The sequence below is a fragment of the Lepeophtheirus salmonis genome, chromosome 5, assembly GCF_016086655.4.
Source record: "Lepeophtheirus salmonis chromosome 5, UVic_Lsal_1.4, whole genome shotgun sequence".
NCBI lineage: Eukaryota > Metazoa > Arthropoda > Copepoda > Siphonostomatoida > Caligidae > Lepeophtheirus > Lepeophtheirus salmonis.
This window is the reverse complement of record NC_052135.2, coordinates 22,074,116-22,192,808: the sequence shown is the minus strand read 5'-3', so window position 1 is coordinate 22,192,808 and position 118,693 is coordinate 22,074,116. Positions and strand designations below refer to the sequence as shown.

At 31.6% G+C, this 118,693-nt stretch overlaps 11 protein-coding genes and 1 long non-coding RNA gene across 15 annotated transcripts; 6 read left to right on the top strand and 6 right to left on the bottom strand.

Annotated features, from left to right (window-relative positions):
• Positions 1–1,322: 1,322 nt before the first annotated feature.
• Positions 1,323–2,755, bottom strand: LOC121118921 (uncharacterized). Of its 2 annotated transcripts, none has more exons than XM_040713520.2 (3): positions 2,573–2,755; positions 2,295–2,479; positions 1,323–2,194 (listed from the first exon to the last, which is right to left on the bottom strand). In XM_040713520.2, the coding sequence occupies exons 1-3, from the start codon at positions 2,682–2,684 to the stop codon at positions 1,532–1,534; spliced, it is 960 nt and encodes a 319-aa protein (XP_040569454.1). In that variant the 5' UTR covers positions 2,685–2,755; the 3' UTR covers positions 1,323–1,531. The 2 variants fall into 2 exon arrangements, with proteins under 2 accessions (XP_040569454.1, XP_040569455.1); XM_040713521.2 differs by having other exon boundaries at positions 2,569–2,655.
• Positions 2,756–6,858: 4,103 nt separating this feature from the next.
• LOC121118607 (piggyBac transposable element-derived protein 4) lies at positions 6,859–11,869 on the top strand. The gene is made up of 2 exons (XM_071888388.1): positions 6,859–6,996; positions 9,245–11,869. The coding sequence occupies exon 2, from the start codon at positions 9,308–9,310 to the stop codon at positions 10,862–10,864; it is 1,557 nt and encodes a 518-aa protein (XP_071744489.1). The 5' UTR covers positions 6,859–6,996; positions 9,245–9,307; the 3' UTR covers positions 10,865–11,869.
• On the bottom strand, positions 8,001–8,932 carry LOC121118610 (26S proteasome non-ATPase regulatory subunit 9). Its single transcript, XM_040713186.2, has one exon. It carries the CDS (start codon positions 8,778–8,780, stop codon positions 8,130–8,132), a length of 651 nt encoding a protein of 216 aa, XP_040569120.1. The 5' UTR covers positions 8,781–8,932; the 3' UTR covers positions 8,001–8,129.
• Positions 11,859–13,853, bottom strand: LOC121118609 (uncharacterized). Its single transcript, XM_040713185.2, has 3 exons — positions 13,408–13,853; positions 13,130–13,345; positions 11,859–13,065 (listed from the first exon to the last, which is right to left on the bottom strand). The coding sequence occupies exons 1-3, from the start codon at positions 13,732–13,734 to the stop codon at positions 12,385–12,387; spliced, it is 1,224 nt and encodes a 407-aa protein (XP_040569119.1). The 5' UTR covers positions 13,735–13,853; the 3' UTR covers positions 11,859–12,384.
• Positions 13,854–14,718: 865 nt separating this feature from the next.
• Positions 14,719–23,995, bottom strand: LOC121118608 (optineurin). Of its 3 annotated transcripts, XR_011780053.1 has the most exons (8): positions 23,589–23,995; positions 19,910–19,996; positions 16,740–16,869; positions 16,415–16,675; positions 15,811–16,347; positions 15,401–15,736; positions 15,112–15,317; positions 14,719–14,890 (listed from the first exon to the last, which is right to left on the bottom strand). XR_011780053.1 is itself a non-coding variant. In XM_040713183.2 (7 exons), the coding sequence occupies exons 3-7, from the start codon at positions 16,818–16,820 to the stop codon at positions 15,222–15,224; spliced, it is 1,311 nt and encodes a 436-aa protein (XP_040569117.1). In that variant the 5' UTR covers positions 16,821–16,869; positions 19,910–19,996; positions 23,589–23,995; the 3' UTR covers positions 14,719–15,221. The 3 variants fall into 3 exon arrangements, 2 of the variants coding, with proteins under 2 accessions (XP_040569117.1, XP_040569118.1); XM_040713183.2 differs by having other exon boundaries at positions 14,719–15,317; XM_040713184.2 differs by having other exon boundaries at positions 14,719–15,317; positions 23,375–23,965.
• Positions 23,996–64,291: 40,296 nt separating this feature from the next.
• Positions 64,292–72,691, top strand: Hil (peptidase hillarin). Its single transcript, XM_040712937.2, has 8 exons — positions 64,292–64,329; positions 65,290–66,511; positions 66,950–67,260; positions 70,669–71,121; positions 71,188–71,403; positions 71,466–71,674; positions 71,760–71,890; positions 71,960–72,691. Exons 2-8 carry the CDS (start codon positions 65,954–65,956, stop codon positions 72,512–72,514), a joined length of 2,433 nt encoding a protein of 810 aa, XP_040568871.1. The 5' UTR covers positions 64,292–64,329; positions 65,290–65,953; the 3' UTR covers positions 72,515–72,691.
• Positions 72,616–86,339, bottom strand: LOC121118365 (uncharacterized). The gene is made up of 2 exons (XM_040712936.2): positions 74,373–86,339; positions 72,616–74,308 (listed from the first exon to the last, which is right to left on the bottom strand). Exons 1-2 carry the CDS (start codon positions 86,185–86,187, stop codon positions 72,795–72,797), a joined length of 13,329 nt encoding a protein of 4,442 aa, XP_040568870.1. The 5' UTR covers positions 86,188–86,339; the 3' UTR covers positions 72,616–72,794.
• A 787-nt stretch (positions 86,340–87,126) lies between these two features.
• LOC121118269 (transient receptor potential cation channel subfamily A member 1) lies at positions 87,127–88,890 on the top strand. Its single transcript, XM_040712831.2, has 4 exons — positions 87,127–87,378; positions 87,465–87,662; positions 87,767–88,156; positions 88,288–88,890. The coding sequence occupies exons 1-4, from the start codon at positions 87,207–87,209 to the stop codon at positions 88,713–88,715; spliced, it is 1,188 nt and encodes a 395-aa protein (XP_040568765.1). The 5' UTR covers positions 87,127–87,206; the 3' UTR covers positions 88,716–88,890.
• Positions 88,731–89,782, bottom strand: LOC139905376 (uncharacterized). Its single transcript, XR_011780052.1, has 2 exons — positions 89,645–89,782; positions 88,731–89,604 (listed from the first exon to the last, which is right to left on the bottom strand). It is a non-coding gene; the product is annotated as an uncharacterized lncRNA (long non-coding RNA).
• A 1,399-nt stretch (positions 89,783–91,181) lies between these two features.
• LOC121118469 (protein yippee-like 5) lies at positions 91,182–95,553 on the top strand. Its single transcript, XM_040713052.2, has 3 exons — positions 91,182–91,499; positions 91,669–91,892; positions 92,978–95,553. Exons 1-2 carry the CDS (start codon positions 91,339–91,341, stop codon positions 91,865–91,867), a joined length of 360 nt encoding a protein of 119 aa, XP_040568986.1. The 5' UTR covers positions 91,182–91,338; the 3' UTR covers positions 91,868–91,892; positions 92,978–95,553.
• On the top strand, positions 93,482–94,510 carry LOC121118910 (protein O-mannosyl-transferase F38B6.6). Its single transcript, XM_040713503.2, has one exon. It carries the CDS (start codon positions 93,482–93,484, stop codon positions 94,508–94,510), a length of 1,029 nt encoding a protein of 342 aa, XP_040569437.1.
• A 722-nt stretch (positions 95,554–96,275) lies between the features above and the next one.
• Positions 96,276–98,233, top strand: LOC121118909 (actin-5C). The gene is made up of 2 exons (XM_040713501.2): positions 96,276–96,589; positions 96,918–98,233. The coding sequence occupies exons 1-2, from the start codon at positions 96,464–96,466 to the stop codon at positions 97,920–97,922; spliced, it is 1,131 nt and encodes a 376-aa protein (XP_040569435.1). The 5' UTR covers positions 96,276–96,463; the 3' UTR covers positions 97,923–98,233.
• The last annotated feature ends 20,460 nt before the right edge of the window (positions 98,234–118,693 follow it).

The following is a 118,693-nucleotide window of genomic DNA, read 5'->3' as shown; positions in this document are numbered from 1 at the left end:
AACCATTGCGAGTAAATTTGATTGGTTATTTAGACCAATTGTTCTCAAACTGTCGTACTAGAGTTCTTTCTTTAATGATACGTGGATGAACGTTAATAAATTAAGCATACACTGCTATACACACAGTTTGTTCATTATAATGATACTTTGAGATCTTTATACTTAGCAGGTGAAACACATGTCGAAAATTTCTAAAGCCTTTCATTTTAGTCATAAAATTGACCCTTCAAAGCGCAATTTCATTTCAAATTAAAAACAAAAAGTTGTTCGCAGTTCTACCTAAGGATGCAGAGAGGTAAAAAAATTACAAAAAAAAAAAGACATGAAGCCCACAGTTTATCAAGGAAAACTTTTAAAAATATATAAATTCCGATTACTATTCACGGAGACTCACAAATTGGCAATACTAAAAAAGAAATTACCTGAACATCTTCTAATTAATAAAGCAACGTTTGTCTGGATGGATATTTGAATGTCTTAAAGTCATTTTTGAATGTATTTTAGAACTGTATGGATACTTGATCTAAGAAATAAAAATGTTACATCAAGCGTGTACGTCATATTAAAAAAAATGGGTATATGTATAGTTATATAAAATATGATCTACCGATGTGTAAAAACGAATTAAATCTCGTTGGATTCTTGCGTGTTACATTGAGCATGCGACACATAATAAAAAAGGAAATTATGTTACAAATTTTTACGTATAATCCTTTTTTGAACAAGTATCTACGCAGTTATAAGATGACACACAAGCTCGATATAATATACAAAATGCCTGTAAGATTTCATTCATTTTTACAGACCAGAAAGTCATATTTTATACAACTCTATACATATGGTGCCTTATCTTTTTTTAAATACAAAATATTTCTAGAAGATGAAAAAAAATCTGAGCAGTTTACATGGAAATAACCCCATAAAAAGAAATTACTTGTTACTCGAAAATATGGTGTAATAAATATATAACTGCATTAATATTTAGATCTAAACAAATAATAGTCCCCATTTTTTTATTTTAAATTAACGAATTAATTAACATTACCTAAAAATATGGGTACGTGTATAGCAGGGATCAGTAACCTATGGCACGCGTGCCACTTCTGGCAACCTGGAGGTATATTCCCTGGCATGCGTAAATTAGAACATATTCCCGTATTTTGTGTGTGTGTTTTTCACCATTATTGTTGATAGTGGCACACTCATTGATTAAAAATGTTGAAGTTGGCACTCCATGTATCAAAAGTTGCCTATCCCTGGTGTATAGTTATATACACCTATGTTTTACATCCCTAATTCTCAACAAAGTTATGATATCAAAATTTCAGTTTTTTCACATCATAAAGAGATTTATTTCATTTTTATAAGGTTATGAATAACTACATTATGTATTTATAAATTATAATTATATACTCTACTGAAGTAGAGAGTGAAAAGGGTAATTGTTTGGCAAATTAAAATAGATGTATATATTATTGGAATTTCTTTAGTCTCATCAAACTGATCATCGATGACAAGCAGATCTTACTGATCAATGACGATTTGTAAGTCTCTTTTCTTCTATGTGAGTCGGGCTAGGCGGATAAATGGCCATTTGAGGGGCATCAATTTCACTTTCATTATCTTCCTGAGTCTCATTGGTGGCAATCAATTCCTTCATTCTATCCAGTAACATTCCTAAAAGTTTTTGTCTCATCTTCCTTTTATGATCATCATTCCCAATTGAGTTGAGAGCTTCTAAAGTCTCTTGATCTTCTTCATCCTCAAAATAATCTTTATCATGGTAGACTTCATCCATTTGATCCCTTTCTTCCAGATATTCATTCAAAATAATGGCTAATTTACTCGGTATAATTCGAATGTCAGCGCAGGAACGGAAATGTTCTTGATCCCCACAGCCCATACCAGACGTACCATTTGAACAAACTCCCCAGTTGTTGCCACCCACATATGTCCACTGAAGAATACATTGGGTACAACTCAACCGAGAAGGGAGCCGAACATATAAAAGTATGAGCCCGTACAATCCTTCTTTGACTTTGTATCTTAAAGTAGCTGGACCTGTTTTAAGTGGATATTTATCCAAACAGGATTGAGAGGGATCTTCAAATATGTTGTTGTTTGGACAAATCTTAAAAATGAAATGACCCCTATGATTTGCACTCAAGTCGACAATGATAGGTATGAGTGAGCCCTAATATATTAAAAGAGTAGGTAGTCTAGGTAGTTAGTCACAGATGTTGCATGAATATATTATCTACATTGTATAATCTTCATGCATATCAAGTACTTACTTGGGTATACGTTTTGGTAATGATACCATTAGCATAAATTCCATCAGGAGCTTCATGAGGACGCGGAAAAACGTCCCACGGATCACCACAAATCCCACATTTTCCATTATTACGATTAAACTGTACGCCGAATCCACCACAATATCCCTGATTATCGTTTTCATCTACAGGACTATTATAACCAACTAAAAAAATAATTCATTGAAATATCACAATATGGCTGCATTATCGGTTCATTTATAAATGCAACACTATTAAAATGTGTATTAATTACCTACCTCTCCACATAGATGCCCTTGAAGGTGGTTCCATGAGTCGTCCATGTCCATATATAAGACTGAATTCCCTACAAAATATGCTAAAAAACAATGTTACTTTGTAGCCAAACATAACGATTTATATCTTTAAAATGAAATGGATTTATACTGTTCTTCTCAATTCCTACCCTTACGGATAGCATTAAAAATAAGTCAATTTCACCTAAAAGCGTACGCATTTTATCCTGTCGAGGGGGGAAAAACCACGATGGTGAAATTATGGTTATGAAATTATTCATTCGTTGAAAAGTGGCTCGTCAACACAAAAGTAAGCAAGAATGATATCTATCAAAATTGAGTCTGGATTACATTTGTATTCTTCGACGAATTATACAAAATATCTATGAACTAATAATTTTTATATATCCTTTGAAGCCACTGCAAATTGTACTTAAAGCAGTAAAAATTGTAAAAGAATAAGAAATTAATAGACTTTAATTGATAGACCATATCGGGCTAATATAAGTCTCTTAAATCAAATAAAGGTTATAAATTATAGCTAAAATCCTTGAGTATCATTCCGCAAATTTGAATACATAGTCAATAATTGACTTAAATATGTCTATGAAATATTTTGCTGTATGTACATATATTAAACCTATTCAAAAATATACTTTTTTGAATTTTGATATGTTTCCTTATTTTTTTCATCATCCAGCATGTGAGAAGCTCAAAAATCACTTTTTCAGAGATCTAAATATGTCCTATACTCTGCCTCATTGACTTGAATTTTTTTTCCAAAATGTCATTTTTGATGATTTTGAGTAGTTTTTGGACAAGAGTACAGATTAAACAAACGATTGAATGAGAAAAAAGAAATTAAACTAAAATATGCTAATTTTTAAATAATATTTTTTTATATATTTTATACTTTAATTATCAAGATTGCCCAATACAACGAAGGTAAAGAGAAAAAGCTAGGTGCGCGGATGGCAGTACTAAAAATGTAAACTCACATCCAACAATGTTATTTACTCTTATATCTATCCATTTTTTGGGGAAAATATATTAATATTTTTGAAAAATTATACACTTAACTCAATTTGTTATTTTAAATTAATATTATAATACAAATTTGAAAAACAGAATCTTTTTATATTATTTTCTTAGAATTTTATTACTAAAAATGTACAACTTAGACAAGTAATTATTAGATTCAGTTATTAATTAGATTATACACTCAGCTCAATTTCTTTTTTTGGGATAATTATTTTATTATTAATTTGAAAATCAGAATGAAATATCTTCAATATAATTTTATATATTTTCTTCAAGCTGAGGGATCAAATTAGTTTAGGTACTTGTTTTTTATTATTACTGAATTATATTTTATGGTATTGCATGTCAATTGTCACACCCTTCTGCCATCACCATCAGCGATTTTGATAATTTTTTGTCAGAATGTTTATCCCATCAAAGAAACAACATGTTTAAAATTTTATACTTGTGGAGGCGCAAAGGCCCGTTTGGGAGTCCCTTAAAGTTTGGCTCCCTTTGAACTTCAGTAAGACCTAACTCCATTTAAATCTGACTGATTTCCTTTTTTTTTATTAAAAAAAACTTTTAAGAGTACAAGCTTTAACTAATATTTATAAATAAAAAAATTACATATTTACAAAAAATACTGTGAAAACATTATTGGAAATTATAGATAATAGCGTCCCAAACCAACCTTCAAAATAGATAGCGCCAATTTTTTGTAAGAACTTCAACATACTAATTTTTTATATGTGTACAAAAAAAAATAGAGTGGGACCTTAATGGGATCACCTTCATTAAGGCCTATAACTGGAAAAAGTCATAATTGTCATAATAGTAAATTAAGTCTTTTTATTTTAAAAATATGTAATTCTGTTTTATTCTTCCTTTTTATCCCTTCTATCTTTTAAATATTCATTTTGCAGGCCTTTTTCTCAATTTGCAACCAAATGGAGTAATCCAGTGGATTACTATCTGGGTTTTGAGGGGCCAAATGATCTTAAACCAGAAGTTCATATTGCTACAAATCTGCCCTTGTACATTATTAGCAGTATAGGGCGGAGCCCGTCCTGTTGAAATACATACGTGGCCTTGTTGGACTTTTTCATGGTCTTGGAAATCTATGAGACCACATTTACTTTCTACACCATCAAGTAGTCAGCTGCGGGTAACCGGTATCCAACAGGAAACCAAATTGGAAGTATTTTTTCTCCAGTTGATTTCACTACCCCCAACATCATCACAAAGGTTGGATGTTTGGTCTTGGTGACTGTCCTGATGCTGTTTGTCAGCCTTGGCAAAGCATACCATCCGATCATTTTGCTTCTTGTAGACGGAGTCAACGGTAAATGTATTTTCATCAGAGAAAAAAATTACCCGGTTCTTGTACTTCAGATCATTCCAGAGTTGTCGACATCGCTGAAGACAGAGTTCTTTTTGACGTTGGGACAGGAGTGGCCTCTCAATTCTTCTAAGCGACCTTCCTCTAGCCTTTTGGATGGCCTAGCCCACAGTAGACCGATGTACCATCTTCTTCTTGATGTACTCCGACATCTTCATCGTTGGGTTGACCTTAAAGACCTCCATGATGTCTTCAAGCTTCACTTTAGGGGTTCTTCTACTTTTGGAGTTATCCTTAAGGTTTCCCCATCAGCCAAACGATTTATAAACCGACAGACTGTAGCCTTGCTGAGGGTTAAGGCCTGCATGATGTCCGAGTTGGTCCTCCCAGCGTGGATTAAATTGCCTATGATGGGTTTTCTTGCTTCCATCGCAACATATACATAATTTTTGTATAAAACATGTACATCAATCAAAGGTTTATAATCTAAGCCATTAAAAAATAATCGTAATATTACAATCAATCAACAACACCTATTAAAACTGTATTTTTGGAAGGAATCATTACTTTTTCTACACCCGATATAAGTTGTTTTACTGAAAACAATCAAGGTTGTGCCCGGTTCAGGTTCAGTGGATCTATCGATCCCGGCCTGGGTTCTTTTTTATAAAGCCTCAGTTTTGTAATAGGCACTTATAACAAGGGGTGTCACTGGAAACTTCGGGCCCAGGTAATGATATTAGATACAAACAGGCATGCAGTTACTTTATACGCAGAGTACGTAGTGCCCTAAGTTCCAACAGGGGCGGCGGAAATTAAGGTTACTTAAGACAATGGTTTTCAATATGGGTGCCGTGAGGGGAGGCTATTGGGGGTCACAGGATGATGGAGAATTGAGAATTGCTTTCAGTCTATACATACATAGTACACATGTTTCGTATATAAGGGGCCTCAGCTAAAAATTTATTAGTGTAGGGGAAACCCTGAATTAAGAAATATAATAGGGCCACGACAACCGAGACCAATAAGCAATATATTGCGGTCTCGGTTCAACTTTGTCGGTTCCGATTCTAGCAATTCAAGAACCGGAACCGCAAGACCGCTAAGGCCATAACCTTGAAAACAATAGTCAAAATGTAAGAAAATACGATTGTTTTAATGGTATTATCAAAATTTACAATCCCTATTTATGAGTACTCTGTTATTTCATTTTTTTTATCTTATTGATAAATTAGGTTTTATTTTGGAGATGTCAATGCTATTTTGTTATTGTTATTAGGCGAGTAGAAATTTCAAAATCCTTCCTATCATTAGTTGTAGAACTATAATTGGTCTTTATTACAATCTATTGCAAGCAACATGTAAGTGGGGATGCTTTAGAAAATTTGATTTCCAGAGTATTATTCAAATATTTACTAAAATACATATCTCTTTCTGGAGAGAAAAATAAAACTCACAGTTGTAAGTTTATTTTTTTCGCATGAGCGTTTCATGTTAAAAAAATAATAACCACTTATTTTTAATATATGCTAGATTTCTTTGTAATAATGATTGTTGTTTTTTTATTATAAAACAATACCTAATATTAAAATAATGGTGTATATTCCCTATCTACAGAAAATTGAAAAATATTCACAAATGATTAGATGCCGTTGTTCAAACTTACAATAATAACACAACTAATAGTAATAGTTATCTACCGTATTATATTCATAAACGTAGATAGATATTCACCTATTTTTTATTTTTCTTACCAACAATGTATGAAAATAAAATGTTATTCCCCCTCTATATAGTGCCTGGCCCAGTTTGCAAGTAAAAAATCCTACATTTTGAGTTAGATTCCTTGTAATCTTAGAGTAAAATACAAGTACGGGTCAGCGTTTTCCACACATTTAAAACGTCATTAAAATGGGCCAGCTTACTTCTGTCAAATTATAAAAGTCGTGAGCGACACACCTTTATCATCTATCACCTTCAAAAAATATATAAAATTATATTTAAGATATATCATTCAGATTTTTAAATTGATATTATAAAAATGAATGTCACATAAGAAATTGAGGTAAATGTATAATTTTTCAAAAATATTAATATGTTTTCCCCAAAAAAATGGGTAAATATAAGAGTAAATAATATTGATAGATCTGAGTATACATTTTTAGTACTGCCATCCGCGCACCTAGCTTTTTCTCTTTACCTTCGTTGTATTGGGCAATCTTGATAATTAAAGTATAAAATATATATTAAAGAATATTATATATACTCTAGTCCAAAAACTACCCAATTCATCAAAAATAGCATTTTGGAGAAACTTTAAGGTATATGATGCATGGTATAGGACATATATAGATCCCTAAAAAAATATTATCGATCTTCTCATAAAAAAATGGGATTGATAATTTTTATTGATTTTTGCTCAAAATTGCTTTTATGTTGAACCACCACAAATGTTATGTGTCAAAGGACCAACACAATATGGTTTCAGTAAATAAAATGATTAATTAAAATTATTTCCTCATATGTCATGTAAATGACATAATTTTATTTGTAACTTTATTTCCATAATAAATTATATTGGAAACAAATTGAAATATATATATTAATAATCAAATTTTTGCACAAGTGTTATGGAATTTGAATTCATTCCGTTCCAGAAGTCCCTGATATGACCAAGAAATGTAAGTCCTCATGTAGAGCTCAAGACAGGTTATTTTGACAGTTCAGATACGGGTTTCTAAAAATAAATACCAAAAAATAGGCAAGTGCACCGCAAGTGCTCCCTTTCGTAGGAAAAAATTAATTAACAGGTGTCCCTAGGAGAAAGTTTGAGAAACACTGGTCTGGATCAAAGTGTTATAAAATATCTATATATCTAAAGACGGCTTATCTAGTGAACTACGGAAATAAGCACCATTAGTTATGAATCAGTACTAGTATTGTAGGGTGTACAAATATAGTTTCTTGATATATATTGGGAAATAATTGATTACATTCTTTAGAAATTCTGAATTCCTCATTAAACTTTTAAGGCGATATAAATATTACCTAAATAACTTTTCAAGATAGTAAGGAGACAGAAAATAATGTATTCATAAAAATTAACATTACAAAACCTAGGAGACATAATACAAACTCCAAAAGATTATCTATTGAAATCAATTTACATTAAAAATAGTTGTTCATCACATTAAATGGTTAACGGTCCAGTTCATGATCATAGTTCTTGACCAGACAACCCAATATCCCTTTCCCTGTCCATTGCTTAGGAGTCAAATCTAATCTTTTAACAGAGGTTCCTCTTAAGACCTTAAGTTCAATGGAGGACCCGACTGAATTTTTGACGATTTCACCGATTTGACTAAGATCATTAAATTTATTTTTATTGAGAGTTCCAAGCTTAAGTATTAAATCTCCATCCTTGAGTCCTGCTGCATCTGCAGGGGAGCCTTTAGCAACTTGTGAAACATGAGCAAATGCTTCCTTCTGGTCTATGACTTCAGTGACATGATTCACTTCATCACTGAAGGGCCCCAACTGCTGAGTCTCACGAGCGATGCGATGAATTTCCTCGATTCCTTTGTGAATCCTATCCGATAAGGATTTGATGTCATTATTGAGACTTCGTATCTTACTACGAGCACTCCGAATTTGAACGAGATCTCCAATGTCATTACGGGGGAAATCCTCTTCGTCCACGAGGGAATCCTCCATTCCCACGCCTTGGCTACGAAGAACATCACTAAAAGCCTTGATTTCTGTCTCTAATACTTCTTTTTGTTCCATCCATTCCTTCACTTGGGCTCGAATAGACATTTCGTCTCCATGAAACTCAGAATCGGCTCCCATTTTCTTAGAATCACTCCGGAATGAATCGGCAAATTTAGCAAATAATTATTTATGACTTATTAATAAATAACTAATAACTACAGTTTTTAAAAACAAAAATATAAAAAAGTAGATAAGAATGACGTCATGGATTACAATTATGTGTTCCCTGTTGAATGCCTATACCTCTCTAGGGTATTAATCAAAAGCCAAACGTAATCCTCACGTTTCCCGCATTTCCTTCAACCAGACGTTCCCCAAGCGTTCCCCGCACTACTGAGCTTCCAAAACCAGGAACGATTCACCATCGTTACCCGCATAGTTAGGACATTTGAAATGTCGAAACGCTCATACGATGAGATCCTTGTCGAACAAGAAACAGGTAAATTCTTGGAGATATCCAGATAATATAATATGATGAAGAAACAGTAAATTTGTGTGATACTTGATGAAATAAATCCTAATACATATGTCATTTTCTCCAGAGATAGGGTGTATGGAGATGCAAATCTCAGACTCCGATTCAAATTCGGAGTCTGAGGATAAAAATGAAACAAACGACGGCTGTAGTTACATATCTCACCTTCATGGGTGGTGGGAAGTGGACTTGGAAAACATGCAGTCGGCTCCGCCCCCCCTTTAATTTCAATATCGATCCAAAATTGAACATTGAGATGGATGAAAAAGCAACGCCGTTGCAATATTTTGAAATTTTTTTTGATGAGCCATTGATTAGTGTTCTAGTGAGTGAAACAAACAATTTCGCAAATCAGCAAATTGTCAAAGAGGGGAGTTATACAAAAAACAAAGTTTGGGAAGAACTCACAGATAAAGAAGTCAAGATATTTATTGGTCTTTTGTTACTTCAAGATGTCGTTTCTCTTCCTAGACAAGAGTGGTATTGGTCCAAAAGAGAATCTATCCAAGTTCCCATTTTTTCAAAGATCATGACAAGGGATAGGTTTAGAAATATTATGAAATATTGGCATTTTGGAGATAATATTTGCCCCAGAATGTACGAAGTGATTGAGTATGTTCGTGCTAAGTGTTCTCAAGTCCTGACACCTAAAAGCTCTATCGGTATAGATGAAACAATGCACTTATTTAAGGATCGCCTTGGATGGAAGCAGTATGTACCCATGAAACGATCACATTATGGGATGAAATCCTATTCATTATTTGAGTCCGAAACGGGTTACATATGGAACTTTTTTTTCTATCTCGGTAAAAATACAGCATTTAGTGAAGAATTCAAGAATTTTTCAAGATCAACTAAGATTGTACTACAACTCATGACACATTTATTGGATAAAGGCTATTGTCTAACATTAGATTCTTCATTTTCATCCCCCTTATTAGCCGACTACTTTGTTACACGCTCTACAGATGTATTTGGAACAATTAATCCAAATAAAAAGGATTTACCAACGGATTTAGAAAAAAGAAAACTTTTGAAAGGGGAAGTGATGGCCTTTCAACGAGGAAAAGTGATGGTTCTGAAGTGGCAAGGGAATAAAAAAGCTATTTGTGCATTGAGTACGATACATGACGCATCCATGAAGACAACAAAGTTCAGAAGAGGAAAGGATTGTCTCAAGCCCACGCTTTTATTTGACTACAATAACGCAATGGGAAGCCTTGACCGCTCCTCCACCATTTCAGAAAATGAGTTAGGTGAAGAACCTTCTGCAAAACAACCAAAGAAATATTTTAAAGCCGTTTTTCGGCATCTTATGGACATTTGTGTATATAATTCATTCATTATTTATAAAAAGAATACGAAAAATACGAAAAGGTCCTTCTTAGAATTTAAAATGGATATCATCGAAGGTCTTCTTGAGGATAATAGGGAAGCCAAACGGCAGGTAACCCATAAAAGCTTGAACATAGCTAGACTTACCGAACGTCATTTCATTTCTCACGTTCCTCCAAACAAAGTGAAAAAAGAACCTTGCAGAAGATGCATAATTTGTTGTGCCAAAAAAAATTCAGAAGGGAATAAAATTCGAAAAGAAACGCGATTCTGGTGTGAAGATTGCAAGGTTGGGTTGTGTATAGATCCTTGCTTTAAAGAGTATCATACTAAAGCAAATATTGATCATTGATGAGACCTTATTTAAAAAAACGAATACTTAATAATTGTCATAGCAATAATTATTTATATAAAATATTAACTTTATACAATGTTTACGAAGCTTATTAAGTGAGCCATGGAATTCTAGATACACAGAGGTCTATTTTCCCGCCCCCCCCCTCCCCACTTCTTTCTGTTTAAGTACTATATACACTTACAGTTCCTAGTGCATAATTTTTATTTAGATACATTTTTCGTTGGTAATTCTATGGAAATATGCACATTCAACAATACCTGGTAAGTTATGATTTTTTTTGGTTAAGATTAAATTTGTAACAAAAAAAGCGTGAGAAAGAACAATCTTTGCTGAAATTTGTTTTTATTCACAAGTTATAGAAATGTCAACACAATATATTACTCATATTTATACACATAAAGAAATGCCGTCTGTATTCTAGATATCTAAGAGTTCTTTGAGTGAGCACAATTTTGCATTAGAGTGTTTTTGTTGTTTATTTTCCTTCTCTACCAAAATATATTTTATGCTAGAGGTAACAAAAATCATTTGTCTTTCTACCTTGAAGTAAGTGGCTTCCACTTGAGGCAATAAAAGAGGAAGTCAATATTACATTGAACGCATCTTAGATTTTTGAATGAGGTTTAGCAGAATATTTTTTTTATTGTCTGTTAAGGTTTATAAATAATTAAAATTACATAGTTTGACTCATAATATTTAAGACTATATAAAATAGCCATTCTTTACACAAAAAGGGTCGACCTTAGACATAAATTTATCTCTGTGTGATTTTTTCTTTGTGTTATTGTAATGTAAGAAGCAAATTACTCGAAAACGGTACACTCAAATTTCCTGTTACTTATATTAGAAATAAAATCTATATTAATAAAGTAAAATTTGTTTGTCTGTGAAGGACTCATTTTTGTAGTGTGCTCTTAATGTCATACATAGTATTGCGTGACTACCTGATCTAAAATATAAAGAGTATATAAATAAATGAACATGTACATACATCAAAAATATAGTCTTTATTATCAGTTATTACAAGGAAGTTTCATATTTTACTCATCTAGATTTTTCTTACATGCGTGATAATTTAGTTGAATTGAGTCACTGAATAAAAAATGTAAATCTTTGTTTTACATAAAAGATGAAGACATGTGTGTGTTCGGCGTAAATTAAGCATTCGACTTTTACGGGTGATTTACAAAAATAAAATCTACAATGTACAATTTTAAAATCACTATATCCTATTAAATGGATAAATAAGTATGGTTTTATATAAAAATGAGAAACAAAGCTACTCTTAACCCATGAAAGGGAACATTTTGTATCTATCATTTTGAAGAAAAAAGTTTAGAAGTAAGGTATCTGATCTACATTCTTATAGTACAAGGGTTCAACGACATGACTTGCGTTTAATACAAAAATTTAAATATATTTGGTATATAATTTTGTGAAATGAATTTGGTTTAGCATCAAAAGGAACAAATAGCCAATAGGATAGTTGAATAAGGATGATGATATAAATTTAACTATATACTATCTTCCTCATCGTTGGAGTAGTCACTATAGTCGTTACTTACAAGCAAATGTGATATAGGCTGAGTAAGTAATTTCGCTTTTTTTTCCAATTTTTTCCTTCGTTCGATGGATGAATTAATACTTCTAAATGAAATAGGCTCTTTATTTGAGTTGGTAAGAAGTTTTCTACCCTTCTTTAAGTCCTTTGATTTCCGAAAAATAAAAGCATCATCCTTAAATTTATTCATTTTTTTCGATTTATGAACCTCATCTACTTCTTCTGTATCGGGATCGCTTGATAGGTTCATAATAATAGGAGTACGAGGAGTATTGACAGAAATATCTTGATCAGAATCTGACTCAAAGAGTTCATTGAAATCCATGGTGTTTTTGCCAACATGGGAATCTATTGGTAAATCAAAAAAGTTGTCGACATGGTTTCCGTTTAATTGTTGAAGAATGTTTGCGTTTTTTCTCGTTTGTTTAACAGACTTGGGTTTTTGTTGAAATTCTTTCATGATGACATTTGTATCAGGAAGAGCGTTGGAACTGTTACCGTTACTTGTAATATTGTTGGATAGGTTTTTAAACGGATTGGATTTAACAAAGCGTCTGGACATTAATCTTTTAGATGAAAGTCTTTTCAAATGAATAACAGGCTGGAATTTGGCGTCGAGATATTTAATATGCTTCTGCAATAAGGAATATACTGCAATTGAAGATTGTTTTCTTTAAAAAAATTCTAATTAGTATTACCTGATTCCCCTCCACATGATCGGTGCAATCCTTGTCCATGGTGTAACGTTCTTGATTACATTTCTTCTGACTAGACGATTCAACAGCACAAGACATCTTCGAAGATGCCTCACTATGATTTCTTTTTCTTGAACTTTCTTCAGAATGCAGCTTAGGAAGACTGGAGTCCTTTTGCCATCGCTCGAATAGCTCCTTCCAATTTCGTGGAAATCCCTCCTAAATCACTCACAAAAAAGAAAAAGAATTAAAAAAGAAAGAGGAACGAAGACTGACGCTACTTTAAAGTTGAGTAGAATATATTCGGGGCATGTACGGATATCACTAAAATACGGAGGTCCCTTTAGGGTATATTCACACCCACTTTTGGTACGAATCCATCTTTTTCTTCCTTCCAAGATGCGAGAAGAGGACCACCTATCTCGAAAGGGTAATTTTGTCGTAGGATCTATCAAATCTCCCTCCAGAATAGGAATCCTTCCTTTCGATAGAGCTAGACTCCATTTCTTCAATATTCGAATGTCCTCTCGAATAGTTATAATCTCAGCCAAACGGAGAAAACGCTGAGGACCCTTTTCCATGCCTTCACCCAGTCCGACCTTTGACATCAGATATGATATTCCTTCCAAGTAATTAGTCTTCTTATCCTAGGTTTTTGATTTTTTTGTTTTGGAAGTTATTTTGTATTTATGACGTCATTTTAGAACGCATCTTTTCAGTTCTCTATAAACATCCTACAGCTAGCTAGCAAGAAATCAAGTAGAACTAAATGGAGAAAAGAAGACTACGTGATCAATATTTATACAAAGTAGTGGTCGTAGTTAATTTTTTTTTGTCCGCTAGGCAACACGTTTAATATAACTACGACCATAAGTATCTAACTACCCAGCTCTATAATAAATTCACCCTTTTGATAAGATCTGGGAGAAATGAAGACATCTGTGTTATAATAAAAAGCGACATCTGGCATGGGGGAAAATATATCGTTACGACCAGGAATATTTTCAAGCTAACCTTTCGTTCCTTTGTTTTAAAGCTTTTGATAGCTAGAGACGCACAAGTATTAATATAATAAAGCTATAATATTCACTAAAAGAACTAGTCTTTGAATAAATTAAAGGAGAGCTGTTTGATAAATAATAATATTAATAACCCCTCAGTCTATAACCTCCTTCTAGCATCTTTCTTTTTTGAAATTCCCTAATATTTTTACTGTTTGCATTTTAGAGTAAAATGTATATAATATTTAAATGTAAATGTAACTCAATATTAATATATGTATTATATTGATGATTCTCATTTACTTCTAGAGGGGATTAAATTCGTTTTCATGTCCCCTGAGAATCAATTTTTCATTCACATAACCCAAATTTCTTTGATATAGTAACTGATTGTACTAGATAGTAGGTACAAGTATTTGATTTCTACTAAAATATATTGTGATCATCACTGTTATGCTCCAGGATGCACACTATCTCTCTCGACAAAATGCTAAATAAATCATGTAATTAATATTTATGTTATACAATCAATTACCACTTATTCAATTCTTAAAGTTCAATGAAATTACATGACTATATTAGTGATGGAACTCAAGTACAAAAGTTATTACATTTATTGAATAAATAACTATGACATAAGAATAAAATATTATACTAGGTAGTATTTATAAATAATTATACAAAAAGAAAAAATAGTATTATATTATCCTATTTAGCCGCTGTAGAGGTTTTGAGATAAAAGAATAATATATAATTAATAACGCTAAAATATAAATGAAACGAATATTAAAATAAAATATTATGCAGAGTATATTCACAATTATTATATGTTTTAACCTTTCACTTGTATCAATACTTTTGAACTTATTTCAAGTAATTTCTACAAGGTTATACACAATATACTACATAAAAAAATTGCATGAAAAATTGTCACAAGTGAAAGTTAGAATGTAAATATACATACTCAACAGTATTGAAGCTCACCTATTGATATAATATATGTATTTGTATGCATATTAATATCTGTAAATTGACATTAATATGACTAGTCTACATATATATTAATTGACATATGTATAATAATGAATAATGCTTCATCTTGGAAACGAATTATCAGCTAAATGATTTATAGTATTTCGAAGGGCTGGAGCTGTTCCTGGTCGAGCGTCTGTTGCTAGAAAACGTTCAATCTATAAAGGAAAAACAAATAAAATAGATACGATAGATAATTAATTATTTCTATTAGGATAATAAAAAGTATAGAAATACAAACATGTCTTTGTTCGTCTAAGGCCTCTGCTGTATTGACTCGATTGCTATTCTTTAATTTCCTCAATTCTTCCTCTAAATCAGACTTTTCACCAGCAATTTTTTCTCTAGCCTCTCTTTCAGCATTAAAGTCCGCTTGATATACCTCAACTTGAGCTCTTAGAATGGGAACAGCTTCAATCTCAACCTCAGTTTCCTTGATCTTATTTTTTAAAGCCTGGATTTTATTTTGCTCTCCCTTAAGCTGTTCTTCTGATTGTAATAGTAGAGCTGTTAACTCGTTTATCCTCGTTTCGTGATTGGACTCCTTAATTTCCTCATACACATTTTGTTGTTGAGTCTGAATGTCAAATTATATTTATAATATTTTATATGATGTACTTTGATTAATATAATTAATTAATCAATACTAACTTTCATTTTCCTTTCATTTTGAAGATCTCGTAAAGAATCTAAAGCATTTTGATACTCCTTCAGTACAGAGCCAAAGAGTCCATTCATTTCATTTATTTGATGTTGATCAATAGATGTTCGTTTTTTTTCCTCTGATAAGAGCTTTTTCAATTTCCCGATTTCTTCTCTTAATTCGTTTGTGACAACAGAAGGTCCCTCTACCGACATAAGAAGCTTATCCTCACATTCTCTTAACGAACATCCCAAATTGTCACACTGAATGCGGTACCTCTCCATAGATTCGGCCAATTTATCATCTCTAACTTTCATCTCATCAGGAAGATGGATTCCAGTGGAGGAAGATTTCTGAGATTTACGACTTCCGCTACTGCTGCTACTGTTACAATTATTAGATGCTTTGGCTTTCTGTTCAAGACTTTCAACTTTGCGTTTTTCCAGTTCTAAATTTCTAGATAACTTTTCTGTGACTTTTCGTTCATCATTAAGAGAGTGTTTCATATTTCGAATTTCTTCTTGGAGCATTTGATCAGGGGATCCCTATAAAGTAAATTAATTTAATGATCAATCAATGTATTTTAGTGAGAACTGACAAGTAAGTTCGTACCTGAATATGCATGTTCATAGCCATTTGTTGAAGGCGACTTTGGAGATCTGTATTTGCAGCAGTAAGTTCCCATTTTTCATTAGACCAAGTTTCTGAATCTGCTCGTAATGTTGCTAAATCCCTTTCTAGATTGAGTTTTTGAGTATTTAATTTGGCAATATCCTCTTTTGAACGGGTCTCAGACGCCTCAAAACGTTGTTTCAGATCTTGAATTTCCTTGTTTTTGAGCTCTAATTCTTCCAAATGAAGATTTTTCGAGTTCTATAAAAAGAAAGAAAAAAAATATATACATAGATAAGCCTTGACAAGAAACTATATCACGGACCTTTTTATCTTTCTTGTTTTTGTCTTTTTTTAGAACCTTCTGGACTGGAAAAACTAGCGCCTGGGGTTTCACAAGAATCATCTTGGTCTTTTTTCTTGATCTTCTTCAAATCCTGATTCTCTTTCTTGAGCTGAAAATTAAACAAACTACCAAACATGTTGTGTTTTTTTAAGGTACAATAATTTCACTACATCGATTTCCCTAAGCACAGAAGAGTGTGTGTGTGTGTGTGTGTATGTCTATTTTTTAATACCAGAAAACACTTGCCGGATTTGAAAAACTCAAATTTGGATCAAGTCCAAGGATTTACTTCATGCAAAAGCTTAAAACGCTCTTTGTCAAAGTGAGGCTCATGTTTATCTTAATCATATTTGTATAGGCAATACATAACATAATTTAATAATAATAATACATTTCATCCCAGCAAAATCATTGAAGAAGTCTTCAGAAGAAAAAATATTATGCAAACAACAGAAACCCGTGTTTAAAAATAACATTAGGTATATTTGCAATTAATTTAAAAAAATTCAACAATTTAAAGCTTTCCCCTTTTTCTTTGACAGGATGAATATTCATGAAGGAAAAGAAGAAGAAGAAGATACAACATAACGTCTTTTCATTCTAATGATTTCTTATAACTTTGATCATCATATGAATAATGATGTATATATATGATCTAGAGATAAAAGAAATAATGAGAACACAAAAGATACGCAAGGTCGAATTTATACAAACATAAATCGTTTACGGAAGGGGTGATGACTTTCCACACTAATTAGGTGTAAAATTTAGTCATTTTAAAGTCATTTCCTTCCTTTCACAAATGTTAGAAGGTATCACTACTAGGATATTACACCAAAATTTATATATTTTGGCAAAAAATATAGGCGTATTGCAAAAAAAAAAAAATATATATATATATATATACCTTTTTTTAACATATTACATTATCACATTTATTTTAATAGGACATGAGTAAACTAAAAAAACATAAATCTCCGTAAGATGGCGCAAATGTACTAAGTTGTTGTAATATACAAATAACTATACAACCTACTAATAATAAACGCGAGGTGGTGAGGAGCATAATCATTGTTTACAAATATTAGTTTGTTTACAAAACGATCGAGAGTGGCATCGTCTTGCGGCTAAATTATACAATTCCCTTGAATGATAATATTATTTATTATTTTTAAAACGTCCTTACCTCGCTAACACACAAAAATACTATGTATGTGTCAGCTGTTGATGGTTCTACTTCTTTTCTCCTAATTAGTGCTCTATACGTTGATTGGTTAAATTAAATTAGACAATTTTCGGTTGAGAACAATTCCTAAAAATTATTGACGAAAAAGTAACGACTTGATAAATTCAAAATTCTATTGGGGAGTAAAATAAATAAATTAAAAAGGAGTACTTTTCAATTTATTGATGTTGCAACCCCCCCCCAAACTACACGTACTATCATACTTCCTTTCGAATTATATTTAATATTTTAGTGCTACAAGGATTTACTCTGTTATTTTGAGGCGATCAAGGTATTAATTATAATTTATTTTGCCAAATATAAGTAAAAAAACATTTTTTAGGGAAACATTTTAATAAATATGTAGTGTACATAGTACTATTCATACGTCTCATAACACTTTATTAAATATTAGTTTCAGTCATTTTAATTATTACCAATTGATGTAATCATTCATACTTATTTATTATTTATATATTTACGAATGATCCAACTGCGGGCACTTGAAATTTATAATGTGCTGTATAATCAAAGTTGGGAATAAGACCATTACTTTATCAATAATAGAGTAACTTATTTAATTACTTTCCCCACCATTATATCGCCGTAACAAAAAAAAAAAGCAGTTACTCTATTACTACCATAAACTTTATTTAAATAACTCCATCAGTCTCACTTCTTACAAGTTTAAAAAACAAAAATGTGATAGCATTATATGTACCATAAGAGGGACTAATATTAGCAATAACCATAACGCATTTCAATTTCTAAATATTAAAAAAAAAAAAAAAACCTGTACCAGCTCTACTTAAATTTAAAGTATAACATATGACTTCACTACATTTTAACTTAACTTAACACTTGATGGAGTTGGTGTAACCGGATCTGTAACTAGTGATACTTATCGGGAGCATTTTGGTTATGTTACAAAAAGAAACCAAACATCAACATGGTGACCCTGACAATATGAAGAGTGTTTTAGGGGAGAACAGCTTAGCTGTACTGGCGTTTAATTAGATAAGATAAAATCAGCTGTGACGAGGAGGGAGGGGGAAAAAGAATGAACAAAAATTATACCGTCGATCCTCAATTCTACTCAGAGTCCAACAAGGACTTACAATTATAACTCTGCAACAATTCCTCAGGGATACTCTCGGTATTTTATGAGCTCACACAAATGTCCATCCGAATTCATATACACCAATGATGTTTGTTGTGATATGAAGTTGTCTTGCTCGAGTTCGTAGTTGTTGTTGATGCTGGTGTTGTTGTTATTTCTAGTAGCGTTGTAGTTGTCGTTGCTGTTGGGGTCGTAGTTTTTGGTGGAGCGCCAAAAGATAAGCCAGAAGCGGATACTGCTGTAGATGCTGGAGTTATTGTCGTTAATGTAGCTCTAGGAGTTCCACCGAGACTAAAGTAAAAGGAGGAGAAAGTGGGGCTTGGACGTGGTATACAGAATCCCTAGTACTGTTGTGGCCGTCTTCAAGTCTAGCCATTGTGGGGTAGAGATAAGGAAAAGGTGAAATGTTCGCTAGTCGGGGTCACCAATGTAGTTTATTCTTCATTAAATAATCAAACAAAAACAACACTCTAATTAAGTGATGTACCGGCTTGATTCGTATTTGCTACTTATTTTATATGTAGTAGAAAGGGAAGTTGACTACTCAGAAATTAATTAATCATAACAAATTCTTTCTTCAATTTGCCAGCTCTAAAAAAAACAGGTGAGCTATAAAAATCAACCGATTTTCATCACTGCTTAAAAGACTAATCAATTAGAACAACAGAAAGTATATTTTGATACATGAAAGATTTAATGGAATTAATTATAAATACTAATCACAAGTAGGACTGTAAATTCTACACCTCATTTTTTGAATACACAACTGGAATACCGATAAAAATTTAAAATTAAAAACTTTACTTTTAAAATTTCAAGTTCTAAATTCTTGAATTTGTTTTTAGCCTTATCCAGTATAGAATCCATATCAGTCTTGAGTTGTACAATGTTCTGTAAGAAAAAAATCAAAATAGAACACAAATACGTATAAGGATCAAGTATTTATAGAATAATGATTAAATTGAATTCAATCACAGTTTATCCTATTTTAAAATACCATGACGTCAATAAAGTAAAAGTTAAAAAAAAAAATGAAAACGAAATGCCAAATGATTATAGAACTGACATGATGAAGTTAGAACTTAGAAGTAGTAAAGGCTAAAGGTGGGTTACCACATCTATCCTGCATGTACATGCAATTTATTTCTAAAAACTTTACATATTATCTTCTAACATTAACAATTCTCCCTTTCAAATAAATAATTTATTTTTATTTTTTTGAAACGTAATTTTTGAGCTTCCAAAAATTTAATTATTCCTAGTTTTTCACTTTTGCAAACAAAATACTTTTTAAACTAAAAAAAATATTTTTTTTAAAGAGCGACTTGTTGAAGTTTAAAAATTATAAGATGCAAAGTTCTTAGGCATATATTAGGTAATTTTTTGATGGAACAACGGGCAAAGTAAAGCTATGACTTATTTCTAAGGAAAGTTCTAAGGAGCCACCCCTATTGTGGGAGTCGTTTGTTGTTGAGTCTTGGAAGTGCGTTGGAAGGGCTGTAACTCCCACCTCCTATGAAGGATTTTTGAAAAATGATCGATTTACGAGAAGAAAGTTAAATTTTTTGAGAATAGCTATAGATTTTTAGGAAAAAAATTATTTTTATTGTGAATAACTATGGATTTTTTAAACTTTTTTCCAATAGTTTATTTTTTTGTGAATAATTATGGATTTTTCAAATTTTTTTTACAAAGAAATTAATTTCTTGTCAATAGATGTAGATTTTTGAAATTTTTTTCCAAAAAAATTAATTTTCTGTGAATAACTGTGCAACGTGTATATATTTTAATTTTTCCCAAAAAATTAAATTTTTTCTGAATAACAATGGATTTTTTGAATGTGTTTTTTCAAAAAAATTAATTCTTTGTGAATAGCTGGGAATTTTTAATTTTTTTTGTCATCAGTAGCCGTGACTTTTTGAGATTTTTTTTCAAAAACTATAATTTATTGTAAATAACTGTGCAATGTACATTTTTGAGAATAATTATATATTTTTTAAATTTTTCAATTGCTTTTTCAAAAAAAAAATAATTTTTGTCAGTAGCTGTACATTTTTGATTTTTTTGTCCAAAATTTTTATTTATAGTGAATAAATGTGGAATTAACTTTTTTAAATTTTTTTTTCCAAAATTTTTTATTTATAGTGAATAAATGCGGAATTAACTTTTTTTAAATTTTTTTTCCCAAAAAATTTAATTTTTTGAGTATAATTATAGATTTTTTTAATTTTATGTAAATAGCTGGGGATTTTTGGAATTTTTCGTAAAAAAAAATCCCCAAAACTAAGCCCTCTTCAATATATAGTCTGGCCGAGTCCCCTGATATAGACATTTGCATCATTGCTAGATGATTATTCAGCAAACAGAAAATTCTACACTCAAGAGCTATGCAACGGCACATTGGATGCACATATAGTGAACCTTTCTGAAATTGTGAAAATGTATTTCTGTTATTTGATTCAGTGTATTTGCAATAACTTCTCTGGGAAAAGTATTTGAAATGTTCTTCGTTTGAGGGTGGAGAAATGATTGTTGAATTTATCCATGTAAAAAAAAAAATTATCTCGAGCAAAAAAAATCTGTGAAGTATGCATACAATTTGAATGATAAAATTCTTAAACCTCACCCGTTTAAAAAAAACAAACGTCCAGCTAGCAAATGCCTTGTTCCATGAAAGTACCATTTATGGGTTTGAATTTTATCAACAGTATGGTTACCCTGAATTCCAAACAACAGCAAACTTTTTGAACCGCATTAGGCACTGGTAGAATTTATTCAACGTTAAATCTTCAACTACAGCTAAAAAAGAAGGTTCCAAATCGTGAATCAAAAACATCGTTTAATTTTGAACGGAAAAATGCTTTTTGCAAAAAAATTATCAATTGTTTGGAGAATTTTCGTATAAATACATCAAAATAGAATTGTTTTAGTGCAAAGACATTTTTATCATTAATCCAAACAACTTTTGCTATCATGGACTGGAATCAATATTTAATTTTTCAAAAACTTTTTAATATGTTTTAACTGGACAAATTCAGTGAGACCCTCTAGAACGAACGTTTGGTTTATATCGATATGGTAGTGGATGCAACTATTACACAAGTGTGAGGAAGTTCCTTGAAACAGAAAAATATTATTTCTTAATAAGTGGTGAATTTAAGTCTGTAGCTTGAGGTCCATATATCGAATATTTTTCATACTTGTAACTAATTTAAATTTAATTTATGAAAATATAGCTAAAATCAAGGTTAATAGAAATACAAGATTATACCATAACGCGTGTACGACTAATGTTGACTTCCACCAAGCTTTTAATATTGACGTCATAAACTATAAGTGGTTGCGTGTTTTGTCAAAAATTATAGCGAGCCCAATTAAATGATGGTCTAACTTTGTATTTCTATAAACTTTGGATAAAAAAGGTGATATTTGAACGTATTTTTACTAATAGGCAGCTTAATAGTAGTCCCCCACAAATCTACAGGTTATATTTTGTTTTAAGTAATGTAGTACTAATAAATATGAATGTTTACAATGTAGAAGCCGCTTCCTTTACTTATACAGGGGCGTTTGCAGGGGGAATGGCTTGGAATGGCAGTAGCCCCCCCCCAAAAAAAAAAACAAGGAATTTTGCCTTTGTACTTAAAAATTTTTTGTAAGAACTAAAAAATTCTAAAAAACAATCCTCTCCCCCAAAAAAAAAATAATAAACTGGATATTTTTTTTTTTTTTTGGAGGGGGAGCATGGTTTTTCAATTTTTTTCTTTCAAAAATCTTATTCACACAAAATTAAAATTTTTGGAGAAATTTTAAAAATTAAAGTTCAAATATTAAATTTTTTGGAAATAAAATTACAAAATCTATAGATATTCACAGAAGACTAACTTTTTTTGAGAATTTGAAAATTTAAATTTAAATATTAAATTTTTTTCCAAAAAAAAATTGAAAAATCAATTTTTGAGAAAAATTTACAAAAATTATTTTTTTTCAGAAAAATTTTACAAATTAATTTTTTTAGAGAAAAAAATTATATCAATAATTTAAATTTTTATTATTACATTTTTTGGAAAAAAAATTGAAAAATTAACTTTTGGGAAAAAATTAAATTGAATATGAATTAAATATGATAATTTTCGAGAAAAAAAATTCTAGACTGAAGAAAACTAAAAACTGAAGAGTTCCATAAATAAAAATATAGCCAAAAAATGTAAATTACAGCGAGTATCGAACATAAACCTATTTGAAGCACCCTCTATACTGTTAACATACCTATTTATTAATTATTACAAATACAGTTAGATTGTTTTGGTAAACCACTACGGCGTCCACTTCTTCAATCATCCTCTATGTTTTTTTATCCCTATGGTGTACACACATGATAGATGTAGTAAGGAGTTAAGTAACCCATCTTAAGAATGTTGTTTGTCTCAAAAGAAAACTATGTACATTAACATCAAATATGACTAATATGAGTAATTCATACATCGACATAACCCAAATAAGCTCCATTGTTTTGACGAATACATTCTGTGAGTTTAAGCTTTGTTTCTGTATCAGGGGAGGAAATTGGGTTGACAGCTACGACTGTGTGTCCTCCTCCTGGAGGAGAAGTACTGCCAAACTGAAGAGCAGGAAGCGGTATATCTATTATTTCAAGGGGCTCTGATACAACTTCCTTAGGACGCCCTCCAGGGCCTGAAAGAATCCGAACCATAGTTTAACTGAGATCCGTGTTTGTTTTGATTTCCTTGAAATTTCGTCACTTTGATGTATATAGAATAAAATAATAGCTAGGCGCAGAGTAAAATTGGCCCTGAGTCGGCGCAAAGAACACACACACATCAAGAGTTGCGTCACTACAGTTCTACATTAACATTGCTTTACTTTAATAAAAATAAAATATTTATCACTACAACTTACAACGGGATGGAAATCTACACATACTTGTCATGCAAGACTTGGCTCAGTTTCAACATGCAAACTCATGAACTGTAGTATTACTTGTAGTATTAATAATAATAAACAATTAAGAAAGAAATACATCATATCCTTATAATAATGTATTATCATTTCATTTCATGCAATTTTATCGAAGAGAGGAAGAGGGGGGATGAATACGTAGTGTCATTCTATAGATTTATCAAGGATTTAATAAAAAGATTCTTTTCAACAGGAATATACATTCACAATTTCTCTTTCAATACTACGGAAGGAAAAGAAGATGAACTCACTCAACCTTTTAACTCATTAAAAAGATAATAATGAACGTTTGTAATGCTTGGATATATATTATTTATCTCAATATTATATAATATCGGGTAACAGGAAAACTGCCCTGGGGAAAATTGCCCGTGGAAGATTGCTTTGGAGAAAATTGCCATGGAGGAAAACTGCCCAAGAGAAAATTGCTTGTTCAATTATGTTCAAACTTTATGATGAATAATAACACATTATAAATTCGCTTAATTTAATTTATGACAAATATCATTTTTTTATTATATCCAATCTTCTATGAAATGGATCGAGAGGATTTGTAAGGAATAGCTTAGGGACTGTTAAAAAATAGTTGAATACCCTCCACCTCAGACTGTATTGGGGGTAATGTGGGATTGCTAAAAATCACCGCCAATTCACCAATACATCCAAGGTGTCCCTTTTATATATTAAAAAAATAGTTCAAAGCCCTCGGGTTGTGCAGGGTTCTTGAGGGTACCCCTGGATCCTTAAAAACCAACGCTAAAGCATCACATATATCTAAGGAACTCCTATAATACAGGTGTGGGCGTCTAAAACTGAACACTCCTTTAAATTTTAGGCGTTTTTCCTTGTCTACAGGCTTGAGGGCTGGACGAGGGGTTCTCTTGTAGACCTTAAGGCCAAGATCTTTCTTAACTAGCCGGTCCATGGTCCTTTTGCTGACGTTGAACTCCCTGGAGAGGCGGCTGACGGTGACCTTACCTCTCTTATCCTCGACAGACTTTTCACGCGCACACCATTACCAAAAAAATAGTTTCAACCCCTTGGGTCTTGAGTTTTTTTTAGTAATCCCACACTACCCCAGGCCAATTTGAGGGCGTAGGGTATTCAAACATATTTTATGAAGCCCTAAGCTATTTATCCCCCCCTCCTCCTTACCAATCCTCTCGGCGTAATTTTTAGAATATTAGACCAAATTTAAAAAAATTGGAAGGAATATTACAATAATATTACTTACACTTAATGGTACTACTCCCTTGGGGGATGGAACAAATATGTTTAGATATTTGTCATAAATAATAATAGTGAATTTATTATGCGTTATTATTCATCATGAAGTTTGAACATAATACGGGCAATTTTATCCAGGCCAGTTTTCTGCGCAAGATAATATCTGTAATATCTTTATGTATCCCAGAGTAATGTAACAAAACTCTGGATCTATACGCCATTATGAATGTTTTATTTGTTTGCTATTGTTCTATTCCTATTTGACAAGGTTACACCATAACGTGTTTAAGACGGATGTTTGACTTCCACCACGCTTTTAATAGTGACGTCATAGTGTATAAGTAGTTGCGTGTTCTGTTTATATTTTCCATCTATAAAAAAAGAAACAATCTACACTTTTGATTCTACAATTTGACAATGTCTTCATTTTATTAAAAGACATTCAAACTCATTGAGGATCTTCCACGTCGTAGTGAAACATATAAAGCTAAGTCTCAGTTTCTACAGAGGATCACTTTGCCATAGTGGACTACAGCGAGGAACGAAGAAGATTGTCGGATTTCGCTCAAATATATTAGGAAAAATAAATTGAAACTCTTCATCCTTGTCATTATCAATTCTATCATTCAATCCAAGAAAATTATATTCAATCCATTTATATTGTAATTACTTATAAGTTATTTGTATTGACTGTCATTTGTTAGGATGGCTATAAATTATCATAAGCATTCTCAATCAAATAGAAGATACTTGAACTTTGTCCCCCCCAGCATGAAGGAATATGTCATTTTGATAAAGTGCAACATAATTACATATACTAGGGATCATTAATTTAAAAAAAAACATAATGTGCATTGTTATGTAATTATTTAACAACTAAACTTAAGTATCTTAAAATGAATACTTTATAGAAATTGAACTGATTAATTCACAGTAAAACAGTTCCCATATTCACTCTTTGTGGATTTATCACAAGAAGAAAACTCGCTCCCAATAGCATTACAGTTGTGTTTGAAAAAAATATTGGCCTATAAGGAGATGCAGGATTAGTATATATACATTAGTGCATTGGTGATACTACAACCTGTAATTTGTTGAAACATAGAATCAAAACATTGGGCTTCTTCAGATCTGACGGGAGCATTCTCAACAACCATTTTTTCTGAGCCACATGTTACGAGTATCCGAAATCGATCCCTGGCCTCTACCGCATTAGGATGAGAGTGGGTTCGTCCAATATATATTATTCTTAAAAAAAAGTTTTCAAGACATTCTTGATTGATACGAGATGTCAATATATATGGAAGGCCAATTTCATTATTTATGTATTGATACAATGATATCGAAGATTTTGAAGAAATACTTATGCCCTTTTGGTAGGCATTAAAGACTATTTATTCTCTTATTTATTTCTCTTAATTTGCTTCATTATTCCAATCACATTTAACATGCATTGGAGAATATCCTTTTATATATCCAAATTTACTCCATATCCGAAGTCCTTTTTTGATAATAGTTAGAGCTTCATCTCATTTGGAGTTTTGTTGGATTTGATTTGTTGAGCGATAATTTTAATAATATTTGATTGTATTCCAGGAGCTGTTTTAAAATTTCGGATTTACCATTTGAGGGTTGTTACACTAGGAACTGGAGGTAGACCACTAGATTGAATGTAACAGTAGGCTTTTAAGGAAAGAGACTTCAGTATCAGTCTTTTAACAAAATCCTCCTTATTCCATTTTCCAAACCTCTTCCCACTGATAATGAGTTTACATTGAGATTTAGTAAATCTCTTTTCCAGTTCCCCCTTTCATCTCTTCCTTAAAATTAGATTTGGATTTTAATAATCTATTTTCTGATTGTAGGATTTTTACTTTTTCGTGTAAATCTGCATTCTGTTTCCTTAGTGACTCGAGTTCTAGAATGAGTGGATCTTTTCTGGTATTAGAATCCCTAATAATTTGTATAATCTGGGATACACATGCTTGATTAGATGCGTTAACCTTTTCTAACACAAGTGTTTGAGTTGATTTAACGTTGGTTTGGGATGATTTGTCTAATTTCTCCAAATATATTTCATTAGAATCTTCTTCAAAATGGTCCACTATCTTAATTTATTTCGTTTTTTCTTGGAGCTTGCTCAAATACTTTTCCAGGTATGAAAGCTCTGGAAGGGATAGCATCTTCTTTCAATTTTTTTTTTAAAGTAGTCCCAGCAGTTTACCTTTAAATCTCTTTTGTAAGCATTATCATCAAAATGAACACATTTGAATTATCATTAATAGATATTATTGACTATTCTGACAATATATAAGAAAACAAGGCTATTTATACTTAAGAGTTGAGTTGGGAATATCGGGTTATTATGGGTCTGTGCTCATGAGTGATGGAGAGTAAGATTTATGATTTTTTGGGGAGTGATAAGTATAAATTTTGAGCATCGACTTCGGAGTAATTCCTTCCTATTTCTTTATGGATAAGGAGTGGGATTTGGGTTTATTTTCTTCCTTACAGTATCATAGTTGCTTGCAGTTAGGATTGTCTCGGTCGTTATTAAAGACAGAGGTTCCGTCCATTCCGGTGTAATTTAACTTGACAGTCCTTAAATAAGGCAATTGATCCCTCGTGACGTCATTGATGGCGTATAGTAAGTTATATTTGAAGTAAAAATATATATTATCTTTTCATTGTAATGAACTTTAAAACGTGAATATTTTTTGCAAGATATGTGCAATTTTCTTAATGCAGATCTCATATATCGTATTTGCCTTAATAAACTTTCTATTTTTTTTTTGTAAGAAAAGTTAGACCAACAGTTAAGGGCTAGTCCTTTGGACCAATAAAACCGAATAAAGAAAGATCGACACAGCCCTACTTGCAGTTAACCCAATAAAACGCTATGATAAATGAGCTGCCCTTCCCTTAAACATTCTTTAAGTTGTCAAGGTTACCACACTAATTTTTTTACATCCCAGCAAGTCATATTTTTTTAACAATCTACTTAAGTATGATGATACATCATAAATTACGAGATAAATCTTTTGGTAAAGTAAACAGATTTTTCTTCTGGACTTATTGTGGCAATTTGTTTTGATTTGCATATTAGGGTGTTTAAACTTACAACATTTCTATTGATAGACGATTATATTGATACTAATACAAATATATTCTATACGAAGCTATATTCTAATATTATATACATACACATTTTTCACCATTGAGTTTCATGAAATTTATTCATTTACGAACTCAATTTGTGTATGAATAGATAGTAACTAACTTGGCAATCCATTTTCCATTCGTGTTTTTGATAAGTGCGAAAACATCCAGAGTCTGATAAATGAACTGTTCTAATGTTTTACTATTTATCTTTATAACTTCAATTTTGCCCTAATATTTGGGATAAGAATATTCTTCAACCATTTTTGTATACCGTTTTTGATGAGTTTCTTATAAATTAAAAAAAAATCTGATTATTTATCGAATATTGCATTATCTGCATTATGGAGTGTATATGTACGTATAATACAGGGTTTCTGAAACTGTGCCCCTCAGAATTTCTATTATATGTATTGATAAAGCAAAATTTGTCTGATTGTCTGTGGAGAACTCATTTATAGCAAAGAACGGTTGTAGTTAAAGCTCAGTGTGTCTGATTGAAAAAGAGAAGTACATATATATATAAGAATTGATTCGAATTTAGATGAGGTTAATGAAGGAGAGTGCGTAGTTATTGCTCAGTACGTCTTATGTAAACAGAGCAGTACATATATTTAGGTTGAAAGTAGTGTTTTTAATAGGGTTGTTTTTAGTTTGCGAGTTCTTTTGTTATCATTATTCTATCATTTTTGTGGAGATAATATCTCAGAATTAAGTTTTTGGGTGTCAAAGTGCAAGGGCGCCCACAGGGCCTGTAGCCCCCTTCAAAATCAAGGATTTTTTGCTTTTTATTACAAAACTAAATATTTTAGTTTTTTATTCGAAAAATTCAAATATTTGAAATTTAATTGAATTTTTCAATTTTTTTTTCCAAAAAGTTAATTTTCATTGAAAATCTATGGATTTTGGAAATTTTTCTCCAAAAAATTAATTTTGAAAGTTTTTTTTCAAAAAAATTTAATTCTTTGTGAATAACTAAAGATTTTTGAATTTTTTTTTTTCAAAAAATTTAATATTTGAAATTATGAGCGAAAAAATTTAATTCTTTGTGAGTGGTTGTGAAATTTTTGAAATTTAAAAAAAAATCAATCCCATTTCCAGGGAGTTATCTCCTATCCTATGTTAATAAAACAAATCTATATTATTAAAGCAAAATTTGTCTTTTTGTCAACGTATAATAACTCCAATTAATGCCAGGGAACTACATCTAGTATAACATATGATCACATTGTGTTAAAAAAAGAAAAATATTTCAATTGTTTTGGGTTTTATTTATTTATATTTAAAATAATTAAATTAATTATGTAGAAACTTCATTAGATCACTAGAAATAGAGCTGTACATTGTAAGCTTTTTCGGTATGCTAAAAAAAGAAAGAAAAGAAACCGAAATTATCATGTCAATTGACAATTTAAAGAATGTCTGAGTCCAACAGGGTTTTATAATTATAATATGTTATATTTATAACTCCTCAAAAATTCATCAACGTTACTTTCCGTCATTCATGAGCACACGCAGTTGCTGTTACAAGTCTCCTCAAGAATGAAAAAATAATAATAACAGTTTTTGAAAATAAGAAACACCGTTCAGGTTGCCAACAACAAACAAACTTGCATGAAAAAAAAAACACTTTTTATTTATAAGCCTACATAAAAATGATAGTGCTCCTTGCTTGCTGATGTGTTATAATTTTCAAAATAGAGAGGAAAACTTAATATGAGTATTCATTTTTTTTTTGTTGACGGTCACATCAATTTAGCCAGCATTCGCATCCGTATTAATATTTTTGACATCCTCCATTATCAGTGTCTAACCCCGAGAACGTAAGGTTCTCTACATCAAAAAAACAAAATATTCTGAGAGTTAAAGATGTATCTTTTTCGTAGACTCCCCTACATTGAGGAAAAAACCCAAGAAACTATAAACTTTTTGGTATGTTTTATTGCCTTCATAACAGTAGGCTGCTTTAATGTATGTATGAATGTATTTCATTGTGAGTGTGTGCTTGGACCAAGGGTTTTGTTACTTTCGTTTCAAAGATTATTAACGACCACGTAAGCATTTTAATGGATACACAATGATAAATATAATATATATATACATACAAACATAAATAATATTATGTCTCTCATCATGATCACGTTTATGCTAAGACACACATCAGTCCACCTACTGTGGACCATTAGATGAAAATGGTTTGTTTCAGAGTCAGAATAGGAATAATAAGGAAAAGCGCTGCTCATTCAAGAGTGAAAGATACATGTTTGGAGATGATTTATTTATAGCCTAGGCTCGTACTACAATCTATGTATGTTATTTCTAATTGAAAGGGCTTGGTCAACAATGAAGTCTTGCCTCAAAAAAAAAATCGGTAAAGGTTTTATACAGTATATTAAATATATTTTGAAATTAACAATTAGTCATTATAGAGAATGTTTATGTGACGTCAGTATTGTTGTTGTCGTACATTTTGGGGGTCTAAACAACCAAGTCTTATAAGAATAAAATCCAATTTTTCATAAATATATAGGAAAATAATAAACTATTGGATGTCAAAATGGGCCAAGAAATAAAAGGACTTAACCTTAGTGTCTATAAAAAAATTATCTCTTTAATGTCTAGTTTTATTATATATTTGACCCTAGAATGTACTAAAAATATGTTATTAAATCATTATTCAATCTTATTGCCGTGTTGTAGATAAAAACTAACTACTATTAATAATAGGATATTTTTCTCTAATTATTGTTCTTTTTTCGTCCCTAATCAATAAAAAAAAAAAAAAAAAAAAAAAAAAAATTCTGCAGGTCTAGCCATTTTTGTTTTTTTAGATTTAATTTGAAAACCAATAATGGGAGTTCAACTTGATATTTTACTACATAAAATGGGCAAATTTGGTTTAAGAATAAACAAAACTTAACATCTGCATTGAATACTACTTCATGCTAATGATAAAAATGATGTTTGAATTAAATCAAGTACTGGAAATCCCTATGAGATGTCAAAATTTGTAAATTTTCTTATTTATCTTGATCGATTATGGGGGAAAAAAGTAGGATAATTAACAAAAATATCTTATTTTTCCCATTGTAATAATGCATTTTTATCATCAACACGGAAATAAGATTGTATAAATATCTAATAACATATTTTGAATACATTTTAGGGTTAGATATGCATAAAATAAGACCAGGCAATAGAGGGATATACGAGGTGAGCTCAGAAAGTAAGGGAACTTTTTTTTTTTTGGTATGCTCGATTTTTTTATGTTAGTACACTCGCCACGAATATATATTTACTGTTTCAGCTATATAATATGTTCAGTTTCTTTGTGTGTGGCATAACGGTTAAAAAGTATTTTGCGTCTTCCTCGATTTTTTACTATTGAAAACATGGATAAAAGAATTTGCATCAAGTTATATGTAAAAATGAAATTAAGTGCTCCTAAACACTTGAAATGTTGACAATGGCCTACGGTGAAACTGTTGGGATTTAAAAAAAATGTTTACAATTGGTACAAACTCTTCCAAGATGGCCGATAAGAAGCCAATGACTAGCCTTACTCTGAACGGCCAAGCACGTCAACAACAGTTGAAAACCGTAGAATCACTATCAGAGAAGTTTCTGAGGATATTGAAACATCTGTTGGCTCGTGCCAAAAAATGTTTTCGGACGTTTTGGGCATGAGACGAGTACAGCAAAGTACCGAAAGAATCTTCGATATTCTTTGGCCAAAAACAACACCACAAATATATCTCAATCACTATATTCAACTGATTTGGGCACATGTGACTTTTTTTTTGAAGAGATAAAGACTGCCTCGCTTTAAGAGCTCCGGAAAGTGATTATGAGAAGTTCTTCAAGTATTGGAAAAAGCGTTGGCACAAACTTATTGTATCCGAGGGGGATTACTTTGAAGGGGACAACATAAATATTGATGAATAAATAATTTTTTTTTATAAAAATACAAAGTCACCTTACTTTTGGGACACACCTTGTATTTTTTATAGACAGCAATTTTTAAATCCAATTATTTGTTGGTCCCATTTTGACATCCAACAGTTCACAATGAAAAATGCGATTTTATTGTTAAAAAACTTGGTTATTTAGATTTAGGATTAAACTACAAATACAGAAACGTAAAAGAATTAGTTTCAAAATTATAAATAAATTTTGTTAATATGATTGTAATTATTATATGGATATTCTATAGCTAGACAACTAACCAAAAATCGTTCATAAAAACACTTATTTCATTAGTACTGAAATGTCCTTACTTTATAATATTTATTCTGTAAGGATAGATTTATTATTATTTTTTTGATATAATTGCTTTGGTCTCGGCTTTGCCATGAATACCATGACATAACCAAGACATATCTCGAAAACTACATCACTATTAATTACAACCTATCATTCAAACCAAATTTTGTAATATTGTGTTAGGTTACAAGCATTAATCTTTTGATTATTAAATACGTAATATGTAACTTTTACAAATATCTACAAATCATGAAGTATTGATAAGATTTTAAAAATAACTATCCCCTTACTCGTCACGCTTTCAAGGTTTTTTTCTCCTTTTAATTTATTTAGGTATTAACACCGCTCTAATTAGCTTTGTCTCAGTCATTATTTAGTACTGAAGACTGCAGTCCTGACAAGTTCCCTCCCGGTCCGGTCCAGTTCAGTCCTGCATATCAGTTCTACAAATTATAAAGTTATGTCCTTGATGACGTCACTTTAGTTTATTTCTTCTTCTTTTTAATCAGTTTAAGTACTGACAGTCCGAAAGGATCGGCAGTCTTAAGGTTCCAAGGACTGATGAAACCGGTCCTAAGACTGGATTGGACTGAAAAAATAAAGACTGGCACGACACTATCTCTAATGACGTAGCAAATATATAAAACTATTATTTTATATTTTTCAAGCGACATATACCTACAATTTATGTACATTTAAGTCATGAAATTAAATATCCCTTGATATGATGAAACAATTCAGCTTTTATATATATTAAAAAAAACACACACACACATACATTTAAGTTTTTTATCCTAACTCGTCGATAAAGATTTTAAAAAATCAATAGGAGTGATATAATATGTAGTGTGTCAACACAAAAGTAATCTTGAACAAATCTTACAAATTTGCCAATTAATTGTTTTACTTCATATATACGGGAGCGGGCATCAAATTGTTGCCTACTTTAAACCTTGATAACTTGAAGACGATATTATCAAAATAAAAACCGGTTACCAAATAGGAAAGCTATTCTCGTCAGCTGACGATACGTAGTTCCGTTAGCATCATGCCGTCATCATATGAGGAGATAAAGAGCTATAAGTAGAACGAGGAGCTTTCGAGGTCCTCCGTAGTCATGGCATAGATTAATAATGGAGGTGAAATCTCCAATTCAACGATTGCTTCAATCTTAGGAGTGAATTTACGGGCTGTTCAGCGTATCCGTAAGAAACTAGAGGACACCTGGGATGTTGATGCCACCATAAAGAGGGCACCCAAGGAGATGGCGCCGACAGGAAGGTCAGGGACACCGACTTTGTCGACAAGGTGAAGAAGATGGTTGAGGATGACCCTACCAGGTCCATGAAGGTCATTTATAGACTTTATATTATAATTTATGGAATGGTTTGAAATACCAAGAAATATTAGCTGAAGTCTGGAGCCTTTATTTAATATAATCCATATTATCTTTACAATAAAAAAGAAAAATATTTTGGCCAATTTTATCCCCGATTGGGAGAGTTTTTACCAAGAAATATTAGCGATCTTTATTTAGTGGCGATTTTATAGCTTCGAATAATTTATAAATATACAGCGTAGGGCAGCAAAACGCAGACTGTTAATTAATGTTTATTTTCTCATTACTAAGAAAAGGTTTAGTGTGTATTTTTTAACATTCTATTTCCTCGGTCCTTTTTACATAAACAAACTACTACTCATTTACTAGTTTCATCATCATGAGCGAGCAACAAGCAAAAGGCAGGGCAACTCATATCTCCTAGATGCTGGAGTTGAAGTGGTGAAGATTACGGACATTGTTAAGTGTTCTAGGAGCATGGTTTTTACGTAGTCCAAGATGAAAAAAAAAAAAAAAAAAATGGAGAAGACCAAGATGTTAGGAAGTGGAGGGAATAATTCAAAGAGGGATACAATGTTATCGTTAAGTTTGGCGAAGAATATAAAGGAGAATCCCACTAAGTCGATGAATCGCCGTGCCAACGACTTCTCTATGGTTCCTAGGACCATCAGGAGGACTATAAAGCAAAGCTTGGAATTATTTCCTTTCACAAAGACCCCACGCTACCTTCTGGTAGAGAGCATGAAAATCAGGACGATCGAAAGGTGTAAGAACATCCCCACATGGATCAAGGCAAATGGGTCAATTGGGAAAATTTTATCGGACAAGAAGATTTTCACAGTTAATCAATTCCACATCCATCGGAACGACCGCTGTCTTTCAAAAAAAAAAAAAAAAAAAAGAGGTCCAATGGGTTTACCACACCAAATATCCGGCCCAAACAGTGGTCTTTGACATTGTGGCCTCTGATGGAAAGAAGATGCCTCCATTCTTTTTCAAGGCTGGACAGAAAATCGGCCAGGAGGCATAGTATAAGGTGCTTAAGTACACCATCTTGCCATAGCTGTAGACCAACTACCCAGAGGGTAACTACGTGTGGATGCAGGACAGTTCTCCCTCTCATACGTCCAGTAAGTGCCAATAGTTATTCGCAGATAACATGGCTCGATTCTGCTCCAAAGACATATGGGCCCCCTCCTTACCGGACTTAAACCCACTGGACTTTTCTATATTGGGTACTTTGGAAAGGGAAACCAACAGGATTTCACACCCAAAATGTGGACTCACAGAAGTCCTCCATAGTGGATGCATGAGACAACTTGTCAGAGTAGTTTGTCATCAACTCCTGCATGACCTTTATGTGACGTGTACAGCCTGTGATTGGTAATGAAGGTTGCCATATTGAATGGAAAAAGCTTTGCAAAAACCTTGTCTATATGTTTTGTTAACATTATTATTTTTTTTTCTTTTATTGAAAATATAAAATTATTGATGAATTTATAAATGCATCTCTCGACTACATGTTTTGATGCAACAACCTGTATAAGTAAGAATTTAATATACAATTTTAATCCAGGCTCACTTTTGAGAAAAATAATCCCAGCTTGTTTTTTTGTTGAGGGACGACATATATCATATTATGTAAACATGACTGGCATATAAAAAGTAATACAGTATGGCTATTTGAAAAAATGGGAGATATGTTAATAGGGTTATCATGGAACCTTGGACGAGTATACCAATACTGATTACAATAAAGGATTTTTGATTCAAGTAGAAAGAGTCTTAAAGTGCCATAAATCTTATGTGACGTGCATGCATATAGGTATGTTCCTATAGAAGTACATAATATCTTTGCATATACCTTCAATGTACATTCATATGCCTACATAATACATATTATGTACACCCCATTTGCAGATATATTCCCTACAAATTGAAAATTTTATCTCTATCAGGTTTCATTGCTAACACGAATAAAAAATCTATTGATATAAGGCTTTTGTATCTAGCTACGCACTATTTTCAATAGACAAATTTGTTGATAGTAGTGTTGTGTCGAATCGTTTCGACATAACTTGGGTCCTTCAATTTTCAAATCTACTCAATTGGAGAATAGAATTTTAATCACTCAAATTAAAGTTTTCCAACGCCTTTATTACCCATACAGGGGAGTTGGGAGTTTATAGGGGGTGAGCTGGAGGGGCTGTGGGCTCTCCAAATATTCAAATTTCCAAAAAATTTAATACTTAATTTTTTTTTACAAAACATTTAGTTTTTTGTTAATAGCTGCGGATTTGGGATTTTTTTTAACAAAATTTAATATTTAAAGTTTCATTTTTGAATTTTTTTGTGAGTAGCTATGGATTTTTGAAAATAAAAAATAAAAATATTATTTGATTTTTGTTTTCTAAATTTAATATTTAAAGTTTCATTTTTGAATTTTTTTGTGAGTAGCTATGGATTTTCGAAAATAAAAAATAAAAATATTATTTGATTTTCGTTTTCTAAATTTAATATTTAAAATATAATTTTGCGGACGCCCCTGTAATACTAAATGGTTATTGTGTATTTATGTGTAATATAACTGTGGACATTTGAACTTTATAATGTGGTACATAACACTATTATTTTTTTATTAGTATTAAAAAGATCAATAATTACATCATTAATGTTCAAACATTCATGGAATATTCAATTATTGTATTATCTTTATCCAACGTACCATAAATCCTTCATTTAGAATTATCCATCTAATTTTTTGGTTGCAACTTGTACACAACATAAAATATTTATATAAATATATATCAATTCTTTTCAACTTTTTTATTTATCCAATAAGACACTCGTTAGTACATTGTTATTTCTTATATATCTAGTTCTAATTTATTAATCATACACTCAGACGCACAAACATATGCAATTTATTGTATTAATATAGATAATTTAAAGTAAAAATCTTAAGTGTTTGCTTCAATATTATATTTTATGGTCTTTTATAAGTAATTTATAATTAGGATTAGACCTAATGTCTTTAGTTAGGCCTTATGATGAATATTGTTTTTTTAATATCTTACCTCCATTTAAAAAAAATTACATGTATAATATAATAAAATTTATTGCCAATTAAGGCCCTGTACAATAAGGGGGGGGGGCATTTTTTGATAATTTACAATTATCCTATTTCAGAAAAAAATGTTTCTTTAAAATAAATTACAGTTGTTGGCCCCCACTTGGGTTGGGTGCACGTAGCCTATATAGGTTCTGTTATGATTAAATCTTGGATAATTGGGTCCATAACCCAAAAAATAACACTTCCAAAGATCTGATAAATATAATTCAAGGGTCTCTCTCAAAAATGTAGACAGTAATAACACTTTTCAACAAAATTCTAAGACCGTAGAGTTCTTATTTTTATAGAATTTGATTCCAAATTAGGCTTTATTAATTTTTCTATTAGAAGAGAAGTCAATTTATTAGAAAGTCATAGGAATAAAATAAATTATAAGGAATTATAATTATTTTCAACCTATGGATTTGGTTGTGAACAAGTGTGGCTGGTTAATCCTTTCCTTTTCCAATTTATCGACTCGAATTCATCTTTAACAACTGACTCAAGTTGACAACTATTTTTAGAATATAAGGACGGATTCAGATATTAATTCTATTAATATGAAAATTCAAAGCACGTACATATTTGAATGAAAAAGTGTAGGAAACACGAGAACACATATTTTACAATATGTGCACATGATCTTATGCATTACCGAAATATTAAAAAAAAAAAATAAGGAATTATAAAAATACTGATGCCTAAACACCCATGTGACATGTCACTCCATAGGATTTAGATATTAAAAAGTGTTTTGATGGAACAAATTGATCCATTGCTACTACATACATTAGCAACTCGGAAAAAAATCATTTATGACTCTTAATGGTGAATAAGACTTCCTTCAAGAACGGAAATGATTCAAGTCATACAATCATAATCATCGCAGTTTGTTATATACCTTAAAGATAATTGAACTCAAACACATCTATATGTATGTATATAGGTGCATGTTACGTACATATATTGACAAAGAAGTTTGAAGGAGGTTAGTTACTCGCCTCCGTTCCTTTGTCTGTTTGTCAACAGGATGAAAGATAAAGTGACTGCCCGATTTACGTATAACTTTGTAGGAAGATTATGTACCTATTTTAAGAGTAGTAGTTCATTCAATTCAAAGACGTCAAGATAATTGACCATTAACAAATGGAACAAATTGAGATACATAACTCAATTTGTTATGGAAAAGGGTTTAAGGCGGACGTTTGCACTCTACAGAGTAACCCTTCTAGTTATAAATTGTTTCAGGGTAGCAAAGGGTTGCCCGGCGTTGCTCAGGACAAGGATGGTCTATGTTATTACTTCTTAATGTTTAGACCCCTTCGGTGCGGGCGAGCATTATAGTACATAATATAGTGACTATAATTATTAGGATTTTTTTAAATTGTAGTTGAAACTTCAAATAACATATATGTATGAAAGAAATTTCAGATGATAAGTCCATCTTTTATTTTTTTGCACAAAAAATTGCGGAAAACAAGATTCGTCAAGATAATCATACAAAACCGTTTTCCACTTATTTTGAAAGTAAAGTAGTAAATAGAATTTATTGATAATATAAAGAGGAACACAAACCTAGCAAGATTTTTTTGTACTTCCAAAACCAAAAAAATTATGGAGAATAATGTAGTTTAAAAAATAAACCATGATAACTGGTTCATTTTTGCAAATGTTACAAAAAATATGCGATAAAATGTTACAGAAATTGAAAATACAATATTGTATATTGTTAGGGTTTATAATTTGGATAAATGCATTGATCGGAACCGAGACTGCAATATATTGCTGATCGGTCTCGGTTCTTATGCTTATTTTCGTTCGTTGTATTTTTGGGTATATTTATAACCTTTTAATATTTCATTTGCTAAATTTTATGTAAATGAAACACGTCGATACCTTATTGTATCACGCAACCTCTCCTAGGAAAAGAACCTGAAAAAGACCTGAAATCATCTGGTAGTTAGTCAAATAAGTCAACCATCTTCCTGAGCTGTCATTTCTAAATGTCATTGAAACTACCAAACTTATTGAGTCGGACATACTTCGCCACCGTCAAATTGCTTGTCACCATTTTGGAATTTTACTCTCGCAAGGATCTTGGATCTCAAATAAATAAATTATTAAATGCTTTCCATACTAGAACATTATAAGTTGTTTAACTGAAAATAATAGTTACATGTAACAAAATAATAATGCATTTGTTTTAGTATTGATTGAAAAAATAATAAAGCATCAATGATATTATCAAAATTTACATTCCCTATTTATGAGTTCTCTATTATTTTATTTTTTTATCTTATTGATTAATTGGGTTTTATTTTGGACATGCAAATGCCATTTTGTTACTTTGATTATTGATGAGCAAGTAGAAATGTCAAAATCCTTCCTATTATTAGTTGTAGAACTATTATTGGTCTATATTACAATCTATTGAAAGCAATTTGAAAGTGGGAAATCTTTAGAAAATTTGATTTCCCGAGTATTATTCAAATATTTACTAAAATATATATACATATCTTTCTGGAAAGAAAAGTAAAAAATACAAGGCAACATATGCTTATTCAATACATTATCCTCAGTTCTTTTAGCAAGATACACTCTATACTAACATAAATAACAAATTAAGATCTAGTTTTATTTTTATTTTTTTCACATGAGCGTTTCAGGTTCAGAAAAAATCGCTTATTTTTAATATATGATTGATTTTTTCGTAATAATGATTTTTTTTATTATTATAAAGCTATACCTAATATTAAGATAATGGTGTATATATCCTATCTAAAGAAAATTGAAAAATATTCACAAATAATTAGATACAATTGTTCAAACTTACAACTACAAGGCAACTAATAGTAATAGTTGCTTACCCTATTATATGCTTACCCTATTATATTCATAAATGTTCCCCTACTTTTTTTTTCATACTTACAAGGGTATACTATGTATACTATATACTAGCACTATATAAAGGGGGGATTCCTTTAAAAAAAAAAAAAAGAATTCCCCCTTTATATAGTGCCATGCCCAGTTTGCAAGTAGAAGATTTCCTTGTTATCTTAGAGTAAAATACAAATAGCGTTTTCCATACATTTGTTACGTCATTAAAATTGGGTTAATTACTTCTGACAAATTATAAAAGTAGTGAGCTACACACCTTTATTATACAACGCCTTGCTTTTCATCGACTGTGTTGATTTTTTCTTTGATTACTTTTTTTTTCGAAAGTAGTATTTTTTGGCCTTCATTTCATTTTTTTTTAAAAAAGCCCCTCTATAAATAAAACAAAGTTTCCGACTGACATACTCCATGTGAGTCCCCCCCCCTCTCTCTCTCTCTCTCATGCGTTCTACCAGTACTAGGTATTAGGAGATATTCCCCAAAAAAGGAGGTCAACTTAAAACCAGGTAGGCCTGAATAGTATGATAATATGGAATAAATGACGATCATAAGAAACAGGGCACAAAAATTTGAAAAAATGGCAAAAAGGATCGAACTATTTCTTTTTTTGAAATTTTTTCAAAAAGGGCTAACAAAAAAACTCACGTTGTTCTTGAGGTGGGGTAAAGAAGCGAACTACATAAGTCCACAATGGGGAAGGGAGTTATTCTTTTTTAAGAACCACGTGGCTAATGAATGACCCCTTAGACCCATACATTTAGAATAGGCGAAAGTTGACTTCTATATGATACTTTGATGGAAGGATATTAATTCATTGTTATTTGGATCAAAAGAGTATAATCTGGCATTGTTGTTCATATTATGTTGAGGTACTCGTACGGACGTCGTACATCTATCATTTTATACCTACCTATATGTATGTAGAATATATTATTATGACCTTTTCATTATTCATTTCCCTGTTTATTATTATGAACATTTGTTACCTTGAAACCATGGAATAAACATTTATGAAGCAAGTTTAATTGTATTAAAAATATGATTGATTACACTCAAAGACAAACATATTGAAAAGTTAGAAGATTATGTTGTCATGGTATTTCTGTAAGTATAAATTAAAAATCCCCGAAAATTAAGCTGGTAATCCTCACCGTTAGAAGAATGTTTTGGAGGAGAGCAGCTTAGCGTTCATGACGTTTTATTAGATTATAATTATCGTTATGAGACGGAGAGGTAGAAAGTAAACATAAATCCCACTCTTCATCTTGTATATGCGAGGATAAGTATTACTCTGATATAAATCCTTAATTCTATTCCGAGTCAAACAAGGACTTACAATTAAAATGATACAAATCATCAGTATTAGTATTATCATCATTCGTGAGCACACATACATTATATTTATATATTCGCTACTCTAGAATTAATCAATAATGACAACAGCTTTCGAAAATAAAAGTAAATATATTCAAGTTGCAACTACAAAGAGTATCGCACTCGTCGAAGGTCGTATTTTGCAAGGTTAATAGAAATACAAGTTTAAACCATAACGCGGATACGACTGATGTTTGACTACCACCGCCATTTTAATATTGACGTCATAATGTTTGAGTGGTTGCGTGTTCGGTCAAAATCGGGGTTTCTTCCCCAGCAGTCGGTACTATATATCAAATTGAAAATTCTAGCAAAAGTGACGTCATAGACTATGAGTGTTTGTGTGTTTTGTCAAAATCTGCCTATCAAACCCAACAGTCTGTACAATACATCAGATTGAAAATTCTAGCAAGCCCGATTACATGACGGTCTAACTCTCTTGTATTTCTATTAATCTTGGTAATATGTACAACTTTATATAAAATGTCATTTTTATAGAACTACCCTCCAGCCCTGGTTTTAAATATTCTGGAGTCCTTTTCAAAAAGAACCTACAAGGGCCCAAATTCCAATCTTAGTAGGTATAAGTATAATAACTAAGACTATGGTGGGTTTTAGTGTCAGTGGGGCCTAGGGCATAGATAAATGTACTGGGCTCTTGTTTTTATTTCCTTCATGATTTAATTTTGAAGTTTATGGTTTTAAAAGATATAATGCGGACTTCATTTGGAATTTTATTTTGTGATATTATTTTGATAAAAAATAAAATGTGGGAACCTTTATAATTCTATCTTCAATTAACTTTTTTTAGAATATATATATTTTAAATAATAAGCGGGCCTAATAAAAGTGAAGGCTCTACTTCAGATAGATTGAAGCAACCTAAGATCGGCCTTGCTGCCCCACTTTTTGACTAGTACCGATGCTCCTGGTCAACACATAAATGGGTCATTGCAAAAGAATATTTATACAGAACTAGAAGGGGAATGCGTCTCCCCAATGAAAGGAGAGAGCAACAGAAAAAAAGAAAAATATATTTCTACCTTAATGCAGTAGTAAAGTTTTGAAATTTATGTTTTTGTTTTTTTTTCGTTATATGTCTTGAAATAGTACTCCTATAAACATTTTGATTAATTATTGTATAGTAACCTATGATATCATTATTCAATGATTATGTAATAAGTACTGCTTTTAATTTATAATATTTATTTTACGCAAATAAAATTTAAGTTTTTAATGTGATGAATGAAACTATTATAATTATTGTCTTAGGAATAAAACTGCTTTGCAATTTGTCTTATTGAGATATTCCGAGTGCCATTTTAGATTATCGACTCTACCTTGATGAAAAAGTAGGATCTTGGAATAAGTTGATGCCAAATCCATGATCAATACAAAAATATGATTGTTCGTTGGATTTCCATTAAGCATGTGACCATTAAGAGCATTAAAAATCAATTGAACATATACTCTTTCAGTTTCTTGACAAACAACAATTGCATCTTGTGAAGGATATATCAAGCCTCCTAAAAAATTTCCTATCAATCAATGCTAAATTGCTATGATCAACTTTGGATGAATCTGTAATAGCTGATTTACAAGAGATGCAACGAAGACGTCTTTGCAATTTTAAGATAACAAATCCAGTGATATAGCTGATCATGAGTTTATCATCCATAAAACATACATAGTAAAATCAATATAAGAAACCAAATATTAAGATATATATTTTTAATATTGTTCTCGTATCTACCTATATTTGTAATTTTATATATTCCATAAATAAACGTTCATTCTAAATATATTGAAAAACTGTATTGGTCATATAGTAAATACTAAATAAAATAAAGAAAAGAGTAAAAATCCATTAGATCCAATATTCAGAGCTGTATTTCAGTCCACCTTTTCAATGTTCAGGCAAAGTTGGAGTCCTCATGCTACAGGTATATGGGAAAATAAGTAATGTCCGGATCCATCTGTAGTCTCGTTAGGCAGGAAAAATATTAAACTTAAATGTTGACTGATTAATGAGACCACTACAATTATTTTCGAGGTTATAATCAATCAAACCTACATAGTACAATCAATAAATGAAACTAAATATTAAGATATAGTAATATACTTCTATCGATCCAAATTCCTAATTCCAATTAGTTATTTTGCATCTTCATTATAGATTCTCTTCATACTCCATAAATAATGATTAATTACTCATTCTAAATAGTAAAAATACTAAAGAAAAGAATAAAGATCCAATATTCAGAGCTTTATTTAAGTTAATCTTTTCAGTGTTTAGGTCAAGTCATAGTCATCTTCCTTAATCTTTGACAACACATTGACTTTATGATGGCGTAGTGATATTTTTTTTTTCAAGAATAATGATGACATCTTTGTTAAAGAAATAGCTGCAGAGTCGATTTGCTTAAAGTTTCCATTAGTAAGCATTATGTTGTCATCCACAGTCAAGCAGTTTACATACCTGATGGACTAGGAGCCTTGTATAACTTACCTGAAGAAATATGGGGTTATTAACTAAATATTTAAAATTTAACAAGTATTATAAACTTACCATAAATTTACGCGCTGTTAGATTATTATTTTACCCCAATCTACAACGTAAAGCACAAAAAAATAGTTCTAGACAATTTTGGGGGATTTTGTGAGTTCTAGAGATACTTTTGGTTACCAGATTTATGCATTGAAGATGCTATAAATGGACTTGATAGCCACGCAGAAACCAATGTAACCTGTAGCTTTCCTTGATTTGCATAAAATCGTAGAATATTCCATTTTGAAACCCTTAATATAGTCTAAGCTATCTTCAACAAATGCCTTGCAAACATCTTCATTGGAGCACTTCATTGGTGTTTTGAACCCTCTTCCGAAACAATTTCTGCTAATGCATTAATCAAATAAACGACCCAAAATTCTTATAAGATTCACTGTTTTTTCAGATTCTTTGAATTGAGGCAAATTTAAATCCTTATTCAGAAACTCAATTGCATTTGCTACCAATGAGCTCAAAGTTTGTGTTGCATAAGAAACCTACATTTTTATTCTTTGATGTTTATGTGTCTCTTGGTTAGTTTGTTTGCACATAAAAACCCTTCTTCACCTTGTATTTTTTTAAATTCATGAATGAATCTCCATTTAATAAATAATCTTACATGCAGCAAGACTGTTCCTTACCAATTTAATCATATGAACACAATCCTAAAGGACATAAATTATTTTATCCGGAGTTGCTGCATTAGGGAACCTTACTTGTAAATTATCTAATCCCGAACTTGCACCTTATACTGAAATCATGGAGAATTTTATAGAAGGACCATCACATGTGAGAGCTGCTATTATTATTCCAACATCATGCAGTTTTTGTATGCAAAAAGTTACTAAGTTAGACTTTTCCTCTCCAGATTGACTATTCATGAGAAAATAGCCTATTGTTAATTTGAACCTGCTGTTAATGCTTGCTACCATGAAGACAAGGGGATTTTGAGCACCTGAATCTGAAGGTTGATCCGGATATGTAATTTTACCAAGATCCACAAATCCATGATATCGTGTACCATCATACTCTATGTACTTTTTAATGGCCATTTAATCCAACATAAGCTGGATTTTTTTTTTTTTTTTTTTTGCTACGACAGAAATGTAAATCTGGAAGGGAAGTTCTATTAAATTCTTCAAGAATTTCCTCAGCTCCTTGTTTGACATACTTCTGCTCGCTTAAGTCATCAATTACTTCCTTAAATATAAATTAAGTTCTTTTATTAGTAATATTAATTTTTTTAACTTTATAGAATTAACCTCCTTCCTATATTTGGAAGTCTTGGCTTGTTTTTTATTCACAATAAATTAAATTAAATTTCAAATATTAAATTTTCTAGCAAAAAGTAAAAAAAAATTTTTTTTTTTTTTTTTTTTTTTGGGGGGCTTTTTTATATATATATATATATAACTTAGAAAAGTAATACACAGTGAAATACTAGTAATAAATAAGAATCGGAATCGTAAATTAAAAATTACTTTCCCGATGCCGATCCCGATTCCTAGTTCTGATAAATCGTCTCATCACTACTAATTACCCACTATTAATTGAGTCTATCATTTCATTTTGATCTATTAAAACTACATGGTTATTATGTGTTTGTGAGAAATATAACTCTGAGCATTTGAAATTTATAATGTGCTACAGAATACTTGTATTTTAGTAATTTGTATTGAAATAGTCAATAATTATATCATAGATGTATCGAACATCTATGGAATATTCAATTATCTTCATCCCAAGTACTTTAAATCCATCATTTAAAATTATCCATACCATTTTTGGATTGCAACTTGTATACAAGATACGTATATCGAAGATTTCCTCCCTTCATTAAGCAGAGTCTCGAGGCATCTTTTAGTGATATTTAATTTAATTTTTATATTGTTACGCAAAAGTAATTTATATTAATTAGTTTCACGGTAAGAAATAATGCGTACATAACTACATTTCAGGGACATTTGAACCGGAGAAGAGAAGAAGGGAGGAGGGGATACTTCCCACCTCTCAATGTGAATAACTATATACACTGTTTTCAATTTAAAAAGTTCAGTTTCATCACATCGTTACCTTTATTGTATCATGCAACCTTTCCTCCAAAAAGAAAAAGAAAAAATGCCCTAAATCATCTGGTAGTTAGGCAAATAAGTTAATCATACCAACTGTTATTTATTTATTTCGTACTCAGTGTCATGTTATTTATCCACAATGTTTAGTATGAATTACATATATACATTTAATAACTTTAAAATCCTACATAGTCTTTTATTCGATACTGTATTAAAATATTACTTAGTAATATTTTATTAAAATCGTGGATATACCTTTGTATTTGTATATGACAACCAAAATTTCTTTATATGAATAATAAAATGGCCAATAGATATATTTATATAAGACAAGGGATACACAAGAAATTGTATTCCTCTCCTTTTGGAAACGGAGCATAAATATAGAATAACTTATTACATCGTTTATTTTTCAAAAAGATTATATTATGAAATAGTAATAATGTATCAAGTGAAATGAGTGCATCGATAGGTGACAAGAAAATCCATAGGGTATTTTTGTGTTAGGGAGCTAACGCCGCGTTATGTCACTCATATATAGGAATATATATAAGGAGGAGGCGGAAGAGAAACATAAGGTACTACTGAATTAAGATCCATGTTAAAATCAGCTGCATGTTCTTGAATTTTGGAAGGGGAAAATGTATTGCTACTATAAAGAGGAGAATCTTCAAGCTTTAAAATAGCATGACTGCCTGAAAATATTGTACAATTATATTTAGATATATACGAGTATATTATTATTTTATTATGCATTATAAAAGATTCGTCATTCAGTGAGAGTTGTTAACACCTCGATGATCTATTAAATAATGATTTTTTTTACTCACCCCAATTACTCATATTTAGAAATGGGCAAAATTTGGAACTTGCTGAGATTTCTTAAACAATATCTAGCAAAATATTCTAATGCTTGATTCTCTGCAGCACATCAAGGATGGGGTCAAAATATCCAAATTTGCATCATGATATATCATCTACAATCAAGTTGAACACTCGATCCTCTTCTTTCAGACTGTTACATTTAAATGCAAATAGGCTTAGCAAATTAGGACAGAACCCCTCATTTATGTGGAACTTTGACATCCAGGCGTATATTGATGAAGCAAAATTTAGTTTGAATAAATAAAATATTTTATCAGGACATTGAAATGTATTAAAGTGTTTTTTACGGGTCTTAAAGTCTCTTATAAACAATTTACCTAATTAATATTCTTTGAAATTTTTAATTTTGAAGATTTATTTACTTATTTGGCTTGTTGATACACACTGAACGTTTGGGGACGCTACTGTCGCACATTTGTCAATATCGCTTGGCATTAACTAGACCTCTATATGTATATGCTCTGTGATTATACTATGCAAAGTTCTTAAAAATAACACATCTATTATGCGTGTACGGTGTACACGCAACTTATTTTTAAGAACTTTGCATAGGTTTTAGTTATTATTATTTTTAACAATCTTGATAACTGGCAACAACTGAATTTATCTCATCTGTTTATTAACTTTGGGCGTAATATGTATATTTAAATTAATTCTTTTAAATATCAACCTTTTTCTCGAGAAATTATGAATATGAAGTAGAGTAGATTAATTAATATCAACAACGTACCAAAATGAAGGTTAGAATATTATACTAGTATATTTTAAAAGTAAGTTTGTAACTGAAACGTTTTAACTTCTTCATCTCTAAAAAGTTTTGTTTTATACATATTTTAAAGTAAATACCATTAACGACTCTGTCAGGTTGAATCATATTTCAATGAACTAAATGTATTTTTATTAGATATTTATTCAATTAATTAAATCTTAATTATATTAATATATATGTCTTCCTCTTGTGAAAGCAAAACTTTTTGATCATTTTCAAAACGTTCCCGTGTGGACGGGCCCTTAATTGAGTAAAAGTTAATGAGATTCTAATTCTGCTCCACCTTGTGGCTTCTTACATTACTAACATGTTATTCTCTTTTTATTCTTACAATTTGCCATAATTTTGTACGAGTATTTTCTCTTGAACATTAGTACATAGAACTTGTATCAACTATAATCTACAAGGTTGTAATCTATTATTTTAAGATATATATCAATATCTTCCCCAATATCTGTTTATATATTCTAGTCCAACATAAATACCATGTACTGTGTACACGCAAGATATATATGGTAACTCACCTTAAGAGTAATGGATAATTTTCCTGGGTTTCCATTTGATCCAAGCAGGATAAGGACCCTTCCTACCCTACACATGAAGTACATGTATCGGGTATTGGTACAAATACAATTTTGAGGCAAAACATTTCGGTCTCCCTTTTTTTGAAGGGAATTTCTTTCTGAATTACTCTGAACATTGTAAAAGATACCGAAGACAGTTGTAACAATTTTTAATCTTGGTTCAACTAACTGAAGTCAACTGGTTGACTCAAACATACCAAAATTTAACAAACCATATCGTTCGAATCTATTTACAGATTATACTAACCAATCAGTTATTGTTGGTAGTTAGGAACCGTAGCAATAGTTTAATCAAATCTAGTTTGACTTAGAAATGAAGAAAATTAGACTAAATAATGTTTCTTGAAGAAAAAATAACTATAAATTTCAAAGGTCAATAGATAAGTATTATTTTTAGTATAAATTCATTCTCAGGACCTATTTCAAGATGCTAATTTAGCCAACCAACATGGGACCCGTCAAATATTGGAAATGGTTCCCCTTGGTCAGGTAGTGTTGCAAAAGTTATAAGAAACAAGGTTAAGCTAAAGAGTATTTTTTGGCGGAATATATAACTATACCTTTTGAATGTGTCGAATTATTAACTTTCATATTGAGTGTTTTAATAAGTTTCTTGTATAGATCAGAAAAACTCTCTCTCACAGCCCCTTTCAGAAGAATGTTCTGACTAGCAAACATGCTATTGGTTGTAAATCCTAGGCATTTATTAGGGCGCAAGTTTTTCCTTGTTGACAACTCGAACTGTGTTTTTTTTATAAAGCTGGAGTAATCCCCACCTACCTCCTTTCTTCTGCGGTGTGGGACTTGTGTATATCTAATTATCGATTAAATTTGGCAAAAATTATTGATTTTTTAACACAATAATTTCCATTACTGTGATTTAAATTTTGTGGGGCACTTGTAATTACTATACCTAGAGTTGTATAAAATATGACCTTAACCCACGCAAGATTTTTTTTCTGTTAAGCAATTTAAAGAGTTCATTTTCCAAATCTGTTATCATTAATAATTTATTCTTGAGGAGGGAAAACTAAATATAAAGTCTAACCACGAGTGAGTGTTCATGAATGATCGTGAGTTGCACTACGGAGTTATAAGGGCAAGCCCCTCTTGACTCAGAATATAATTGAGGATTAATTCCTACCTATGTCCTTGCTAAATATGGAGTTGGCTTATTTCCTGCTCTCATAGCTGCTTGCAGCTAATCTGAAGGTTAATAGAAATACAAGGTTATACCCATAGCCGTACGAAAGTATTGCGCTTTGTTGCTTTAGGGGACCAAAAAAAACAAAAAACCTTAACCAAACTTCCACCAATCCCATTTGTAAATATAGATGAATTATCTCATAATTAATTATTAAAATCTATTATAAAGGGAGCGGGGATCAAATTGTCGCCACAATATTTTTCTACAAAAATAATACAAAATATACATTTTTTAACTTTTTTATTGAAAATTAAAACTATGACGAGCATATGGGTATAGAGTAGCCATTCCTTCAATATAATCGCCGTTGGCATAAATAACGGCCTCTGAACTGGCTGCAGGCTCTTCTGCCCATCTCATTGTCCATGTTGCCGAATACCTCCTTGATGGAGTCCATCAGGCTGGGCTTGGTGCTATGGGGATGTATGTTGCAATGTCTCTCGACATAGCCTTAGACAAAATAGTCCAAATGATTAAGGTCGGGAGAGTTAGGAGGCCACAAATCCTTGGTTACGACGTCATAACAGTTCTCAGTTAACCACTGCATGGATATTTTGGACACATGACAGGGTGCTGAGTCCTGTTGCCACACCCAGGGCCTGTCTCCAGCCTTCATGGACCTGGTAGGGTCATCCTCAACCATCTTCTTCACCTTGTCGACAAAGTCGGTGTCCCTGACCTTCCTGTCGGCGCCCTCCTCCTTGGGTGCCCTCTTTATGGTGGCATCAACATCCCAGGTGTCCTCTACCTTCTTACGGATACGCTGAACAGTCCGTAAATTCACTCCTAAGGTTGAAGCAATCGTTGAATTGGAGATTTCACCTCCATTATTAACCTATGCCATGACTACGGAGGACCTCGAAAGCTCCTCGTTCCACTTATAGCTCTTTATCTCCTCATATGATGACGGCATGATTCTAACTGAACTACGTATCGTCAGCTGACAAGAAAAGCTTTTCTATTTGGTAACCGGTTTTTTATTTGATAATATTGTCTTCAAGTTATCAAGGTTTAAAGTAGGCAACAATTTGATGCCCGCTCCCTGTATATGACTTACGAACAACTCTTAATAGTACTGAGTCACTGGAATAAAATTAAATATTTGTAGCACGTCAACCCAAAAGGAAGGTAGAATATTTTTTCTCAAAATTGAAGATGGAATACATTTTCCAACAAATTATAGTTTATTTTTAATGAACAAAGGATTTTGCTTAATCCTTTTGAGGCACCGCAAATTATACTTAAAGTAGCTAAAATTCACTGCCATTTGTATAAAATTAATAAATTATATCTCTAAGACAATATTTGGACCAAATTAAGTGACATACAGAGATTTTAAACTACATTTAACACTCTCATGTATCTCAATTCATCCCAGAAATTTGAATTCAAGCCCTATAATTGACCGTAATATCTCTTTGAAATATTGCCTGTCATTTTATAAATATAAAGGATTGAACCTATGATTATATGATTCCTGTATTTTTCATAAAAATAATTTTTTTTTTAACTAAGTCCCGACATGTAGGCGACATTGAAACAATACATTGCAGGCAAGATTAATATAAATACTTTGAACATTGATTGCAGCCAGTAGCGTTAAACATAATGTTCTAGTTTAAATGAAATACTAGGTTATACCATAACACGGGTGCGACTGATATTTGCTTTCCACCACACTTTTAATATTGACGTCATAGTAGAGGAGTGGTTGCCTGTTTTGTCAAAATCTGCCTGTCTTGCCCACCAGTCGGTACTATACATCAGATTGAAAATTGTAGCAAGCCGCATTACATGATGGCATAACCTTGTTTTTCTATTAACCTTGCTAATCTGATATAACTTCGTGGGACCTAAGCTGCTTCTCTTTCGTAAAAATTCTTCAAATTGTTAGTTCATGTTCGGTTTCTTTTATTTTACATACCGGTTGGTCTATTTTAATTTGTATACAACTCTTCTCCCCTCTACATAATATTAAAAAGAAATAATAAGGATGCTATTTCAATCCATGTATCTAAAGTTGAAATAAAATGCAGATAATATCGCACGTGAAGGCCGTAGCAAAGTTGTGTTATTATTACGTACAACTCAATGAAATGTTACAAAGTATGTCTACATAAGTAAATATCAACATTATTTATGGATTACGTTCTTGAAGCCATATACCTACCAAAGTGTATACATACTAGTGTTGAGACTCGGTCCAGCAACAATTTTTTTTTCGGTTCGATCTTAAGTTTTTTTTTGTAGACCGATTTGGACCGATTTTTCGGTCCTGACATCGGTCTCAGACCGTGGACCGATTTTGATTCTGTCGCACTTTGTAGACCGATTTTGATTCGGTTTCACTTTATTGATGACTGATTTTTTTCGGTCTCTATTTATGGACCGATTTTTTTTTGGTCTCATATATTATGAGAGATCTTTTTTTTCTAGATCGCATTGTGTTTTCAAAAAAATCTCAAAAGTACACGATAAGTTATAGAAAAAATACTGTGTACATATAAAAGACGGCGGGATCAAAATTAATACGAGATATCTCTGTTTAAAGTTTGTATAACGTCATCGTAATTGAAAAACATATGTCATGTTATTAACAATTTATCTGTAAAATCGTTCCATACGGATTTTTTTTTTTTTTTTTTTTTTTTTGGGACCGAATTAGACCTATTTTTTCCTATAGACCGATCTAAACCGAATTTTTATAAGAGATCGGTCCGGATAGAGTTTTTTGTTGGCCCGAACTAATTCGGTACAAAAAAAAAAACGGTCTCAGACCGGTCTATGATTTCCAGATCGAAACCCAAACCTAGTACATACTTATTTTACAATAATAAATAAACATTTTTACCTAATAAAAACATGCGTGTAGAAAATAGACTGCCCCTTTTTGGGATGATATTTTTTCTCCATGCTCAAAAACATTGTCTGCTGGGGACAATCAAAAAACTGACTTTGACAAAGTTACAGGTTTATCAAATCATTTTTGGCCTGGTACAAGTAATTTCCCTGCTTTGTCTCACATAATTTCGCCCTAGTTGAGTGATAGTTGTCGGATAAAAAGAAGGAACATTATCTTGTGTGTTGTTTGATGAAAAAGGGAAATAGCTAATCATTGATCACATCGTAGGGCCTTTAAATTATTAAAAATCAGGTACACAATATTTTTAACTAATTAACCGAATACTAGAATATATATAAAGCACAATTGTATACTCATAGCATCATATTTGGTACGTTACAATGCGCATAAATGACCAGTTTTGACAAAAAAATATAAGTGTATGTACAACAAAAATGGCTTGAGAGGCCTCAAACTTTGACAAAGTCATTTTTCTTATTGTCTCGAGAAGAAAAGGTGTTTATGCAAGGGGAGGAAACAATTTCCTTCGCAGAACAAAAAAAATAATAATAATAACAATCAACAACAAAACAAATTGATAATTTAAGTATTAGGATCAAAAATTCAATAATAAATATTGAAAATATCCATTGGAAGAAGAAACATTTCGCGTGGGAAAATTTCAGATATAATTGGTTATATGGCAATTTCAGTAAATATTTTTCAATGATTAACTTACCTTCTCAGATCAACATTGCGAAATATTGTTCGGGATATATCTAAAATCCCGTGTACGCACATTTGGGTGAGGTTAATTTCAGCGACATTTCAAAATATATTTAGTTATTAAAAAAATAAGAAATAGCCAATGAATCAAAATTTTAGATTATTACATTAATAACGAGAATAATTCGAGAATGTGATTCCTGTTTTTCTTTATCCTAATCCATGAAGACTCGTCGATTGAAGTGCATGAACGACATGACACTCAATTAGTTTTTTTTTTTTTTTTTCCTTCAACAGAAGCTTTCGGAGTAGGACAAAATCTGACAAAAGGCTCATTTGCTCCTGCTATACTTCTCTCATTTGATCTGAAGCACCACTCCTTTGAGTAATGGTGTCATTCATCTAGTAATATTTATTATATGAAAAGGTCGCTGAAATTAATCGTCCAAATAAATTTTAGCACGAATGAATTTCGTTATGATGACACTCGCTGAAAATAACAATGCTCAAATGAATGTACGCCCTAGAATCAATATATTCTCAAAAATAATGATCACTCTAATCTACATATACAATTTACATATTTCAAAATATTTGGACTAAGAATTATGCATTCATCTTATGTAAGAGATGTTTTCAATGTCACACCTGGATGAGTCTTTTGAGTCATTCAGTTTTTAGATCTTTAATATTATTATAATTTGTATTTATGCCCCTACATTTCAAGGGTTCAAAGAGGATGATGGTATTTAAATGGACGAAGAGGAAATGAGACACAAAAAGATTGTCTTCAATATATACTTAGCAGATCAACAGTACCTACTTACATATCTAGGTAAATATTATTAATATATATGAATAAGTTCTCATTATAAAGAAAATAATTTTAGTGTCAGAACCATGGAGATAAAATACATTGAGTGCTTACGCTGAACAAAAGCAAGGGGAGTTAATTGAAGCCGAAAGTTAGTTGCTTAAAACAATCAAAAATATAGTTCATTAAACTCTATGAAATTGTTCAATTAAGGGCATAATTACATCATTTGCAGCTATTGATGGTTACAATACTAACCCTTGGTAAGTTTGTTTTAATTTATATCACATGATTTATATTAGGGGGGGATGTTAATATGAAATTCAATTTTAGCCCTACTTTTTGGATGCAGGAACATCTTTTAAGAACTCTGGAAAATATATATTTTTTAATTTCCGGTCAAAAAAAACCTACCCCAAAAATTACTTTTTCTTATAAATACTCGTTCAATCAAATTTTAATATAGTTTTAAAGTAGTTAGCCAATTCTTTCCAAATATAGAATGATTACTCAATAATTTTGCATACCTTAAATTTAAAAGGACCTAATTCTAATTTAACCAATCAACGTTAAGAAAACTGACTAGGAGAAATGAAGCAGAAACATCTACAGCTGCCAACACAATACACTGTTTATCTTTGTGTTAATCAGGTTTTTATAAACACATTATCATATTTCCTGTCCATCAACACAAAAACATGCTAAATTAATTATTCAACTAATTATTATCCATTTCTTTGAACAAACTATTCTTATTTATCCTAATAAGGCGTCGCAAATTCTACTTAAAGTATCGAAAATTTATCGTCACAATGGAATAATTAGAAGGTAATTTAAAAAGGTAAATCCGGCCTAATTATGTTTCAAAATTAAATAAAGACTATGTAATATAGCTGAAATTCTTTGGTTTCTTAATTCATTCCAGTAATTTTAACACAAAAGGGTTAGTTGACGAAAATTTTGTAAATGATTTGAATAGATGAATTTTGAATTTTTCCTTTTCTTGCTTTTTGTTCAACTTTATTTTTGAGTTAACGCAAATTATTTATGAAGGCACACATAAATAAGTATTATATTTTAAAACCAATCCCGATTTGTTGCCTTTATTGTATCCCATAATTTTTCTTTTAATAAAAGGAAAAAAGGCCCCAAATCAATTGACCAATTATTCCCACTATTGGATGATTATTCAATAATTGTTAATATTTCTTCACAGCATAACAAAAACTATTGATCGAATTCGATCAATCAACCTTCAAAATACTATTAAGGTGGAAAAAAAAAAAAAAATAGAAAACCCGACAGTTGACAACAAAATATAGAGTAAACGTTCATGTTTAGGGTTGTTAATTTTCCAAAGCTGCTTTCGTTATTCCTTCATTTTTTTTTTTTTTTTTTTGAGTTTCGCATCATCTTACCTTATAGTAACTATTTGTGCGTTTGTTCATAAAAGACGGGGAGAGTAAGACTCGATAATTTGTTAGGGAGTTATATGTGTAAGTCCATCAGAGTATAATTGGAGATCAAAAACGGAGTTATTCCTACATTTGTCCTTACTTGATACGGAGTGGGATTGTATTTATTCCTCTACATTAGACCTGTCCAAATTTTAACCTTCTTTTTTTTTCAAACCTTTCAATATTTGCCTTTTTCCGTTTTCCTAGGTCTATAGACACTAAAAATACCAGTCATTTGGATTTTGGACAGCGGCTATGCCTGCCGCATGGGCCTTGAAAATTTATTGTTGGTGGCAAAAAACGTAATTTTTTGTGTATTCTTTTGACTATAACTTTGCAATGTCAAATCGTATAGCATTAATATGGATATCAAATCAAAGCCAATAAATTGGGCTTTGATTTGATAATTATGTCATTAACCCTTTATTTGTGACTAAGGATAAATTTTAATTATTTTTGTTTTTTATATTTTTTAGCTGTCTTTTTAGGTATTCTCCTGAGTTATAATTATCTTGACGTATTTGTAGATAAACAATAATTTAATAGAATAAAATACCAAAAATACATTGTTTCCTTGAACAAAGCTAAAAACTCGATACTCCACAGTACAAGGAAGGGAAATTCCTCGGTGTTACTTTCATAACAAGTTCCACTGGACTTGTACAATGCTACAACAATTGGACCTTTTGGAATCATGGAACCTGAAAAATAACGTTGTTGGTCTAGGATTTGACAAAACAGATAGGAATAGTGCCATCAACAACGATGCAGCTAAACTGATTGAAGACATACTTTGGAGAAAAGTTTTCTACTTTGCTCATGAATCCGAAGTGATAATTGTAAGGGCGTGGTTGGCTATTTTTGGCAAGAGTCAGGGTCAGGACAATAGAATGTTTGGTAAATTGAAACAAGTTTGGTCCATGCTAGATAAGGACAATCCAAGAATTTTAGCCAACCTTGAAAAAGATTTGGACCGCACGAAGAAAAAATCAATTAATGCTATAAACAATTTACTAGAGAAGACATCAGAGAAGTATCAGCTTTTTTGAAGTATTCATCGGACCAAGCCCGGTGCAATTCATCAAGGCCCTTGAATGACCAAGAATATATATGCTATGAAAATGTGAATGCTTTCTAATGGACTAAAATACAAAAAAGGACACCATCATTAAACTGGAGAGAATAAATAAATTCCGGGCTTTATGTTATATAAAAGCACTGCATAACAGCAAAACCTACCACTGGTGCTCTTATCCATGATTTGCAATTGATTAAGAACATACTTTACTATCACCATATTGATAATGAATTCGCAAACTCTGCTCTGAAGAAAATGAGGTATCACGGTTGGTGTCTGACTCAGGAATTAGTATCATTCACCTTATTCAGTTCACATGAGAGCAGGACGACGTCTATGCTAGGAAAGGTGGCAATCAAGCTATAAAAAACCGAAAATCCAGAGTGTTATAGAAAAGGCAAGCCAGTTTTTCCAGACATCACTCAAGATACATCTCTCATAGACTTGGTAGTCATACTTTCTTTTTTACGCTCTCGGATTGAAAAGTGACTCGCTTATTACAACGATTGATACCTGGGAAAATAATAAAAACTATACAGGAGGATGGGAGTTTGTGGAGTCAGTAAAAGTGACCGATAATGTTGCTGAAAGAGGCGTGACTTACTTTGGAACCTAGGATTACCACCGACCAAGAGACGAGAAACTGTTTACTGCAAGCTGTGGAATACCACAGAAATAAATATGTTAGCTTCAAGAAATCTAATTTAAACCATTAAGAATCAATGTATGTATTTCTAGTAAGTTATATTGTATTGTTTTTTAGTATAGAGTTATTAGCTTTGTTCAAGGAATGAATGTATTTTGTGTATTTTATTCTATTGTATTCTTTTTTTGTTTACATATACGTCAATACAATAATAACTTAGGAGAATACCTAAAAGGACTTGGGGAAAAAGGGAAAAATATAGAAACAAGCATTTCTTAATATCTGGTGTAAAATTAAAATTTACCCATGGACACAAATAAAGGGCTAATAACATGATTATACAAATTGATGCACAGTTTATTGGCTTTGATTTGATACCCATATCAATGCTATACGATAATCCATGAATGAAGCTATAGTCAAAAGAACGCAAACAAATACAGGTTGTTTTTGCCTATTTTTTAAGGCCACTAACAATAAATTTTCAAGGGCCATGCGACAGGCATAGCTGCAATCCAAAATTTAAATGACTGTCATATTTAGTTTTTATAGACCTTGGAGAACGGGAAAAAGTCAAGTATCAAAAGGTTTGAAAAAAAAAAGTTAAAATTTGCACAGGTCTACCCTACATTCATAGCTGCTGCGTGGAGTTAATCAAATGAAACTAAACTGCTCTCCTCCAAAAGATTCTCCAAATTGTCTGGATAACCATGTTGATTTTGGGCTTCTTTTTTTCCATAACGAAAATGTTTACGATTTTATGAAAATGATGTAATAGCGTGATTTTACAATTATAAATTCCCTTGTTTCTTCCTCCTTGCAATTCTTTAGGATATGGAATTACGTAATTACGTGGAATTTATCACATAGTTAAACCAATTCTTCAAAAATTAAATTTATAATTAAATAAATATAATAATATATTTGTATAAAAGCTTTGTATAAATATGAATAGCCAAAATCACAATTCAAATATGATAGATGGTTGAGAATGAAAAATAAGTAAGGATGCTATCATGGCATAAGCCTTAAATTACTTCCTTGACTTGTATATAGGATATACCTTACCTTCTTTAGGTGATCAATCAATTCTACGCATATACTATATACCTACATGATAAACTATACGCATATGTTCATACATACTTCTTAAATCAACGTACTCAAATAAATTTGACGACTATAACATCATCCAATGACTTAAAAATGTTGATAAGGGGAAAATGTGTCAATTAGAAATGTCGAGGGGCATCCTAAAATTTCAACGGGTAAATTGTCATGGTAATCAGGGAATTAAGAGTGATTTTATGTGATTTATAAAAAATCATGGATTCATTTATATACTTATAGAAAAAATAAGGAAACCCATAAGGTTTCATCGAATATACCCTTTAATACTAAAATTAAATAAATGAACATGACTTTACCGCTGTACACTTAAAAAAGAAAGATTCAATGTTACTCTTCCCGTGGTTCATGAGCACACCCACTTTATAGGTCCTTAAATGACCTCTCTTCCAAAATAAATGAGCAATTATAACACCTTTGGAAAATGATAAACACTGTTCAGGTTGCAAATATAACAAGGATCGTGCTCGTCTAAATTCATATTTTTTAGGTACTAGGCCACTTGTCTGGAAAAAAAAAAAATCCTGAAAGCCACAATGACTTAATTTTGTTTTAATATTTTTACACAGAGTGCTATGTAAATTTTTTGATGCCCTTTTTTTTAATTTTTTTTGTCTCGTACCTTATATTAAAAATACGGTGAATGTGGGGGCCCATATTTTTTATAATCAAGCAGTGGGCCTAACACAAGGGCCCTCTAAAATAAGAACTAATTGTAGCTTGATCATTGAATTATTTAGATCCAAGCTGAACTCTTATGTAAAATAACTTATATTACGTTGGTAGCCATAGTCATTACTTTTTTTAGGATTTAAGATTATGATATAGCATAAAAAAATGTATTATTTTATAATTATATACATTTATTGCCCACCTCTCCCCATTTTCAAAAACGCTGCGCAGACTTTAAATGATACTATGTACAGAACTTTAATTAATTAATTTGATCAACATACTTGTTAATAATTAATTAATAAAAGTAATCAATCTAAGTACATTCGTACAATAACAAATACTATTTAATGACTGGGTATTTTTTGTGTAACTATTATATGACTACTCATACCTAAATGACAATACGAAATATATTTTTATGAGCTATAGTATGATTATTCTTATAAAATTGTCGGGCCTTAATCTTTCCCAGTATTTTCCTTCATGTTAATATTATCTAATAGGAATGAACATGCTTCTAACTTAAAGTTAAACTATAATATGTACATTAAATAAATAAAAAAATTCAATTACAATAATACCTTGTTGCAGAAACCAAATTAGTCTGGTGTGCTAATATAATGTTCATACTGGGGGAGACACTTTCAATAATACATATATCCAGAACTGGTGCGATACGGAGAGGGGTCCATGGAGTATTAGAATCGGAAAAAATGTTAGAGTTTTATAATAACTTGTATACTTACTTGAAAAAAAATTTGAAAACTTTTCTGGAAGGCCTTGTCAAAAATACAATTTTCCAAAAGAGGTCATTGAAAACATAAAATAAACATAACTTTATAAAAAAAAGTCAAGTCGATCAAATAATCATTTAATTATGTTTGCAAAAAATGAAAGACCCATGTTAAATTTTACAAAAGCAATAGTCACCTTATATCAGAGTCGGAAAATTTGAAATATATTCAACCTCCCCACCCCACCCTCCCAGTACAAAAAATACTAGCATACATATTTAATTGTATAATGTATATAGTTTCATATAGTTCCGTAACAGATATATGACTTTAATAAAATCGAGAACGGAGCACTCAAAATTCTTAAAAGGGGGCACTCAGAGCCCGTGTCTCTGATTTTGCTTTGACTAGTTCTGAAATTTAAAAATTTCTGAATATTTTAAGGGAAACTTTTTACGTAACAAGGATTTTCTTTACAAGTTTGCAAGTATACGACATACGACTTTTTATTTTTTTGTTAAATTTTTTACTGGCTTTTTTTATATATAAAAGCCCAAAATTATGTATTTTGTTATTTAACATTTATCAAATTATTATTACACTGTTAGTAGTCAAATGAGGAAAATTAAGAAAGCAACGGCTGTTAAGAACAATAATTTAGAATGTGATCACAACACTGCAGTTTTTGTAGAATTATGGAAATTTAAAGTATGTTTCTATTTAAGCTAGAGGACCCAACCACCACGAAGTCGTGCCATCTGTAGTTACTGTACTTGTATGGCCAGCTTTAATAGGGAAACAAAATCAAAAATTCCATTTTTAACCCTAGACCACGAGACATAATTATACGATCTAAAGTACTTTTGTTTTTGAGAAGGGAGTGGTTAGAGGGCTCATGTAGGCCCTCGCGTGGTGGAGCCCCCTGTATTTAGAACTTATTTTTCTCATAATTATTCATATAATAATATAAAAAAACATTTTATTTGTGCTCCGTTAATATAAAAGCAAGTTAGGATGATTTTACTCAAAACAAAAACTTGATTAAATTTGTGTTTTAAATATAATTATCTTAAAATTTCATTAGTATATTATTTGAATGCGCAGAAATTGCCGCTTAAAAATTGGCAAAATTATAAATCAATTTTACAAAAAGATAAAATATTTGATATTTGAAAGGCTATATCAGGATTTAAAAAAAGTTTCATACATCAAATGAAGGCTCCAGACTGTTACTAATATTTCTAGGTATTTCAAACTATTCCATAAGTTATAATATGAAGTCCATAAATGAGCGAAATATGTCAATGAATTACTGGGGTGTGTATTTATCAAATAAAGTATTAAATTGGAAATGTTCCTGGGGTTTCATTTTTGTTCAAGATTGATTCTTTTTTTGATACACCCCATTTGTCCTAATTTTAATATGAGGTATTGAGGTAGTATGTTCGTCACCATGTTATGATCACATAAGCACGGCTGTAAATAGTTAAAAGTCGTGATTTAATTGTTTTCGCTCCTAGTTTCGATACCAAATACATATATATTTAGATACAATTAAAATCAAAAAAAAAAGAAGGGATAATAACATGAAAGTGATGATGCAAAAGTATAAATAAAATGAAAATCTCTCTCCTAAGGCCATGACACGTCTTAAATGTGATTTTCTCTCGTGTGTGTTTATCTATTTGAAATAGTCCTACATTTATATATTTCAGTGTTTTTTTCCTTCTGTACACCATTACCATATTGTATAATGTACTCCTTACTTATTATGTGTAGTGCATCAACATAAAAATAATCTTCAACAAAAATCAAGAAACAGAGAAATTCTTAATTTTTTCGTTTACTTCATATATAAATCCAGGTTAATATTTCATAAACCAATTTGAATCAATTATAGACTTACTATTTAAATTACTTAAAATGTAATTCCAGGAGAGCCATACATTTACATATGTTTAACATACACTTTTAAACTATAATTCTCTGAATTCTTATTAATGAAGTGCATAATAAACATGTCACATTTTCTGTTCATTCACAGAATAGGAAATCAGAACTATAACCAGGCTTATGGACAAAATTAAAAAATTTGCTATGCTTCATAATTTGACCAAATCATATTTTACTAAATATAGCAACTTCCAGCGGGGTTGCTACAATATTTTTGAAAGTATCATTTTTTTTATTTAAAATTTGTTTGCGACCCAGATGCAGTCATAAAAAGAGATACATCTGACTCGTGAGTCATGGGTTCTCGACCCCTGCTCGAAAGGGTCAATATTAGTGTAATCCAAACTCAATTTGGAGAGAAATCCTTCTAGCTTGTTTTTGTGTTGACGGGCAACATATCATAAAAGAAATGTTTTTATACATTGATACAAGGACTCTTCACTTGAAGACCTCGACTTATGTCACATAAATAAGTCCGTAAATGATGCATTCAATCCTGCATTGGTCATGCGCAATAATTGAAATGGTTTTGCAATGAAATGATAATAATTAATTCATTATCTAAGGACAAAAAAATTTATCATGGAATGTTTATTATTTCTATGTATCAAAAATCCTACTCTAAATAATTTAAATAACTAAAATATTTTCCATTTATGCAAAAATAAAATATAAAACAACACAAATTACTTTATATAATCCTTATAAAACTGTATTTTTCTCTAAATACAAATTGTTTATTTTTTTATATTTTCGGTCCTCATTTATCTAGTTTGGGCACTCTTTTTCCCTCCTCATTTTGGACAAAAAAATTACTCAAAAATCCTAAGTCTAATAATCAGAAATTGACAAATTTTACTTGAAAGGGGCCATATAGGGGGAATATTAAGTATCTTAAACCAAATAATGATTCTAAATTATAGCTAAAATTCTTGAAGATTATAACTCATCAAACAAATTTAAATGCGAAACCTATAACTAACTCAAATATACCTATTAATTATTGGGATGTAGGTATTTATAATAATAAATTAGGATTTTCTCCTTTACATGATTTTTCAACAAAAAAAATTTTGATGTTGTCGCAAGACATATCACCTCATGACCCGGGTTACTTGTTTTTTTTTTTTTACATATTATAAACTGTATAGTGAAATGGAACTTCATTTAATCAAGGAGATACCTTGATTTTACTACTATAAGTATATAATAGGCTTAGGGGAAAAGTAACTTTTGTACCCCTTTCTTTAACTAAGTATATCTTGTTCATTATTGGGCACATCGGATCATAAAGTAAGGCGTTGTAAAGGTGTGAGTGTATACTACAAATACTTTTCAGACATTATTGCACTTGCCCGGTTCAGTCGTGAATTATTTTGCGTCGAGTATGGAGGTATCAAAGGAATAAATTTTACATTTTTACTACCTGAAAGGGAAAAACGCGTCGAAAGCGTCCAAGAAAATTGTTAATGTGTACAGGGTCAATACTCTTTCGGTTCGTGTTGTAAGACAGTGGTTAGAACAATTTTGTTCTTGTATAGTGGAGGTTAATGATGCGCCACGCACTAGCAGGCCTCGCGTCGAAAAAGTCGATAAAATCATGGAAAATATCTAGATATACCGTCATGTTAGCTGTTGTATCATCGCCCAGGAGCTGAACATTAAGCATAAAACCGTTTAGAACTATTTCAGAAGACTGGATACAAAGAAAAACTCAATAGGGAAAGGAATTTTGTTTCATCAAGACAACACCAGGTCCCACACATCTTTGATGCTTCGCCAGAAGCTCTGGGAGCTCGGATGGGACATTATTATTATGGGAAGACTACTATCTGCTCTTATCAATGGCCAACGCGCTTGGGGATAGAAATTTGGCCTCAATCGAGGTCTGTGAAAATTGGTTGCCCAGTTTTTTGCTAATAGTGACAAGGGCTTCCACGAAAAGCGGATTATGAAGTTGGATTTCCCTTGGCATAAGTTATCAAATGGAATAGGGTATACTTGGCTTAAATCAGATTATTGTAACACTTCTTATAAAGCATAGAAATAAAGCGAAAAATACGAAATTACTTTTTCGCCAACATAATTTATATACACTTGTATTTGTGTTTTTTGTACAGTAGATATGGTCCCATTTATAACATGACCTAAATCCTTCAAGTATAAGGACCAGAAAGTAGTAGTGTGAACAATAAGAACTAACAATAAGTTAACTTATTTAAAATAAAAATAAAAAGTAGCAAACCTTTAAGGCAAATTTGATTTATGGGTTTATTCCGATTTTCCGTCTTTTCTAGATCTTTAATTCATAAATTATCTCCTTATTTTTTTGTAGATAGTTACTCATTAAGAATAAGATGTTATGCATAAAAGGATTTCTTCAATTGTGTATGTACAATCAAATGAGTGTTTAAATTTCATGGTGCAATTGGTGCCCTTATATTATCCGCAATGTAATGTTCTATCAACTCTGTCCTTTATTTATTTTTAGCTTTACCCTCATTCAAATATAGCTAGGAATTATATGAGGAACATGACTAACGTACTACTATTACTAGCTGTCTATTCTTCTTGCTAGCAGCAGTGGATGTGGGAATGGGGGAGAGAGAGAGAGAGAGAGAGGAGGGGAAAAGCCTTATAGAACCCCTTTATAAGAGGAAAGAAGAAAGGGAGTAGGAGGGAATTAATTATACTACTACTGCTGCTGTTGTTGATCATTCAGTATTCATTTCCTTCGACCGGGCATTCTAAGAGGTATTTTTTATTTCATTACTCTTTTATTTAGCTATTTTTTAATCACATTAGTTGTGAAGTTATCAATTAAATGCAATTTTCCTATAAACTGGTGTTTCTAACTAGTTAGTTATCCTTTTATTATTTTTATTATGAAAATGACTTCTTTCATATATTTGATATTTATTTAGATAAAAAAGAATAACGGATATTTTTACTAAAGATACAGCCCGAAGGCTTCTTCCAATTTCACTTTTTTTTCTCGAGAAGAATATAGGAGAATATATAATATTTAGGATATTATGTATTTAAGAGATGGGAGGAAGAAAAAGAGACTTAAGTGATATGATATTTCATGAAATGATTATATTCCACTCTTAAGAAGTTAAAGTGTCCTAGTGAAGGTGCCATCACTCATATATAGTGTTGTAAATCGTAAGCATTTTAGGCATTTAAAAAAAAGAGAAATGAAAATAAACGTAGTTAACCAGAGAATTTGAAGAATATTTTGGAGGAGGGCAACTTAACTGCTATTACCAGAAGTATCCGCAGGTTTATATTTGAGGGAAGGGGCTCTGGACGCCCCTGATGGTGTATCATTAGATTAGCTACACGTAGAATCTATGTGAGGATGAAAATAAACTAAAAATCCACACTCCAGATCAAGCAAGGGTATATACAGGAAGCACTCCGTTTTTGATCATCCATTCTACTCTGAGGGTAACAGGGACTTGCCTTTTTAACTCCCCAGTGTTAGTCGTCATCATTTATGACACACACACTCGTGGTTACACTTTATACTTATATGTTATCTCCGGAAGAATGAACTAATAATAATAATAATAGCTTTAGAATATAAAAATAAGCACTGCTCAGTTTGCTAACAGCAACAAAACTCGAATCCTAAAAAAATGCTTAGAATTTACAACCCTACTCATGCAGTCATATCATGTTTAATATTTTATTTGTCTATTATTTCAGGAGAAATCAAGGACGTGGAATGAGTAATAGTAGTATAGTATACGTAGTATATATAAGAAAATCACACATATGCAGCACGGAATTTAAAGGCATTTCATTAAGAGTATTTGTTATTTAGGATTTACATATATATATATATATATAATATGTACATCAAAAGGGGTTTGCGTCTAGTCCATAATAATATGTGAAAGTGACGTGTTTGTGGGAAAAAATGGTAAAAACGCGGGTTCCACAACTACCTGCTTCTACGCCTCATTACAGATTGACGATTGTACGTATTATTCTAAATTCTCATCTTCATGAAAAACTTACATAGGTATACAGCTTACTGTATGCATACATACCTACATACAATACTACACATGTGAGGGAGCGAAAAACAAAAAGTAAAATATAAAAAACAAAAACAAGAGTGAGTGAGAGAGAGAGAAATCCTGAATCCATCCCAGGTATTAAAAAAAGTTCCGTTCTTCCGCTTTAGTGCTTCCAGATACCCGAAGAGTACAGATCAACATTGTGTGTTTAATATAATAATACGTTGGCCAGCTGAAAGAAGAAGAAGTGAATCATTATTCTCTTCGAGGATTGACTAGCTTTCAGCATTAGAATGGACTAATTATACTTAAACTAAAGCTTACTTTGGTAGTGAGAAAGTACGATAATGTTTCGTACAAACTTTGCGGACTCTGCATGCCTGCGCTGTGGTAAAATAGTTTATCCAACAGATAAAATAGGCCCACTCAAAGACTATGCCTTTTTTCATTCTGGTTGCTTCCGTTGCATCGAATGTGGAAGCAAACTTACTCTCAAAACTTACTTCAATAACCAGCACTGCCAGGATGACAAGGAAGTCTATTGTTCAACTCATGTTCCTAAGATTGGGCCTGGGAAATTTGATGGAGAGTCGATGGGAATTAAAACTGCACTGAATGTACCTAAATCACACACTGTTAATGAACAAATTCGACCAGGTGGAAAGGCTACGTTTGATGCTGAGTCATTGGCAATCAAAATTGCTAAAATGCACGTTCCATCCGGTAAAACTCAAATCCAACAAGTGACAAGTGTTGCCTCTACAAACATCACGAATGGTAATCATGCTAGACATAAATGGGGAAGATTTGATACTAGTGCCCTTCATATACAGCATGCATTAAAAGCTACGGAGGTCCAGAGAAAATATTCCAAGCCTCAGGAAAAATCCATTGAAACTTATTTGGTGAGTTTGTAATTTTTTTTTTTTTTCATATCGAATAATTATATTGTTTGGATGCTTACTCCCAAAAGTTATGTAAATTAAACTATCACGTATTATGTCATTGTCATAACTAATAACTACATATATGTTCTCTGTATGTGTAATTTTAAGAATGACAAGTCTAGTGCATAAGACTTACATAAGAATGGATCAACTTTTATTCAATTTCACTGTCTAGATTCATATAAAAGTTAAATTTTGATCAAACTTAATGACACTATTCTTAGACATATCCTCTGTAGCCTTGTAGACATTAAACAAACCTTTGAATGTTTGTCGATTGTGCATTTATCATTAATTTCACTTGAGAAAATCCAACCAACTATACCTATATATATGTATATTATTGTGGTTAAACTTGATCAAACTATAGTGTATCCATTGTTTCTAAATTTTTAGGACCGTGAAGAGCAAGTAGAACTTGAAAATATCCACCGGGAAGAAGAAGATCGTTTATACATCCAGTTTCAGGAGCAGAGAAAAAAAGAGGAAAGTGAGATCTCTAATGTTATCGAGGAAGAGTGGGAAGTTAAATTGGGTGAATTGACAGCCAAATTCGAAAAAGAATTAAATCGAAAGAAAAACAAAGAGGATCACAAACTCCTCACAGTTAGGCATATGAAGGAAAAGGCTGAATTCGAAAAACACATGACTATAAAAAGGGAAAAGAAGAAGGAAAGTGTTGCAAGGAAACTCTTGGAACAAGAAAGGTAAGAAAGGATGACTTTTTTAACTTGGTTCAAATTCAACTCCTCGATGGTGCTAGTCCTATTTTATTTAGTAATATAAACGTATGACTATAATTATTATCAAAGTGGTCAAAACACTCGATACAAAAATCAAAAGTAATTGAAGGTCAAAATTTACTTGAATAATGATACTTATTGAAGTATTTCTTATATAATACATAGAGGTGTGTTCATTATTATAAACTCAACAATAATATAATTCAACAGTCTTTTATGTTCCTATATACATTTTCATTCAATGAATTGACTCTATGAGTACATGCCCATAATACAAAAGTCTATTTGGCATCCAAACATGCTTTGATAGCTATATCTATCCCCTTTAAGAAGAGTAATTAATTTTTCTCAAAATTTAGCGTGTACTACATTTTTATTCATCAGCTAATTTTCGTCCATTTATATGAACTAATGATTCTTATTGACCCTTTGGGTGGGTTGCAATTCACTTAAACTATCCAAAATTGATCGATACAATAGAAGATTGATAAATTGATTTCATTTGAAAGGAGCCATATTTGGGCAAATTAAGCTTCATAAATCAAATGTAGGGTCGAAACTTTAGCTAAAATTCTTGGGTACCTTAACTCATTCCAGAAATTTGAATACAAAGTTCCTATAATTAACTCGAATATGTCTGTGAAATATAGGGTTGTATTCATATATAAATAATTTTCAATAAATGAAGATTTTCGCCTTTTCTTTATTTTTGTTTAAGATTGGTTTATGCTGACGTAGTACATGTATAATATTTAATATCTAGTTACATAATATTATTATATTGAAAGGGATGGAATGGGAAACTATCCAAGTATAAATAAACATGTTGTAATTATAAATAAAAGATTCTAAAAAAAAGAAAAAGAAATCTGGTTAACTCATCAAATGGTAGCCACCATCATTTGTTTATTATATCATATCACGTTTCATATTATTGTATTTACTTACAAATAAGAGGGAAATAAGCATTTCATCAAATCTTTAAAAAAAAAATATATGTAATGACTAATGTCTCTCCCCCCTTATTCAACAGATGCTTCAATTTTGAAATGTTGAATCTTCGTGAGTTTTCATTAAGCAAGCCATAAGTTAGAACCATTTTTATTGTTCAGTTTATAATTACTCTGATAGACACGGCTTACATAAAATTTACATTGTATTTTGTTATCAGCTGTCTATTTTTCTAAGTTTCAAAGTAAGTTTTCTAAGTTCAAAGTAATAAGTTTTTTTTTCCCCTCTTGGGAGGCAATATACAATAATAATAATGATAACAAACTGTGATATTTAGGATGAGAAATGCATGTAAACCAAAGGAGTAAATCTTTGGGGAGGGGCATGAAATATCCAAACTATCTTAAGAAAAACAAGAAACTAAAATGTTAAAAAATCAAAAATATTAAGAAATCAATTTCAATTTCTACGCTCCCATCAGAAGTATTCTCTAAAATTTTAACTATTCATATTTCCCACTATGAAATAACACACAAGTTTGTCCAAAATATATTACATTCCTAGCATTGAATTACCCCAATTACATAAAGTTTTAGATTGTAATTTGTTGTCAGTTGTAGATTTTTCTGCTTCTTATAAGTGTTATGAACGTTAATAATTGGTTGAGTTCAAAAAAGCCCTGGTTAAACTGTGAACAATTATGTATGGTGTGTTTTCATGTGACGTCATCATTGTTGATGTCAGCCATTTTGAGACCCTAAACAATCTAGTTTTATAGCAATAAAAACCCTTTTATGCATTCATGTTATGGGTAATAATCAACTATTAGGTGTCAAAATGGGACCCCCCAAAAAAAAAAAAAAAGGAGTTGAACCTTACCGTCTATCAAAAATATATCCCTGTTTTGCCTAGTATTGTTATATATCTTACCCTAATTTATGTTATGACAACGTTATACAATCTTATTTCATGTTGTAGATAAAAATTAACTATTGCAAAGAAAAGAATAAGATATTTTTCTCTAATTATTACTTTCTCGTACCTAAATTTATACATTTAATTGGGGATATTCAGTACATATTACTTTGAGTACATTCAAATATTACTGTTCATGTTTATCAAGTAGTATTCAATTTAGGGATTAAGTTTTTTATTTATTCTTAAATTCCAGGTGTTAGAGAGGGCGGGGGATGACAAAAAATCAATGTCTATGAAATATATTATTATTTCATCATCATAAATACTTTGAAAGTAGAAAAAAAGAATGGTTCATTTTCATAATAGATACGTTCATGAACATATACAAACTACAAGCCCCATTCATAAATAATTATTATATGAGAATAACACTATGAAACAAAATCTTTTTTTTTTGTTGTTGTTGCATAGAAAAAAATGTACATATGTACTTTGTATGTATGATGTTATCCTTTGATTCCAAATATGTTCTTAGCTTTTCTCCCTTAGCCTCAGGCCCTTCAGAAAAGCCTATAAAGTTTTTAGCATAAGTCTGATTCTAAGCTTTTTTACATTTGATATTCAATGAAGAACACCGATACTCTTTATGTCTTTCTGTTTTTATCTCTATCTCTCTTTACTTTTCTTCCTATGGACAACTAAGTACAAATAAATTGAATTTTCTTATAAGATCGATTCAAAAAGGAGCTTTATGCTTGAAATATTCTGATGGCTTTCTCTCCAATTGACAACGATCCCGAGTAATTTTTGAACAAGTTCTTTTTTAAACTTAAAGTTCAAACTTTTGACTATCAAAATAAATATTTTTATTCTTTTTGTAGCTATAATCCTCTGAAGAAAAATCACTCATTTTCAACTTTCAACAAATATAACTTGAGTTTTAAACATAATAATACATTTGAAAAACGTTGTTGAAATCTTTCAAGATTAGGCATTTAAATATATATTCATTTATCCATATCTCCAACACCATGCGCTTAAAAAAAACTTTGCATCTTAGGAATAACCAAATGTACCAAAACCACTTTGGGGCTCTTTTCTGAAAGCCCAGAGGTTAATAGAGAAAAATTAGACCATATAAGGAGATCAAACTCTACTAAAATAAGTATATTTCGTTCTTATGACATTTTTGCTGGTGAACAGTGTAAATAATATCTAAACACATTCATGACACTTTTTTCCCCATGATTTCTGCAACTTATTCTTATAATATAATATGTATACGTGAGTAAATTATAATAAAGTCAGTTGTGCAAAATTACCTACAAATGATATTGGTAACCATCATAAAAAATGATACATAAAAAGTAAGAACTATAATGCATATAATTAGTCTTAAGATCCCTTTTGAGCTTATTATGACTAATGAACTGTATTGTTTAATTATATAATATGTATGGTATATAATGTGATTGTACAATAATGATTATAATATACTTTTAGAGCTGCTACTGCAGAACTGGTGGATCGGCATTCTGAGGAAATGATGACCCTCATTCAAGAGAAAAAGATGGAGAAACTAGGTGAAGATGAAAGAGTGGAGGATCCCGAAGAGTCAAGATCACACTACCCAGCTCATCCACCTCCTCCTATGCCTCCAACATTCAGTAAAGCAGAAATTTATAAGGATCCCACCATATTCGCAGAAGTAGATCAGAGAGCAATCAGTGTGGCTCAAGAAGATCAAAAAACATTTACTGATCTAGTGAGACAGCTAGTGGCAGGCTGTGACTCGGATGTGGAGAAAGCTAGATCCATCTTTCGTTGGATCACGGTTAAAAATTTAAATTCCATTATGTTTGAAGAGTCTGAAAGAGGTGACACCCCCATGGGCTTATTGAGAGGAATCAAATTTGGTACTGAAAGCTATCACGTTTTATTTAAGAGACTTTGCAGGTGAGAGTGAAGGAAGCTATTCGTTATTGCAATGCAGGGCATACTCAAGTTTTAATTGTTTTTCAGCTATGCGGGTCTTCATTGTGTTGTCATTAAGGGTTTCAGCAAATCTGCAGGTTATCAGCCGGGTATAAGCTTTGAAGATAACCGCTTCAGAAATTCTTGGAATGCAGTTTTCGTTGCTGGTTCTTGGAGATTTGTGCAATGTAACTGGGGAGCGAGACATTTAGTAAATGCCAAAGAAGTCCCTAAACCTGGTAGAGGGAAATCTGATAGTCTAAGGTACGTCTTTACTTGAATCCTACTTATTTTGCATTTTTTTAACATTTTCTCACTGTAATTAGATACGAATATGATGATCATTATTTCTTAACGGATTCAAAAGAGTTCATTTACGAATTTTTCCCATTACAAACTCAATGGCAGCTTCTAAAGGAAATAATTACTCTTGAACACTTTGAAGAGCTTCCTTTCGTTCGATCATTATTCTTCAGATATCGATTAGGATTTCCGAGTAATCATATGAAATCAGTCATGCATACAGATTCCACAGGTAATTACTTATACTTATTTCTCGAAATCCACATTAAAGTTCAATATTCTTTGAATAATAGTTAATTATAATTTTTTTCATGTAGGAGCTGCCACAGTGAGACTAGAAATTCCTAAATCGATGGAAGGAAGTTTGATATTTCACTATAACATTAAGTTTTATAGTGATGATAAAGATAATTTCGATGGTACGAGTCTTAAGCGTTATGTCATGCAGGTAAGCCAAATATTCCCATATTCTATTTTCTCTCTCAATTTTAATAATTATTCTTTTTCCTCCAAATAGTCTGTAATTGGGAACATCGTTGCCTTTCGAGTGCATGCTCCATGTAATGGATCTTTACTTTTAGATATTTTTGCAAATGCAGTTACACCTCAAGAGTACCTCACTGGAGAGCCCATGAAATTCAAGAGTGTGTGCAAATTTAAAATTATGTGTGCAGAGCTACAGACAGTAATGGTACCCCTTCCAGATTGTGCTAGCGGAGAATGGGGTCCTGCTAAAGCAATGCGGCTCTTCGGACTTGAACCCTTGTCTCACAAGGACGCTCTCGTATTTTCTGGTCTATCATTAGATATCAAATTTGCCATGACTAGGCCGTTAACGGACTTTATGGCAACACTACATAAGAACGGCTTCGAAGAAAAAAAGCTTAATAAAGTCGTGAGTCATAAAATTGATAAGGACGGTATTGTGACGATATCTATTAATTTGCCTGAGGAAGGACAGTATGGTATGGATATTTATACACGAGAGGTGGATGGAAGTGACGACAACGAAAAACACCTACTCACACACTGCTGCAAATACCTTATAAATGCCTCAAGAAAAAACAAATAATAAGAATACATTTATTCAAATATTAACATTTAGCTTGAAAAGCCTACCCACCCTTATAAAATAAAGCTCTCCAACCCAGTTAATTCCCCCTCCCCCTCACATTTAATTCAACAGAGACAACATATTTATTTTCTTTATAATATATATATAAATAAATATATAACTGCAGAACTTAAATAGTATATAGGTAATTATATAAAATTACGTTATTACAAAAAAAAAGTCCATACTTAGAAAAGTGTTTAAAAACATTCAACATTCGTATATCCTTATTCACCGTTTATTTATAGTTCGTCATTTCAAACCATTGTTGAAGAGCACCACAAAGCGTATGAGGTAAAGATTTCATATCTTTTAACAAGATATAATAATTAAATGGGAAATTGTCCATATAGGATTCAATTCTAAGGAGATTATGAGAATCATCAAAAACGGGAAATCGTATATCTAAAATAGAGGCCTCATTTTTAGTTTCAACTATAACAAACATAATAAATATTTTGGCAGAAGCTGCCTTGCGGAGAGCCTGAAGTAGTTCATCTTTTCCTTCATGAAAAACTCCACGACCATCTGAAATAATTACGAGGAGCTGAGAAAGAGAATTTGAGACTTCGGCTCCTTGTTTCATAAACGCATTTATACTTTCTTGTACGAGGCTTAAAATACTTGTCTTCGTTTGAGAAAATTTGAAATCTTGAAGAATACGTCCTCCATCCTCTGGTGTAAAACCAGACTTAAAGGGTTGAACAAGCTCTGCAGATTCTCCAAATTTAATTACTCCAAGTTTTCCAACTTCTAATACGTTGAAAGCTTGAGATACTGTTGCCAAAGCCTCAATCGCCATTGTATTTGCTTCGTTATCAGACATACTTTGAGAATCATCGAGGGCGAAAAGGATATGATAGTCTCTCTTAGACACTTTTGTTCTCTTTAACCAAATTTTGTCTTTTCTAAAATGACTAGCTATATAGGGGATTATTTTACGCATATTTAGTCTCTTTCCTGATTTATAGTCTCCCTTAAGTCGATTAGCTTTTGTTGGCTCAAAGAGTAGTCTGAGCTTAGTCATTAAATTTTGAGAGAGAGATGACGTTCCATTACAAACATGTGTCCATTCCTTAATATTTTCATGTGAAACGTTGGATGAACCAGGATTTTTTGTGTTTGTCAAGGATTTGAAATCTATGTCAGCATTTATTTCAGGTTGCATATTTAATCCGGAAGAAAAATAGGACTCATTAGGACGCTCAGCCCCCAAAGTAGGCAACTTATCATTTTCTATTTTTGGAATTGTATTTACAGAATCATCTACATCCATTTTCTCGTCTTCTTCTTCTTTGTCTTTACCAGAATGATCTTTGAGCTGCTTATGATCCATGGTTTCCACAACATTAGGGTCTTCTTCTCTTTCTTCTTCCTCAGGTAAATTGTCATAGATTTTAGATTCTTCCTCCCTCTGTGACTCTTCTTCATTGGAATGAGCTATTTCCAAGTTAGAAACCACTTCTTTATCATTAGCAGTCTTAGACTTCTCATTGGCTTTACTCTTTTCCTGGCGCTCAACACTTTCATTCTCTGGTTTGCTCTCTGTAGACTTTGCATCTACACTCGTTCCATCAATTGAATCCTGATTATTCACTGCTGCATCTTCTTCAACAGTTTCATTCTTAGTACCATCTGGTATGTTGGAAGTATTTTCTCTAGGGTCATTCTCTGAATTATCTCCTCCCGCTTCATCTGTTTTGTCATCATCCAACTCCACATCCGGATCCTCAAAATCAGGTTTTTCATAGTCTATAATAAAAATAAATAAGCTTAATAACATCTAAGTAATTAAAAAATTGAACTAATAAATTACCATCTAAATCATCTTTGTCCATATCCATTATATCTTCTTCATTTTCATCGTCTATATTCATATCGTCCATATTTAAATCTTCAGGCTCGTGTTCATCAAGCTTGTTTTCATCTACAACGTCCAAATCTAATTCTTCACCATCTGAGAATTCCTCATCTTCTCTCTTACGTTTATCTTCTTCATCAATAGAATCATCATCTTTATCTAATTCGTTGTTATCCTTTTCCTCAAAATCGCTTTCATTTTCATCGGCTTCAGAATCAGGATTTTCTTCTTCTTTGTCATTGGAATGAGAATTTTCTTTGTGCTCCTTGTTTTTCCTAGATTTTTCACTCTTGTCTTTTTTTTCTTCAGATATTTTTTCATCTTCTTTAGATTCATCCTCTGGTTCTTCGTCATCCTCATCTTTCCAAAGGTCATCGTCTAATTCGACATTTTCGTCTACATCTTCCTCTTTTTTATCCAGTTCTTCTTCCTCATCTTTGTCATCATCCTCCTCTCTATCTTCATCTTCCTCTTTAGATTCAAATTTCCCATCATCAAAGTCATCTTGCATTTCTATTCCATCATCCTCTTCTGGACCTTTCTGATCCTCTTCATCTTTATCCTCTTTTTCATCTTCTTGATCCTCTTTTCTCTCAGCTCCTTCAAGCATATCCTCATTTGGAATCTCAGAAGAAACATTATCGGTTCCTGTTCCATCACCCAACCCACATCCTTCTTTTGGTCCTTTATCTTCACCTTCATTTTGTTGATCGTCCTCTTCTTCTTCTGGTTGATGTTTAAATTCTGCATCTCCAAATTGAATAAATACTTCTAATGTAGATCGCAAATATTCATCAAAGATTAATGCAACATTATGACAGCGAATCTTTGATGATTCGAGTATGGATAAATATGTACTCATAAGTGGAACTATTGAGGAGATAATTGGTAGATTATTCGAATTGAAAACTGCAAGAGAAGCTAAGTTTTTGAATGACTTCATCACTTTGCTCACTTTTAAGAGGGAAATTTCTTCACTGACAACGTGTCGAATCTCAGAAAAAGTCTCAATATCGTCTGTTTTAACTGAACCTAACTTTTTAACATAGTCTTGAACAATTCCAAGTATTCTTTCACACGTTTTTCTCAGGTAAACAAGTAAACTATTTGAATTGGGTATTTTCTCATCCCCAGTATTAATTATCATCCATTTTTGATAAAATTCAATGTGAGAATTCATAATCAATCTATTTATATTGATGTCCCTCAATATATCTGAAACAAGATCTGATTGAATTACGTTAAACTTTTCAGAAACTTCCTTCAATTTAAGCAACTTATTTGATAAATCATCCTTTGAACGAATTCCTTCAATGTTTTTAATTTGACTTTCAAATGCCAATATGATTTTTCTAGCTTTTTCTGCTTCAACTCTATCCTTTTTCATTACAGTAGATTGTGCAATAAGAGATTCTAAAATTCGACGAGTGTTTTCAATTGAGGAATCACTCAATGCAATTTTAGATTTATCAGCCCATCGAAACCAATTTTCTAAGCCATCATTAGATCCTATTAGCTTAGTTATTATATCTTTTAGATCTTTTTGCACCAGGTCGAAGCTATGACAATATGAATTCATAGAGGATGAATATAACACACCGTGAGTTACAGAGCCCTCAATACGTTGAATTACTCCAGAATTCAATTGTTTTTTCTTTGAAGATTTGTTTAAAAACATTTCCTTGAGTTCTTCAAATCTCATTAAAATTTGAAGAAGATGCTCCGGATAATTACGCACTTGTGTTGTCGCAAAATTGATATATCCAACATCATGTATAAGTCCTAATTTATAGGATATGCCAATGTCCTTCATCGTCCTTAAAACCTCCGTTATAAGCTTAGAATATTTATGAAAGCCTTTAGGGTCATCAATTAATGCTTTATGTGGAATATCCTTATAAGAAATGATAATTTCTTTTAAATTTTCGGAAAAAGCATTTGAAATATTATTTGATATAAGTAAGTCATTCAGTAGACGATTACTTTTTAAATTCAATGATTTAACATCCCCAAGACTAGCTTCTGAAGAAGAAAAGAATTCCAAATGTTCACACTCATTTTTAATATCTGCAATGGTGTGATATTTTGGCTCAAATTTAGGAAGACTCTGACTAGAAATATCAATTTTATCAAATGGGGAATTAATTCGGAAATACTTAAAGCTACCTTCACGCAAAAATTCTATAAAATCGGCAACAATTTTTTTATAGGTTGTTTTTTTGGAAGCGCTTCGATACTTCCTATATGAGATAAATTCTGATTTCAAAGCTAGCTTTACACTTTTAGTAAGCTCTTTAATCTTGTCATGTATGACCTTTTTAATACAAGGAACACATCGTTGGAAGTACTTTAATATTATATCAAATCCGTCGGCAAGTTCCTTACATAAGGGATCAAATAACTTAATTAAACTTTCAGACAAAACAAGCCGTCGTTCAAATTCTCCAATATTTGAAGTACATAAAAATCTAAAGCACGCGAGCATAAATTTCCTCTTGGAAACAACTGCAGAACCCAAGTTTAATGACTTGAAAACACGCCACATTTCTTCATAAGAATTTTCCCCAAAGTTTTTAAGTATTTGAGAGAACTCCATTTCGACATTACTAAGTTCCAATTTTTGCCAATCGAATATAATTATGTCTAAGGGTTCAGAGTTTATATTATAAATTTTAGGTGCATTTTTATTCCACGATAAAATCTTAGGAAGTAGTAAGGCAACACCTTCTTGAAATTTAGAAATCGGTGATCTAGCAGGGAAGCCTAAAATTCGTTCAACTAAAGTTAGTATATCTGTTAACAAAGGATTCTCTGGAAAATTATCCAGTAAATCAAGTGTTGTCTTTTTAACTTTCAAGAACTCTGAAACGGATGACTTGATTTCAAGGAAATTGGACGAAGGAACTTGTCCACACAAAAACTCAAGTATGTTTCCACTTTCTTTGAAGTACAAGCTAATTAAATTTCTTACAGACTTGAAAACATTAAAATAATGAGGAAGTTCATTCATGGAACTAAGACATTTTTTGGGGGAAAGAGACAGATGTTGAAGTGATGAAAAATCTTGGTTCAGAGCAATTGAAAGGGATTCATATGCTTTTTGATCTCCAAGAGAAAAGTATTTGTCAGCAAAGTCAAATGCAAAAATGTTCATTAATTTATGATCCAGTCTTATTTTGTTATTTGACAATAATAGCTGATGCGCATCAGAGTCATCCACTTCAGTAATTTCAAAATAGTCCGTATTTAGCACCATATACCGAGAACAAAGACCACTTTTAATTCGATTGATGTTTTTTTCACAATTTGTTAAGTCCGAGCTCAAATCAATATATATACTCAATCCCTCGACCATCGAAGTAATCCCGTCTAAAAGAGGAGTAATGATATCAATATAAGAAGGATATCTAAATATAATATTTTTTCCAAATTGAATCATAGACATAATCCATGACATAGCCTTTCCATCAGTTTGTTCTGAATTTTCTTTTCTCTGTAAAACGTCATTAAAAAGCGATATAATATTATCCAAGGACCCATTTGTTTCCCGTATTTGAATTATATCTGAAAGAAGTGATTTATAATTCTCTTTCCGAAAGGGAATGTTGTTTCGAATGTGTTCAACATCATTCACACAACTGGTAATACTTTTAAGTAACAGTTTTCTATGTGGATGAGTTGAATCTAAAAACTCCGACCTTTGAGGGTAAAAGTGGTCCAAGCAATTACAAATATCAGCTGCATTCATAGTAAACTTTAATTGTGTTGAACGTTCTTCAAGTTGGTCTAAATTGATTCTCATTTTATCTGCTATATCAATTGTACTCACTTGAGAGCCAATTCTAAACATTAGAAGGCCAACCATCATTTTTAGCTCAGCGTAGAGAAGAGCATTATTATCACGATCACTTATTTTTTGAATCAAATTTCTGACCTTTTCAACATTTTCATTAAGAAAAGAATAGTCCATGTCAGAGGTCAATGAGTTACATATACTCATAGCTTGATGAAGAATGGCAAAGTTCTTGTCTTCGTCGTGACGAATGAGTATATTATAATCCCTTGATATATGATCTTGAAGAATTTTTAAATCCTTTATTTTTTCTTGAAAATTTCCTAAAGTAATGTTGTCTGTTTCAGCAAAAACGATATCATTCATAAGTTGTCTCAATGGAGGCGGAGGAGACGTTGATGTTAATTCCTCCCATTTCATAGCAACAGAGCAAACAAATGCATTCTCCCTAGACTTTAAGCTATTGAACGAAGTCAAGCAATGATTATAAAGCGGAGAAAACAAATTATTATTAGGAATAGGATTTCTCTTCTTTTGTAGTTGGAACCAATTAAAACTTAAACTCAAAGTTTTTTTCAAATTACCCATCTCATTTAATTCTCTGCACTGCCATTGATCATTTTTTTTCAATATATCTAAAAATGAATCCAAGTCCGACGCATCCAAAAATCCATTTGGAGAATGAACAATATTTTCCATAAAATGATGTCTATCAACAGAGTGACCATCATTTTCTAAGTGTAAAGACAAGTATCTATCAACCTCCTTAGTGCGAACCTTCAACTCAAGAGTTTGAAGAAGGGATTTTAGTTTTATCCAAATTATGGTTAAAATAGATATTTTGTTATCGTTGTTTTCTTCTTCAATTATTCGTATCATATGTCCAATAAATACAAATATCGACTCAAACAAATCCCAATTATCATTATTGACTCTTGACAAATTTAACTTTTTAATGATTTTGAGCCAAAAATCTTGGAGTGCAAGTCCAGCATTCTTCAATTCAGATGTAGAACTTGGTGGAAATGCCAAATCCTTAATTTTGCTAAGTGATAGTTTTGAGTAGATATTAATAGATCCTTTATTAAGATTATCAGAAATCTCATCTTTAACAAAGGGCAAAAAAGCCCTTTTTTCAAGAGGTAAAGACTCAAGTTGAAATCCTTCAGTTAAAGTAGACAATGTTGATACAGATGCATATTCCTTTAGTAAATCTACACGAAAGGACAGATCTTCCTTAGTGCTAAACAGTAAGAAATATAAGATAATGATATCTGGATCATGAATGCAGTCCTTTAATATACTTATCTGTGTCATTGGTAGAATAACAAATGGATCTGATGATAAAGATAGACATTGAATAGCTTGAAATTTAGCAGATTTTTGAGGGTTAAAACTTTCGACACTAGTATCTTGTTTACCTATTCCATTTAAATGCTCCAAAGACTCTTTGAGTGTAAATCCATTTAGAAGTAGTTCCTTGAAACATTTGCTCATTTCGATTATATTACAGTAAGGTCGTTTAGAATAAATGGGCATAAGAGCAGTTGATAGTTGTGAACCAAGGATAGTACTAGACAATATACATTTCGAAATATTGTCTAGGGTTTCATCAGGTAAAAATATTTCGACACAACGGTTTCTCATTGCAGGAGAAAGTTCTCCATTTTTAGGATTAAGAGTAAAGAAAATTCTGAAATTAGGATGAGGAATAATTTTTCTATGTGTTCCGTTTACTAAGCCATGCTCATAAAGGTCCAAACAGCCTCCATCTTCTAATAGACCATTTAGCCTATCCAATACAGAAGATGAACAAAAGTTAGCATTGTCCATAAGAACCCAACTTCCATCAATGAGTGCTTGAACTAAGTTGCTATCAATCCACTTAAAAAACTTCGTGTTCCCGTGTCTTTCAAATTTGGCTAGTAAATTGAGCTCTTCCTTTTCAATCAATTCCGTTATAAAATCATTATCACCATTTTTGAGCTCAACCAAAAGTTTAAAAAATGAAGCAACATCCTTCAAACCACAGCTCTTTTTGAGACACGCAACAAGGTTGAAAATACGATCACGTACTTCTGATTTTTTTCTTGCCATTTTCTTTAAGGATTGGATTAGTTTACTTCGGACTCTCATTATTTCTTGAAGTATATCAGTCTGCTCAAAACCACCCAAGAGATCATTTGTGTCACAACCTGAACTGAGAGATATAGTTATCAACTCCTGTCCAGCCAATTGAGAAGCAACTTTAATAATGGTTGATTTACCAACACCACTCGTACCTACTAATATAGGTATAAATCTATTTTCCACGCAGAGCATCAAATGCTCAAGAGTTTTACTTTGAGATGGCAAATAAGTTAATGAAGAATCATTGAAAATACTTTGAGTTCGAGATACACTAGACATCCCCACCTTCACGACTTCTTTATTAATAAAAAAGCTAACTTTTGGAGTGTGAATGCATGAGAAGAAATGACGATAAATATCCCGCACAATATTTTGGTCTTTTTTTGTCCTGAAACGAACAACAAAAATAGTCTCAAATAAATTGCACACATAATTCTCGGAATACTCTCCATTTTTCCTTTCTAATACTTGACAAAATCTCGATACATCTCTTAAGTTTATAGACCAAGGAGATCCAACAAAGGAAGACATTTTCATTATATTTTTTAATTCTTGAATACACGAGATAATCTTAGTAATAAAATCCTTGTTTAATGTCGGAAATTTTGATTCACAAATACTTAAAAGATCTTCCTCATTGAGAGGGTTGACATTGATTCTGACAAATCTATTGAGAAATGATTTAGGAAGTCCTTTTCGATCGCCTCCTTCGTAAAAAGGATTTTGGCAACCAAAGATTTTTGTTGAGCAAGTCTTAATACTAAAAGTCTTATTCAACTCAGGTACAAAGATTTCACCTCTATGATCCAAACAAGCATTCAGACCTTCTAATACAGATTGTGTTGCTAAGTTAAGTTCATCTAAGAGAATCCAATGACCAGCTTTTAGAGCAGACAAGAGAGGTCCATCTCGCCAGGCAAATATTTGCTTTGAATTTTTATCTTTACTAATCGATTCCACGGGTAAGTCAGTCCCAAATAGATCACTAATTTCAGTTTGATCAGATAAATTGATACGAACCAACTGATTACCACTTAACGCAGCCAATGATTCAATTATCGATGATTTTCCAACACCAGGAAGCCCTTCTAATAACGTTGGCTTATTCAAGCAAAATCCTCGAAGAAGTTTAAATGCATTTTGAGCAGTAGTCTTATTTTTGAAAGAAAATTTGCAATTTGTAGCAGAGATTGAGGTCTTTGATAAAACGAAAGGTTTTATGCCAAATTGTGTAGGTGAATTAATCATTTCATTGCAATTCCCTCCCTCATTAAAGATCCATTGAAGACATGAGCAACTGGGATCGTGGTCTTTTAATGCAGATTGGAAATATTTCAGACAGTCACCTTTGAAAGAGAGAGTAGTTGAGGCTTGAACAAGATTGTTCATCATAGAGTAACCATCGAAGAGAACAAGACAAATACCATGAATAATGGAACAACTTGGTTTTAATATATCATTCGTCTTATTAATAAATGTTGTCCAAGTAATTAAATCTCTTATAGAGAGCTGAAGATTTGAAGATGACTTGAGCCAGTTTAAAAAATCCACAATTATATATTCGGGAGAAAAAGAAAACTTATATTGAAGAGATTTTCTTATAAGAATATGAAGATCTTCATCTTTGTTATCACACTGACACCAAACTTCAAAAAATCTGTTTCGCAGAGCCGGTGAAAGTTCTTTCTTTCCAAAATCTCCACCAGGGTTCATTGTCGCAATGAGCTGAAAAGAGGATTTAGCAGTAATTTCTTCTGTAGATTCTCCTTCCGAAATCTTTTCTGCAAGTAACAATTTCCTTGAAGGCTCTAAGACAGAATTCATTCTTTCAATAACTGAATCATCTGCAAGGGAAATTTCGTCTACCAATAAAATATCTCCATTCTTCATAGTTTGTATTAAAGGCCCGTCATTCCACTGAAATAAAGCTTCTCTTTCATCTCGAGAGGGCCTAAGACCACCGAGGAAATCAGACGTCTCTGTATGCAAATGACAATTTATTATTTTAAGATTTTGTTTTAGAAAATTAGCAATTTCTTGAACAATTGTAGTTTTACCACATCCTGTTTCTCCAACTAATAATACTGGTTCTTTAAATCTTATCGCATGAAGAAGTAATATGGCCATTCTCTGAGCATTATGAGTCCAAACAATACCAGAGTTTTTGTATGATTTAAGTAAAAATAATTGTTCACACATAGTAGCCAGTCCATTCTTTTCAGACGTAAAAGTCAAAATTTCCTCGTCACATAGTTTAATTTTTGTAATTTTCTCAATGTGTTCCTTTATAACATCCTCTTCATCTTTTCGACGAATTCTACTTACCAAAACCATGTAACCTTCTTCAGCAAAATGTTTATTCCAATCATAGAAAGTATCAGTTTTAATTGTTTTTGCAGCCAAATGGAAGCGTCTACCCCATCTAAATAAATCTCTAAGGGTAATGTAACCTCTCTTACCTTCAAATGCTGCACTAGACCTTCGTAATGCTTGAAGCTCCGTCATTATCTTGACCATTTTTTTGCTCATACTACGTGGCAAATCGCAACTCTTCTCGACAATTGTTTCAATTTCGTCCGATGGAACTTCTTCAAAATTTAGTTGAATAAAACGATTTCTAAAGGCTCTAGAGAGAACTTTACGTCCCCCATAAATCCCAGCAGGATTTTGGGTAGCAAACAAACGGAAATTTTTATGAGCTTTTACGAGAGTTTGTGTCTCTGCAATAAACAATTCCCTATTATCGTCCAAGACCCGATTCAATGCTTCCAATACTTCAGTGGGTGCAAGATTAAGTTCATCCAAAATAATCCAATCACCCCTTCTCATTGCCCCAACAAGAACGCCCTCCTTAAAGGAAAATAAACCTGAATCATCCATTGTATAGGTACCAATATATTCTTGAATGTCAGTGTGTTCATGATTGTTGATCCGATAACAATGATTCCCAGATGCATTCGCTAAATATGTTATTAAACTTGTTTTTCCAACAGAGGTTTCTCCTTGAATTAAAACTGGAAGATCACAATTTGAAACGATCCTAGATATATCTTTCAAATTTTTACGAACAGATTTAGTCAAAATATACTTTTCATCTATAGACGGACTATTTTCTCCAACATGTATCCAATATCCCTCAATCTTAACAAATGATGATTTTATTTTACTTTGAATTGGTTTAGGTATTTCTTCTTTAAGAAATTTGTTACCTTTTCTTTCATTTACTAAATGGTTAATAAGAAGTCTTAGAACAATATGGTATGAATCTGTGTCTAGTTCAGTGAGAAAACAGACTGAAAATGCTTCAAATATGGACCTTTGAATATTACTACACTTGTTTCGAGAAGCTATACGTAAAGCTCGACACAATGTTCGAAGAGAGAAAACGGGTATGACTCCATTTCCTGCACAAAGTTTCTTTGATGCATTCACTTTTAACATCAAGTAAAAATCAACAATATTTTGAACAGTCTCAACCTCAACATTTAAATCCTTAAGATATTTAGAAACTATTTGAATCAATTCGTTTTCTTCGTCGGGTTCATTAATAAAATACTCGGTAAACTGATTTCTTAATGAAGGAGGCAAATTAGCCTTTCCTATGTCAGTGGGTGGATTCATACATGCAAATATTCTAAAATCTGGATGTTTATTCATACTTAGTTCAGGATTTTCTGGAGAGCTTACGGCCGACACTTCCTTTGAAATAAAATCTGTTAGACATTCCAATGTTTCAGACTCTGCAAGATTTATTTCATCTAATAATATCCATTCACCATTTTCAATAGCTTCACTTAGAACTCCTTTGACGAAGGAGAACATTATATTAATCTTTGAAGACAATGACTTTTCTATGCCCTGAATTTCCAAACTTAAATCTTTCCACTGATGAATTAGCTCTTCATTCTTTGATTTCAATAAAAAAATAATAGCTTTATCACAGACATGGGAAAAAAGTTGTATCACTTTGGACCAACTTTTACTTTGGACACAGAGAGAAATATTTCTAAGGAATTTTCGATTATCCTGAGCTGAAAATGTCTGAGCAAAGAGAAACTCAAATTTTTTCCTTGTAGACTTGACAATAATTCCAGTATCGACAGGCTTGTAGGCTCCTAACAAATCAGAATTATCACTTTGTTGACTCATATTTACGACTCTTAATTTCTTTCCTATTGATGAGCAGAGATATTGTACAGTAGATGTTTTACCAACACCAGTTTCCCCAATTAATAAAACCGGCTCGGATTGTCCCACAGCAGATGCTAGAAATTCTAAAAGATTAGAAGTAGATTTTGTCAATGCAAATTTTGGATCTGTTTCAGAGCTTTCTGTCTTATGTAGAGTAGCTCTTCCCATTAAAAGAGCATGCTTAGATAATATCAACTTGGGATAGTGGCTATCTAATAAATGTGAAATTTCATTTTGATTATAATTAACAAATCTACCAATAACATGACAAGCTTCCAACTTAATATGTTTATTAGGTATCCACTGACATAAAGAATCTATACCATTGAAAAAAACATCATCACGATTCGTTAGTAATGATATACGCTCACACCATTTAATCAGGTCTCTAAGTGAGAGATTTCTTCGAATCCGTGACATAGAATCCATTTTACTTATAATTTCATAAGTTTTGACCATTTTAGTGCACGTTCCAACGTCCAATTTTTGACTAAATAATGAACTAATCACAGAGGATATCTCATCTAAGGAAAAAGCATTCAAAGATATATGATAAGGACTATGATTGAACTTTAAGACATCTTCTTGCTCCATAGCAGAAGTTGATGAAGTACAAAAAAGATGGAATCCAGGTGAGGGCTTTAAACTTTCTCCAAAATGTGAAATATAAAGTGAATTACATTCAATTATTTGAGAGAGAAGAGACTTCACATCTGGAGAAGCCTTTCCAACATCCTCAATCAAAAACCAATCACCATCCATGATAGCTTTAGTCAAAATTCCTCTTTGCCACACAAACTGACCTGGAACTTCAGTACAAACATAGCCACCAACAAGGGAACGACCATCTGTTTGATCCGTCACACGTATGGAATGAAAGTCAACAAACTTTTTTCTTGAAAGTCGTTGAGCAATATGTTCAATAAACCTTGTTTTTCCAGAACCAGTTGGCCCACTAACCAGACAAGGTGAACCATCGGATATCGAGAGACAAATACTTTTTCGAAGAGCTTTTCTAGAAGGTACAAGAACAAATGTATCGTCCTTCGACAAAGACCCTTTCAATGACACTCCTTCTATTTCAACGAGTTTGGATTCGGGTATTAGCTCCTTTTTGGAAGAGTGACTCTTAATAGGGATTTTAATCTCAATAGAAGGAGAATATTTTAAATGATGTAAGCTATGATCAAGGTCCAGTAAATTGTGGAAACAGCGCTCAAGGAGCCAACATGTTTCAGAGTTAAAGTTGTGTAAGATGGATGGATATACGGCGGAGAGAGAGCTCCAGTCCCACAAGTCTTTGAAGTAGGCATCAGTCTGTACTAACCGATGGGTTGTCCATGCTACAGACTCGTCAGATAATGGGCGCCTTTGAATTTTACGTCGCTTCGGAGTATTTTCCATATCTTTATGACCTTCTAAGAAACGCAAAAATGGTGGAACCTCCTCAGAGAAATAGTGTAGTGCATATTTCCAGGATGATGATGAGATGACGGATATCTTACCGATTAGATATAAAATCCTTTCATTTACTTCTAAATTGTATTCGGATGCAGGTTTCAAAGTCGAGAGGAGTTGATGGAAGCAAAGTCCATGACGATCAATAAATTCGTTTAAACCCTCTTCGGGGCTTGAAATTATATCTTCAATCTTCATACTTTAAATTCAATGTGGCACGCATTGATATCAATGAAAATTTAGTCAATATGAATATTATAAAAATAATACAAGCTGTGATTTTTTCTTATTAGAATAAAATATACAAAATTTCCTCACGTGTATTTTTGAATTGCTTACTATAAATGTTTATGTTTATTTATATTATGACGTCACAGAGCTACATTTTTTAAGACAATATAGCCATTTATTATAATATATAACTAAATGGCTAGCTAGAAAGATAGATGCCAGCACTTACCACTCAAAATTGATTTCAAATTTATAAATTTGAAATAAAATCTGCACAATGAGCAATATTAGCATGCCTTGCATGATTTTGCACATAAAACCAGTTTGATAAAGCTCTGTAAAGATTAAAATTAATGGCTTGTATCTTTCTTTTTGGATTATAAAATTACATAACTAGAGAGGAATGGATTTTTAAAAACCAATGAGCAGAAAACATTGTAGGCATAACTACTCTAACTGATCATGTTGGCTTTTATCCAAAGATATTATGTACATACTGATACTAATATACAGAAAGAAATTGGAGAAGCGATGAAGGGAGGAAAGGAGTTGATTGAATAATTGAAATATGAGGAATTATTAAAAGAATATTTTTATTCTTGACTATATTTTATGCATATGTAGCAAGTATATAAAATAATATAATTAACATTCAGTTGAATAATATAAAGAGGGAGGTGGAAGGAAGGAGCGCTTTGTCCGTAATATTACAACATCCATTACATAATAAACTGTTCTTGTTGTCTAAAAGGAATAGTAAGGAAAAAGAAATTTTTGGCGTACAAGGAAAATGGTTTCTAGGCGCAGAAGCAATAGAAGGAGGGAGGAGAAAATAAAAAGAGGGAGAGCATTTAACAACGAGAAAAAAGCTTTGGCTGAAAGTGAAAAAATATTCTTTAATAATAATAAAAAGAAAACTTCAGTTTTTTCTATGTGAAATATTTTCCCGTTAGTTTCTCCTCATCAAGTTGAGTGGAAAGAGTATAATGGGGTATTTAATTGATAAAGACCTTTATCATAAGGTTGAGAATAATTTGTTGGATAAGGTGACAGAGTTGTTGGAGGATCCAAAGCGATATTTCTATACAGATGCCAACTATGGAGCAAACAGGCGCCCTTTAATATCAATTGCTGTTGAAACAGGGAATGAAGAGATGGGTTGGTTCACCAATAAATAAAAGACAATATTTATTTATCATTGATAATAATTGATACATAAATCATTTTCTCCCATTCAAATATAGTTAAAGTACTTTGTCACCATGGATTTTCTGTTGATGAATTCGATGCCCTTGGGATGACACCTCTCCATTTAGCTGTATCCATTGGAAATTTGAGTATGGCCAAAACACTTCTCCTTCATGGTGCAAAACCAGATAGTCACAGCTCTGTCTCTTCATCGTCACCTCTACATTTAGCAGCTGAAAAAATGGGCTGCACGGGTAGGGAGATACATTTATCATAATTCATAATCATGAGCCCAGAAACATATATGATGATATACCCTATAATTACTATAGTAAAGTTTATTTGCTTCATGTTATAGAACACTTCTCATTACTCACAAAAAACTGCAATCTCAATGTACGAGATCTGGAGGGACAGACTCCTCTCATGAGAGCCTGCTATTTTGGTCATAAAGATAAAATAGCAATTCTCCTTCAAAAGGGATCCAATCCACTAATTAGCAGTAAATCCGGTGAAACCGCTTTCTCTCTCCTCTGTCAATATCCTGCAGTGACTGATGTACATATAAGAAACTTCGTGGACAATTTAGTGGGAGGGCACAAACAGAGACGCCATATAATCAATGAAATGAGTGGTATCGGAGATAGGCCCATTCATATGCTCATTCGAAGTCGCACAAAGGCAAAAGTTCCTGCAATGAAAGCACTTATCTACTATGGTGCCTCCGTTGATATTAAAAATTGGTCAGGTACGTTTCTTTTTCATCAAAAAATGACCGTTATCTGATATGAATTACACCCTCTAAGAATGAAACTTATTTTCTCTTATCTATCCCAATCCCGTTGGAATATCTAATTGTCTATGTTTACAATTAATTAGGGTATACTCCTCTTGCATTAGCTTGTGTGCTTAAAGATACACATGCAGCTCGATTGCTTCTCGTCTCTGGGAGCTCACTCCATGAATTTGATGCATACAAAAGAACACCACTGGAAATTGCTGCTGAAGGGAAAAATTATGATCTTTTAGGACTCTTAGTAAGAGCTGGAGCAAGATTAAATCTGTTTGTGGATGATAATTCTACATGGCTAAAACTTCCTCAAGCTACTAAGGACTGGATTCAAGGAAGATCTAAAGTTATTCGACCACTCACATATTGGGCTAGACTCAGTTTAATTGACTACAATCGTAACTGTTTAAAGAAAATTTTCCCCGATGAACTCTGTTTACCTGAAACCTTGAATTATTACTTAAATTATCTTGAAGAGGATGAATTGGATGAGAAGCCTCCTTTGGATGGATCATAAATGTAAAAATAGATATTAAGATGTACATTTTATTCATTGTTTTTTTAGGTTAAACGTTATATAGATTAATTAATATTTATGAATACCTAGATATATAAATATAGTAGTATATTATTTAATTTAAATATACTAATTTATAAAATATGAAAGTGAAATAGAATTATAAAATATTTTATTTGAATAATACAAATTCTTTTTTTGCAAAGTAAATGTTGAAAGAATAGAAAATTTCCTGAATGAGAGGAGTCTTGAGGCTCATTATGGATGCATCAGAATTTGAAAGAATCGGACTTAATTTGAGGTATCGGAATCGGTTTAATAATGGCCATTCCACCACCAATACCTATGCATAATTATTTATATGGATAATATGACTTATTTAATCTCAATTTTGGAAACAAATTTACACTTACATCCACAAAATAGTTTGACTAAACGAATTAAAAAATAAGGGGGTGGGGGAGTACATAAAAAATTATACAAATTTACAGGGTTGTAATAGGAAATTTACTTTTAAAAAAAAACAATGTAGAAATAACCAAAACTGTTGGTTCCCATTCAATTGAATAGTACTATGATTCGTTCAAAAAGTCCGTAACGGTAGGAGTTGGGTCGAGCGGTTTACTCTGAAACCGGTACTTTTTCACTACATATTTCATTTTTGAATGTTTGTAGAATAATATTTGTAGAGCTTGCAGTGTCAAGTAATCTTGTCAGACGCAACAAGAACTGAATTTGAGTCATCAGTATCCGTCCGAGGTTCATTAAAAAAGACACGAGTCCTGACTCAAGCACTGATTAATACATATTTCAAATCCTAGGGCAAGCATATAAGACTCAGTTAGGAACTGGAGACCGTTGAAGACCATTTAATCTCACATGGGCCGAACTAGTAAAATGATAAAAAATGTCGCAAGTATTTTTTTTACCAATGAAGCAGTTGAAATTAGATCAGATGTCGAAGGGAGAGTAGGTTCCCTTTAAAAATCTAACAAAGCAAGGACGTCAAACTTCCTAATATGAAACAAGAACCGACTCCTGAGCACGGAAAGTAATTAACTTTTTAAAGTTTAAATTTTTTTACACCTAATTATTATTGATAAATGTATGTATTTTTTTTCTCCTATCCGTAATTAGTTAAAAGTTCATCATAAAAAGTGTAAAAATTTTCGTTATTTGTTTATTATATTTCTTTATACATAATAAGGAATCGGAATCGTTCATAAAATTGGTATCTGAACCGGCTGAAAATTTGGTATCGGTACACCCCTAATTTCAATTCATATAATAATGATGACTGCATGTGTGATTTAGATCGAGTTCAAGAAATTTGGGAGTATAATTCTTCTGTTTTTAATTTCTGAAACCTCATAACAATGATAATTGTGATTGATGATAACGTTATAGGCTTGTAAGATATTTAAAATAAAAACATTGTTATATTATTAACCCATTGGCCATTACTGCCCACACCCCTTAAAAATTATTTGAAATTATAAATATTATAATATGATATTCTTTTGAACTCGAATAAGGTTATTCAGGATTTTCAATCGATTTCAACCCCGCAAATGAGCCCTATGGACAAGTACTTTGAGGAACGCATGGGCATATCATGGATATTTTCTATATTTTGAATTTTTAATATATACTGTTTTAAAACAATTAAACATTATCCTAAATATTTTTTTGCTATGTATTTTTATTAATATTACAAAAATTATATTCATTTTGTGTTGTAAGCTTCAAAGTACATGGGATTAATGCCTATTTCGCATGTCCTACATTCTCTTTTAAAATGGATAATTTTGGAAAGTGCTGATTTGCTGGATAAATCAAGTCCTTCAAGTATGTTCTTTCTCATAGTCCTAAGGAGACCAATACTCTTATTTGCTAGGTTATTCATTAGGTCCAAGGAAATAAATAAATTAGAATACTATAGTGATTTTCTTACAAGGACTGCCCAAAAAAACTTGAAAGAAAATAAAAAATGTTACATATTTTTTCAGGGCGTAAAATAGTTCATATCGATAATAATAATAGTTAGTAAAAGGTAGACCAGTTATTGTACATAATATTAGAACAAACTTTATAAATATATAACCCAATTGCTAACCGAGATTTTTAGACCGACAATGATAATAAAGGACTTTGTGGACTATGGAGTCACTGTTCAAAAACTATGGAAATAAAGTGCACAAAATAATGTCTGAAATCAAGGTACAACATATTATGAACCAGTTAGGACAATCTGAAACATTGTAAATGATATAGGAGAAGAACATTAGCCACTTAAAAAAAGTATTTTTTTTTACGTTCCTCAATGAACTTCGGGCTAATGGCCCGAATGGGTTAAATCAAACTATCAGATATTTGATATTTCCCATCATTACGTTCTATGAGAAGTAGAACTAACCTGGCAGGCGCGCAATGAATATTATTTTTCGCAATATCTACAGATGGCAGCACTCTACCATATTCTTTCTGTCACTTTTTTCTTGTTTCATTTTCATTTATATTTCATATAGGGCTATTATTATTATATGTTTAGTTATTACAACTTTCATAGTAAATACAATATTATACTTACCGTCAGTCAGAAGTGTTTCTTTGTTTCAAAGCTATGGGTCGGATATTCTTAGAGCATTTGGGGGGATCCCGATTATTCTCTTGTGGGCATTGTGACACTTTTCTCACTAATAAATCTGAATTGATATCTACAAGGTTTACTGGAGCTACAGGAAGAGCCTTTTTATTCAAAAAGGTCGTTAATCTCAGTTATAGGTAATGAGTCAGCGTTTTTGTACCCTTAATCCTTGAGATTTATGTTGCGTATCAGTTATCAACAAAGATTTATCATGTTTGTTATTAATAATGAGCATTAGATCATATGAATTATTGTTGACTAAATTAGAACAACCAAAATTAATTCAATTTTCAATTTATTATATAGTGAAGTGCAGGATCGAGTCATGTTGACGGGTCGTCATATGGTTCGAGATGTATTTTGTAAGAAATGTGATAGCAAATTGGGTTGGATGTATGAGTTCGCAACTGAAGAGAATCAAAGATACAAAGAAGGTCGTGTGATTCTTGAAAGAGCTCTGGTCTCAGAATGTGCTGGATTTGAAGAGCATCACGTCAAGAACTGAGAAGTGCATACTGACATACGTTTGTGTACATACATATCTTCCTTCCTCTCATATAAAATCTATTTCCCTTCAACAATTTTACAAATTTATCTCTGACACAATACTTGCATTTAACCCTTATATATATATATATGTACAGTGAGAGAGAGGTATCCTATCTATTAATTGTTTTCAATGATATTTCGGAACCATCCAAGTGTCATGAGTGATTTATTTATTAATTTTATAATTGACATTTCAATTAATTTCATGTCTCCATGTTTAAGGGAATTTTTGATGAAATTTAGGATTATTCACCTGTGAAACAATTAAAGCCGTATAGTCAAACTAGCACTCTGTAACTAATTAAATATTAACTACATTGTGTGAGTATTTTTTTTTTTTTTAAAATTACTTCATTTACCAAGCTTATCCCCATCGCCAATTTTTGTGATTTTCCGTAAAATGAAGACTTTAGCTTGCAAATTCTAAAAAATAAATACAATATTACCTCAATGACTCAAAGGTTAACTTTGTGCGTTCTTCGTTCCGAATCGGTATTTGAAGTTGATCCCCACATGAACCATGCTAGGAAAACATTTCTTCAAATGGGAGTAGAAGTAATAATATTCATGCCTTATAGTATAGCTTGTTATAAGTGTCCCACCTAACTTGACTGACAAAAAGTAACTTTTCTTTCTATCTTTGCATGTAAATTTTTAATTTATTTGAACTTGAATGATCTATGGCTTTTTAACCATTTTTCGTTGTTGTTTTTTGTGTGTATGTGATGTTCTTGTATTTTCTTTCTCTGAGTAAATTCTAACAATATGTACTTATTACTTAGTTAATAATAACTGTCTAGTTTTTATCAATGTTACTCTTTGTATTAAATCTTTAAATACAAATGTGTAAATATTAGTATATTCAAAAATGTTATGTTGTGCAAACCTTGTTAATTTTTTTTATATATATTTTGATCATCATTATTTTGCTACCTTATTGTGTTCTTTGTTAGATTTTTAAAAAATATAGAAAGTTTCGTTAAAAATTAAAGTTGTAAAAATATACAAAATATGTAGACACCACTTGTAAGATTCAATTCAATTTAAGTTATGTTTTTTTTTTCAGAATACTTCATTTTTTCGAGATCAAAAATCATCCTATAAACCATTTGTATAAATATAGAACTCAAACAAACTTCTTTGTGTCTAATCTCCAAGAAAATGCCTCAATAATATACAATATCTTTGTATTTCTTAAAATAATATTAATTTAAACAAAGAAGATGATACAAAAAGGTTGTGTGATATTATGTTTTTATGACGTCACAGTGTTTGTTTCTAAAATAATAGTATCTTGTTTTGTGATAATTTAATCACAATTCATTAACGTTAAATTTAGTTATCTCCTACATTAGTTAAAAAACATAATCATATATATACTTAGTTTAGTTATTGGCTTTAGTTCTCCATTTTACTTGTAAACATTTTTAATTTTTATTTCGATGGTGGGAAAAAGTTCATGGTATTTATTTACCTACTCAAATGAATTATCGAATTCTGTGAACTATAATTTAAATTTTTCATTAGTGATCATGTGAAAAAGTTAGGAAGTTCGTAGGGGCTACATAGAATGTATAATATAATGAGACCATTTATTTGTTTCGCCATAAGAGCGGATTTAGTGATACTCACAACTTTGTTGTTTTATGTTCCATCTTTATTTTGGTGTCAAGACTACTTATTTGACGATGGAAAAGCAATCATATCTAATCCTGATGTTGTTCGTCAAAACAACTCTTTTGTCAAGATATTCTGTCACGATTTTTGGGGAACTAAACTTACAGACCCATCCTCTCATAAATCATATAGACCACTAACAATCCTCGTTTTTAGATTCATTTTCTCATGGAACTCAATTATTTTATTTCGAATTTTTAACATCATTCTGCATTTAATCAATACGTACTTAGTAACTAAACTTTCTAGACTTTTAGACTGTAAAGGATGGATATTGACGTCTTTAATTTTTGGACTACATCCTGTACATGCAGAGCCTGTTTTAGCCTTTGTTGGAGCATCAGACCTTCTATACTCTCAAGTGATTTTAATCTCTTTGATTATGGTAATTACATATAGGAATGATTTGGTATACGGAGTTTCTTCATTTTTGTGTTTGCTATCAGTGGCGTATAAGGAGCAAGGCATTATGTTATTACCTATGGTTCTAGCATTGGACGTATTTGTTAAAAAGAACAGAGTTAAAAAAGTATGTTTAAAGATTTTATATATCATTGTGCTGTCTTTTACGATTCTTTATTGGAGACTATACATCATGAATTTCGACCCACCTTCTTTTCAAGAAGGGGATAACCCAGCCTCTTTTATTAAAAATCCTTTCCTTAGAATTCTAAATTATAGTTATATTTATATTATGAACTTGTGGATACTCATTGCACCAGTTTGGCTATGCTTTGATTGGTCCATGGGTTGTATTTCAACTATTCAGGAACCAACAAAAGACTTTCGAACTTTTTTTAGTGATTTTCAGCTGTGGACTTGCAATACTATGTCTTCGAAAATGTATTTTCTGCAAGAAAATACTTTTAATTCTAATACTTGGAGTACTTCCATTCCTACCTTCAATGAACATTTTTTTTAGAGTTGGATTTGTTATAGCCGAACGAAATTTGTACCTCAGTCTTTTAGGTTTTAGTCTATTTATTGGAGAAGGATTTTGTGTCCTTCGAAAATCTAAATTAAAAAATATTTTTGCTGCAATAACCATTTTATTCTTCGGATTGACGTGTATTAAGCGATCAAGAGATTGGAGCTCTGAATCTCAGCTTTTTTTTCTCTGGTTTAAAAGTGTGTCCTCGTAACGCTAAGATATATTATAATATTGCAAAAAGGGAGTCTGAAAGATCTCATCCTGACATGAATACAGTCATACGCTTCTACAAAGAATCATTACATCTATGGCCAAACTATGGGCATGCAATGAACAATTTAGGTAATGCTTATAGATCGATTAAAGAATATGATAAAGCTCATAAACTCTATAAAAGAGCTTTGGAGCTTAGTCCATCTTTTTCAAGTTGTTGGATGAACCTCGGAGTACTTTATACGGCATTAGAAAACTACAAGGATGCAGAAGACTGTTATTTAAAGGCTCTCGAATATCGTCAGGGTTATTCTGATTGTTATTACAATTTGGGGATTTTATATGTTAAGATAAAAAGATTGATTGAGGCCAAAAGCTCTTTTATTGATTCTATACAATGGAATCCAAACAGTTTTAAATCTTGGGTGAATTTAATAATACTATTAGATGAAATGAAAGAATTCATGGAGGCGGAGGATATTTGTTTGAAAGCATTGAGATTCTTTCCAGAATCACCTGATCTAAAATTCCATCTTGCTAATATATATGGTAAGACTGAGAAGTACGATCTCGCCGAAAGGTTTTATATGGAAGCAATCAACCAGTCAAAAATTGTTAAACCAATTTACTACTTGAATTTAGGTGTATTGTACCATCTTGCAGGACAATTGGAATTGGCATACAATAGGTATAAAATGGTGTTGGAAATTGATCCCTCGAACAAAAGTGCAAAGAGGAATCTCGCTAAATTAGAAGGATATTAATGAAAGCATATCTTCAAAATAATTTTAGCTATAAAATATAATATTTTTTATTAAAAACAGACTTATAATTTAATTGGTTTTCAAAAGTGTGTGTGTCCATATTTTGTTGAGAGTTTTGACATATCGAATTGAGTCACAATTAGGTTAAATATAATTAACTTTATACATTAAAACATGTACGTTGTGTCACAGACTTTCTATTTTAACATAATTTCTATTAATAGAAAACATAGTTGTCATTGGATCATTTAAAAACTAAGAAAATAACGGGGATGCTGATAAGTTATTTTTTCACTTTTTTTTTTATGTATTTATGCTTGTATGTTTTGAAATTCCACGTCGTAACTCAGTCAACAACTGGAACTAAATTATTTTAAATTGAATAAATAATATATTTCTTGTTAGCCTAAGGGATCAATCAGATTTAATCTTCGAAATATAAGTAAATAGCTATTATTTATTCAAAGTATTTGAATCTATATTCTGATTACTCTGATATAAAATCAAAAGCAGATGCTAATCGCCATCTCTTAAAAACAAATGAGAGCTCATTAAAAAGGATTAAGACTAAATTACTTCATAAAGAAATTTTTATCTCTCTTTTAAAAAAAGATATCAAATACAACGAGTGTGAAAATAATCCAATGAAAAGTGAATAACTTTCTAATTATAGTTCAATTGAGACGCAAACAACATTTTATGTCCATATATGGATAAAAAATGACGATAAGGTCGAGATTTGTAAGCGGTCAAGTATGGGTCAAAAAAAAAAAAAAAAAAAAAAATCACCCCCATCGATAGAAGAGAAAGCAAACATTTATGAGCGTGCTACTTTACACCATGGGGGAAACTAAGATTCATTATATAAGGACGCGAATCTAATAATTTTTGCTTCAGATTCTAGACTTGGATCGACATATCCACATTCGTGCCTTAGACACCTTTATCTAATTTACATCAATCAATCATGTGTGACGAAGATGTTGCCGCTCTTGTCGTTGACAATGGCTCCGGTATGTGCAAGGCCGGATTTGCTGGTGATGATGCTCCCAGAGCTGTCTTTCCTTCCATCGTTGGTCGCCCACGTCACCAAGTATGAATCTTTCATTATTAATTATGATATAATTAAAATATTTAAAATTATTTATAATGAAAGTTTCTGCCTGAAATAATGAAAACTATCTTTATTTTTCTTTTTAAATTTGGAACAAAAAATACAAAAATGCACTTTTGATACGGATATTTGTTTTCCTTTTTCTTATTAAATTCACAACATTTAAGTAGTACTACTAATTATCAGTTATCTACTTATCTAATACTAGTAGATGAAATACTAAAATTGCTTATAAAAATTGCCATGATTGTCAAATAATATTATGGTCGACGATTTGCTAATAACATTACTTTTTTCTTTAATCTAGGGTGTAATGGTCGGTATGGGTCAGAAGGACTCCTATGTTGGAGATGAAGCCCAATCCAAGAGAGGTATCCTTACCTTGAAGTACCCCGTTGAACACGGTATCATCACCAACTGGGATGACATGGAGAAGATCTGGCATCACACCTTCTACAATGAACTCCGTGTTGCCCCTGAAGAACAACCTGTCCTTCTGACTGAAGCCCCTCTTAACCCCAAGGCTAACAGAGAAAAGATGACCCAAATCATGTTTGAGACCTTCAACATGCCCGCCATGTATGTCGCTATCCAAGCTGTTCTCTCCCTCTATGCCTCTGGTCGTACCACTGGTATTGTTATGGACTCTGGAGACGGTGTTTCCCACACCGTTCCCATCTATGAAGGTTACGCTCTTCCTCATGCTATCCTTCGCTTGGACTTGGCTGGTCGTGAACTCACCAACTACCTCATGAAAATCCTTACTGAGAGAGGTTACTCCTTCACCACTACCGCTGAGCGTGAAATCGTTCGTGATATCAAGGAGAAGCTTTGCTATGTTGCTCTTGACTTTGAACAAGAAATGGCCACTGCTGCTGCTTCCTCCTCCCTTGAGAAGTCCTATGAACTTCCCGATGGCCAAGTTATCACAATTGGAAATGAGCGTTTCCGTGCCCCTGAAGCCCTCTTCCAACCTTCCTTCTTGGGAATGGAATCCTGTGGTGTCCATGAAACCACTTACAACTCCATCATGAAGTGTGATGTTGACATCCGTAAAGATCTCTATGCCAACACTGTCATGTCTGGTGGAACCACCATGTACCCCGGTATCGCTGATCGTATGCAAAAGGAAATTACTGCTCTTGCTCCTTCCACTATCAAGATCAAGATCATTGCTCCCCCTGAGAGAAAGTACTCTGTATGGATTGGAGGATCCATCTTGGCTTCCCTCTCCACTTTCCAACAGATGTGGATCTCCAAGCAAGAATATGACGAATGTGGCCCATCCATTGTCCACAGAAAGTGCTTCTAAGAAGCTGGCTCAAAGCCATAATAACATGCTTAATTCACATGTTTTATTCTTGTCATTCTGTTTTATTGTTTAACACATAATATACCTACTTACTACTACTACTACTACTGTCTACTACAATTTCAATCCATCACAAAACAGAAACAAGTCTCATAATAAGTATCTTTTTGATAAGTAATTATAAGTAATTCATTATATGAAGTATACCTGATCCAATACTTCAACCATCTTCATTAAAATTAGGCAATTGCTCTATGTATTAATTTCAGTCTTTTTTAAAGATTATAATAAATATAAAATAGCATTGTTAATTAATTAATTATTCATTCATACTTTCTACCGTGTGGATTCATTAGTAAAAATCAACGAAGGTCTTTGAAACGTAATTTACTTCATCAATAATAATAACAATTATTATCATACGATCGAGGGAAATGTAGGTGTGTGTTGTGACCACGATTTTTTTAATTATGTATATCCTACTAACCAAAACACATTTCTCCTTCAAACTCTTCCAAGGCCAGGGGATCCATTCTGCCTCCGAGTCTTACGCGTGAAAGTTGACTTTATGTCATTTTTACGAATTTTTACTCAGTTTATAGTTGAATTTAATATGTTGCAAGTTAAATATTATATATTGGGATACGCGTTGCTTCTCTATGGATTCGTTTCATCGGAATCTCTTAAAGAAGAAGGACCGTCTAGAGAAGAAAGAGGTAGATAACTGCTTAATTCGGAGTGTTTTTTGTATCCTTATAGTTGAAACAGTACCTACAAATTCAAATCTGAAAGGAAGTGATTAATAATTCAATAATGTAAAACTATAGAAAATAATAAGGATAAACGGACTGTGCCGTGACTAGGATTTGTCTTCTTTTTTTTAGGGGGGCTTTTTTGCAATTGACATAATGTGTTTTTTGAGAAAGAAAAATTGGAAAAAAACAAAAAGTTTGGTTTTTCTATAACTATAAAATTTCCTCAAAAATGGTCACTGGCATAATCGTAGAGGAGTAACATATTTTTGCCTAAATATACTAAGCTCATGAATGTAAATATTGCCTAAATTTCAGTGAGCGTAAAACCCAAGCATGATGGAGTGTCATAAAAAATATGTTACTTTGAGAGACAACTTATCTACTCACAGAGATAAACTATATTGATCTTTACTCACTGATACTTTAAAATTTTTGAAATAGGTAGGAATAATTAATTAGAGCATTTCTATCCTTGTTCTTATCAACATACACTAAAAAAAATTAACGCTCACCTCAATTTTGCGAATATTCACATCCATGCTGCTGCTTGTCATTAATATCGTTAGTTTCCTGAGAATTGGGGAGGGGGCAATAGTTTTAGAGCCTCCAATCAGGGCTGTCACTAGGATTTTTCTTGGGGGAGAGAGAGTGTAGAACTTTTAACAATTTGTGTTTACATTTTTAAAATATGTATTGTTTCTTTGAATAACCCTTTTTAACGTAAGCCAGTATCGACCTTTTTGTTTCATTTTTAAATAATAAAAACATATTAAACATCAAATTTTCTTACTTACAAATGACATCCCATTTATTTGACTCTCCACACTCTCTTTTGGTGACGGCCATGAAATTTCATGTTCATTATTTCAAGGCTCTCCTCCCTTCATATTATTTTCTATTCATTGATAAATTTTACTTTTATTGGGCTAATGATTTCTAAAGATAGACACAATACGATCAATGAGTAAAAACTAGTGCTGGGATTCAGTCTAAAAACTCTAGACCAGTGTAAGACCCTTATAATTTATAGTGCACCAAACTAATTCAATACTTTAAATATGTTCTTTTGGATCCGGTCTTAAAGAAAGAAATAAGTATAATTTAAAATTAGGTCTAGACGGATTCTATAAATGAATTTTTGATGAGGTAAATTGTGTTTCAAAATTGTAAACATCGACCTAGAATAATATCGTATGAAGTTAAATGTGCTACATTAATGATATTTGTAGGACTCATAAACCAGTATAGGCTATAAAATCAGACTATATATTTAGACCACAAAATTTTGTACACATTTTGAAAACGATTAAACTTGGGTTTACGGTTTGAGATCGTGTCTGGATCAAAATATCTGTCCAAGCCACTCTAGAACAAATCTCTTATGACTCAACCGGAAAATAAATATGTATTGTACCGAGTTTTGACACATTTAAAAACCTAGAATCTACTTATGTTAATTATTAATCATTTTTTTATGTTGACCAAATATACATGAAACACTCCCTTTTCAGCCATTGGATTTACAGACCTTGGAAGAAGCGTTGTGTCTGGTGTTCTGTTAGGAACTCTTGGATTATTTGCATATGGTGCAATCTCATCTCAGTCTACATCTCGTAGTTCAAAGCCTCTTGCAAAATTACCTCATCATAAACCATATTTTCTTCCTAGTGTAAAGGAAGGAGAAGACATATAATTAAAAAAAAAGAAAAATAATTAAGCACCATTGTCTTCATCTTACTGCCTCTAATTCATTTGTATCAAATTTGTTTAGAAGCTATAAATTCAACTTGATAAACAATTCAAATAATATTTTCTTGTCTCAAAAACATTATTATTTGTTAAATAAATAATAACAAGTACCTAAGTCCTACATATCATTTTTTTGGATCATGTCTTTGAGTACACAACGTTTTTTTTTTTTTTCAATAGATATATTATATTTTCTTTGTTAATTTATCTTTCCTCAATCCTAGCCTTGTCCTATTTATTTCAATACTAACGGGTGTACCCGTCATTGCTCAGAGTTATTTTTTCAGCTATAAAACAATGTTTTTCAACGCCTATGTTACACAAATCATTTTATAGTCCATTTAAAAAAATTCCCTTTTTTCATGTCTATGAATAATTAAAAGTTTAACTCTAAATATTTATTTATAGTTAAAATAATATTTTTAAGAAAATGGACGAGATACAAGAATGAATAATTTATATATTTATTGAAAGTTGTGACGATATACTTTCTTTTTTTACAACAAAATTTGACAACCTAATTTTATTCGAGATAGGTTTATTATTGATACTATTTGTGTTGTCTCGGTTCTGATTTAGGACAACAGTTCAGTTTATTTCCACTTGTTGGTCCTTAAGGAATGTAAAATTGATCCCTCGTGACGTCATTGAGGGTGTCATGTTATCGAGGGTGGTCTGACAAGTTTTCAACATCAAAGTGAAGATGGCAGCACTCGTAAATATAAGCTGGGACACTTTATAAATGTGAATTTACAACTTCTTCTTGATTCACAAAACCTTTGGATACTAGAAGGTATGACTTTGAGAACCATTAGTAAAGTTGATAATAATGTAAAGAAAAACGCGTGCAAGGAGAAGGGGAAAAAAATACATATGGTATCATTGTTTAAAACACTGATGTGATTATCATCTGCCTGCTTTATTATGATTTTTGAGTGTACAACGAAAGTATTTACTTGCAAAATGTTTAATGAAGATATACTATGTATAATTGACTTAGACGTTTTTTTATCCGTTACAGTAGATTTGAGAACGTCATACTCCATAAAATTGTAATTCATTATGAACCTTATTCTCAGAATAATAGCTAATGAAACGACAAAGTAGAGTATTTGAAATATATTTGAAGCTCAAAGTTTAAAAAAGAAGGCTTTAATTAAATATAATCTACATAATAAAAAATATACCACCATACATTTATATTAAATATACAAAATTAAACAATTGGAATCATATAACTAATAACAATAAATTATACATACAGAATATTGAAATAATAGATTGATCCAAATAATATTTTCTTGTTCTGACACAGGAATCCAGTTCAATATGTCATAACTTTAGCTCGCAAAACACAAGCGAGACGTGGAGTTTAATCAAATCAAAAAGCCCCTCTTCTTCATGTGGAAGTTGCTATATACAATTGTGCACAGGATAGATATATCTCTACCGATGAGATCGAACTAATTATTAATAATAAAGTAAATGTCAAAATCATAAAATTAGACAATAAATATACTAATAAAAAAATGTTAGAAATAAATCCATCTTAAAGATTTAGAGCAAAAGCTATTTATGTAGTAATGTCGGGCGATATTACTCCTTATTAAGAGCATCAAAAAATATATTTTCCCCGTTATTTATACTTATATAACAACATACTATTATCATGAAGGATATACACAATCGTTAATTATAATGCAACACCCAATGTAACTACCCCCGTTGTTGTGACCATTTAAGCAGTTGTTTTTGCCTTTTATGAGTTTTCTGAACACCATTTCTTGAAGCCTATCAACCAAAGCTAAGCCTTAAGTGATAAAAAAAGTAATATTTATTGACTATGTAATATTGGAAAACCTATTTATCATACCCAAGTCTTTAAGTGAAGAAACTAGTCTCAGACAAACTAGCTGCGAACCATCCAAAGCAACTACCCCCGTTGTCTATCGACTATCACCATCTAATATTATATTAATATTGAATAATAAAGGGGGGAATGATAACGTTCTTGATTGATAAAAGAAGATGTATATTTTTTAATCAATGATGCCATAAGTATTTCTTCTCTTCTCCTCGCACGCTTTTCTATTCTTACCAAAATTATCACCCTTGGTCATGGTCTGTTCAAGGGACCTCGGTTCTTAAGGTTATATACCTTGAATAACTACTCGGTGTATATCATGTTCTTTAATTGAAGGATCACTCATTGTTCTGGTGCTTCTTCATAACAAGGTCTGTTATGGTGACTTCTGATTTCGTTAATCATTGTACATATACATGAATTCTTCCAACTCTGCTACGGAATAATTATATAATTCCTCCTATAATAATCAAGGAGTTCCATAAAACGACAGAATAACCGACTGAAAGACCCATTGGGGAACATAAAAAGTTATTATTCTTTATCTATAGCTTCTTCCTTTAAATTCTTGAAAGTCAACTCTGCTTCGTCTCCTATTTTGAGGAGTAGGAAACAAAGTTTGAAGTCAGCTTCTAGTCTTGATAAGTGGGTGAAAACTAACAAAATTTCAAATTCGTAGGGAGAAGGATTCCCAAATTTCATTTATTTATATTGGGTCGGCTTAAAACATAGAAAAAAAGCTTTTTACAATCACATTCCAAAATTTTAATGGGACCTAACTGAATTCAGTTTACGATTGTTTTAGTATTGATTGAAAAAGTAATAAAACATCAATGACATTTTTCAAAATTCACATTCCCTATTTAAAAATTATCTTTATTTTTATTTTTTTTATCTTATTGATTAATCCGGTTTTAATTTAGACATGCAAATGGTGGTATTTCGTTATTCTGATTGTTGTCAGGCGAGTAGAAATTTCAAAACCCTTCCTATTACTAGTTGCAGAACTATTATTGCTCTGTTTTACAAACTATTGCAAGTAATATGAAAGTGGGGATGCTTTAGAAAATTTGATTTTCCGAGTATTATTAAAAAAAATATGTACTAAAATATATATATTTGGCAGTTTCAATAAGAACTCTTACTCCGTTAGATTAATAAAACTGACTGACTTTATTCCAGTAAAATTTACAAATGTTATCTTTAAACGCTAAAGTCCTTAAGGGGAGTACCAGTCATAGTTACTTGTGTACCAAATTGCTACATTCTCCCCCTTTTAGACTCGGGATTCCGAGCTGCGAGAGTGGAAATTATAAAATGATATGGAAGCGTTAAATTTAATAAGAACTATTGAGACACATACGTAGCTTTCAATCTATTGATAGATTGCTTTGTTGGAATTTTATCTTCTATTCAGAACGATTTGTTTTGGTACTTTTCTAAAATTTCGAAAGGACTTTCATACGGAGTATTAAGCGGTCCCTTAAAAGGAGCAATCATGATGAACGCTTTAGTGGTTTGACGTAGTTTATTCTCCTCGGATGAGATTTCATACTTAAGCCTAGTATCACTACTTGTGCTCTTCTCACGTCAAAACACAACCAGCAGAGATAGAGGTCGGATTTCTTCTCCAAATACTTCTTGGGCCGGAGAAACATCTTTATCACTTTTAAGAGTCGTTCTCAGATCGAATAACACTCTATGTAATGCATTTACCCGACATGCTTGAGTCTCAGTTAGGTGTGCTCTGTATGCTTCTTTTAATGTCCTATCTGCTCTCTCCATTAGACTGGCGGCAATAAGGCGTGGTATATTTACAATTGATCTGGAGATTACTACACATTAACTTCCACACTTCTGAGATAAACAGTTTCCCAGATCGGAAGTAATAATAGATGGAACTCCAAAACTGGAGATCCAATTAATCTGAAAAGCTTCTGCGATGACAGGTGCTGTAGTTTTCTTAGAGGTATTGCTTCTAACCATCTTATACGTCGATCAATTATTGCAAGCAAATATCTTAGGCCATCGACTGGTGTGAAGGGCCCAACTAAAATCTATGTGAAGGTGATGGAACTTTTTTTCAGGTACATCCACTACAGCTGGATTCTTGTTTACGTAGGTTGTTATTTTAGTCTTCGCAGATGTATCACAACCACGGATGCATTCATTTACATCTCCCTAGAGTCCAACCCAGAAATAACAACCAACAATCTTTCTAATAGTAGCCAGTACTCTCCGATGACTCTCAGAGTGTAAACGCTTGATTATTCCTTCGACTAAAAGATGGAGCACAACCGGCCATGGTAGTAGATTACAGACATCACAGATCACTTTTTATTCGTTTATCTCAGGGACTTTGAGGGTTTCATCTAAAACGATGAGGATAATCTTTAGTATTGAAGCTGAAACTAGATTGATAAATTATATATAATGTGATACCATACCTCTTTAAACATGACTTTACACATTGACTAATTGAGTTAACTAAAATAGCAAGATCATTTTATAGGTAAATTCTATTCGTGTGCAATGATGATAATAATGCTTATGAATATAATCCTAAATATCATAATTTTGAAGTCCTCATTATACTCGGTGTTGTGTCAAATATGTCTTGCTGGCATCTTAAAATCCATTTTGATAATCCTCACAATTCGAAGAATGTTAGGGAGGAGAGCAGCTTAACTATCATGATGTTTAAATTAGATCAGCTGAAAGCAACTGTGAGAGAATAACATAAATAAAGACGAATTCCACTCCTTATAGAGCAAGAACATATAAGCTGGAATTACTCCACTGCAGTTTCTTGATTCTACTCTAGGTCCAACAACGACTTACACTTATAACTCCCGAGTAAAATTTCTTATATATTTCTTATATAGTTACTACTTTATACCTATATTTTCTCTTTTCAAAAATTAAATAATAATGATAACAGCTTTAAAAAATTAAAAAATCCCGTTTTGGTTAAAACTACAAACACTTAATCCCGGTTTCTAGGACATATTTTATATAACTCTTCATATCCTGTGTTATATTGATATTTTGTATCATATGCTTGTACAAAGATGTCATTCTTTTTGTCAAAGTCGTTTCCAAAACATTTGAAAGTTATTTAATATTTCATCAATTTTGAGAGTTTCAAGGAAAATCGATATTTTATGTCCAATTTACAATTTTTTTATTTTTCAAACCAAAGGTTATAAAATCATTTAATCAAAGGCAATTAGCCACATTTTGATATACTCGTATTACTTCATAGCAGTAGTAAGGGATCGGCTAAAAGACAAATTTTGGTTAAATAACATAGAAAATAACTCCCTAAGAAATCTTCTTTGTTGCTATCCGTTTGTGATGAGCACACTCTCACTTAATAACTCAGACAATAATATTCATGCTTATATCAATTCATATTACGTGTTTGGTCCTCAAGAATGATAGAATAATTATAAGGGTTTGAGTGACAAAATAATAATTTGTTGGTATGACCCATAAGTACTTTTGTCTTAAGAGCGCTTAGTTATAAAAACAATCAAAATTCATTTTCGTTTATATTTAATTCAAATCTTTACATACACTGAAAAGGCTCATGAATTATGATACACATAACACGTGTGCTGAAAATTCTTTGGCTTAACAAAAGAAAACACGTTTTTTTTCCTGTTCAAAATTGGCATTAATATAATCTTCATCAAGAACAACACATTCATTATTACATTGTTGCTCTAACATTTTAATACCACTTTTACAATACGCTTTATCTTTTGCCTCGAATTAGTCCTCAGTTTTAGAGATAACCTAATCATTGGAGCAAAAATTTGTATCAACAAGCATTTTTTCAGGTCTGCGAACAGCAAGTAGTCGTTGAGTGCCGAATCTGGAGAGTAAAGTGGATGTGGAAGCAATTCAAAATTTACTAAAGTATGTTTGCCATTGTTTTCATTGGATTGTGATACGGTACGTTATCCTGGTGAAACAAGACTTTCTTCTTCTTCTAATGGGACAGTTATTCCGTGATTGTATTCTTTAAAAGCTCTAACAACGCTATTTAATATTCACTAGTGATGGTATTTCCCTTCTCAAGGTAGTCATAAATATTATGCTGTGCGCATCACAAAATACCGAGGCTATAACCTTTACAGATGATTGCTGTGCTTTCAGGCGCATTGAATGACGATCACAAGTTACTGTCCACTCAGGTTAGGATTTTTTTATGGTCAACAGTGAGCAAACGCGAGAGCCACTTTGAGCAAAGCCTTCTCATCGACAAATACTCGTTCAATATAAAGACGATACGTTCTTTTGATAAATTTAGGATGTCAGCTAACTCATGCAACTTCATTTCCCATTATTTAAAACGATTTTGTGGATTTTTTTTTATGTTTTCTATTGTTATCCAGTCCTAATAATAGACAAAAAAGATAAACACAGAAACAGTAATCCTTGTTTACTTGTACACACCTGCAATATTTAGTTAGTGCGACTAGATTATTATTTCTTATTCAAAAAAAAAAAAGATTTACATGAGCGATATACAATGGGATACAAAGTGGCCCCTCCTCAACAGATATGAACCCACTGGACTTTTCTATATGGGGCACTTTGGAAAGGGAAACCTACAGGACCTCACATCCAAATGTGGACTCACTTAAGTCTTCCATAGTGACTGCATGGGACAACTTGTCAGAGGAGTTTGTTATCAACTCTTGCATAGCCTTCAGAAGACGTATCAAGGCTGTGATTGATAATGAAGGATACTATATTGAGAGGAAAAAGTTTTGCAAGAGCCTTGTCTACAAGTTTTGTTAGCATTATTTTTTGTCTATTATTGATGTATTTATAAATCCATCTCTCGACTCCACATTTTGCTGCCCTATATGTATTTCAATCGAAGTTGCCTCGGCCTCAAATGAGATTGACATATTTTTTTTTTAAATGAGCTCCTACTAAATTTTAATGGTAATTTTTTTTAAATTTTAAATGCATATTTAATTCATTTTTTTAAATTTGGCTAAATTGTTTTTGTTTTTTCCCAAAAAAGTTATCAAGGTTAAGGTTTTCAAAATTATTACTTTTTTTATGTAAGTCAAAATAAACGTACTTGCAAAATTTGGTATATATTAGAAAAATCTTTTGGCCGTGGTACACTAACGAACATATAGATAGGGAGAATGCTACATTTATTTTTATTATACCAGTTGTAATTACCGTTCTTTTAGACTGATAAATACAGAATGCTCATAAAAGTGTATAAAAACTTTTATTTGTAAATTTATTTATCTAAGAAGCTGTATTTTGTAGTACACGGATAATTTTAAAACCAAATCACATTTTTTTCTTTAAAAAATATAAAATTTCAAAACTACACGATAAGGACTCGAAATCTATTATATACTGAACATAAGAAAAGCTTTAACACTAAGAGTATGGATCCCATATTATAACAATTGACTTGAAATGAACTCAAAAGAAATTTCAGGACTGGAACTGGACTCAATACAAATATCCAAAGACTCGATGAAAATATTCTAGGATTTAGTATAAAGTTTCATCACGAGTCTCATTAATGACGGAGAGTAACGCCGAGGAGTTACTTATGTAAGTCCTTGTTGGATTCAAAGATGAATTGAGGAGGGGAAACAGAGTAATTTCTGCTTATGTCCTTGATTGATACAGAGTAGGTATTTATTTGGGTTTCTTTTATTCTACAAATCAAAAATACTTTCGATTTACAACTTCAGAAATTTCCCATTCCTGTCCCACCTCCTACGCCTATGTGGATCAAGCTTTCTCTTGTAAGTAAATAAATCAATGCATGTCTTAAGTTGAGACAAAAATCGAAGCTAAATCTCAAAAAGTAGAATAATAAAAAAATCCTCATTAATTTTCAACATTTAAATTTGAGTACTTACATATTATTTTTTTCTTTTTATTTTTAATTATGTCTTTGTGAAAATCAAGATTGTCTCTTGACCTTTTTTATTTATTTTCGTAATCCTAAAATAGGAATGAACTTTAATTTGATAGTAAAATGGTGTTTGCCTTTAAGGCAACTTCTAAGTAACCTCTTTGTTTAATAAAAGGTCAAAGATGTAAGTTTTATGTCGTGTAGTTCTTTAAAGATCGATCAATAGCATTAAAATCAGTTTAACACACTATTCAATGTCTTCATATACAAGATAATTGAATGAATGCAATTTCTAAAGAAATCTATATTAATAAAACAAAGTTTTTCTTTATGAATATAGGAAAATGACTCACCGGATGTACTGTATATAGTGTTCTATGATGTAAATCATATAAATATTTTGATCTAAGAAATAATAATATAGTCGTTTAAATGAAATATTACAAGCGTGTACATATTGGATATACGCCTGCAATGTTTATGGCATTTATTGTTGTCCTATATGATATTGATATAGCATCCAACTTGTATACAGGGTCAAGGGGACTTTATATAAAGGTGATGATGCAACAAGGATCATCTAAGGTAGTCTGGTTGGTGTTAGCTGACTCAGCTGATGTAGTGACGTCACTGTTGCGGTAATTTAGACAATTTCAGTGAAGTGAAGTGTACTAATTTGGATCTGTTAAGCAAAAATGGCCTCATCTCGAGGTTCAAAGCGTGTTTAAGCCATGTCCTGCTGTACAGTATTTTGTATTCCTCAGAAAAATTTCATGCTCCAGCATCATTGGATCTCAGTCTACAGTAAAAAAGATCCAATTAATATTAAGAATGCAAAGATTTGTGATAGGCATTTTACATCCAATGATTTTGAGCGGAATCTCCAGGTTGAGCTTCTTGACTTAAAGACCATGAAGAAATTAAAAAGTGATTCTGTCCCCTCACTCCATATTCTCTTTCCTTCTCCCAGTTCAGATGGACCCAAATCCTCCCAGAGATATTCGTAAGGAAACTCGCAAAAGGAAAGAGCTTGTGAAACAACGATTGGAAGCAAGTAAGGTCCAGGAAACCAGTATGGACTCGGAAACAGAGGCCAATAATGAAAGGCAAATGGAAATTCGTAGCGGGATCACTGAGTCCCCATTAGAGCCTTTGACAAGACACAAAGCACTCAGATTCACGTTTACAAATTCGAAAAAGTAGACCAGTGTGAGGAAGCAAATGGGCCTTTGTTTTGGAGACGCAAATGCAAAAAGAACTTTCTTTGACGAAAATGGAATTGTGACGGTACAAAATAAGTCCAAGTTGTTAAACTTAAAGAAGTTTAAACAAAATTTAATAATGACCCCCCTAGAAAAGAGCCACTCCAAAATCCAAGTAAGAAGAATTATAGATCCCTTAAGTAATTTCTATCGAGGATACTCAAAAGAGGATGTAATCACTGCCCTCATCTTATGAAGAATTAGTTCTCGAGCCTTTGAATATTTACGTTCCAGGAAACTTCTTCCATTGCCCAGTCGCCAGACTCAATAAATCTTTTTATAAGATTTTAAGTGTGAACTTGGCTTCCTCGAAGATAGCATCAAAATTATCTCTGAAAAAATTATTATTTCAGAATATCAAGTGCGTATGGCGGTTGGAAATTTAATCTCCATTCGTTCAACAAAATCATTATTTCAATGTATCAAGGGTAATGGAATGAAATTCATTTTAAACACTCATCTAAATCAAGATTGTCCGGAGAATGAATTCTCACGGATTCGTGCCATCACAGGAAACAATACTCATCCATCCCCAGTGGAAGCCCTCAGAAGACTAAATGTAATTTTAATTGGAAAAAATCAAAAACTTGTATTAAGAAATCCAGCTGTTGAAGAGGAGTTAAATGATGAGGATGATGGTGAAATAGTTGCTAAATCAATAACGAGTCACCTCTTTTCTTATACAAGCATATACAAGAAAATGAGCATTGGAAACTTTAGATGATTTTGGACTTCTTGAAGCTCTTGAAGCCGAAAAAGTAATTACAGCAGATACAGAAGAATCATCTCAAGTTTCCAATGATTGTTCAGATCAGGGTCTGGCTTATATTGCAGGATTTTTGGGGAAAAAATTTAAAGACCTTTATCCAAATCTAGGTAAAAAGACATGTAACTTCGGATTTTATAAAGAAACGTCTAGCCCTTGGATTGAATTGATCTCTAAGGGAGGCCTTACAATCCCCTCGTGTGAGCTTTTAAAAAATTTTCATTGTCTGGAAAAACATTTCAATGCTTTTCATTGTAACCATGAAGACGCAATTGATAAAAACCCAGACGTATTTGAAAGACTGCATAATCATCTAATTGAATTAACTGGCCTAAAGAAGTCATCATATTCTTTGTGAAAATAAGAACAAGAATTAGAGTAAATAACCTTAATAAAAAGCTCAAACTGTGAAGAACGCAAGTGCTAATCTGAGACAGATTGGTCAATTTTCAAATTAATATTTATTATTCATGTATGTATGGATGATATAATTTTTACTTATTGCTATTCTTTTATTCACCCTTCTTATATTATGTAATAAAATGGCAAATTAGATCATATAGATAAAGCATATTAATATAAAGCTTACATACAGATAGTTCATTATTATTAATATACAAATTAATGTTAGTTTTTATAAATAATTAGTTCTGAAATTGATTTTATTTTTCTATAAAATATCAAGCAAGGATATCTTCAAGTTTCATAACTTTTGGAATAAGTATTGGAAAGGATTTACTTTTATAGATATGAATATCAATATAAGTTAAATAAGTTTTGCTTTCATACTTTTTGGCATGGTCCTAAGTTTAGCATTTTGTACTATAAATGAATTTTAATTATATTTATTTACTTAATTTGTGTTCCCTTGCAATGAATTAAGTTCTTTTTTTTAAAATTTATTACTTTACAATTATATAGAACAGAGTCGTATGTTCCTCAACAGTGACGTCATTAAATTTTCCTTCTTCTCTAGATAATGAAAAAACACAAGTGCAAAATTTCCTCACTGACTCATTATCACCTTGATACAGGGTGCAATGTATTAGTACTCCCTGATGTCAATCATGTAAATATTTTTGATACAAGAAATAATAATCAAGTGGTATTATTGAAATGTTGTAAGCGTGTAGTAGGATAACAAGAGTACTGCTTCTGTTTTGTTTTATTATTTGTCTCCTTATATATTCATAATTCATGAGTGAATAAAATATAAAAACCGGTTTGTTAAAATGAATTTTGTTTGTTTTTATTAGTGAGGGCTCCAGCTTCTTTAGACAAAAGTACTCATAAGTCATCATCCCAACATATCATTCTTGAGGAGGGAACACATATAAGAATTGATATAAGTATTATTGTATTGAGTTGTTACGTGAGAGTTTGCTCATGAAAAACGGAGAGCAACACTGAGGATTTACTGGGGAGTTATCTTCTATAATATTTCAATTATCGCCGACTAAAAATTGGATTACTGCTAGTATTATAATAAACAAAAATAAATTTCATTGTTTAGATCCTTTTCTCCTTTCTCCCCAGTCACAACTGATTGTAGCTGATCTAATGGAACATCCCAAGCTTTATTCTTTCTCTTCTCCAAAACAATCGTTAAATTGTTTGAGTTACCATTTTGATTTTCGGTTTCTTTTTTTTAACATGCCCATTGTACACAGGATTTCCATCACTATATTCCCATCATTTATAGTGAAAGTAGATTATGGTCCTTGAACTAATGTTATTTTAAATGTAGGATGTTGTCCTCTTTATATCAGAAATTCCTTTTCTCCCTCGAAAATCATATAACAGACAGTTGATAACAACAAGACTCTTAATTGAGTAATACCATAAGTCTCACTCCCACCTTTAAAAAATCCCACTCCTATATAAACGTAATATTATCTAGAACATTATTATCTTGTAAAAATGGAATTGTATTCGCAATTATTAGGATTATAAGTTGTCTTAGTATTGATGATTTTTTTTTTTTTGACAAAATGAGCACAAAAAAGAGTTCTAAAATTTTGAAAAATGAGCTCCCAAAATATCAAAATAGATCCTTTTGAATAATAAAAAAAAGTATTATAAGGATAATTTAAAGTAATTAGTGTTGTTTAATAATTATAATAATTTGATGACAAATCAAGATTTTACAAAGATTTTCAGCCGTTAATTTTTGTCTGGGATTGGTATCTTTAAACATATTAAAAGACGTCCACATTTGTAGTTGAAGCAAATTTCAAGATGGTGGTATCTTTAAGTCTCTTGTTAGATAGAGGCATCTCATCATCACCACCACTCTAATTATAGATCAGGATTTAGCAATTTGACGCAAAAGTATGTATCCTTCGTTGCAAGATTCAAGGGGGATTATTCAACAATCAATTTTTTGCCTAATTTTCCTTCCTCTAATTGACTGTTGCCAAATCTTGGCTGCCTCACATATCCGATCATGTAATCATAACCTGGATAGCATCATATACATAGTTTTACCTCCAAAAGGAGAGCCTAATGTAGGTAGATTTTCCATCGAAAAATATTCTCAAAGAATCATCAAAAGCTGTCATGTAATCTATCTAGAATCCAAATTTTCTCTATTTTTTTATTTATACCAGTTTAGAAAAATGACCAATTTTCACACAAAATAGGGCAAAATGAGCAAGATCAAAGTGTCCAATGTGTTGAAGAATTACACAATCGCTCACAAATAATAAGTCATATTATGAGTAATGTAAATTGTGTGTAGTTTGGATATGTTAAAAAAAGAAATCGAAAATCAACATGGTAACCCTCACAATTTGAAGAATGTTTTAGAGGAGAGCGCTTAGCTCTAATGACGTTTCATTAGATCAGCTGTGGAAAGAGAGGAGGGGAAGAAGGAAATAAATAAGGTCATTGGCTAGAGTCACTTCTATTTCGATACTCAATACTACTCTGAGTCCAACAAGGATTTTACAAGTATAACTCCGCTACAAATCATCAGGTTACTCGCTTTTTAATGTTTTGTCTTATACCTACTTATTCAAAAATTAGCTTGAAAAAAATTCGATATCTAATAATATAAAGTTATAATACTAACTTTGTCTGTAAGCATAAATATATAAGTTGTTTTTGTAGTGTCAATATACAATCCTTTTTAAAATTAATTTAATATTGATTGTATTACAAAGTACTTCTTTCTCTACATTTGGTGCACTCATCTCTTCTCAGCAAAAGTCAAACTTGTATTTATTCTGAGTGTCATTTCTGTTAAAAAATATTCATGCATGCAAATGTTTGAGAAATTTACGCTTTAGTCTACAGTTTAAGATTGCTTTATTATTATAGAAGATATATTTTCTTTTTCTCTCTCTTTTAATATGTTACGCTAAGCTTTTTTTGTTATACATTTACAAGTAAAATAATTGTGGCCATTTGAACTTATAATGTGTAACCAGAGTTGCTCTTATTGTGTACTTAAGAATCTCAAAACATGTGAGTGACATTTGGAGAAGGACCTTCTACATTTAAAATAGCATTAGTGCAGGGAAAATACTATAATTGTATTTAAATTAATTTGTATTTATTTTATTAAGCATTTTTAGAGCAACTTACAGTTAAAATCCCCATTGCAAAATCCCTTACCAAAAGAAATCAATCTTCAAAGAAAATGGCGGCAACACCCACATAGAATGGTCATCATGCGTACCACGAAACTGAGAATATACTAGAGGGAATATCTCAAAAATCTTCCACACAAGCTATAGCTCTCCCAAAATTAACCAAAATTCAACAAGATAAGACAATTGTGGTATTTTGGAGTAGATGAGTCACCATTTCAGTTGTTCCATCATCCTAATTGAGTATGGTCTTGTAGTAAGGAAGACGTTGAGCCCACTAAAAATGTTAAATTTCACCTGGAAATTCATCTATGGGTACTTATGAGCTACATGGCGTATCAACAGTCCAGATTTATTTCCAATTAAAAATCTAGCATCCTTTGTCTTTGAATCCAGCAACAAGTGAAAAGTCTTTGATTGAAAATGTGAAATTGGCATGGTCAAAAATAAGTCAGGATATTTTAGATAATTTAATTTTATGTATGCCAGAGCTTATAAAAAGGTGTATGAAGCTCAAGGTTGGTTACATATGTTAATAAATTCATGCGTTATTTTAAGGATTTATTGTGTTATTTCCTCTTTCTTAAGATATAATCAATTTCTTGACTACTGTATATCTCCTATTAAGTATAAAAATAGTTCAAGAACAAGGAAGAATGTCGTAAACAGCTATATTTGTAGGTGTACGGCCCTACCTTCTCCCATTTGCCTCCCTCGACTCAAAAATTATATGATACGAGCCAAAAAAAAAAAATCTGAATTTAAACTCATTCAGTGGAACTTACGTGTCTTTTGATGGGATTTATACTCTACCTGAATGGCATTAAGCTGCATCTGACAGCTCAATTTTGATATAACCTTAGTCATGTGCCACTACATGGCCTGTTTCTTGCCTTGTGCTTGGTTATAAAAAAATAGGTGATCTGAGGAAAAGTTAATTTTTCCTAAAATAATAAATCATTTCTAAAAAAACAAAAAACACATATAAAACTATTTCCACCCACTCTGAGAAAATAGTTCCTACGTCCATGAAATTAATACTTATTAAATTAGAACCAGTTGATTTCGACTTATTATTTTTTTTTTTGCTCTTTTTTTGGAGAAAACATTGATGGAAAAATAAAAATCATATGGGGATCAGTTTCCTTATGAATGCATGGTATCTCAAGTATTAATCATTTAAAACAATTTTTTTCTGTGGATATATCATTTTTAAGAAAGAAAAGAAAAGGGGAGTACATATAAAAAAATATGGAGGTTGACTTTAAATGAAGTATTGTTTGCGCCCTGACCTCAACTCAAAGCGTTGTACACGAAATATTTTTATCGATAAGTTTTATGTAGGAATGACTTTAATCATTTTGCTTATTTCTTTATTGTTAAATAATAAGTATAACTCTTTACCTTATTTAATCTAAGTGTGTAGATACAGGGGTGTCCGCAGAATTATATATATGGTTTTTAGATTTTTTTTTTTTTAATTTTTTTTTAGAATTTATATTTTTGCTCCAGAGCATAATCTGATCGAATGACTCTTTCTTTTTTTTTAAATAATTCTTTAAAAAAATGTTAATTAAACTTTTTGTCATGATGATTTTTGTTTTCATATCCATAATTTTTCAAAAATTCTTTGATTTTTTTTCTTTTTTTTTAAATTTTCAAGTGTTCATCATTTATTAATACATTAATTTAGAGTTAGCTTTGACTTATAGATTACATAAGAGTAGGTATAATTAAAATATGCATACATGTTATTTATTAAGTTCATTTTGATATTTGACATAAAAGTTTATCAATCAACATGCTTGTCAATCTGAAGACTTGCAGACAAGAATTTACCGGCTAATTTAAAGTAGTGAATGATTTACATTCATTTTGTTTGTTATTAAAGGAATGATTGCCTTAGAGTTGGAGAGTCTGAACCGTTTATTGCTGAAACGTCTGTAAAAGCCTAGTTTAAAAGAATAAAAGTCATTGCTTATTAATAAGAATAATTTTTCTATTAGAAAATGCCTTCTTGTGCTACTTTTGGTTGCCGGAATAAGCATTTTCTAGGCACAGATATATCGTTTTTTGTTTTCCAAAAGACATACACCAAAATAAGGCTTGGTTAAGTGTTCTGAGGTGGAAGAACTATGAATCCCAGGGCTAGATTTTTTTATGTTCTGCTCACTTCAAAGGAAATGTTATCTTTTATTCAATAAATCAAAAACGGAGGCATTTAAGACATGATCTATCGCTGTTTAGTTCAGATAAAGCCTCGGTATCACCTACATTTTTTTTTCAAGTTGGAGATACTTCATCTGGAAATGACAAAGAATAAGACGTTGTATATACCTTGATTACTCCTATGTCTATTCAAAAGATACTGTATTGACATCATATGATCTTATAAAATGTATGAATTGTTAATATAAATTTAAATGTATTACTAACACTGAATTTTATTTATTTCTAATAGTTGAACAAGGTTTCCATAATGATGGCTACTAAACTATTGAATTCAAGCCTATTGTACGAGGTGTTTTACATAAACTGACAAATCCCAGCCTAATTCAGGGGAGTATATCACATCGACTGTTTATATAAATTGTCTTACAGATATGAATGAGGCAATTCATCCTATATTTAATGATGATCAGCTACGTTATTTGTACAATAGTAAAAAAAAATATAGCTTATATAAATATAAAATAGCTACTTCGACAAGGATTCTCTGGGTTTTATGTTATTAGTTCATATTTGTATGAATTGTTTAGATAAATTTAATTTGTATCTATATATTACTAACACTGAATTTTATTTTTAATAGTCGAACCGGTTTCCAAAATGACAGCTAATCAAATTATTTCAAACTTTTCTAAGGCACTGGAAGGAATAATGATGATCCCTGAAATTAGGTATCAAGAATTAAAATGAAACCTTCCACTTCACATTCAGAAGATCCATCAGAAATATTCAAGCGCCGACGGGAAAGTTTAAAGGCAATGGAACATATAGCTGGAGAAACATTTTTTGATTGCCAGATCCCTGAGGCATTTTAATGGCCATCCAATGATTAATCTCAGGAAAATGCTGATTCCTACATATATAAGGACTAGTTGTAAAACTCTCAAAGCAAAACATGTTTTATGAACGAAATAGTAAAAGTTAGATCATCACGTCTAAAGAATGAGAATGATAAACATTATATAAAAAGATCAAGAGAGTCTGAGAGACAAAACAACATTCGCATTCTTTAGATATGTTTATCTTGCTTCTACTGTTTAGTTCACCTTTATTAATAAACAAAGATTCTCTGCCTGTCTGTGGAAGACTCATTTTTGACAAGTGTGTGTAGCTAATGCTAAGTGCCTCATATTAAAAAAAGAATGTTGTTGTTGCCAACCTGAAAAATGATTTTTTATTTTCTCAAACTTTCTTTGCTCATTAACTATTGAGGAGAGAACATATTTTCTTGGGAGAGGTACCTTCCATATTATTCAATCAACGTCCGAGTAATGTTGGGTACTACCGCAAGTAAAATATGTTATTATAATAAATCCAAGCAATTCCGGGTACTCATGCTAGTATACTATAAAAGACAAAAATTATTCTTGTTTATTACATGCTTGACTGATATATTTTTAACTGCGGTTTTTCATATTACGTAAGAATTATAAATCAACACGCAAAACATCTGTTAGAATGATATGTATAATATCATATTATTATTTATAAAACATTATTACGAAGGATAAAATTTCATCCGTATATTAAGTACTTACTTGAATACTACACTTATTTAAACAATATTTTTGTAGATATCCCAAAAATATAAAAAATGGAATACTTACCCAGGGCTATCAACAAGGTGTAAGGGAAGGGGGAGAGGTGACAACCCCATGGATGATTAGACTCAGGAAAAAATGGGATACCTGTCAGAAAAGTTTTTACAAAATCAACTCTCCTCCCCCCGCCCATAGAAAAATTCTTAAAATACCTAATTACGGGCCCGAAAATGTTTTATTACTGTTTATCTAGGGTATTCATAGATTTTTTTAGTACTGAAACCCGTAAATGGGACAAATCATTTTTACAAAATCCACTTTTTACTATTTTTCTTTTGAGATTAGGATGATAAAACCTTTTATTCATCACAAGTTATTTAAAATAATATGTGTATATCAGACAAGATACTTATAAAATTTAATCTTAATATGATATTTACTTGATTTTTAAAACTGGTCATTTCAATACTGTAAAATTTAAATAATCTGAACTTAATCAATTTTTAATTGCAAGCTTATATAATAAGTAATAATTAATAGTTTTAGGTCTAAGTATCAAATAAAATATTTAGAGGACTATGAAAAATTAAGCACTTCTATTATAGAAATAGTATGAACGAACTCATCAACAACTATAACAATTCTTGTTTATCTTAATATTATATAGTTTTTATAATTTATTATCAGAATATAAAAACCACGATTTGAGAGGAATATACCCCAATATGCGAGGAGTCAGAATAATTCCAAACACCACTTTATGCGAAATCTGTGGTGTTTGAAACCACGTTATGCAGGGACCCCTTATACTTTGATTTCCAAAAAGACACGTAACCCCACGATTTTAGTAGTTTAGATGGGGTAGGGCTATGTTATTAGTTTGACATTCATAAAATTTAAGAATGGGCTTAAAATATTAATAAATTTTAACTATAATATTTTTATCAAAAAAAATTGAATTTTGGTATTTCTTTATTTCTAATTTGACTTTTATTTCAAGTCGAATGAATGTGGATTTAACCAATAAAAAACTGGACATGTTAGGAATTTTTATGAATGTATATACGAGTATACACACACAAAGAGGGAAAATAAGACTCT

Excerpts from the sequence above, each read along its gene's own strand:
- LOC121118269 (XM_040712831.2), top strand. The coding sequence starts at position 87,207 with ATGGGGTATTTAATTGATAAAGACCTTTATCATAAGGTTGAGAATAAT. Across the intron at positions 87,663-87,766 it reads TGAAAAAATGGGCTGCACGG|AACACTTCTCATTACTCACA; the intron begins GTAGGGAGATAC and ends TTCATGTTATAG. Across the intron at positions 88,157-88,287 it reads TGATATTAAAAATTGGTCAG|GGTATACTCCTCTTGCATTA; the intron begins GTACGTTTCTTT and ends ACAATTAATTAG.
- LOC121118609 (XM_040713185.2), bottom strand. The coding sequence starts at position 13,734 with ATGTCAAAGGTCGGACTGGGTGAAGGCATGGAAAAGGGTCCTCAGCGT. Across the intron at positions 13,346-13,407 it reads ATATTCTACTCAACTTTAAA|GAGGGATTTCCACGAAATTG; the intron begins GTAGCGTCAGTC and ends TGAGTGATTTAG. Across the intron at positions 13,066-13,129 it reads ATCATGTGGAGGGGAATCAG|AAGCATATTAAATATCTCGA; the intron begins GTAATACTAATT and ends TCCTTATTGCAG.
- LOC121118610 (XM_040713186.2), bottom strand. The coding sequence starts at position 8,780 with ATGGGAGCCGATTCTGAGTTTCATGGAGACGAAATGTCTATTCGAGCC.
- Hil (XM_040712937.2), top strand. The coding sequence starts at position 65,954 with ATGTTTCGTACAAACTTTGCGGACTCTGCATGCCTGCGCTGTGGTAAA. Across the intron at positions 71,675-71,759 it reads CATGCATACAGATTCCACAG|GAGCTGCCACAGTGAGACTA; the intron begins GTAATTACTTAT and ends TTTTTCATGTAG. Across the intron at positions 71,891-71,959 it reads TTAAGCGTTATGTCATGCAG|TCTGTAATTGGGAACATCGT; the intron begins GTAAGCCAAATA and ends TCCTCCAAATAG.
- LOC121118910 (XM_040713503.2), top strand. The coding sequence starts at position 93,482 with ATGTATAATATAATGAGACCATTTATTTGTTTCGCCATAAGAGCGGAT.
- LOC121118607 (XM_071888388.1), top strand. The coding sequence starts at position 9,308 with ATGAAACAAACGACGGCTGTAGTTACATATCTCACCTTCATGGGTGGT.
- LOC121118921 (XM_040713520.2), bottom strand. The coding sequence starts at position 2,684 with ATGTTTGGCTACAAAGTAACATTGTTTTTTAGCATATTTTGTAGGGAA. Across the intron at positions 2,480-2,572 it reads AAGGGCATCTATGTGGAGAG|TTGGTTATAATAGTCCTGTA; the intron begins GTAGGTAATTAA and ends TTATTTTTTTAG. Across the intron at positions 2,195-2,294 it reads TTACCAAAACGTATACCCAA|GGCTCACTCATACCTATCAT; the intron begins GTAAGTACTTGA and ends TTAATATATTAG.
- LOC121118469 (XM_040713052.2), top strand. The coding sequence starts at position 91,339 with ATGGGTCGGATATTCTTAGAGCATTTGGGGGGATCCCGATTATTCTCT. Across the intron at positions 91,500-91,668 it reads GTCGTTAATCTCAGTTATAG|TGAAGTGCAGGATCGAGTCA; the intron begins GTAATGAGTCAG and ends TTTATTATATAG.
- LOC121118365 (XM_040712936.2), bottom strand. The coding sequence starts at position 86,187 with ATGAAGATTGAAGATATAATTTCAAGCCCCGAAGAGGGTTTAAACGAA. Across the intron at positions 74,309-74,372 it reads GGACAAAGATGATTTAGATG|ACTATGAAAAACCTGATTTT; the intron begins GTAATTTATTAG and ends TTTTTATTATAG.
- LOC121118608 (XM_040713183.2), bottom strand. The coding sequence starts at position 16,820 with ATGATTCTTGTGAAACCCCAGGCGCTAGTTTTTCCAGTCCAGAAGGTT. Across the intron at positions 16,348-16,414 it reads CTATGAACATGCATATTCAG|GGATCCCCTGATCAAATGCT; the intron begins GTACGAACTTAC and ends TTTACTTTATAG. Across the intron at positions 15,318-15,400 it reads CCTTAGACGAACAAAGACAT|ATTGAACGTTTTCTAGCAAC; the intron begins GTTTGTATTTCT and ends TTTCCTTTATAG.
- LOC121118909 (XM_040713501.2), top strand. The coding sequence starts at position 96,464 with ATGTGTGACGAAGATGTTGCCGCTCTTGTCGTTGACAATGGCTCCGGT. Across the intron at positions 96,590-96,917 it reads TTGGTCGCCCACGTCACCAA|GGTGTAATGGTCGGTATGGG; the intron begins GTATGAATCTTT and ends TCTTTAATCTAG.